At 48.0% G+C, this 115,112-nt stretch overlaps 50 protein-coding genes, 1 non-coding gene and 1 pseudogene across 52 annotated transcripts; 20 read left to right on the top strand and 32 right to left on the bottom strand.

The window, feature by feature from the left end:
- Positions 1–2,382: 2,382 nt before the first annotated feature.
- Positions 2,383–3,351, bottom strand: TRVA0_048S01222 (uncharacterized protein; the record flags this gene model as incomplete). Its single annotated transcript, XM_076687037.1, has 1 exon — positions 2,383–3,351. The coding sequence occupies one exon, from the start codon at positions 3,349–3,351 to the stop codon at positions 2,383–2,385; it is 969 nt and encodes a 322-aa protein (XP_076538779.1).
- Positions 3,352–4,821: 1,470 nt separating this feature from the next.
- Positions 4,822–6,369, top strand: TRVA0_048S01200 (MFS transporter; the record flags this gene model as incomplete). Its single annotated transcript, XM_076687036.1, has 1 exon — positions 4,822–6,369. The coding sequence occupies one exon, from the start codon at positions 4,822–4,824 to the stop codon at positions 6,367–6,369; it is 1,548 nt and encodes a 515-aa protein (XP_076538778.1).
- An 879-nt stretch (positions 6,370–7,248) lies between these two features.
- MCM1 (pheromone receptor transcription factor) lies at positions 7,249–7,908 on the bottom strand (the record flags this gene model as incomplete). Its single annotated transcript, XM_076687035.1, has 1 exon — positions 7,249–7,908. The coding sequence occupies one exon, from the start codon at positions 7,906–7,908 to the stop codon at positions 7,249–7,251; it is 660 nt and encodes a 219-aa protein (XP_076538777.1).
- A 682-nt stretch (positions 7,909–8,590) lies between these two features.
- Positions 8,591–9,606, bottom strand: TRVA0_048S01156 (uncharacterized protein; the record flags this gene model as incomplete). The annotated part of the gene is made up of 3 exons (XM_076687034.1): positions 8,591–8,664; positions 8,736–8,841; positions 9,431–9,606. 2 exons carry the CDS (start codon positions 9,604–9,606, stop codon positions 8,790–8,792), a joined length of 228 nt encoding a protein of 75 aa, XP_076538776.1. The 3' UTR covers positions 8,591–8,664; positions 8,736–8,789.
- Positions 9,607–10,258: 652 nt separating this feature from the next.
- TRVA0_048S01134 (uncharacterized protein) lies at positions 10,259–11,137 on the top strand (the record flags this gene model as incomplete). The annotated part of the gene is made up of 1 exon (XM_076687033.1): positions 10,259–11,137. One exon carries the CDS (start codon positions 10,259–10,261, stop codon positions 11,135–11,137), a length of 879 nt encoding a protein of 292 aa, XP_076538775.1.
- A 1,312-nt stretch (positions 11,138–12,449) lies between these two features.
- HYP2 (eukaryotic translation initiation factor 5A-1) lies at positions 12,450–12,977 on the bottom strand (the record flags this gene model as incomplete). The annotated part of the gene is made up of 2 exons (XM_076687032.1): positions 12,450–12,911; positions 12,963–12,977. The coding sequence occupies 2 exons, from the start codon at positions 12,975–12,977 to the stop codon at positions 12,450–12,452; spliced, it is 477 nt and encodes a 158-aa protein (XP_076538774.1).
- A 404-nt stretch (positions 12,978–13,381) lies between these two features.
- TRVA0_048S01090 (uncharacterized protein) lies at positions 13,382–15,133 on the bottom strand (the record flags this gene model as incomplete). Its single annotated transcript, XM_076687031.1, has 1 exon — positions 13,382–15,133. The coding sequence occupies one exon, from the start codon at positions 15,131–15,133 to the stop codon at positions 13,382–13,384; it is 1,752 nt and encodes a 583-aa protein (XP_076538773.1).
- Positions 15,134–16,111: 978 nt separating this feature from the next.
- On the top strand, positions 16,112–17,186 carry URE2 (glutathione peroxidase; the record flags this gene model as incomplete). The annotated part of the gene is made up of 2 exons (XM_076687030.1): positions 16,112–16,336; positions 16,485–17,186. The coding sequence occupies 2 exons, from the start codon at positions 16,112–16,114 to the stop codon at positions 17,184–17,186; spliced, it is 927 nt and encodes a 308-aa protein (XP_076538772.1).
- A 709-nt stretch (positions 17,187–17,895) lies between these two features.
- On the top strand, positions 17,896–21,216 carry CCC2 (heavy metal translocating P-type ATPase; the record flags this gene model as incomplete). Its single annotated transcript, XM_076687029.1, has 1 exon — positions 17,896–21,216. The coding sequence occupies one exon, from the start codon at positions 17,896–17,898 to the stop codon at positions 21,214–21,216; it is 3,321 nt and encodes a 1,106-aa protein (XP_076538771.1).
- Positions 21,217–22,699: 1,483 nt separating this feature from the next.
- On the bottom strand, positions 22,700–23,041 carry TRVA0_048S01024 (uncharacterized protein; the record flags this gene model as incomplete). Its single annotated transcript, XM_076687028.1, has 1 exon — positions 22,700–23,041. The coding sequence occupies one exon, from the start codon at positions 23,039–23,041 to the stop codon at positions 22,700–22,702; it is 342 nt and encodes a 113-aa protein (XP_076538770.1).
- Positions 23,042–23,428: 387 nt separating this feature from the next.
- Positions 23,429–24,241, bottom strand: TRVA0_048S01002 (uncharacterized protein; the record flags this gene model as incomplete). Its single annotated transcript, XM_076687027.1, has 1 exon — positions 23,429–24,241. The coding sequence occupies one exon, from the start codon at positions 24,239–24,241 to the stop codon at positions 23,429–23,431; it is 813 nt and encodes a 270-aa protein (XP_076538769.1).
- Positions 24,242–25,092: 851 nt separating this feature from the next.
- On the bottom strand, positions 25,093–26,181 carry SPS18 (Sps18p; the record flags this gene model as incomplete). Its single annotated transcript, XM_076687026.1, has 1 exon — positions 25,093–26,181. One exon carries the CDS (start codon positions 26,179–26,181, stop codon positions 25,093–25,095), a length of 1,089 nt encoding a protein of 362 aa, XP_076538768.1.
- A 568-nt stretch (positions 26,182–26,749) lies between these two features.
- On the bottom strand, positions 26,750–27,140 carry TRVA0_048S00958. Its single transcript, XR_013062097.1, has one exon. It is a non-coding gene; the product is annotated as an uncharacterized misc_RNA (transcript).
- Positions 27,141–27,823: 683 nt separating this feature from the next.
- Positions 27,824–28,699, bottom strand: SPS19 (2,4-dienoyl-CoA reductase (NADPH); the record flags this gene model as incomplete). Its single annotated transcript, XM_076687025.1, has 1 exon — positions 27,824–28,699. The coding sequence occupies one exon, from the start codon at positions 28,697–28,699 to the stop codon at positions 27,824–27,826; it is 876 nt and encodes a 291-aa protein (XP_076538767.1).
- Positions 28,700–30,421: 1,722 nt separating this feature from the next.
- Positions 30,422–31,444, bottom strand: ARI1 (NADPH-dependent aldehyde reductase Ari1p; the record flags this gene model as incomplete). Its single annotated transcript, XM_076687024.1, has 1 exon — positions 30,422–31,444. One exon carries the CDS (start codon positions 31,442–31,444, stop codon positions 30,422–30,424), a length of 1,023 nt encoding a protein of 340 aa, XP_076538766.1.
- Positions 31,445–32,366: 922 nt separating this feature from the next.
- PSY2 (Psy2p) lies at positions 32,367–35,258 on the bottom strand (the record flags this gene model as incomplete). Its single annotated transcript, XM_076687023.1, has 2 exons — positions 32,367–34,360; positions 34,571–35,258. 2 exons carry the CDS (start codon positions 35,256–35,258, stop codon positions 32,367–32,369), a joined length of 2,682 nt encoding a protein of 893 aa, XP_076538765.1.
- A 2,705-nt stretch (positions 35,259–37,963) lies between these two features.
- On the top strand, positions 37,964–39,187 carry TRVA0_048S00870 (uncharacterized protein; the record flags this gene model as incomplete). Its single annotated transcript, XM_076687022.1, has 1 exon — positions 37,964–39,187. The coding sequence occupies one exon, from the start codon at positions 37,964–37,966 to the stop codon at positions 39,185–39,187; it is 1,224 nt and encodes a 407-aa protein (XP_076538764.1).
- A 194-nt stretch (positions 39,188–39,381) lies between these two features.
- On the bottom strand, positions 39,382–40,176 carry NNR1 (NADHX epimerase; the record flags this gene model as incomplete). Its single annotated transcript, XM_076687021.1, has 3 exons — positions 39,382–39,987; positions 40,037–40,111; positions 40,165–40,176. The coding sequence occupies 3 exons, from the start codon at positions 40,174–40,176 to the stop codon at positions 39,382–39,384; spliced, it is 693 nt and encodes a 230-aa protein (XP_076538763.1).
- Positions 40,177–41,203: 1,027 nt separating this feature from the next.
- Positions 41,204–42,202, bottom strand: PYP1 (polyol phosphate phosphatase Pyp1p; the record flags this gene model as incomplete). Its single annotated transcript, XM_076687020.1, has 1 exon — positions 41,204–42,202. One exon carries the CDS (start codon positions 42,200–42,202, stop codon positions 41,204–41,206), a length of 999 nt encoding a protein of 332 aa, XP_076538762.1.
- A 2,369-nt stretch (positions 42,203–44,571) lies between these two features.
- TRVA0_048S00804 (uncharacterized protein) lies at positions 44,572–45,198 on the bottom strand (the record flags this gene model as incomplete). Its single annotated transcript, XM_076687019.1, has 1 exon — positions 44,572–45,198. One exon carries the CDS (start codon positions 45,196–45,198, stop codon positions 44,572–44,574), a length of 627 nt encoding a protein of 208 aa, XP_076538761.1.
- Positions 45,199–46,274: 1,076 nt separating this feature from the next.
- CDC11 (cell division control protein 11) lies at positions 46,275–48,103 on the top strand (the record flags this gene model as incomplete). The annotated part of the gene is made up of 3 exons (XM_076687018.1): positions 46,275–46,435; positions 46,500–46,543; positions 46,766–48,103. Exons 2-3 carry the CDS (start codon positions 46,526–46,528, stop codon positions 48,101–48,103), a joined length of 1,356 nt encoding a protein of 451 aa, XP_076538760.1. The 5' UTR covers positions 46,275–46,435; positions 46,500–46,525.
- Positions 48,104–48,593: 490 nt separating this feature from the next.
- TRVA0_048S00760 (uncharacterized protein) lies at positions 48,594–50,447 on the bottom strand (the record flags this gene model as incomplete). The annotated part of the gene is made up of 1 exon (XM_076687017.1): positions 48,594–50,447. The coding sequence occupies one exon, from the start codon at positions 50,445–50,447 to the stop codon at positions 48,594–48,596; it is 1,854 nt and encodes a 617-aa protein (XP_076538759.1).
- Positions 50,448–51,534: 1,087 nt separating this feature from the next.
- On the bottom strand, positions 51,535–53,190 carry CCT8 (chaperonin-containing T-complex subunit CCT8; the record flags this gene model as incomplete). The annotated part of the gene is made up of 1 exon (XM_076687016.1): positions 51,535–53,190. One exon carries the CDS (start codon positions 53,188–53,190, stop codon positions 51,535–51,537), a length of 1,656 nt encoding a protein of 551 aa, XP_076538758.1.
- A 756-nt stretch (positions 53,191–53,946) lies between these two features.
- On the bottom strand, positions 53,947–54,591 carry TRVA0_048S00716 (uncharacterized protein; the record flags this gene model as incomplete). Its single annotated transcript, XM_076687015.1, has 1 exon — positions 53,947–54,591. One exon carries the CDS (start codon positions 54,589–54,591, stop codon positions 53,947–53,949), a length of 645 nt encoding a protein of 214 aa, XP_076538757.1.
- A 1,274-nt stretch (positions 54,592–55,865) lies between these two features.
- TRVA0_048S00694 (uncharacterized protein) lies at positions 55,866–56,828 on the bottom strand (the record flags this gene model as incomplete). Its single annotated transcript, XM_076687014.1, has 1 exon — positions 55,866–56,828. The coding sequence occupies one exon, from the start codon at positions 56,826–56,828 to the stop codon at positions 55,866–55,868; it is 963 nt and encodes a 320-aa protein (XP_076538756.1).
- Positions 56,829–57,291: 463 nt separating this feature from the next.
- On the top strand, positions 57,292–59,667 carry VPS53 (Vps53p; the record flags this gene model as incomplete). The annotated part of the gene is made up of 1 exon (XM_076687013.1): positions 57,292–59,667. The coding sequence occupies one exon, from the start codon at positions 57,292–57,294 to the stop codon at positions 59,665–59,667; it is 2,376 nt and encodes a 791-aa protein (XP_076538755.1).
- A 362-nt stretch (positions 59,668–60,029) lies between these two features.
- PML1 (Pml1p) lies at positions 60,030–60,785 on the bottom strand (the record flags this gene model as incomplete). The annotated part of the gene is made up of 1 exon (XM_076687012.1): positions 60,030–60,785. The coding sequence occupies one exon, from the start codon at positions 60,783–60,785 to the stop codon at positions 60,030–60,032; it is 756 nt and encodes a 251-aa protein (XP_076538754.1).
- A 306-nt stretch (positions 60,786–61,091) lies between these two features.
- Positions 61,092–63,389, top strand: HCA4 (RNA-dependent ATPase HCA4; the record flags this gene model as incomplete). The annotated part of the gene is made up of 1 exon (XM_076687011.1): positions 61,092–63,389. The coding sequence occupies one exon, from the start codon at positions 61,092–61,094 to the stop codon at positions 63,387–63,389; it is 2,298 nt and encodes a 765-aa protein (XP_076538753.1).
- An 878-nt stretch (positions 63,390–64,267) lies between these two features.
- Positions 64,268–66,187, top strand: TRVA0_048S00606 (uncharacterized protein; the record flags this gene model as incomplete). Its single annotated transcript, XM_076687010.1, has 1 exon — positions 64,268–66,187. The coding sequence occupies one exon, from the start codon at positions 64,268–64,270 to the stop codon at positions 66,185–66,187; it is 1,920 nt and encodes a 639-aa protein (XP_076538752.1).
- Positions 66,188–66,917: 730 nt separating this feature from the next.
- NAB2 (mRNA-binding protein NAB2) lies at positions 66,918–68,312 on the bottom strand (the record flags this gene model as incomplete). Its single annotated transcript, XM_076687009.1, has 1 exon — positions 66,918–68,312. One exon carries the CDS (start codon positions 68,310–68,312, stop codon positions 66,918–66,920), a length of 1,395 nt encoding a protein of 464 aa, XP_076538751.1.
- Positions 68,313–70,039: 1,727 nt separating this feature from the next.
- TRVA0_048S00562 (uncharacterized protein) lies at positions 70,040–70,750 on the bottom strand (the record flags this gene model as incomplete). Its single annotated transcript, XM_076687008.1, has 1 exon — positions 70,040–70,750. One exon carries the CDS (start codon positions 70,748–70,750, stop codon positions 70,040–70,042), a length of 711 nt encoding a protein of 236 aa, XP_076538750.1.
- Positions 70,751–72,365: 1,615 nt separating this feature from the next.
- Positions 72,366–73,010, bottom strand: TRVA0_048S00540 (uncharacterized protein; the record flags this gene model as incomplete). Its single annotated transcript, XM_076687007.1, has 1 exon — positions 72,366–73,010. The coding sequence occupies one exon, from the start codon at positions 73,008–73,010 to the stop codon at positions 72,366–72,368; it is 645 nt and encodes a 214-aa protein (XP_076538749.1).
- Positions 73,011–74,346: 1,336 nt separating this feature from the next.
- Positions 74,347–74,979, top strand: TRVA0_048S00518 (cell wall mannoprotein 1 family protein; the record flags this gene model as incomplete). The annotated part of the gene is made up of 1 exon (XM_076687006.1): positions 74,347–74,979. The coding sequence occupies one exon, from the start codon at positions 74,347–74,349 to the stop codon at positions 74,977–74,979; it is 633 nt and encodes a 210-aa protein (XP_076538748.1).
- Positions 74,980–75,873: 894 nt separating this feature from the next.
- Positions 75,874–76,464, bottom strand: TRVA0_048S00496 (uncharacterized protein; the record flags this gene model as incomplete). The annotated part of the gene is made up of 1 exon (XM_076687005.1): positions 75,874–76,464. The coding sequence occupies one exon, from the start codon at positions 76,462–76,464 to the stop codon at positions 75,874–75,876; it is 591 nt and encodes a 196-aa protein (XP_076538747.1).
- Positions 76,465–77,440: 976 nt separating this feature from the next.
- TRVA0_048S00474 (FUSC family protein) lies at positions 77,441–80,482 on the bottom strand (the record flags this gene model as incomplete). Its single annotated transcript, XM_076687004.1, has 1 exon — positions 77,441–80,482. One exon carries the CDS (start codon positions 80,480–80,482, stop codon positions 77,441–77,443), a length of 3,042 nt encoding a protein of 1,013 aa, XP_076538746.1.
- A 1,665-nt stretch (positions 80,483–82,147) lies between these two features.
- Positions 82,148–83,572, top strand: SNX4 (Snx4p; the record flags this gene model as incomplete). The annotated part of the gene is made up of 1 exon (XM_076687003.1): positions 82,148–83,572. One exon carries the CDS (start codon positions 82,148–82,150, stop codon positions 83,570–83,572), a length of 1,425 nt encoding a protein of 474 aa, XP_076538745.1.
- Positions 83,573–84,310: 738 nt separating this feature from the next.
- TAD2 (tRNA(adenine34) deaminase) lies at positions 84,311–85,089 on the bottom strand (the record flags this gene model as incomplete). Its single annotated transcript, XM_076687002.1, has 3 exons — positions 84,311–84,793; positions 84,857–84,961; positions 85,036–85,089. The coding sequence occupies 3 exons, from the start codon at positions 85,087–85,089 to the stop codon at positions 84,311–84,313; spliced, it is 642 nt and encodes a 213-aa protein (XP_076538744.1).
- A 367-nt stretch (positions 85,090–85,456) lies between these two features.
- KAR2 (Hsp70 family ATPase KAR2) lies at positions 85,457–87,478 on the top strand (the record flags this gene model as incomplete). The annotated part of the gene is made up of 1 exon (XM_076687001.1): positions 85,457–87,478. One exon carries the CDS (start codon positions 85,457–85,459, stop codon positions 87,476–87,478), a length of 2,022 nt encoding a protein of 673 aa, XP_076538743.1.
- Positions 87,479–88,492: 1,014 nt separating this feature from the next.
- TRVA0_048S00386 (uncharacterized protein) lies at positions 88,493–89,038 on the top strand (the record flags this gene model as incomplete). The annotated part of the gene is made up of 1 exon (XM_076687000.1): positions 88,493–89,038. The coding sequence occupies one exon, from the start codon at positions 88,493–88,495 to the stop codon at positions 89,036–89,038; it is 546 nt and encodes a 181-aa protein (XP_076538742.1).
- Positions 89,039–89,746: 708 nt separating this feature from the next.
- Positions 89,747–90,405, bottom strand: MAD2 (spindle checkpoint protein MAD2; the record flags this gene model as incomplete). The annotated part of the gene is made up of 2 exons (XM_076686999.1): positions 89,747–90,282; positions 90,339–90,405. The coding sequence occupies 2 exons, from the start codon at positions 90,403–90,405 to the stop codon at positions 89,747–89,749; spliced, it is 603 nt and encodes a 200-aa protein (XP_076538741.1).
- A 139-nt stretch (positions 90,406–90,544) lies between these two features.
- BET4 (Rab geranylgeranyltransferase BET4) lies at positions 90,545–91,531 on the top strand (the record flags this gene model as incomplete). Its single annotated transcript, XM_076686998.1, has 2 exons — positions 90,545–90,547; positions 90,593–91,531. The coding sequence occupies 2 exons, from the start codon at positions 90,545–90,547 to the stop codon at positions 91,529–91,531; spliced, it is 942 nt and encodes a 313-aa protein (XP_076538740.1).
- A 334-nt stretch (positions 91,532–91,865) lies between these two features.
- CTK2 (Ctk2p) lies at positions 91,866–92,804 on the bottom strand (the record flags this gene model as incomplete). The annotated part of the gene is made up of 1 exon (XM_076686997.1): positions 91,866–92,804. One exon carries the CDS (start codon positions 92,802–92,804, stop codon positions 91,866–91,868), a length of 939 nt encoding a protein of 312 aa, XP_076538739.1.
- Positions 92,805–93,373: 569 nt separating this feature from the next.
- On the bottom strand, positions 93,374–94,927 carry HXT15 (hexose transporter Hxt15p; the record flags this gene model as incomplete). The annotated part of the gene is made up of 1 exon (XM_076686996.1): positions 93,374–94,927. One exon carries the CDS (start codon positions 94,925–94,927, stop codon positions 93,374–93,376), a length of 1,554 nt encoding a protein of 517 aa, XP_076538738.1.
- A 778-nt stretch (positions 94,928–95,705) lies between these two features.
- On the bottom strand, positions 95,706–96,553 carry TIF35 (translation initiation factor eIF3 core subunit g; the record flags this gene model as incomplete). Its single annotated transcript, XM_076686995.1, has 2 exons — positions 95,706–96,480; positions 96,534–96,553. 2 exons carry the CDS (start codon positions 96,551–96,553, stop codon positions 95,706–95,708), a joined length of 795 nt encoding a protein of 264 aa, XP_076538737.1.
- Positions 96,554–98,161: 1,608 nt separating this feature from the next.
- TRVA0_048S00254 (uncharacterized protein) lies at positions 98,162–99,892 on the bottom strand (the record flags this gene model as incomplete). Its single annotated transcript, XM_076686994.1, has 1 exon — positions 98,162–99,892. One exon carries the CDS (start codon positions 99,890–99,892, stop codon positions 98,162–98,164), a length of 1,731 nt encoding a protein of 576 aa, XP_076538736.1.
- A 1,239-nt stretch (positions 99,893–101,131) lies between these two features.
- Positions 101,132–101,842, top strand: TRVA0_048S00232 (uncharacterized protein; the record flags this gene model as incomplete). The annotated part of the gene is made up of 1 exon (XM_076686993.1): positions 101,132–101,842. One exon carries the CDS (start codon positions 101,132–101,134, stop codon positions 101,840–101,842), a length of 711 nt encoding a protein of 236 aa, XP_076538735.1.
- Positions 101,843–103,026: 1,184 nt separating this feature from the next.
- On the top strand, positions 103,027–103,686 carry TRVA0_048S00210 (uncharacterized protein; the record flags this gene model as incomplete). Its single annotated transcript, XM_076686992.1, has 1 exon — positions 103,027–103,686. One exon carries the CDS (start codon positions 103,027–103,029, stop codon positions 103,684–103,686), a length of 660 nt encoding a protein of 219 aa, XP_076538734.1.
- A 2,796-nt stretch (positions 103,687–106,482) lies between these two features.
- TRVA0_048S00188 (uncharacterized protein) lies at positions 106,483–107,151 on the top strand (the record flags this gene model as incomplete). Its single annotated transcript, XM_076686991.1, has 1 exon — positions 106,483–107,151. One exon carries the CDS (start codon positions 106,483–106,485, stop codon positions 107,149–107,151), a length of 669 nt encoding a protein of 222 aa, XP_076538733.1.
- A 1,743-nt stretch (positions 107,152–108,894) lies between these two features.
- TRVA0_048S00166 (uncharacterized protein) lies at positions 108,895–109,581 on the top strand (the record flags this gene model as incomplete). The annotated part of the gene is made up of 1 exon (XM_076686990.1): positions 108,895–109,581. One exon carries the CDS (start codon positions 108,895–108,897, stop codon positions 109,579–109,581), a length of 687 nt encoding a protein of 228 aa, XP_076538732.1.
- A 1,324-nt stretch (positions 109,582–110,905) lies between these two features.
- On the top strand, positions 110,906–111,571 carry TRVA0_048S00144 (uncharacterized protein; the record flags this gene model as incomplete). The annotated part of the gene is made up of 1 exon (XM_076686989.1): positions 110,906–111,571. One exon carries the CDS (start codon positions 110,906–110,908, stop codon positions 111,569–111,571), a length of 666 nt encoding a protein of 221 aa, XP_076538731.1.
- A 373-nt stretch (positions 111,572–111,944) lies between these two features.
- Positions 111,945–112,958, bottom strand: ADH2 (zinc-binding dehydrogenase; the record flags this gene model as incomplete). The annotated part of the gene is made up of 1 exon (XM_076686988.1): positions 111,945–112,958. The coding sequence occupies one exon, from the start codon at positions 112,956–112,958 to the stop codon at positions 111,945–111,947; it is 1,014 nt and encodes a 337-aa protein (XP_076538730.1).
- Positions 112,959–114,127: 1,169 nt separating this feature from the next.
- TRVA0_048S00100 lies at positions 114,128–115,111 on the top strand (annotated as a pseudogene). Its single transcript has one exon. A coding segment is annotated over exon 1 (984 nt).
- Position 115,112: the final 1 nt, after the last annotated feature.

Here is a 115,112-nt window from a genome sequence, read left to right as displayed (position 1 = left end):
GCACCAACAAACAAAAGCGGCGGAACAAGAACCGTCGCAATAACAACAATGAGACAGTAAATGAGAAGCCGGAGCCGAAGAAAGAAGAGAACGCTGTGGTGCTTCCAAGTCCTGAGAACCGGCTGGAGTACCGCAAGGCGTCTATTTTAGGTATGTCTACAGCGGTGCTTGGTAGGGATAGTGGTTTCTCCCCGTATTGTCAATTAAATTGAGGGAATCCGCATCATCTTTTGTGGACTGGATATAGGTATCCCAGGCTACTTAATGTTCTGCCATTGATTATTTTAATGTTTATATTGAGCCGGCTGTTGAAGCCCAATGTTTAGACACAGTCTTCCTTAGCGTTAGCTCAGACTATAATCAAGATATATTATTATTATAGGTATATTCGCGATGAATAAATGAATTGTCCATTTTTCATGGCCCATTGTGATTCTGCCACCAAGTTAAACTATATAGCATATAGTACCTCACTTACCCGCTCAACAGACGCTTCAACATTTCATAACAAATCAATAGTCAAACCCCTTTGACCGATGGAGCCAATTTTCTCACCGTCTAGGCGCTAATGTCACGACGAAAACCTTTTTCAGGAAGTAGTCGAAGTTCTGAATGCTCATCGACTAGTTTAATCAAAAGAGCGCATAATCCCTTCGCTGCTCAACGGCCTGGCTTGAGCTCACAAAGACTAGCTCATTCAGGACATGGCATAAAGTTCGATACTGACATTCTTCTGAATGAATAAATGAATCGTCTGTATTTCGAGCCAGTTGCGACTGTGTCACCAAGTTAGGCTTATATAGTACATCAACATATTATAACAAATCAATGAAAATCAAAAACTTTTGGTTGATGGGGCCGATTTCCTCAGCGCCGAAGCGCTAGTAGTACGAGGGAAAGCCCTTTCTTCTAGAGCAAGAACAGGTGGGACATCTTCGCATGACACCGCCCCCGCAAAATACCAGGGCAAAGACCTGTGCCAGCCAATTGTGGGAATCCATCATATGGGTTGGTCGCGGTATGGTGCCTCAGAAACCAGCCACCGCCATCAGGCACTCCTTCGTATTAAGTAGGGTCTGAAGACTGCTGACTGACATTTCTTCGAGTTTAACTTCTTATAGGGCTGTTTTCCAAGGTCGCGGAGGCAGCCAGTCCCCTATATCATAAATACGGTACAATGCAGTTTGGGCCAAGCTGACATCGAAAGAGTCATTGTCTCGGAAAGAACATAATTTTTTGTACTATTTTTTTGAACTGAGTTCCTATGATGACGAGCCATGTACAGAACGATAATTGGTTAAATAATGAATGAATTGACTTCGCTCCAAAAAACGGCGATTAGCAACGAGATTGTGCAAATCAGGCAAGAGGAGTCTGGAGCATCAGTCAAAGGGCTTCGCTTTAACAAAATTGCCCAGATGAACGTCCAAGACCGTAGCTTACAGTTGATTGACTTGACGGATTAGAGCGATGATCTCGGCTGATTTGCACAGTTCCGATGTGGGAACGCGTTACTAGTGCTAACTGGTTGGCAGATTAAAGGACAGAGTGCCCAGCATTACTGTCAGTGTGGACAATTGCAGCAACATAGTTCTGCCAAGTTTCCTCTCTACGAGGTATATGCCCTTCTCCAGGAAGTAAGCGCGACATTCAACCTGACTCGTTAAACACATCGGACAAACTCAATCAGATGGCTCAATTTATTCCGAAGAGTCACTTGCTTGAATGACTAAATATTTTTTTTTTATATCTTCAAAAAAAAAGAACCGCTGGTAACATCATATCAATTGGGCCCCACTGTTCTTTTTGTGCCGTGGGGATTGGACACCCCCGAGGGGAAAAAAAACAGCCCTTCTAGGTAATTAAATTATCTAATGACCTCCACTGCACTGGCAATGACCGGCGGCCTTTTTAAAAATATTGGGTTACTGGGTTGTGAATTCTGTGAAAAAGGAAAGCAGATCAGGAATTGATCTAAGTCCATTGAAATGGGCATGATGGAATGATTCTATTACAATACATCACGCGACAGATAATCTGGTATCTATTCCCAATTGTTTAAATAATATGATATAGATAATAGATCTTACAATAGGTCAACGAGTGTTATGCACTACCGAAATGCATTCAATGTAAAAAAAGATATGTAGCGTGACTCCTCAAGGCTCTTCGGTGATGAAAGGCTATCGGAAGGGTGGGTTACAGATGAATTGAATGTTCATAGGGACTTATTTCTCCTGGTAAGCACGGAAACAGTAGCTACGACCCGGTAAATGAGCTCCTAGGTTTGAAAATACGTTTTTTCGACCAAATGTGCCGCATGAAAGTAAAAAAAAGGATAACATAATAAATACACTACACTGTAACAAGTTTTACATTAAATTATCGTGCCCTGGAATGTCCATTGCCAGTATTGCCCAATTGAGCCCACCTCTCCATGATAGCGCTTGCACGCTGGTGGAACCTGAATTCCTGTTCACGCGGAATATCGTTCTTGCGCAGGACATGCCTCAGTACCTTGGGCAGCCGGTACTTCTGAACTAGCTCCATATTAAGGTCTGGTATGTCCTCCAGCCGGTTGAAAATACGATGGATATCGGGCATCTTCTCCGCTTGCGGCTTTTCAAGCAAAAATCGCTGGATGTGGTGCCTAGCGTAGCGGCAAACCCGCTCATGGTATGCGAGAGTTTGGCCCAATTGCTTAGAGGTAGGCATTATCTGTTCGTTTGCCTTCCTCTTTAATGATTTAGCTGCGGACTTGTCCTTCATCTCAATGTTCTCAGAACCAGCCCTTCCATTGTCTTCTTCCCGCTCTTCTACGTCCTCCTCCTCCTCCTCTTCTTCGTCTTCATTGTCTTGTTCTTCATTTTCTTCCTCTTCCTCTTCCTCTTGTTCTTCTTCGCTCTCTATGTCCACTACATTCTCCTCTTCACCTTCCTCTGGAGCCGCTTCGTCCTCCCCGCCCATGACAAAGTCGTCGTACGATGGCGGAGAGGCAGCAATTTCATATGCCAGTGCCAGGGACTTATTCCGCTGCTTCTTCTTACTGTTAATGTCGAGCCATTCCCTCGCATCTTGTGGGGTGAGAATCTTGAGCTCCGACTTGACATTCCACGAGTGGGACGGCTCGGAAAAGAACCGTACCGCCACAAGCTCGCCATCGTCCCCAGGCTTGAGGATCTTTTTCTGATCTGCCCTCAGCATCTTGGGCTTGTACGCGAGCACGTCCTCTGGAACGTCTTTCATGTCCATGAGCATGCTGGGCCAATCAGGGTAACCCTTGACCTTAGCGAGCACAATGGCTCCGGGAACATACGCGTCCACATCCAGCGGCTCAATGGACGTGCCCATACTCGATTGTCTCTTCCCCCGAGGTGGCATTGTTCCTTGGAAACACGGTCAGCTTCAATTGCGAAAAACGGTGAAGGTTCATTTTACGATAAATGGACGACGCGTTCTTTTCTCCCAATAGCGCGCACGACACATCGTTGTAGTTTGAGACACTCAATAGTCCCAACACCTCGCGCGCGCAACAAAAACAAAAACGAGAAACAAAAAAAAAAATGGCGATTTGCAGGGCGACGGTAAATTGCGCCATTCGGGCCGAATATGCTTCATTGCAGGTGAGTAAATGGATTTCACCGGGCCAAAGGGTGAATTGCACAGCGGAGCAAAGTCGAAACTCCGAACAAAATATTCTTAATTGAGCGGCAGGGTTCCGTATGTCAGCTGGGGATCATGGATTGCTGATCCAGTGATGTGAATGGCCATAGATAGCTGCCGGCAGAAAGTCCGGATCGTGGGGATAGGGCTGGATGCAAAGATCTGCTGGTATGTGCGGACAATCATTAGTCCTCCGGTAAATGTAATGATATGTATATTCATTTGACGTTTTAGCACCAGCCATATCTCCCCCACAGAAGGAGGCTTGACCCCCATATGATCCCGCACATATTCTCGATTAATGTAGCAAAGATAGTCCTTACAAAGTACGTCGAGAGGGGCGAGCACGAGTGCTACTACAGCATAGGACAATGTAAAAGGCGGTTTGCGGGGGGGAAGAAATGCTCAAATGCAAGATAGCAGGCACCAACCCCCGCCAGACGGCAGAAGTGTTTAACGTAGCATTTTCCGTACGGAACTTTCATCAAGTTGTGCCGAATACACCACCAAGACATGTTTGATCAAAAAAATTTAGAGATGACACATATCTCCAGGGGCAAAGATCAAAGCACTGGTATTAGATCTGGTGACTAAAACATATGTATAGTTATAGTAGATAGTATCGTGATGCAAATTTGCTATTAGTCAAAAGATAGCTGGCCGGTGGGCTTGCGGGATTTTGGGTAAATCATCCGGCTAGACTGCGAGTTGGAGGGACCTGCAAGCTGATCTCGGAGTGCGTAGAATGGTTCACCATGAAAGATGCATATTATCCCGTACTTTCCAAACGGATTTTTCGCCTACTGAGTCAGAGGTGAAAATTATTTAAACAGCTAGAGATCCGGGAGGGAGAGAGGAAGTGGTTTACAGGAAGTGGATCTGATCAACCTGGGCCCTCTCCGGTTGGAACCTGCCTCGATAACGTTAATATTTTTCTTAAAAAAAAAAGACCCCCCGGGAAACTATAGCTAATATAAATCGTTAAGAGTGCACACACTCTAACAGCTTTTTTTTTTGAAAAAAGTATTATCGATTCCGTTTTTGTCATCTTTAGAGAGCTTTATCGGTTTTCATAGAGCATTATCTTTTTACAGGTTATAAGTGTTTATTTATCTCATATCGCTTGTAAAGAGTAGAAAACGAAAAAAAAGGAAGATCATGAAATCACGGCTAGCAAAGTCATCTTTCAAGGGCATGCCCTGGGGACAGCTGTTGGTTGTCGCAGCTATGCGGTTCGCCGAACCGATCTCCTTCACTTCTCTCTTCCCATACATCTACTTTATGGTGAAATCATTTGAAATCTGCCCTGAACATCAAATCGCCCGCTATGCGGGATACATCAGCGGCGCCTTTGCATTGTGCCAGTGCTTCACTGGTATCCTCTGGGGACGATTGAGCGACAAGTACGGACGGAAGCCAATCATCCTTATCGGCTTGACTGGCGCTACCATCTCAATGTTCACGTTCGGCCTCTCTACTAACTTTTACACTGCGCTATTCGCCCGGTGTCTTGCCGGTCTTCTCAATGGCAATGTCGGCGTCATCCGAACCCTGCTCGGCGAGATCGCCCAAAAAAGAGAGCATCAGGCGGTCGCCTTCTCCATCATGCCCCTGCTGTGGCAGATCGGCTGCGTCATTGGGCCCATGGTTGGTGGCTATCTCGAACAACCAGTAGCCCACCATCCAGAATGGTTCGAGCCAGGCAGTGATTCCCACAAGATCTTCTCTAAGTACCCATTCCTTCTGCCCAATCTCGTTGTGTCGAGCGTGTTATTGTTGGGCCTTTTCAACTGCTTCTTTTTCCTCAAGGAAACGCACGAGCTGCGAAAACACGACTACGATCCGGGGCTCGCCATCACGCGGAAGGTCTCCTCCTCTGTACGAAGGCTTTTGCGTCTCAAGAGTCATGAGCCAAAGAAGTCCAAGGACGCAGAGAACGAGCCATTGCTACGGCAGGAGTCCGAGGATTCGATTTTCTCGCAGCAGACGCTATGTCACGATTCGCCGCCATCTTCCAAGGTGGAGGAAGTCGACGAGTCTTGGGGTGCTGTGCTGAGTCCCTCTGTTATCAATATCCTCTTCTCGGCCGGGTTCATCGCCCTGCATGCCTGTGTGTACGAGGAGTTGCTTCCGGTATTCTTTTCCTCTGCGCCTGAGGAGTCCCACTTCCCATTCAAGCTAGCTGGTGGCATGGGCAAATCTGCTGAGGAAGTGGGTAACCTTCTTTCCTCGCAAGGCTTTGTCGGTATTTTCATCATGGTGTTCGTCTTCCCGTGGATAGATGCGCACTTTGGAACTCTAACCATTTACAGGACGTGGATTGTGCTATTTCCAATCGTGTACTTCGCGGTGCCGTACTTTGTGCTGCTCAATGGCCAGCCCAAGTTCATCCAGGACTCGATTCTGCTTTTCAATCTGTTTTTCCGAACGCTGACGAACTCGCTCTCGCATCCGTCTATGTTGCTTTTGGCGAACCGGGCGCCGCGGCACACACGACACCTTGGTGTTGTCAATGGGTGTGTAATTGTGGCTTCTGCGTTCGCTCGAGCAATTGGGCCGATTATTTGGGGTCTTTTGATGACCGCCGGTCAGTCAATGGGCTACATCCAGTTGCCATGGTGGTGTCTCGCCGCACTAGCGTTGGTTGGTGCTATTCAATCGCGATATATCACTGACAAAGATGACGATGGTAATGAAATTAAATAGAAATTTTGCATCAGTCTTCGGACTACCTTCTCTATACTGAAATAAAAACACACATACAACTGCCAAAGGCCACTTGGAGTGTCGAATATATTCGAGGGCCAGCCCTCGAGCTCCCGTAGCTCCGCTTCGCGGAGGATCATTGCCGTAGAGCGTTTAATCTATGTATGATTGGACGATCAGTGCATTTATGATGCTTCGAGATAGGGGTTACAAATTAGTTTTTCAGGGGTAATGCGCTGATGTTAATGCAACTGCAATTATATAACGTTCCATACATTAATGAACCAGCCGCGGGTGTGTTATCACTTTTATAACATCGCATTCAACGTGCCTAGATAATTCCCACAACCTAAAACAAGTCTGAATTGAGCTTAGTGTATGACTACTAGTATAGCCTCCTGGTCTCAATTTCGCATGGCATATCGAGAGACATTTGCCATTGGAGTTCAAAAAAAGTTCATGCACACCGGGTAATTAATTATGCGCGTACACGGAGTACCATTCATCATTTGGACGTGAAGGCACCCAGAAACATAAAGATTCGTGATGAATTTTGCATATCAATGCTGTTGAAATATTCAGCCATTCCGTGGCCACACAACAGGGTATCGGTACTACGGAAAGCCTGGGTCCAATTCTGAAATATTAATATCGAAAGCCTAGACCCAAATCTGAAATGTCAATATACTACAGTATTACAGTACTACGTACTAGAGATAAGTACTCGATCTCCCGTTCGTACCTATATGCGTCGTACCAAAAAAAAGTTGGATTAGTTCAGGAACAAATAGATTATTATAGATAAATAATAGCCCCCTCATAGAGAAAAGAGACAAAACCATTTGCCTCTCAGTATGAGAGAATAACCAAACAAATTAATCACCGTTCGGGCTCTCTGTATCCCCGATTGGGCATGAGAAACTGGTTGTAGGCCGCCGCCTGCTCGGGGCTCATATACACATTGCCCATCTGCGGCTGGGGCTGCTGGGGCGGGGGCGCCTGCTGCACGTGGTCGTCCATGGGGTGCGGCGGGCCGGGCGGCATCTCGTGCATCGGCTGCTGCGGCGCGTGCGGCGGGGGCTGGTGGTGTGTCTGCGGCGGGGGTGGCGGCGGAGCCGCCTGCGGCTGTTGCGGGGGTGCGGCGGTCGGCTGGTCGCCGTTCTCCTCCGGCGCATTGAGGCACGCCTGGATGAGGTTCTTGCCCTCGGGCTTGGTCACCAGCGGCTGCAGCTTGGGCGTAGTGAACGTGTACACCAGACCCGTCTCCGACACCACCAGCAGCAGAACCTGCGTACCCGTCAGCACGCTCAGCTCGTACGCCTTCTTCATGATGCCTGCCTTGCGCTTGGAAAACGTAATGTGTCTACGCGACTTATCGGCAATGAACTTTATCTCAATCTTGCGGCGTTCCCGCCCCGTCTTGCGCTCGTCATCGTCCTCCTCGTCCTCCTCGGGCTTGATATTGGGATTCTGCTGAGGAGGCGGCGGCTGCGGCTGCCCTTGTGGCATATCCACTGAGTCGACAAGGTTGTCCGACATTGTTATTCTCTGCAAAAAACCCCCCTTAATCAGGAAAAACGCGTCGCGCTCGATTGGTCAAAATCTCTCTTGAGTTCCGCGCTGTTGCTTTACGCGGTCAAATGGCCTTCCCTTTTTGGATCTGTCAGGAAAACCAAACTCTTTTGTTTGTATTTTTTAGCTGCGCTCGGCCTTGTTCGGTTCGCTTTTGCTCTCCCTTTTCAGGCAAATAAACGCTCTCCTTTTCGGTTCCCAAATTGTCGTTCTGGCGCCAGATGTGGCGATTTTGGGTTGGGAGGTTTGTTTGGACGGGGGTGGGTGGGTAACGCCGCGTTGCGCCCTGCCCCCGCTAAAAAATCTCCCAACGTGCGTGCGCACGCGTGTTTACATCACAAATAAAAAGGTAAGACACACGACGTCATGTAAGAATCGGCTGAGGAATGTATACACTTGGGGGGACCAGTCCCCCCAAACCCCCTGGAGGCTCCGCTACGCGGAGAGCTTGTTGAAGGGCTCGGGGGGTTTGGGGGCGGAGCCCCCAACTACGGGAGCTCGAGGGCTGGCCCTCGAAAACCTTCCAGTGTACTTGGGGGGACTCGAGGACAAGTACCGCGAGAGAGTTATTATTATAAAATAGGTTAGAACGACATAAAGCAGTATATCTAAAAGTTCGTAGATTTGATTAGCGGCGATATTTTGCAGTCTAGAACTCCGGATTCATTCGGCGCCTTCGAGCATTGATGGTTTTGTAGAGGTAGAGGCCTAGCAAAAAGCAGGCTACACAGCATTTGGTTAGTCAATTGGTCCCTAGAATACCAATCGTTATCCTCCCCTTAGAGGCAACTTACCAACAACAAAGATGATAACAAACACTAGAATGACACCGGCTGGAAGCATTGTATCTATGAGTGTGTCTGTGTGGTATTAACTAGAAAAAAAAATAAACCAAGAGGACTTTGCAGAGGTGTTAGTATATATAGCGTGTTATAGATGCCACCGCCATTTAATAGCCCCAGGGTTTTTTTAACTTTGATTGGAATCCGATCGGATGCAGGTTAAAATATACCCAAGATATATGTAGACCAAATTCCAGAAATAACAATCCACGATATTTAAGATTCCAGTAGTAGGACTTTGTAGCTGGTGGTATAGCGATGGAGATTGATGATTGATTGAAGTGTGGTGGGACAGAGGAGATTAATGGGTTTTATACACCTGCCCAGCTTAGGGTATGGTATAATAGCGGCAATATTACGTATGCCAGTGGAAAAAAAAAAGGAAAAAAAAAAGTCACCACGTTTTGTCAGCGATATGACTGGTATTAACAGTGGCATTACATTAGAAATGACATTTTGTCATGATAAGCAGTTTTCAATCTCCAGCCTAGAGTTCTGGAATCTCCATGGATCTCTCTCTGAAATGTTGGAATCTCCAGAAATGTGTTGGTATCTCCATTGAAAGTGTTGGAATCTCAATCGCTTAGATAAGATAATATTCCGGGTGCATAAAGGACGGCCAACAAAGGTTAAATGAGCAAACTTACCTAACTAAGAAATTAGACGATGGTACAAAGATGGGTTTAAGTTGCAAACCAAAGCAAAAAAGATAAATTTGAAAGGATAAAAATCTGAGGGATGAAAAAATTTGAAAAGGAAAAGAAGAGGAGAATGTGTAGTTGATTCCGATAAGGAACAAGAGGAAATCTCTCCACACGCGCATACGTAGAACAAGTGTGATTTACCGTGTATTAATCCCAGTGCATATATATAACGCCCTGCCATTAAAAAAAAAACCTATGTACTATAGACCCAACACAAACCTGTCATAGTAGTACAATTGCAACCATCCGACACCATTATATAACATTGCTAGGAAGAATAAACAGCTTGTACCACTCAATTCCAATTTCAATTCATCCACAACAAACAGCTGGAGTCGCACAAAGACCTCCCGTGCTACATTCCCCATGTCGCATTATGCATGCCATATGCAGTCTCATGCATGTCCCTGCGTACTTCCCAGCACACCTCTAGCCACGGGGTCCGGGGAGACCGCCCCAAACCGGCAACAAGCGCGCACGCAAGCCATCACGCCGGGAATTACCTTGTTGTTTGTTGTTTGTTGGTTTGTTGTTTTTGTCGGCCCGGCAACCCTACTCGCCGCACTTACATAAAATATTACGTTATGGCTCATCCCACAAGAAGACAAATAACAACAACCCCCGACCTGACACAACCCCGACATTGCGACTGATCGCACATTACAGTATAATACAGTCGTAGTTAACCACCATTTTTTTTTTGACGGGGACCTATAATTCACAGTGGCTTTTTAAAACGCGCCCGACCAATCCCCAAAAAATAAATAAATAATGAAATTGTCCGCTTTGAAGAAGGGCGATCTCCAAGGAATTGCCACAGAGCTCGGCGTCTCACTGGACGGCACCAAGCTCGACCTGGAAGAGCGCATCTCGCAACACGTCCTCGCAAACAGAGAGGACTACCAAGGTGACTCGCGTTTCGCGTCCGTGTTCAACCCGAGCTACTCGCCCGCGAAGCGTCGGGCTGTCGCCGCGTCCTCTCCCGTCGCGACACGCGTCACCGAGGACAAACACTCGCCCGAACAGGACGAGTCGTCGCGAAGCGAATCTGACGAGTCGCCCGAAGAGGAAGAAGACGACGATGAGGAGCCCAAGCTCTCCAAGACTGTCGCCGACGCGCGCCAGCGGCTCTCCGACTCGCTCGACGCGTCCCTCGACTGCGCCCGAACCGCGTCCAACGCAATTCGCGCCCGTCTCTCGAGCCAGACTTCCCTGCTCGCCATTGACTTGACCGCAGAGCTCCTCGTGCTGCTTCACATGCTCGTCCCGCTCGACCAGACGCTCGAATTCCCGGTGCCGGTGCTCCGCGACACGTTCTACACGGTGCATCACGTGCCCGACTTCGAGCGGTTCCTGTCGTGCCGCCTCACCTGGCAGCCTCTGGCGCTGTTCGCGGCGTCCCAGCTCGTGCTGCCCTTTGTCGCCGCGTATTACATCAACTTCACAATTAACGCGTCCCCGACGCGTCGCGTCACGCGTCACACCGCCCAAACCACCCCGAAGCTCTCTATCGACCCGCTGGTCTTCTCCGTCGCCCGCCTCATCTTCACCTACGTGCTCCACTACCACTGCGACTCCATCGTGCCCCTCGCCCTTGGCGCAGTGCCCTACATCGCCGGCATCTCCGGCGTGCTCCTCAACCTGCGTTAACATTTTCCCGGAACACTAACTATTATTATGTACTTTTAATCTAATGTTTTTTCTCCTCCTTCCTGGGGCGCTGCCCCAGACCCCGTAGTTGGGGGGCTCTGCCCCCCAAACCCCCCATACAACTGCTACTTTGACAATTGAATTGCAATTGGTATAATTCCCTCGTAGCAAGGATCCAATTGATAGATAGTTGGATAATTGTTACTATCCTAATGTATTCTCCTTCCTGGGGCGCTGCCCCAGACCCCGTAGTTGGGGGGCAGAGCCCCCCAAACCCCCTGTCCAACTACCATCAATTGAATATAGCAATTGGTATAATTCCCTCACAGTAAGAATCCAATTGGAAATTTTCTTGTATAAAGCGTCGAATATTTCCAAAAGGAATGAAAATTATATACTATTCTGGCACTTTTTTGAACAACATCCATTACTACTACAGTGTAGCATCAGAACACTGAGACCGAATTACCGTGACGGTAACGAATTCGCGACTTTCCAGCACACATCGCGTTAAATGCCTGCTATTCGTAACAACGACATCACTAAAAATCAAAGCATTTCTCGTCAGTAACATTTTTTTACGATATATTTACTTTTTATTTTTAATTTAAGAGCTCAATGCTTTGAGTAGACTCTTTATAGAACTAGAATAACCATTAAACTTGAAAATTGAAAATTGAGAATTGTTCAATGATCTTCAACATGGCAAAGGAAAGCATACATAGTATGATTTGAAATAGTCTACGACATACCATGCGTGGCACTTTTGGTGGGCTAAGTGGGCGCACGGTACCTGTATCATTACATCTGTATTTGTGATACCGTTGGGTCTGTGATACCCATTGTAGTACATTGACTAACTTAAGTTAATCCTATGTGTAACAAAGTCGAACCAATACAGGGTAGCAATTTCAATTGGAATGTTATACGGCTATAGAGTTGCAAAGTCGGCCACCTGTTACGGTAGTCCGAACATAATGAACACTGTAGAAACATAGGTTTGCTAAATGATGACAATAGGCACAGATCATTACCAGTACCGGTAACAAATCAAGAGATACATCTAAATTAACAGATCAGTATCCAAAAAGAGTTACCCAATGTAACAGTTCAAGAAATACCCAAGATATATCTAATTTAACGAATTACCCAAAAAAGATATCTGATCTAACAGATCAAGAAACGGCCAAACAGATACATAATGATAGCAATTCCGGCTAGAGATATCCAATTCAACAAACCAGAAGATTTAAAAGATCCGCAATTATGTCAAGGAAAAAAGGGGTGTATATTACGTGTATATACGATTAACTTAGAAAGCACCCTTTGGAGCCTCCTTGTAGGAGATGGCAGCCTCCTCACCCATGGCGGTAAGGATAGTAACAAGAAGGTCCTTGCCGTCGTCAAAGTCGGACTGGAGCTTCTCACCGAGCTCACCCTCTGGGATCTTTACATCGTCCTTGGTGTTACCGTCGTTGTCCATGAGAGACAAGAAGTCGTCGTCAATGTTGATCAACTGCAACTCAGTTCGCTGAACGTTTGGAACCTCCATGTTGTGGGTAGATGGAGAGAGATCCTCAAGCTTCTTGCCAGTGAAGATGTCAATGGCGACCAAGTGGACCTTGGCGTGACCGTGCTTACCGGTCTTGGAGGTGGACATGTCGACAATCTTGCATGGTCGGCCCTTGATGACAACGTGACCGTTCTTTCGCAGAGCAGAGCACTGCATTGGGAAGGTGAGGGAAGCGCCAGAGCTGGCGGTCTCGAAAGTGTGCTACCAACCGTTAGTCCCCAATTTTTCATCCTTGCAAATTAAAAAACTTACGTCTTCGTCAGCCATTGTTATTTTTTCTTGTCTTTTATTAAAAGAAAAAGAATGAAGTGAAGGTAAAAGAAGAAAAATGAAAAGGTTTGTCGGAGGGGGCGAGGGAAAAAATTTTGCCAGACAGCCGTGCTCACATCTGCTTACAGCAAAAATACGACTACACGGCGGGGCCGCCGTGCTGTGATATACTTACGCACCGACATGGGTGTGTGTGTGTGTGACAGCCGCGCTCCCCACCCATTTGCTACGTTCGGTTGAAAAGCAGGCAATTGGAGACTTGCTCGTATATTTATTAATTTTTTTTTGAGAGACTACTGCTAATGTTTGAAGATGCCAATCGGCTATATGATTGGTCGTTACTAATAGACTTGCCTTCATTGGTGGTTTGGTTGTCGTCAAGTGGGGAGGTTTTTTTTTTTTCACGGCTGTGGCCCGCGAGGCGAAACAGTCACAATCTCAGCCTGTGATGGCTCATTAAGTGTGAGAGGCGGCTCTGTTGCAACCACGACAGATCGTTCGGGGGTGGATAGTTTGTATGAGGAGGATTTGTTTTCTCTCATCATGAAGATTCCGGCTTGGCGGTAGTAGCGGTTTATTTTTGTAGTCATTCGTAGGTGGGGGCCTTTAGTGCTGTTAGTAGTAGTGTTATCTGACTTTTCTTCACCAGTACTAGTAGTACCAATAGCACTGCTAGTACCAGTAGCATCAAAAGTTCTGCTAGTACCAGTAGTAGCGCTAGTAGTACCGGTAGCAGTAGGAGAACCAGCAGCAGTACTAGTAGTACCAACGGCACTAGTAGTACCAATGGCACTAGTAGTACCAACGGCAGTACCAATAGCACTAGTAGAGAAACCAGGAGTACCAATAATAGCACTAACTGGTTCATCAGTAGCGGTATCGTAGATAAACAAGCTCTGTCCAGGTACGGCAGCTCGAGTAATAGCATCACTATAATTCCTTGGGTCCAGACTACTGCCGCTGTTATCAATTGGGTCAGCAAATGTTATCGTCCTTTTTCTAGCCAATTGAGATAATCGAGGAGAATCATTAGCAGGTTGATAAACTCGCATGGAGTCCGTTCTTTCAGGGTATACCTCCAATTCACTTGTATTATTAGGCCTGCAGGGACGCATTGGAGAAGGTGAACTGCCTGGGCTCGTTGAACTACTAGTCTCCACAATGGGGGTAGTAGATTTAATTGGATATTCAAAGCCATTCACTGCGTCGTAGCTTACTTGCTTTCCATGCAATCCAGCTCGACGATGGTGGCGATGAGGATGGTCACCGTAGTTCAACTTCCACAATTCCTGCCACAGTGACGAAGAAAAGTCACGCCTCTCAATTAGCGTAGTCAGCTTTACCTCATCGGCACTCGTACCAGTGCTGCTTTTACTCTCTTGTGAAAACGTAGTGTCATCGCTGTTGCCGCTCGTGTTGCTGCTATTGCTTTCAAACGGACTCGACATGTCCACTTCCAGCATAGCCGTGTCAATGGGCCGCTTTTGCACAACCATGGCCAGCCGATCCTGCCACAGCCTCCGCGATACTAGCGACGAAAACAGCATGACTATGCCTTCTAGTTTGCGGCTGTCATTGGCCAATATAGGAACGGGCACTTCCTCAAATAAATCGTCCTCTTCTTCCGGTTTTTCCTTCTTTGCTTCACTGACAACGTTGAAGTGAGGCTCGGACCGCTTAAATTTCAGCACGCCTTTGCCCTTGGCCTTAGGTTTTGGCGGTTGCGCATTTTGCTTCGCGATAGGCCTTTTGTCGCCAGCTTTTCTCACCAACAAAAGCCCATATCCGTAGAGACTGGCCTCGCGATCTCTCAAATGCTCAAACCGGTGCACAAATAACCCCCACCGTTTATCCATTACAAGCTCAAACTCCTTCTCGGCGGCCAGGCGCTCCACATGGCTACTGGGCACAAACGTTCTGGGCCCCTTCTGCTTGAAGTGATACTGGTACAGGCCATCTCTGGTGAGCACCATTTGACGCTTGCCGATTGACTGTTTGAACGCTTCGACAAATTTAATTTTCAACTGCTCGCGGGTGCTGCTCTTTTCCTTGACAGTGCATCCGAGGGCGAGGTCATACTGCACTGTGTCCAGAGAGGCAATTACCACTGGGTAATCGAGAATTGCTCGGTCTTTGACTTTTCGGTACTCCATCGTCGCCTTTATACTTTGTAATTACTTCGATTCACCGGCGATATCTTGTTATTCTCTGCAGATAGTACGATCCACCGGCGCTATCCCGTTAGCCTCCGCAAGTAGTTCGATTCAGCTGATATCCCGTTAACCTCTGCAATTGATTCGATTCACCGCGATATCCCGGTAATGCCTGCAAGTAGTTCGATTCACCGCCGGTATACCTCTAGTCCCTGCAAACTAGTTCATTATGTAACAACGGCGGCCTTGAATATATATCGTTTTATTCCCTCAGGGCTATAAATAACCGCGTCCAGCCTCCTCAATCCCACCATCCTTGGTATCACCATCACATACCCACGTCGACCGTCCAATTGTACGCGCGTTTCACTTTAAGTGATCAATTCGTCTCGAATCTTAACCTTACTTGGGCTTCATTGGGCCCGTCGATGAATACAAAGTTCGCAGAGTCCTTTTTAGTGGGTTGCATCGTTAAATCGCAAGCCTGCACCGTAGATCGATATCTTGGCAAGCCGCACCAGCCCCACGAGCCGCAGATGTCATCGAAGATGTCACGAGCCGCACGGGCCGAGTACGGTGCGCGGATCCCGCGAGCCGCACAAGCCGCACAACAACATCACATTGCCATCGCCCTATGAGGAAGTGCAGCCGATGATAGCCCACCCACCGTCCCACAGTGCTTGCGCCCGCGAGGGCCGCTCTCCACAAATTGGAGCTCTTCTCGCGCGGATCCCCCTCGCCCCCCTCGTTATCATTACGGCAGCAAGGCCTAGGTCTCCCAACGCTTTTTTGGGGGGGTGCGTATTGTGAGGGTAAAAGTGACATTTTTATGTGTGGGTGCGGTGTTTGATTTATTTGTGAGCAATTGGGGAAAGCGACACTCCTGACTTCTCGGATCTTGCTTTGTGGGCAGCTTTTTTTTTAGATTTGGACGGCTGAAAACTGCGTAGATACCTAGTTGCTTGTGGTCTTGGTAAAATGAACATGGAAGCGAAGAAGCCGGTGTCGAATCTAAGCTCGGCGCTAGCCGCCATCCACCTGGACAACTCCAACAGCAGCAACATGGTGATGAGCCATAATAATAATCTTCAGGGGGACCTTAACGAGTACAACCTGAGCCAGTATAACAACACGACGACAGATCGCATAGCTGAATACCGGCGTAATCCCCCTTCCGACGGCATCACACTGTTCTCTCACCGGGTAAGTCTTTACGAAACGAGGGGAATAATGGGAAATGATGGGAAATGAATATTAGAAGATGAACGAATTCATCTTCATTTTTTAACAATTTTTTATCATTTTTTATTATTTTTTATGGTTTTTTTGGATGGTAGGCTAACAAGAATAGAGCGCACCAAATGGGTTCAAAGTGGCCGTCGTGCTGTCTGAACTCGGAATCAAGTTCAAAACCTTTTTCCTGGACTTCAAAAAGTCGGAACAGCGGTCGCCATACTACGTATCGCTGAATCCTAACGCCCGAATCCCCTCCATCATCGACCACGATAACAATGATGTGTCGGTGTGGGAATCTGGCGCCATTTTGGTATACCTGTGCCAGCGGGCTGGCCCCAATTGCCCGCTTTTCAGCGACGACTACGTTGAACAGAGCCAGATCATGTCGTGGGTCTTCTTCCAGGCCTCTGGTCACGCCCCGATGGTCGGCCAGGCACTTCACTTCCGCTACTTCCACCCGGAGATGATTCCTTCTGCAGTTGAGCGGTACGTTGGCGAGGTGCGGCGTATTTATTCCGTAGTTGAGATGCGGCTTGCCGAGAAGCGGGAGCAGTTGATCATGGAAATGGAGGATGATGAAGAGGCGTTCATCATGGGTACCACGCCTCTCTCCGAATCCAAGTACTTTGAGGAGCCTGTGTGGCTTGTCGGGAATCGCATTACCATTGCAGACCTGTCGTTTGTTACCTGGAACCACGTGGTCGACCGAATTGGCATCTCGCTCAAGAACGAGTTCCCGGAGGTTTACAAGTGGACGAAATTCATGATGGAGCGAAGAGCAGTCATCCGTGCCTTGAGCGGGCTCGAGAGCGCCTAGTCCTTTTTTTTTTCTCGCCTGTAATTATTATTTATTTATAGACCCAATCTATCTCTTTTCCGAGGCCTATTGTTCTTTGCTGGTTCTATTTACGCTAACCACCAGTGCTGAACCCATTAAATCTTCAAATGGTTTACCTTCTGTGTAGCTATTAATAATAATTGGCTGTACAAGCGAACTCAATCCGGGGGAAAAGGGGGGGTTTGGGGGGCATAGCCCCCCTACTACGGGGTCTGGGGCAGCGCCCCAAGAAGTGGGTTGGACGAGGGTACCTGGGGCTTCGCAAAGATTTGGAATGCTAGTCTATATAGTCAATTGAACTCCGCGAAGAGGAGCCACGGGAACTCGAGGGTTGGCTCTCGAATATCAGGCTATACAGTACAGTTATAGTACTATGATTACCAATCTGATTCCGGTAACAGGTATACGAGTTTCAGCGTCAAAACGTATTACCAATACTAAAACCGTGTATTAAATGACGAGCTGATAAAATACTAGTCATACCATTATGATGGATCAATAGGAAGCAAAGGCGGCTGAGACCCTCCAATCAAATCGGGAGTTATCAGATGGGTATGCATGATGCGCAATGCAAAAATTTGGCCTGGGGCGAAAACCACGCATAGGGCAAAAAGCGCTCAGGGTGGATTATATATAATCGCCACCAGGAGAGACCTAGTTTTTAAGGGTCCAGTACGAACCAAATAACATGAGCACCATGATGGATTTTAGCATTAGAGTGAAAAACCTCCACTGCGACTCGTGCGAGCGCGTTATCAAGGAGGCGCTGGTTGAGCCGCTCGTCACGCGGCTCACCACCGATCTGACCACCCGCACCGTGTCATTCAGATCCGATAACTACGACCAGGTCATCGCGCTCCTGACCAAGAAAGGATTTGAAGTAGACGAGGGCATTGAAGATGACGAGGATGAAGACAGAGGCTTTGACCTTGGTGTGATGCGGTGGGCCCACAAATGGGCCCAGTCCAGGGCTCACCGCAAGGCATGCAAGTCGTGCCAGGAGAAGCAGAAGTCGGCTCTTAAGAGGCTCGTGTCGCGGAATAAGTCGGCTTCAAGCACACCGTCTGAAGAAGAAGAGCATCCAGATGTCGTGGTTATGGGCCCAGAGACCAAGTCAAGCGGATTCAAAGCTGTATACGCCATTGGCGGCATGACCTGCGCTTCCTGCGTCAACAGCATCCAACAGGTAGTCCGAGACAAGTTCCCGGGTGTCGAGTTGAGTGTGGACTTGATGAGCAACTCGGGCACCGCCTACTTTGAAAACGACAAGCGCGTGGCTAACGAGATAAAAGACGCCATTGAAGACTCTGGGTTCGACTGCGAAATCATCAATGTCGAAGGGAGTGCCTCAAAAAATTCCTCTGGCTCGTCTCGATTCACTGTTACAGCCTCAATTGACGGAATGAGCTGCGCTTCGTGTGCCAACTCCATCTCGGCCGTAGTGTCGGGCCTTGTCGTCACTAAACCAGACATTTCAGTCCTGACCAAGTCGGGAAAGTTCGTCGTTGCCGATAAGAACCTTGTCAGCGAACTTAAAGAGCGAATTGAGGATGCCGGATTCGACTTTACGATCGTTTCAGTAGTTGAGGACACGGCACCACAGAACCGCACCGTGAGACTCGCCATATCTGGCATGTTCTGCGGGTCCTGCCCGAAAAACGTGCTCGAAAGCATTGCAGACCTTGTCCAGATCGAGTCTCCACCGACTCTGGACCGGCCCAAGCTCATCATAACCTACAACACCGGCACCACGAAGCTTCGTGACATTGCAAAGCGCATCACTGAGACCTCCCCTCAGTTCAAAGTTTCCGTAGTCCATCCACCAACCGTTGAGCAGAGGTCGATCGAGCTGGCTAAGAAGGAAAAGGACGCCATTGCGTGGAGGATGGGACTGGCTGTCATTGTGGCTATCCCTACCTTTATCATTGGGATTGTAGCGATGCAGCTGGCTCCAAAGACGAGCCACTTCCACACGTATTTTGAGTACGCCATTGGCCCCGGTTCCGTGACACGAGGCGTGTGGGCAATGTTTGTTCTGGCGACCCCCGTCTACTTCTGCGCCGCGGATATCTTCCACCGCAAAGCTATCAAGGAAGTAAAGTCTCTGTGGTCTCGAAATGTCCCCTGGTCACGCCGTATCTTCAAGTTTGGTTCCATGAACCTGCTCATGTCGTTGGGCACGACAATTGCGTACTTCGCCTCGCTGGCTCTACTCATCCTGTCGGCGCGCTCTAAGTCTGGCCATGGCATCGACTCGACCTACTTTGACTCCGTGGTGTTCCTAACCATGTTTTTGCTCATTGGCCGCTTGCTCGATAGTGTATCCAAGTCCAAGACGACCAGCGCAGTTAACTCTTTGGGCACCCTGCGTCCGGACACGGTAGAGCTCTATAACCAAGAAACCCAGCGCGCTACGACCATAGACTCTGACTTTGTCGAGGCTAATGATACTCTATTGGTTCGCCCAGGTACCTCGCTTTACGCCGATGGCGTTGTTGTGGCTGAAAGTTCGCGTTTTGACGAATCAACCCTGACGGGTGAGAGCATTCCAGTTGAGCACGGGCCCGCAGACCAAGTGTACGGTGGTACCGTCAATGTCGGGTCGACCAGCGTAGTGATCAAGGTCACGGCTACCCAGGGGAGCTCTCTGATCGATTCCATCATCTCGGCTGTGCGTGACGGAAACAGCCGGCCAGCCCCTATTACACGGTTTGCTGAGAAGCTGACAGGGATTTTCGTGCCCATTGTGACTGCCCTGGCCGTAGCGACTTGGGTTATCTGGCTGGCACTGGGCTACTCCGGGGCGCTCCCTGCCTCGTATCTCGACATTGACGTCGGAGGATGGGTTATCTGGTCGATGCAGTTTGCCATTTCCGTGTTTGTTGTCGCCTGTCCTTGTGGAATTGGCCTGGCTGCTCCGACAGCGCTGTTTGTTGGCACTGGCGTAGCTGCAAAGAACGGCATTCTACCTCGCGGAGGGGGCCAGGCCTTCCAGGAAGCGGCAAACGTCGACGTAGTATGCTTCGACAAGACAGGAACACTCACAGAAGGCAGCGGCCTCTCAGTTTCCAACTTCTGGGGCGAAGAGTCTCTGCTGGGCCCAGTGGGTCAGGTCGAATCTCATTCCGCCCATCCGCTGGCTGTCGCCGTCCGAGAGTACGCTCTATCCAAGGATGAGGAAAAATCTTACTACCTCACTAATATCTTGCAAGTTGATGGAAAGGGAATGACCGCTGTGTACCAGGGGAAGACGATGTACGTGGGCAATGAGAAGCTCATGGTTGAGAATAACATTCAAATTCCCGAAGAACTGTCGAGCAGGCTTTCTCAATGGAAGGCAGAGGCCAAATCTGTTATTCTGGTTGGCGTCGAGAATTCCGTATTGATGGCGGTCGCCACTTCAGACAAGATCCGGCCTGAGGCTGCTGAGGTCATTGCTACGCTCCAGAACAAGTATGGCAAGCAGTGTTGGATGATTACTGGTGACAATGAAGAGACGGCCAAGGCTGTTGCAAAGGCGGTCGGAATCCCCGAGGCCAATGTCCTGGCGCACGTTCTGCCTGCCGATAAGGCCTCTCAAGTGCAATTCCTCCAGCGGACTACCTCTTCGGGTAACAAGCGGTCGATAGTCGCTATGATTGGTGACGGCGTCAACGACGCTCCTGCTTTGGCAGCGGCTGATGTGTCTATTGCAGTTGGTAGCGGTAGCGATTTGGCGGTTTCTACGGCTCATTTCATTTTGATGAGCAGCAGGAACGAGCTCACTAGTCTGGTGACTTTGCTGGACTTGAGCAAGACGGTGTTGCGCCGAATTCGGCTCAACTTTGGCTGGGCGTTGGTTTACAATATGGTTGCAGTTCCAGTTGCTGCGGGAACTATTTATCCTGCTGGCAATGCCCGGCTAGATCCTGCGTGGGCCTCTCTGGCTATGGCTTTGAGTTCCATTTCGGTCGTTATGTCTTCTTATCTTCTCAAGTTCTACAAGCCGCCCAAGAGACATGCTAGCTAGTTGTTTAGTTATTAATCTACCAATATGTGTTCTACGATCTTACAAGAATTCACAATCATCTGGTTTTATGAGATCCTGATACAATGTAATATAGAAAAATTATGATTCTCTACACTGTACCGTACAATGATTCTGCAGTTCCTTGGTACTTACCAATAGCTAAGCATATTTGCCCGCTAAGCAAACGTTTCGACAAAATTATGGCAAATTAGCAGTTTCGGCCACCAATTAGTCAGATTTATTTTTTATCCACTCGTCGCGGATATTAGGATATCCCTTCAATTTTACTCAATGTCCCGTAAGGGTGTTCTCGGTGAAGCGAGCCGCACGACATCTTCACCCGAAGGCGAGTAGACATCTCAAAACAGTTAACATTGGCCTACTGCCGCCACCTGTGGTTGCGGAGATAACCGATATTTTGGATGATCGAATTCAAATTGGCAAATTAACGTTTAGGAATCTATCTGTTGTCGAAACAATGAGTGATGTACCTGCAACGGCCGTACGCGCAGATATTACGTACGACGCGGAGAATACAGAACTCTTGTGGCATTATTTAGCATTGCTATTGAAAAAAGTGCCTGGGATGGCTAACCTTCAGCTCAGTACCAAGTCTCAGTCCTCATCACCACTGCTACCAGGATATGCCAAACATTTGTTCCACGGGCTTTATGAGGTAGACTTGGATAGGGTTAAGCAGCGTCTGCTAGTGTCACCAACATTGTAGGTCTTCATATCTTTTACTATCAACCGAACTGTGTCAATGGCTTTAGTGTGCTAGGGGCAATACCAAACTGGTCAACTTGTAAAGCGCACAAGTCTGAAAGTCATTTACAGAGTAATAGTCTAACAAATTCAAAAAACTCCCGTTCAACACTAACTCAAAGAAAACGATTTTCCAAACATGGAATAGTCGCAATTGCATACCACAGACATTGCACCTGCAGCGGAACCACAGCCAAATTGTTACCGGAAATGAATGACATACTACCGTAATATTACGAGCGAATTAGTATTTCTAATGTTACATAACAGGTTACAGGAATACAAAGAGAGAGAGAGAGTAGTATAATCGGAGACGTGCCATTAAGTGATTCAGGGCCAGTCCTTGAACCCTGTAACTTGTAACGCTCCCTGAATCATGTATGAGGTACCAGGAATGTTATGTATCATCTCAATGGCACTTATAATGAAAAGCTGCTCACAAACATGTTCTAGGAAAAAAAATTCTTTCACCACCAAAAAAAGGACTGGAGGTACAATGTTATAATGTTGATCCCTACTGAGCATTCAACAATTCACCACATTAAAAAAAGCCCCAACAACAGAACTCAACTACCATTCCGCTTGCGACATGTATCTACTGAAACCATTGTCAATTCATAGATTATCATTAATGCGTTATGTGATTATATGATCGGTAATAAAAAATAAAAAAATAAATAATGCGCGCCGCCTTAGACCGGTGTTGGAGGTGGATCTATCAAGTGGACCGGATATCAGACACCGGATGCTGAATGTGTTTTCTCTGTTCTAGTTCGTGTAAAATGTCCATAGCAAATGGAAGCTCCCTCTGCTGGTAGTGGTCCATAAGTTCGTTCTTCTGATGACTGAGATCGTGTAGGTTATTAACATGCCTAACTGGAGCAGGAGTCGGAGTAGGCGCCTTCTTTCGCTTGGTGTACTTTCGCTTCGGAGGCAAGTTCTTAGGCTTGGAAACGTATCCAGAGCTCTGAGCTGATGGACTCGACGACATCGACGGCTTTGGCAAAATCTCCACGTACTTCAGCCCCGTATTGGGGTTGACCAGGCTTCTCAACGACATGATATGTTTATCTCTTCGCCACCGAATATGTTATGAGATACCCAGGAATTACTGCAGGTAGGTAAATGGAAAAAGTTATCAAGATGTTCACCCTCTTAAATACCCACCAAAAAAGTTTAGCGAGTGTAAAAATGTCAAACCCTCAAAAATTCTTCAAAAAACCCTTCAAACTCATCCAACGATTAGTACCATCGCTCTCATGCCCGGATAATCTTGTTTTACTTTTTGACGGTGGCGATATGCAAGGTTCCGAAACACCGGCGAAAAAAAAAAAAATTCCTCACAGCCGCAAAATGAGCCGATCGCAGGGGGCGAAGTGGATAGTATGATTGGACAGCAGGAGGATCGTATAGCTCGGGAATCACTTTTTTTTGAACATGACGATGTTTAACGCTTCCTCCGTAGTAGCGCCAGGTCCTGGTTGATTTCGTCCGTTTTCAGTGAGGTGAGCGCCTTCGTTGCTTTTGTGTTTCGCGCGTTGGTAATGCGCGAGGGGGCGTTTGCCGCCGCACTTTCTGCGGCTGCTGCGGCTGATGCCGAGATCGCCTCCGAGCTCGAATAGGCGTTGAGGTCAACATCACTGAGAAACGCGTTGAGGTCTTTTTCGGCAGCACCAGTGCGGCGGCCTGATAGAGCTTCTGAGGCGATACCGCTTTCGCTACCGGAGCCGCCGCGGGTATTGTCCCGGCGTCTGAGCTTGACCTGCCGCCGCGAGTTGTTAGCTGAGCCCTGCCCACCACCGGACTTGGCAAAAAATGCAGCTGTAGTATCGTTAGAGCCAGCGAGCCCCGCGGTGAGCTCAAGACTGGCGTCTGACGAAACGTCTACGAGTGATTTGTCTTCTTTGAACCGCTTGACGTGGGATTCGAGTCTCTGCATCATTTTGGTTTCTACGACGCCAGAGACATGGTCGTATTCACGGTCAATCTGCTCCATATCCTTGTCATGCTGGAGTTGGGTGCGCGACAATAGTATCGACTGCCAGGTATTCAGCCGCAGGAGATCATTGTCTCTGGCCTCTTCCAAATCTTTAATCCTGTCCAGCAATTCGTCATCTTTCTCATCAATCACGTCCTGCAGCTGTTTCTGCAGGGCCGCCTTTTGTTGCTCGTATAGGGCCTGTCTGTTTTTGTCAAACCGTGTGTTGAGCTCTTGGTACTTGCGGTGGTACTCTTGTTTTCGCATGAACGACTTGGGCATGCTTGGTGGAGTCTCTTCCTGTTTCATTCGATCTGCTGGCATCTTAAAAAATCGGTATAACTCCCGAATATTTTATACAGGCAAATAAAAATATAAAATAGACAGGTCGAATTACCCCAGTTAAAAATATCGGATGGATCTTCAGGAAATATAAAAACAGAAAGAGAAATAAAAAAGGGCAATCTCCACAATACAGAGAGTATGGAGAAAAAAAATTAAGACTCTCACCCGTTTGGCTATGAATTCAAACCTATTGCTTTGCCCCCCAACCGTGCCAAAACGTGGTCTCTCCTCCTGAAGTGGGCTTGACTATTTTCGTAGCAATCAAACGATAGAGTTTCCGAATACTCTATGTGAGCAGGGCAACTGGTAATACAAGTTCGACTGAGTGAGTGTGGAATCGAAATGATGTCTGTCTGCCTGCTTGCTTGGTCCGGTGGGAGGTTAACACACACATCACGCCGGCCTCTCGCCTTGTGCATAATATCCGCAGATCAGCACAACGTTGTAAACATTGCCAATTGTTCATATCTTGTACTTTTTTGTCGCAGAATTTGGTGATACTGTATTTAGGATAGAGAGACACATATAAATTGCCACTTTCAAATAATATATTCCGGTATGATATCAATAAAGCTCATGTGGTTGTTCATTAATCTGAAATATTTACCCATATGCATGTCTCATTAGCCGCGCGAGCCGCACCTCTACTCTAAAACCGATTGGCAATATGGTCACGTGATGTACATAATAAATAATAAGCCCTAACAAGTTAATCTAATCCACAATAGGCAAAACAGCATATATATGGGCCCGGTGTTATTTAGTAATATATATGTATATAAAAAAAATTACCAATTGTCCCACTCGTCGTCGTCCTTCTTGTTCTTGATCCCCTCCAGTTTAGTCTTCTCCTGGGGCCTCTCCATGCCAAACGCCGGTGCAATCTCCCCTTCCTCGCCCATACCATCAAACAGTTTGGAGTACTGGCTGTTGTCACCCCCCTGGCCATTCCTCAGCGCACGCTTCTGCTCCTGCGTAAAATTGTTAAACGTCTCAAGCCCGTACTTGCCCGTCTGCTGCATTTTCTGGCCAAACTGCATCATGGCCTTACGAGCATTGTTTCCAATGTCGCTCTCAGCAAAATTCCGCACATTGGGCTTGATATAGTTCTCGCTCACCTCCGAAACGTTCTTCGTAACAGTCTTGGAGAAGAAGCCCCATCCCTTGGTCAAAGTCCCCAATGGATCCTTCTGCAGCTCGTCCAGCGACAATCCTTCGGACGAAGAAGACGTCGCATCATTATTAGTCGTCTGTCCACCGCCAAATCCGCCATATCGCCCGCCCTGGGACGGAGGCAGGTGGTCCGGCCTTGAGCTGTTCTTCGAGCCCATTTCGGAGAAATACGCTTCATTTCTCTGCTTCTGTGATAGGCTCGCGCTACTGGTGTTGTTGCTTGTGATCATGCCCACGCGATTCGTGCTGTTCGTCATATTGCTCGTCGTCGACACAGCAGACCCTGGTCGCGACGGAATATGCGCGGGTCGATCGCGTCGCACCCATTCCTTGCCTTCTACCAGTGCCTGGAGCTTCTCCTTGTAGTCCTCAGCGATCGTTGAGTTGTACTTGATGGAGGCCTCGAGCGATCGATCCAGCCCTTCAGCATCGAAATATTCGGCGCACTTGTCATTTCCACCGAGCTCCATAGCCTTCATTTCGTCCGGCTTGAACTGATCCATCGTAACGGACCGTACGAACGAAATGTGCACGCCCAGTCCCCGGTGGATGCCCGCGCAGTCGAGGCAGATGAAGATGCCGTACTTTGGCGACGCCCACTGCGGGTTTGCCGCACCGCAGTCAAAGCATTTCTTGTTTCCGCCCGTCTTCTGGAGCGCAAGAAGCCTTCGTCGATTCTCTGGGTCCACCGTCCAGTCGGCCATTTGGTTTTCTCTCTCTACGTGGAGGTGGGTTTTTGAGCGCAAGTAAACGAAAAAGGGGGGGTGTTCAATGTCGGGGCGCGGCTACAAACACCACGTCTCTTAATGCCCGGTAATTGAACTTTATACGACCAGCCAGTTTACCACCGTTAAATAGAACGGTTATAAACGGTGTAAATTTTGGTATAGTTGTGTAATCGAAGAATTTTTTATGCTCTCGGAGTACGCTATGGGGGGACAAGTCCCCCCAAACCCCCCTTGGGCTCCGCTGCGCGGAGATCTGGTTGAATCGAACAGTAGCAGTGGGTTTGGGGGGGGGGGGGGGGGGGGGGATGCAACCCCCCTACTTACGGGAGCTCGAGGGCCAGCCCTCGAATACACCCCGGAGGTTAACCATCGATCTACGGGTAAAGGCATTGCAATGCTGTGTCACTTCATCTATCGCGTTCTTTGCCATTGGCTGTATCCAAAAGGTGCTCAACTCGGCTTTATGGAGAGTTGTTGATTGAATGGACCCTTGTAGTAGACTCTAAGGGCTACGATTTACAAAGTTGCCTCATTCACAGATCTTAAAGCGTTCAACTGCTTTATATTTATCTATATATACCGGGTGGAAATCGTTCGGTCTCCATAAAGGAGATCACCTATTTATACAGAAACTGCTTTAACTCAGCTCATCTGGTGGGAAGTTATCGAAACGGAAAACATTTTTCGGATAGAAAGTTATCGAAATAGAACAAATATTCGTGTCGCCTTCCTCTACAACTGGTAGGCAAATGGCGCGCTCGGTAATAAACCCCGGGCTCGCACAGTCCGAATTATAAGATCACGAAGATCCGCAAAACAAATATCAATTTCTTGATCCCGCACTGGAAGTGATGTTGGGTAAGACGACCTGACACCATGCTCACTGTCAGCATCGATGATGTTAATACCTGACAGAGGAGTCGAATGGGGCTTTGGTGGCCGAATAGGCCACGAGAAGAGGAAAAGAAGAGGCCAACGGGGCGATTGCAGCACTATTTATACTTTTGGTGAGGGGGAAGTAGACTTGTGACATTATGGCTGTGGCATGTTGGGCGCTTAACCGAGAGTTTAACTTAGAGCAACGGGATTAACAAAAGATTGCAACAGATAACCCAGGAGAGACTGGTTGCATGTTATCCTTCAACAAGCACGTTTCGTAGCTCTCAATGCCTTTTTAAGAACCATGAGCTAGGAATTCTTGCTCTGCTTCAGGGTGTAATGTTTGACCACAACCTGCAGAAGCCTAGCATTATAGATCAACATGGCTAAATGATCTTGGGGGCCAGCCCCCAAACCCCCGTAGCTCCGCTTCGCGGAGATCTTGTAGCGATCAAAATTTATGGACCCTTGCTTCTTACCTGATGGTAACGTAGTCCATGTATTAACGGGAATATTGAAGAGACGAATCGCTTCGTCGGTGTCAATTCTCTCTTGAGGGGTTTGTTTATCTTCCATGGACAATTCATGTATTATCACATCGTCAGGTCTCTGTTAGACACGGCTATCTCCGCTACGCGGAGCCCAGGTTATTCTCTGCGAAGCAGAGCTACGGGGGTTTGGGGGCTGGCCCCCAAGATCAATTGAAAGCGAACACTCCCTCATATTCATCTGGCGTTAGTTACAACTTGCCGCTGGCGATATCGCTGTTGAGCTCGTTGAGCTTCTCCGGGTACATTTCCCGGTAGCTGCCCATGTGCCAATTGCCACCATCAACGACGGTGACCTGACCAGTGATGTAGCTGGCGGCTGGGGAGAACAGGAAGACCGTAGCATCGGCGATCTCCTGAGTCGTGCCCATTCGCTGGAGCGGAATCTTCTTCAGCGCAGCATCCAACTGGCCTGGAGGCAGCAGACGGTCCATACCCTCGGTACCAGCAATTGGACCCGGGGCAATGACGTTGGAGCGAACTCCGAGAGGACCCAGCTCGACCGCCAGCGCCCGTGCCAGGGCGTCGACCCCAGCCTTGGCAGCAGAAGCATGGATCTGAAGTGGGAGACCCGTGTAATGAAGTGTGGCTGATACGAAGATGATCTGACCCTGGTTCTTGACGAGCTGCTCGTAGGTGGCTTTGGCGGTAGCGTACGAGCCAACAAGGTCAATTTCGACCACCGTCCTGAACGCGTTCGTCGATAGGTTGTTGATGTTGCTCAGGAAGTTACCCGCCGCACCCGCAATGACCAGATCAACCCGCCCCAGCTCTGCTACCGTCCGGTCGACAGCCGCCTTGAGATCGTGGACTTTCCGCACGTCTACACCACCGATACCAAGCACTTTAGCACCTGGACGCAGTTGTTCAATTTCCCTGGCCGCAGATACCGTCTTTTCGACGTTTCGCCCGATAATCGCCGCGTTGGCTCCGAGCAGAACCAACGCCTCGACCTGAACACGGCAGATACTACCGGCTCCACCCGTAACGAAGGCGACCTTGCCAGCGAAAATGCCTGGCTTATAAATAGAGGTTTCGAGATAAGACTTATCAAGTGTGTTTGGCATTTCTCTTTTGCTTTCACTCCATCTCAATACCCCACCACCGGTCTTTTATATATCTCACAGATCGAATGGAGTTCGACGGTGTGGGGTCGGCACTCAGCGGGACCGAGGTCTCGTTTTACGTCGTGTCCATGCAGGGCTTCCCCCAATCGCCATCATCAGGGGTTCGCTTGCTCATCGGTCCATGTCGGGGGTCACCAGCGGTCTTGCGCTTTCGTGGGTGCAAATAGCGTCGTCTTCCCACCTGTTTTATGCGTTGAATGGGGGGTTCATCGCCGGAGTGATTAGCTGGGCATATTACCTCAACCGCGATGATCGCCGCAGACTGGCGAGTCTCAACAGCCGTGTGCCTTATTATGAGAAGATTAGCCACGAGGAGAGCATAGCGGGGCAGCTGGAAGCTCGGCTCCGCGGCCAGTGCGAGAAAAGGGTCCACATCGCCATAGGCCTCGTTTCAATCTCGGTCCAGGCGGTCTCGGTGGTGCTTCGATCGAAAATCAGGGGCACCGAGAAGGCCCTTCCGCAGTTCCTCAATTGGTTCGTGTGGGTTTGGTGCTGCGAGGTGTTATTATTTCTGTTCTATTGGCTTGTCGAGCTGGTCCCCAGAGACCGCACTCCCTATCTCTCCAAGCGAGAGTAAATCACCACCATTATCTCTGCCCCAAGAATTACCATTTGCTAATATCTTGTCAGAATCACAGCATGTTATCTTCACTAATGATTAATTAATACTCCGCTGCTTCAATGGACTTGGGGGCCAGCCCCCAAACCCCCGTAGCTCCGCTCCGCGGAGATGCTCCTCAGCTTCAATTGACTTGGGGGCTAGCCCCCAAACCCCCATAGCTCCGCTTCGCGGAGATCTTGCAGCCATATGTCCCCCCATATGAATATCGCTCCAATTGGAGGTTAGCTATGACATCATCACTACCCTAAAGGTTTGGAAAGGTTCTTCTGTTTCAAAATCAATAGGCACCGGCCAAATACTGACATACAAACTCTTTGGGTACCGGTAAATTGAAATTGGCGGCATTGTAGCCACATTTTGAACGTCAAAAGTTTTAGTCTTGCTAGTGCTATTAAATAACTTGTTCTGCTCCCTTCCTTTCTTCTACCTCTCTCTCCTCTCTCAGTTATCATTACCATCTGCTGGATACAATGGGCTTTGACCGTCTTGAATATGATCCAGAGAGGTTTTCCCTTGGAATTGCCGCATCACCTGTAGTAACCGATGATCCCAGATCCCCGCTATACAATGTCCTTGATTATGCTCCATTGCCTGGCCAAATGGGAGATGATGGGATAAAAATCAAGCTAGGTAGAGAGATTAGACCAATTATAGATGGTAGGCAACGACTCTTTCTGGCTGAGGTTACAGCTGCTCATGTACCCCATTTGTTCGAAAAAGCTGATGAAATACATGTCGTCGCTGAATTATTCGACCCACTTGCCGTTATGAGCAGGCAGTAACCTGCTATATCCACTTTTTTTATTCAATTGTTGCCGCCGGCATATTCTGAAGCTGTAACATTGGTGGTGCCCCTGTAGCTACTGTGAACAAGGAACAATCCGCCATGTCTGTTTTGAGATGTAACTCCATTAAGTAAGAATAGAAGCTGGTTGGCTAATTTCTGGTATATAACCTGTATCATATTGGTTAAAGCTAGATGTAAGATATAAAAAGATCGCACAGCATATATTATCCTGTTACCTAAATGTTGTATTCAATTAATTCCACAGTCCATGGTCAACAAACGATTGAACTGTATCGAAAATGGCCTCCTTGAGAGATCTGTAATTCTGCTTATGCTCACTGTTCGAAAGGGAAGCATCATGCTTGATATAATTCTTCAGCTTTGTCTCACTATCCAAAGGTTCGTCCAGCGATGTAGACAGTCCAGCCTTGAACTTGTCATTACCCGAATCAGAGACCAGCTTGACGATATCGTAACCAAAAACATCGCCAGCGACTGCGAACCACCGCTTATTGACTGCTTTTGGGTTGTCAATCGCATTGACATGAATCTCAGCGACATCACGGACGTGAACAAAGTGACCAAACGACGATTGTGGGAGGTTGCCCTTGAGAACGTTGTACACAAAAGTATTTGACTCGTTAATCGCATCGACAGACTCGACATCCCCTAGCATTCGCCCCCAGATATAAGACGGCAAAACGGCGGTCATGGTGAACTTGGGCTTCTCATTCTTCAAAAAGTCCCAGGCAGCAAGCTCGGCGTACTTTTTGGAAGCAAAGTACGCCTTAGGAGTAGGCTGTGCGATGGCGTCTTCCACAGTCACCTTGGCCCAGTCCTTCTCAGTGTAAGCATATCCGGGTTCCGGGCTCAGCAAATCAATGACAGATACAACTGACGACGTCAACACAATATGGCGCACCTGAGGACCGTGCTCCTTTGCTGCCTTCATAACGTTGACCGTTCCATTAACGGCTGGCTCAATTGCCTCTTTCACGGCATCTTTAGTCGCAAAGGAGACGGGAGACGCCGTGTGAATTACAGTGGTGATATCAGGGTGCTTTTGGAACACCTTGTCGTAGCCATGAGGCTCGTTATTATCGGCAACATATTCAACAATCAAAGTGCCCTTCTTGTTGGCCGCAATTCGTTCCAAGAGGGGCAGCTTCTTCTCGCTTCGAATGGTCGCGACAACCTGGTAACCGCGGTCAAGCAGGATATCCAGGATGTGAAGGGCAAGAAACCCGGAAGCACCAGTCAAAAGAACCTTGGACATTGTTATGTATATACTCAATTGGTTTACTACGATAGTGATGAGGCATTTATGAGAGCTCTTTTATTGTCTTTATATACTTTTTACGTTCCCTACTTCTTGACCTTGTAATTACAAATCATCCATTGAGCCCTGAGAACCTAATGACAAACCCTCCATTGGACACCTAATTACAAATCCTCGATTGGACCCTGAGTACCTTATATTTCTAATCTCTAACACAGTATGGATTAAAAATTGAATCAACGGTTTTGCGTATCCCCAGTATAGCAGCCAACTCTCACTTGTCATCACTATACGAGCTGGTATTACCAACGGTGAGACACCGCCGGTTGATGGCGATGGCTTGTTAACAACGGGTAAGACACTGCCGATTGATACCGATGGTTTGGGATTTGGTAATGTGTACCCATTTCGGGACAAACAAGCTTTACACCTGCGACCTCGGACGTCAAAATGGGCGGAGTTAATACAAGTAGTCTTCAACGCAATGAATTGACGAATAACGCCGTTGCCAAGTACTTGGCAACGGCATTTTGCTAAGATATAATGCAACATTGCGTTATATTTAGGAAATAGACGTTCCCTACTATGTAAAGCCCTTTATTACTGTCTGATATGGTTCCCCATAGCTCCGCTTCGCAAAGGTGCCGCTGTAACTAAGCTTGTTGTAACGCCGTTACTAAGATTTTGTAACGTCGGTTGGGCATTTGTAACAGTGTAACAAAAACTTTGTGACGTTGTAACCATCACCCAAGTTAGGGGGCCGCAGGCCCGCTCCAACGGCGGAGGCAAGGGGGGTCTGGCCCTGGGATACATTAGACAAGGTGAGTTGAGAAATACAGCACAGATATTAATTGTTGCGAATGTAAATAGCTAGATTAGATGGTAATGCAAATAGCTAGGTTGAATGGTACATTACATATTAAATAGATGAGGAACTGCGGCCAAACTTCAGCGAGAGCTTCTTCCCGGCAGAACTAATCGTCTGCTTGAAACTCTGCTTCTTCTTGACCTTGCTGTCCGACGTGGCTGGTTGTGGTGGTATCGCAGGCGAGTTGTCGCCAGAATCATTATTGTCGTCACTAACATCGTCGTCCGTATCTCCCTCTTCCTCCACAGGCGCCTGCTTCTTCTTCTCAGACTCACTGTGCATCTTGGCCGCAGGGATCGACGAGCCACCCACCGCAGCGTACTCGTCTGCAAAGTTCTCGCTCGTTCTGCGCCGCCGCGGTCCGCGGTAGTCCTCCGCATCATCAGGACGGTCCACAGACTGCGTCCGCTTGAGACCGCTGCCGTTGGATACGTCGTGGTTATTATTATTACTAATGCTCGGAGTGCGCTTGAGAGAGACCACCGAGACACTATGCTCGTCGTTCTTGGCGGTGGCTGCTGTAGCGGGGGTGTATTGATCATTAATAGTCGTAGTCGTTTCATAGGCAATGTTAAAGAAGTTGTCGTGATCATCATCGCCAAACATGTCGTTACTCACATTGGCAATCTCGGCGCTCGTGTCAATGTCGGTGTGGACGGAGCTCAGGTTCGCCGAGATCGACGACGAGCCCATGTTCTGCGTATACTTTTGTAGCAAAGCACTGATGGGGGTCGCGTAATCGAGTTTTTCAAGCTTGTCGCGGTGCGACTCCATCAACCGGCTCAGCAGCATGCGCATGAGTCTACGCCCGCGATCAACACTGGTTATACTCGTCGTACTGGCGTTAACGTCTCCAAGGCCAGTGTCAATGACGCTGAAGATCTCGAGACACGCCGAGTGCGTCAGGTTATTGCGGTTGCCAACCGATATCATCACGTTCAGCAGCGCATCTAGCACATCATGAGCGATAAACTCATCTACGTAGCGCTCCTCCTCAGCGAGAATGCCGTACTTAAGAGTTCGGACACCCGCTAACCTCATTTGTTTGTGCGGCATCTCAATAATGCGCTTGACTCCGAGCCATAGCCGACGCGACACAATGAAGTCGCGCGCTGTGCTCTCATGCTTACGAATGCAAAACGACAACAGCTCGCAGACTTGCTCATATATGCTTCGAGTAGTGGGGTCTCCAAAGTTTTCTTGCTGGGGGTCCCGAGCAAGCGCCACCAATGGCGCAAACAGCTTGTCTGCCGACTGTTCGTAGAAGTCTCGAATATACTGAAAGGTATCGACCTCATTGCCACTGCGATTGGCGATAAGCTCTGATAGCTTCGAAGAGGCCCCGCCTAGTAGCGATCCGTTGAGAGCGTTCATCGTAGAGCTGTCTATGAGCACTTTTAGGCTCTCAGTGACTTGAGGCTTGAGGGCTGCATCTTTGGGCTCGAGAAGAAGGTCAATCAGGATGCCGGCGATTCGGCTACTGAACCGCTTTTTACTCTCCCCTTCTTGGGGTTTGTGGGTGTGTTCAAATTGGCCAGTGAGAAGCGCTGGGTCGTGATCTATAATGGCCACCAGCACTTCTGTGCCGAGAATGCGAATGTTAGGCGCGCTGGAGGCGCTGAATGCATACTCCAGCAGCTTTACTAGGCCGCTGTCCAGCAACGACACGTAGAGCGACTGGCGCTGGCCAGGCTGGAACTGCTTGGCAATGGACGCCATTTGATGCACGAGGCGAACACCATCGCGCTTCTTTGCGTCGTCCGATCCGTCGAACATGGAAAAGAGCGAATCTAAGAACTGCCGGTTGCCTTGCAGCTGGCCTACGATTTCAATTTGGTTCATAAAGATCATCGAGGTGAGGAAGGTAAAGGTCGCGTCGTCGAGGAGACGCACAAGAATGACGTCTTTCAAAAACTGCAGGCGGTATGTTTCTTTGATTTTGACGCGTATTCGGTCGTCTGGGATGGGGACGACTTCGTTAAAGCGTGTTTCGTCGGTCAAATAGTCGCGGTGGTTCGCCTTGAGGCCTGGCAACTCTGGATCATCTATCATCAGTTAGTATTTTCCGTCAGCATTTTCTTTTGCTTGATTCAATGATTTTCGTTTTCTTTCACTCATTTCAATTCCGTCTTCAAGAGAAAGCAAGTGTAATTCCTTTTTCCAAACCTTCAAACAATAAAGAGAAGAAACAGATAGTTCTTCAACGAAGAGAAGAAGGAAATGATTCAACGAAGAACAATGATTGGGTAACTTACACTCCAGCATTCCCACAACACCCATAATATTCTCATCACTGAGGAGAATCTCAAAAATAATATTATCGTTCAGCAGAAACAAAATCTTGACGATCTTGCAAAGCTCATGCAAATCCGATATCGACTCTAGCTCCTCGGCAGTCTGAAATACCGGCATTAGCTTTCCCACGAACCCCGTCTCATGAATATACTTGACAATCGAGTCGCGTCCATACTGGGATACAGCTACAACCGTCAGGGCCTCTACAACCTCAGCCAGGTTCCCCAACTTGGGCTCTGGAGGGTATGTCAAAGGCCCTGCGATGAATTCAGTTACTTCTGAGTCCCCATCGCCCGTGGCTACTGCATACAGGCTGATTCCGTGCTCAATGTGCGCCTGGACGAACACCAGGAAATCGCATACCAGAGAACACCCTTCGCTCTCTTGGAAACTCAACGCTACGTCTGCTTTTCCCGGTTCAGCCCACACAATGAGTGTTTCCTGCTGCTTCTGGTATTGGATGTCACCGCACACGTGCGAGTTTAAAAGCACATCCTCGCGATCCTCCTCGTTACGCACGACAATATGCGCTTCGTTGTTACCGCTCAGCTCTCCTGAACAGTACCCGGTGCCCTTATCGACCCATTCATCCTGATCCAGCTCGTAGACCTTGACCCGGCGCGGAAACGTGGGCAGCTCTAGGCTCATGTTCCTCCGGTATCCCGTGTCCAATGGCTCTTCGCGTGGCTACGCGTAATTCGATTCCGTTCTTTTCTTCGGTCGTGCTTCGTCCAGCTGTTCCGTTCGCTTCGCACATTCAACAATCAACGGGAAGACACAGTAGGCTTATAATGATGGAGGGGGAGGACGTCTTCGCGGGTTTGTCAAAACTCACGTTGGGACCGGTCGCCGTTTCGCGAGATCCCGCGCGTGCGCAATCGATCTTTTTAAGCCGCAAGAGCCGCGCACTAGTAATGGCAGCGATATAGCCGGTAAATGGTTGTACATAAAATAAGATTCATATTTGTTCTTTTTTTATTGTGGATTCGCTTATACATATTCTTTTTTTTTTAATATTTTTACTGATTTACATCGAGTTATTAGTGGTGTTACGTGGCATAAGTTTTTGCCTTTTTGGAGTGTAGTACCGGTACACGTACTTAAAGCTAGCCAATGATATTCGCCGTAGCTTAATTTGCACCATTTGGCGTTTCTAGCTAGTTCAATGGCATATATAAAGCTTTTAATATGGTTCCTACGGTACAAGAGTACTTTTGGGCCAATAAATGGTGGATATAAACCAATCAAGACAGCCCAAACACTGAATGCGATCTCAGCTGTATAAATGCAGATGAGATAAAAATATAGTACACTGGTGTTGCTAGGCATCAGAGTGCATATGAGTACATTGTATAAAGCAATTTGGCTTCATGAGTAGAATATGATAAAGTGCGTATGCATAGATAGCAATTGAGCCGCTTAGATAGCCGCATATGATGTTACTACTGTATCTGGTAGACAGGAACGCCGGATTAGAAATCAGCTATACAAATGGTTCATTCAATATGCCCTTCGATAAAGTATTAGTGGTACTACCCAGCCCTAGCGAAATGCAGTCAATTGAAACCTCCGCTTAATTAGGATCAATTAGTCTCATCGCTCGTTGGACGCGGTGTCACGCAAATACCCGACAACGCAGGAACATATGTGCGGCGGTGAAACAAACGTTACGCGTCTCTAGGAATAGAAGTGCGAGAAAAAGACCAATATAATAAATGAATAAAAGATACACTGATGAATATTTCGTATTGTAGAACCCGACGCGAAGCGTCGCCGCGGGGGTTTGGGGGCTGGCCCCCAAAGAATGAACTGGATAACACACTTGAGTAAGTAACGAAAATGATAGTAGTCTTCAAATCACCGCTCCTGTCTGGCTTGTCATCCACCAGCTCAAAGTTGTTATAATTGTTGCCGCACTACTCCTGATAATAATAATCTATTGGCGTCTTGTTGGGGCCTTAGGCCAGAGACATCACTGAAATACATATACGTATAATCTTTCAAAATATAACAAAATCATTCCATATCAATTGGGTCCCTTTCCTGTACCGCATTTGCGTCGTGAGGATTGCTTACCCCCCGAGGGTCCGGGAAACAGTTCTCCTACCAGTAGGAAATTAAAAACCGGACACCCTTCAACTTTGGGATTGACAGTGTGCGTTCGCGGGTTAGTCCGCTCTTGGGCGATGGCCCTCTTGGATAAATTGGGCCATTCTTTCGAGTCCTTCTTTCGTGCCGAGAAGTGTCGGCTGGTCAAATGTGTCGCTTACCTCCTGAAGGAGGGCACTACTCCTGATCCTCTTTGTCTACTGCGAAATGGCTCTCGACGATGCGAATAGGAAGCTCTTGCCAGGGTAATGTTTGAGGGCGGAGGAGAACAGTTGAATCTTTGACGGAAAACATTGAAGCCCTGGCATAATAAGTGTGTAGAAATATTACTCCGGTTCCTGTGGTCAGCAGTTGAATATCATAATTGATAGTAGCGGTCACGTATTTGAATGTGGAAACTGGCGGCAAAGTTTTGCAAGGCCCGTATCAGCTGTAAAGAGCGAAGCTAATGCTAATAGAATAGAAGTCAGCTTCATGGTTAGCGATGGCTCTTGCAATTCCAGTATCTCTCTTTTATAGCTGAGGTTATGTTACCCTGGCTGTTATTATTAGCCGCTTATTGTGGGGTAGATTCATTAGCACAAATAAAGTCTTGGCAGCTGGGCAAATCAAGTCTTGATGGTAGTCACGATAGTCCTACCATCATCACTGGAGCCAGGTCCGCGTTGGGGACCAAAGTTCTTGTTTTCATTATTGTAGGACGACAAGCCCCCATCGAGGTCACCCAGAAGCCCAAGTTGAAGCAAGCACAAGAACAGCAGTCAATGCGGCACTCAGTCTGAACCTCTCCTCTCTTCTTTTTGAAACAAATTGAAATCACTTTATATTTTATAGTTAAATCGTGGCACTGAGTTTATAAAAATTTTGGTAATACAATGTACATTGTATATAAAAAAGACTGTATGACCGCAGTAGGGGGGTTAGCTTTACGCCGCGTAACCGTGCGGCTGTTCCAAATGCGGTAACACAAGGAAAATCGGGAAGATCGCCGTTGAGGTTTTGGCTGCACCGCGCGGCTTTAGTGGAGAGACCAAAAAAGATCAAAAACTTTTCATACTTAGCTTTATTCGCGAATAGATCTGGATAACTTTTCCATCTTTTAAAGGAGATCTTTTTTAACGGTTTTGTGGCTTTGGAAGTTTTCCCTGAACCGATTAAAAAACTTCCTGAAAAGAAATCTCTTTTCTCATACTATTCGTTATTATTCACTTTGTCTGGCCCTAAAGTCCGAATAGCCGCACCCAATGTACGAACAATCACCCCGTGAATCTGAAGATTCGCCAACCCGCAAGCAAATCACAGTCGAGGCTGTAGATGTTGCTGTAGATGTTGAGAGAGACCCCCTGGCCAGGCGAGTGGTAAGACGGTTCCGGTTCTTACTGTCTCCGCACTTCTGGATCATCTTCGTCCACGGTCAGATCCTCTCGCTGTGTATCACCTCCACCAATACCTTGACCACCTTCCTGGTTAACTCTGGAAACAATATCCCGGCTTTCCAGACGCTGTTCAACTATGTTTTGTTGTTCCTCATCTTCACTCCTTTCACGCTCTATAAGTATGGCTTCAAAAAGTGGTTCAAGCTTATATTCAAAGATGGGTGGAAGTATTTCCTGCTTGCGTTTGCCGATGTTGAGGGCAACTATTTTGTAGTGAAGGCCTATGGTTACACCAATATGCTGTCGGCTGCTCTTCTCGACAATTTCGCAATTGTCGTCGTGGTTATTCTCTCCTTTTCCTTCCTCAAGGTGCGCTACCACTGGACCCAGCTGCTTGGCATCGTCGTGTGCATTGGCGGCATGGCGCTTCTCGTGGTGTCTGATTTGCTTACTGGGAAGAACTACGCGCCCATCGATAAGGTGAAAGGTGATTTGTTCGTACTGTTGGGTGCCTTCTTCTATGGTGTCTCCAACACCCTGGAGGAGTTTTTTGTGTCCAAGCGTCCTCTGTATGAGGTAGTGGGCCAGCTGGGGATGTGGGGTGTCATTATCAATGGCGTCCAGTGCGCTATCTTTGAGCGTCAGTCTCTCCAGGAGGCGCAATGGAGCAGCAAGGTGGGCGGGTATTTCGCGGGTTATACTCTGTCGATGCTTCTGCTCTACTGCACTGCTCCGATCTTGTTCCGAATGTCATCTGCGGCATTCTACAACCTTTCATTGCTGACTAGTGACTTTTGGTCCCTGCTCATTGGTCTCCGAGTGTTTGGCTACTATGTTTTCTGGCTGTACCCGGTTGGCTTTGTGCTGACTGTGGTCGGTATGCTGATTTACTATATCTCCTTCAAGGATGAGCTGGGTGAGGCTATCAAGCCGTGGCTGGGTAAGAACCAGGAGAATGGTGTTGTTGGTGTAGGCACAGCCAAGCGTTCTGACGATGTTGAGTCTACCAATTCCTCTACGCCTTTGAATGACGAGCCATTGACCCTTGGGTCCTTCAACAACATCAACGACAATGAGACTGCCGTAATCTAATAGGACTAATAATAATAATAACTTATAATTCTATACTTAACTCTCTGGCTTTCCATGTTGTAATTAACTCTCCGGCTTTCCATATTAATGCATAATGGACATTCCATACTTACTGAGCAGCTAAAATAGGTACCGGCAGTTAATATATAGTTCGTAGGGTCCCTTCAGAACTTGCTGCTGAAAAAATTGGATTGCTACTGGTTTTTGACTTCGACAACTTGATCAATCCCTGGGTAGTCTGGCACGGAAAAGCCGTACTTTTCAGCAAATTCCTTAGATACAAACCGTCCACCAATGAAATGCCGACCTCTAAAGTACTTAGCGGCCGGCTTAGGAGCAGTTAGACTGACCAAATTGTCAGGATGAAACGTATTTCCATCAATTGGCCCTTCGTCAACATTCCATGATGATGGGATGTCAACGCTTGTGACAGGGACCTTCGTGTGCTTAAGTTTACTGATCACAGCTGGGAAAGGTTCGCGGAGTGGAGGCTTGAAAGAGAAGCCGAACAACGCGTCAATTATGTGGTTAGTAGACCGGAACGCCTCGTCTACATCATCGACGAATTGAATGCCAAAGTTACGCAGCTGCTTCTCCAATCGCTCAAATAATTCTCCTTTGGACTTCTTCGGGTAGTATATGGACGGTCTGTATCCCAGAAGATACAAATGACGCGCTGCTACGAGCCCATCTCCGCCGTTATTGCCTGGGCCAGCAAGAATGAGAACATTGTTGCGATTTGGCTCTGGCGGTTGAACTTTATACACGGCCTGGGCTACTGACAGGCCAGCCAATTCCATCTATTCTATTAGCAAATCCACGGGAATTGAAGATATCGGTGATACTTACTAGCTGATCGATCGAAAACGCGCCAGAAGACATGAGCTCCTTATCAACTGCGGCAGCAGCTTGGGCGGTTAGGTACTACCAATTGCAAAGTTAGAGCTGACACAACCAATTGTCAATTAATATTATACCTTCAACGACATTCTTAAATGAGTTCGCCTTTAGAAAGCTGAAGGTATTTGATATTTGATCGATTATAAGTGATTTGATCAATCTTTGTTCGCCTATCACCCCATCGTGTGGAGTGATTGCGCGAGCGCTACGTTAGCTGAATTAAAATCGTTATTTAACTGCAACTTTCGGCGCCGCACCGGTAGGCTGGTGCTCAACGCGGCTGTGCCAGCAATCCTCGGAGGACAGGACATCGTAGACGGGATGAAGACAGGATATCCGGAGATATCCGAAGATACTTTCCCTCGGGTTGTGGGCATCCCGACTACGTATGTAAAAAACGTGTTTGTGTATATGTGAGTCTGCGACGAGATGGATGTTGTGATACAATGACATCACCGCTCGGAGAATGGCAGTGTCTCAAATCTGTATTACGCCAGGGGGAAGAAGCGCTCCGGCGCAGCGCGTATCCGCAGCGGAATCTGTTATCATCTTATCGTGTGCGGCATGCATACAAAATCGAAGACATGACGTTTTCGCCGTGGTGAAGTCATAGTTGTGCAAGGTTAGACGATTACTGCAACAGGCAGCCGTACAGTGTACGTGAATCAGGTATAACAGTAAAATCTTGAACGACGTGTGCCCATAGTTTAAGGAAATGATGAACTTGAACTCCCTAAATAGTTACGAATATACAGTAGAATTACGTAGTATGCCAAACTGATACAGATAACGAACTTATACATGTGCTGAATAGTCCACACATACCCCAAGGACTAAATCCGATATACAGAAGTCTAAGGAATAATACAAAAACTTACAGCTGAGTAATCAATAAGCACCATAAGGAGCTATCCGATGGAAAGCGGTGGAGCTGTTTATCTCAATTTAGAGCAAAGAGTAGGCCTTTACCAACCAATATACCAAGGTAAAGCAGAACATACCTTTTGATTTCAAAGAATATACAAAATCTGATCCAAGTAAATAACAGTTATAGTCATTTTATCATAGCGTCTACATGAAATAAATAAATAAAATTGAAACAGGACTAAGAGAGCCTTATTTCTGGAAGTCAATGCTAGTCTGAATAACATCGTACTCCTCGCCATTGCTGGTCTTGCGCTGGGCCCGGTATTGCATCGGTCGCTGAGACAGAGGTACGATTTTACCCTCAAGTGCTCCTGTCTCGACCATTGGAGTAGCCGGAGTAATAGGGCTGGTGAGCTCACTGGTGTAGTCCTCCTCCTCGTCTTCATCAAGATCGCCCTCCTCAGAGGTAACGACGGAAGGCACGGTGCTAGTGCTGAAGTCGTGATACTTGTTACCCTTGACAAGACCGTACAGCTCAATCTCGATATCGCTGAACGAATCATATGGGATATATGGAATCTGATGCTCGATGCAGTACTGCTCGAGTTTAAGACCTCTTCGCGCAAATAGGATGTCTGCTCTGGAAGCGGCGGGAAGATCAGAGACACCATCACCGATAAATACAAGCAACGGCTGCTCTCCCTCTACGGAGTCTCGGAACTCCTGGATGGACTGAGCCTTGTCGTGGCCCAACTCGCACTCGTGTCGCCACAGCGGCTTCCACAAGCTTCCGTCTTCTGCAATCTCTCCGTCGTTAGAAACTATCCCTATCTGCTCTGCTCGCTCGGGGCCCAAGAAGGTGTCAAGGGCGCCCCTCAGCAAAGGCTCAAGGCCAGCGGAGATGACTGTGAACGGAATCTCGTGGTCGTTAATGTAGTCCAGGAAATGCATGAATCCGGGGTCAATTTCGAGATGCTTCTTGAGAGCAACCAGACCGTCCTCAAGAGTGACGTTAAGCGACCCCCACATCTCCTCGGAAGCCTCTCGAAAGGTTCGAGCCGCGCCAATTGACCCGTCAAGCTCCTGTCGCAGCTCTGGACCACATCCATAGTTGTCAAACAAAATATGGCCCGTGTCCTGATGGAATATGGTACCGTCAAAGTCCGAAAAGATGGCAATTGGCCTTTGCACCGACCCGCCAACTAGCGAGGGCTTTGGCACGGACTTGTTATGAATATTCGTCGTCATGATCAAAAAAGAGTGTATGTTATGATCTGTTCAAGCTTATTTTTTTTTAAGTACAGCTAAACTTTGGGGCTGTTCTTCTTCTCTCGTCTCCTTAAGTTATCTCTTCCTCTTTGGATTACAATTGGTCTTCAATCAACTCCAAAGATGCTCTTGTTTAAATGGATTCTAGATGGTTTAATCGGAAAAACTATATCGATTATGCAGGACGCTGCCCCTATTTATAATTTTTGGATGACGAGCTGAGCTCATCGGAAACACAGCTGTCCGTCGCAGTGTCATAACTTCTTACCATGTTCATTACGATGTTATTTCTTTTTGGCCACTTTGAGCACACGCAGCTGCCGATCGCCGCTGTGTATGCACGATGTGCATACACGGTGACACATTTGCTTTTCAGGCATTGCTTTTGCGTCCCGATAGGTACATTATGTCATCGCTGCTGTACTCTACGTACAATCTGTCCATAAAGCCGCCAGGTACATGCGTACGTATTTTATCTTTAGAAGCAATGTATAAGATATGACAGTGGATTCACGATAGCAAATGATGACGGCATGTAGCTTTCTCCATACAAATTGTAAAAAATGAATCTCTGTTAAAGTAGGGGGGCAAAAAAGCAAAGGCAAATTATCTAGATAGACGAGCATGATCGCTACATTGTTTTCTTTTCGATTAACATTACACGCGAAGTTGGGCTATCTCTAAGTCATTGCGATTTGTGTCCCGATTGAGATCCCGACTATCGATCTGCCAGGAACTCTCTGACGAGAAGTCTTATTGAACCATTATACACTAGTACTTGCCGCTGTTGTTCGTATACATGGTCAATAGACGGATCCTTGTAACTCGTTGCTGCTTTGGCTATGCTCGTTTCTGGTCGGGATGATTGGATGTAATGACTGCAATGCACCTCAGCCATCCACCGTCATGCTTGGAAACATCCGAACTCATGCAGCATCCTATTTCGAAGAAACTCACATCCACTTCGTCTTCGCAGTCTAGGCCGCCAATAATCCTTGGCAGAATAGCTGAGGGTTTACATCCTGGCTTTGTAGCGGCTGAACATTTGTCATTCGAGAACGGCCAATGGGACCGCCCAGCGCTATCCGGTTGTTGTCTTAGCACACCCGTTGCGCTGGGTTTGAGGTGCGTTTACCCCTGAGTTTGCAGGCGTACATTTCCGCCCGCAGACTGGGCTATACGCAATTACACGCCGAGCCTCGCTTGCGCCCGCGCAGTACTGCGGCCCGAACCCTTTATGTCGTACTCACTGCGCCTGCGCAAGCGGATCGGGCCCTCCCGCACCCGGAAAGCGCATAGAAGTGCCGTTCGCCCAACCGCCCCTCCCGTCCCTGTTTAGGCTGCATGAAACCACCCTATGTACAGATGGCTACGATGTGTCGTCAGACACATCAAAATCAATTGATCGAACCTCTTAGAAAAAAAACTGGTTTACGTCTAGGAATGCCATGTTGAAATGATACAAATTAAAATGCCGAAATACCCGTCTATAGAAAATGAACCAAGTATCAACAGAACCAAAGGTACTCCGCTGCTTCCTCCCCCAAAAAATATTTTTGCCTGCCCATTCCCAACAAAGAGGGCTTCCTATTGGGGCCCACCGGAAGGCGTGCGTGGAGATTGGTATGATCTCCTTAGTATGTTACTACTACTGTATGATGTAGGTTCCATAGTAAATAGAGTATTAGTGGTGTGTCGCGGATTCACGATATGTCCAGTGCGACCTGCGACGACAGCCCACGAGATCTTCCATCTAAGACACCTCCACCCATCTGCAACATCCACGAGTAGGAATTATTTGCAGAGGGTATGTGCAGCGTACGCATGTATGGATTTAGTACTCGGAATTGTATTGGTTATTTACGGTAGCTACACGGCACTTGGTTACATATTGTGAAGGATTACCATCCAAACGGATATGATCTTCGTAGCAATCTACAGAATGATATTCCGTCTCTTAATGAGGAGTGCATGAGGTGGAGGGAGTACATTCATGAAGGGGGGGGGGGGCGTCACCGTCGTCATCGTCATATGAGCTACATTACTAGTAATTTAGGGTGGGCATAGATAACATTGCGGCTCATGCGGCTTGGCACTACGCCCACGCTTCCCTGCGTTCATTTTCAGAAGGGTTCATTTCAAGGGGATCCGATACTTTCAGGTGGGTTCAGTACTTTGAAGTGTGCTTCTTAAGGGTTCAATGAAGAGTTTCTTCTTCGCCCACCAGGGTCAGGAAGGGTCATTCCATATATAGAACTAACTGATAATACAGCAACTCGCCAAAGAGGAATATCGATTTGAATAAAAACAAAAAACTACCGAAAAAGAAAACTAATGAAAGAGGGTAATTAAAATTCATCTGCAATCAAATGAGCTGGCCAGCACTGGGATTTTCTCTCGACGGTTCGATCAATGCCTCCTGGAGACATGTAGAGGCTCACCTCGCTACCACGCTCGCAAATATACCAGTCATTGTACCCGTGAGCAAGAAGTTCTCGACCATACAGACCAAAGATTCTCTGGCCTGATGCGGCTGACCAACCAAACTTGGCAGAAGGATTATCCGCGGGAATGCTCAGCGTGCCAAACAAGTCCTTGCACTTCCACTTGTTCTCCTCGTCATCCTCATCATCGTCATCGTCGACGTGGCAGACATCACATTGGAGGAGCCAATACGTCTCATCAACGGTAGAGCAGTCAGTTTCAAGTGATCCCCGAGAGTCAACTGTGATTGGAACGCCCGGTCGTTGGGGCGTGATAAACCCCTGGAAAATGCTAAACCGCTGTCGCTCAGGGACACCCATAATGGCGTCAGGGTTGATAAACCATCCATCATACTTGTTCTCGGGACACTGGATCTGCACCACCAGGGGACAATCGTACAAATCGGATCTCATCCGGCCGCCATTGGCGAATCCATGGGCCAATCCAAAGATGGACCCAATTGTTACCAAACCCGAAAGCCCAAATTTCATTTTCAATTGATCTCACAGGGTCAAAAAGGGGTTTAGTTTCTTTCCTTTTTATATTTTTTCCCGTATGACTTTATCTCGTGCTATTCTTTTTAGTTTGCGGTGTTTTCTTTCACATGGATTGCTAGTTGAGTTTGGCCCCTTTCCTTATTCCCACTTTTGTTTGAACCGTTAGGAATTCACATCCCTCGTATCTAGTTAATTGGAACGTGAAACTCAATTGTGAGCAATCTCTAAACTGTGGGGTCCTTAACAATAATCTTGTCAATTGCACTGATTAGAGACGTAGCATTTAATGCCGTCGAATAAGCGGTTCCGTCTTTAAGTTCATATTCTGCCAACTCTATCACATAAAAAATTAGAAAATTTTATAATTTCCTTTTCAATACATATAGAGCTTTCAAGCGCCTTGAAAAGTTTTTTATTATGTTCATTTTCTGCTTACTGCTATGCTATTGCGGTACTGTACTGTACCGTACCATAGCAATTAATCTTTACAACTGTGGCACTGTAACAAGTTAAGTTCTTATCAATTTCTGCCAATTATAATATATCTATTGTGAAAAAGCACAAAAATCTTCATAGGAACACAAAATGGTTTTTCCAGCTTCTCCAAAGGTTTGAATTAAAAAATTGCAATATCCATTCAGCTGCAGGTACCAAGTTTAGCAATTGAATGCCCCACACTACCGTACTCGAACGGTTCTCCAGCTACTCCAAAATTATGTACCGGCGTATAACAATCAAGATTTCGATACAAAACAATTTGCATAAAAAGTAGTCGATATTCGAGAGGCTTGGTGTCTAAGATATTTACAACGCAGTGGGATTTAGCTGCTACCTGTTGGTACGACCCTCTGCGAAGCGGAGCTTCGGGAACTCGAAAAATATAACCCCTGCCTACAGCTTTGAATATGCCAGGGGCTGCAGGATATATTGAGTGTAATGGAAGCGCGCCGCAGCTATGGCGGCTCAATCAAGGGGTCGACCCCTGAGTTTTGCGTGTTGCGCGCGGCCAAACCACCCCCCTCTCCCCCATATGAAACTCGACCACCGACACCACTGCCCAGGAGCCCACTGAAAAACGCCAGGTAAAGCCAACGTGTTCACCTCGGAAATAGAGTATACAGAGAAACCTGTAGGCTAGAAATTCTGGTAGCTGAGTGGGAGACCAAATAAAAGATTCCAATTGAGGGTGAGAGGATTTGGTGACCCATAAAGCCTAAATACTACGCGACACGTATGTAAGATTAACCAGCGAAAGAGACTGACGGGAAATGTTTCGCTTGCTAACGGTGACCCAGACGATACTAAAGACTGTACCTTCAAGATGCATTCACCATTCCAGGTAAGTTCCTTTTTAAATCTTTAATCTTTAAAGAAAGGTTCTAAAACTTCTTTGAAAGAAAAAAAATCCAGTCTCCAAATGCTTAAATACCAGAAAAAACAAGATGGATATTAGGCGTTAAATTTAACATGTTGAAGAGACAGGTGGCATTTTTTGATTTTTTTTTAAACCTTTTGGGGAGATCTTCGGAATATTCAAGAATTGAGCTAACGAGGAGGGTAGATGCGTAGAAAGAAGAACACCAAAAAGGTGACCCCGTTCACAATGATGGTCTGCGGTACCAGTGGTACCGGGCGAACGTCATTTGTAAACACTCTGTGCAATGGCGAGGAGGTTTTGGACTCGAATGAATCGGCCTTTGACGCCCGGACCGCCCACGAGCCTCGCCCAGTGTCGATCCGGAGCTCTACGACTGAAATTGAGGAAGACGATGGCACGCGGATTGCCCTGACAGTCGTAGACACGCCTGGATTCGGCGATAACATTAACAATGAGGAATGCTTTGGCACAATTGTCAAGTACATTGAGACGCAGTACGACGAGGTGTTGGCTGAAGAGTCGCGGATCAGGCGAAACCCGAGATTCAAGGACAACCGAGTCCATGTGTGCATATACTTCATTGAGCCAACGGGCCACGGGCTGCGGGAGCTCGACATTGCGCTGATGCGCCAGTTGGGTCGCCGGGTCAACATCATACCCGTAATCGGGCGGTCCGATCAATTGACCCCTTCTGAGCTGTCGACGGCCAAGAAAATCATCATGGAGGACATCGCGCACTACCAGATCCCCATCTACGACTTCCCATACGATGCAGAGGAGGACGATGCAGAGACTATCCAGGAGAACTCTGAGCTCAAGGGCATGCTCCCATTTGCTATTGTCAGTGGCAATGAGATAATTCATCTTGACGGCGAGCCCGTGAGAGCGCGAACTTATCCGTGGGGCTATGTTCTCGTGGACAATCCTGAGCATTCAGACTTCACGTCACTGCGCTCGGCACTACTGGGATCCCACCTTGCCGACCTTAAGGACATGACCCACGACTTTTTGTATGAGACGTACCGAACCGAGAGGCTTTCTTCCTCGGTCATGGAGTCCGGCGGTGCGGGCGCTGTGCGGGATTCGCGGCTGCTCAACCCAGAGGATCTGGCCAACCAGTCGTACCTGCTCAAGGAGGAGCAGCTACAGCGTGAGGAGGAGAAGCTGCGGGAGATTGAGCGAAGAGTCCAGAAGGAGATCAACGAGAAGCGGCTCGAGCTGTCGGCACGAGAAGCAGAGCTTCGTGAAATTGAGGCGCGTATTGCCCGGGACCGGGCCAGTGGGTCGGAAATGGGGTCTGCGCCTCAGTCTCCGTACTTGAACTCTGAGCGACGACCATCGGACGTGAGTATTGCGAGCAACCAGCAGTTTGCCTCTCCACGGGCCCAGTCGCCACTGGCGCAGATGACGAACCAGATGGAAAATGCGTCTCTAGAAGACGTGATCAGCAACAATCACAGCTCAACAAGCATCAACAATGCCCGAGTGGCCCCTCCTATCAAGCAGGAACCTGATAACTAAAACTATCTATCACCTAGAGTAACAAAAATTTTGAACCTTCCCCCTGTTGGATCATGTAGCATTGAAATACTCTTGTGCCTATCTACGATCCAAAATGAATTTCCTTTTGGAGGTTGTGCCATTATATATTCGTTCTCGTATTCGAGGGCCAGCCCTCGAGCTCCCGTAGCTGGGGGCTAGCCCCCAGACCCCCAGTGCCTAACAAGGAAACTATTTGTGATTTCTAGAGTCAATTTTGAACATTTCCCCCTCTTTGATCATGTAGCTTTGAGCTAGGTAATGTCTGATATAGCCTTCGTGACACTTGGATAGTCCGTATCTGTAACGCGTTGTAACGACAGTTTTGTTACCGGTTGGGAGTTTTTGTAACATTGTAATGAAGAGGTTGTAACGGGGGTCTGGGGGCTGGCCCCCAGCTACGGGAGCTCGAGGGCTGGCCCTCGAATACACAATGCTAGTATGGGACTGGCCGGGTAATATTAGAGCGTAACTACCGCCTATCTACTAAAAACTTCTTCTCGCGCTGTGGAGGCTTGTGAGAGTGGTTCTTTTGTATAAACGTGGATTTGATCCGCCTAATAGACGACACGTTTGTAACGTCAATGTTCGAAGACGGCTGGCTAATGGTCAGCTCGCACGGATCCGGCCCAATGCACATGCCTATTCTTTTAACAAATGGAGTCCGCACAATTTGATGCACCAGCGGACGCTCATCCGGGTCGGGGTTCAGCATGCTGATAACGAGCGCCTTGGCCGAGTCCGTGAAGAACATGCTGAGCGCCTCAAATGGTCGATTAATATACTCAACGTACCCCATGACGTTGTCCCGAGTAACGGCACCGTTCTCATAGGTATCATCTGGAACATCTTCGCTCCCCTCTTGAGGAGTCAGTCTTGGAGATAACGTAGAGGGGGTAGCCTTGCCACTGGGGGCTCTGCTAGGCACTCTAGACACGGGCTTGTTGTCTCCACCCAGAATCATAGAGCTGTAAGCGGGTGAGTTGGTCCCCTCGGACTGGCTTGGGCTCTCGATCTGAGCCTCTGACTCTAGATATCGGTTCAGGCTCTCCGTTCCCTGGCGATACAGGTTGAACCGCTCTACGAACTGGCTGTATCCCGGGTCTGACTCCTTAGCAGCCGCGAATAAATGCCCATTGAGGGCCATGTTCAGCCACACAATGGCACATGCCCACGTATCTACCTTTCTCGCATCGTACTTGTCTTCTTTACTGCTGGTGAACACCTCAGGAGCCAGGTATGGCACCGAGCCATTAATCCCGTTCACCAGTCTAATTTCGGCACTACCGGGCTCCTGAACTATCTCAGAGACTCCAAAGTCACTAATCTTGAGGAACCCTTTCGAGTTCATGAGCAAGTTCTCGGGCTTGATGTCGCGGTGGGCGATTCCGTGGTCGTGCATGAATGCCACACCCATGAGCAACTGTTTAAACAGGCAATCGCGCTCTTCACGGCCCATTTTATGTGCTGGAGAGTTTCGATAAGCCTCCAAAAGCGAGTATACGTCTCCACAGTCGCAATACTCCATCACCGAGCACCACGCGCCAGTCGAATCTACGCACAAATCAACCGTCGAAACGATGTTCCGGTGGTTCATTCGCTTAGCAATGACATATTCCAGACCCAGCCTCTTATAGTACTCCTCCTGGGATTCGCCCTTGGTCGTACTATGGCGATGGTACACTTTAACCGCACATACCTCCTTGGTAGAAATAGTCTGAACTGTTTTAACCACTGCAGTAGCCCCCTTGCCTACTACTCCCTTGGATTTACTGATAATGTGACGGTGTCCAGGTGCGTATTTGGCACCCAGGCTCCAATTTTCTACCTGGAGCTCCTTCGGAAGGAAATCCCCGGGGTTCAGCGCCTTCATAGGCGACTCTGGAGGAGTCGACCGCCCCGAGGAAGCGTCTCCAGACACTCCCGTCTGCACCCGGCTCCTGGCAAACCGGAAGAAACTGTAATGGTGCCTTTCAGATGAATCATCTTCCTCCTGTGAAGCGGCTTGCGAAACGGACCGCGAGCTAGGCGCACTGGCACTCATGGTAGGATACACGCGGTTCGCGACAACTGAGTAGTCCTTTTTACCTTCCCTGGACTTCCTCCGGTGCAGCGAAAAGCTCGCCCGGCCCATTTTAGAGTTGCCATTCTCCGCCTTGAGCCTTAAGCTTTGATGACTACTCCGAGGCTCCACTGGCTCGCTCCCGGGTTGCTCCCCGTCGCTATCCGCGGAGGTATTGAGGGCCTTGAGCGGATGCAGCAGCTGGCGAAGCCGGTTGACTTTGCTCAAATGACCGGAACTGCCCGGTTTTTCTGCAGCGCTCATCTTGAACGCACTCTACTTGCGTAATCGCACCTTCCGAGAGCTTTCTACGGACGTCCCAGGAAGGTTCTCGTCCATTCAGACCTTTGTTGGTTGATGGCTGCACTGTGGGGCGGCTGTTTCGAATGACGTCGGCGATGTGTCTGTCTCTCCGGATACGCCCATGCGGCTCGTGCGGCGCACTGCACTAGTAAGACATTCACCCCAACATGGCAGTTCACCAAATCTCCCCGCAGCTTTAATTGACCTTGGGGGCCAGCCCCCAAACCCCCGTAGCTCCGCTTCGCGGAGAGCTTTTTGCGAACTAACTTGCTGTGCTTTCAGTTGAGTTGGGGGCCAGCCCCCCAAACCCCTGTAGCTCCGCTTCGCGGAGGTCTTGTAGCGAGCAAAATTGATGGGCGGCCTTGGCGTTTTACTTGACCTGGTACACCCCGTTAAACTGGCAACACATATTGAAATTCAGAAGAAAAACGTATTGCTTTGTCGGTGATATGAGATTTTCGGGCTGGTTATTTATCTTCTATGGAAAGATTTCATGTATTATCACAGCTTTAGGATGCTTTTGATGGTAAGCAGTGTCCACGCGTAACCGACCCTCAAGGGGTTTGGAGAGGGGAAACTGGTTCCCGCCAAGATAATTGCATGACATATTACGACAGATAAAACGACCCATAACGGATCCTGTATATGAAAAGCACTGGTAGCATATGTACCGGTACCGTAAGTACGTACGGACATAGGCTTGCACCCGTAAAAGGGTTACATATTGCGGCTACAAACTCCCAGCATGTAACAAACTCTGATGACAGTGTTACAAACTTCCAACCTGTAACAAAAACTATCGTTACAGTTCCCTTAGTTACACGTCTGTGTATCAGTATCTCAGTAATACTACAAGGTCTCCAGTAGAGTACAGTATATTAGAGAGAGGTCGCCTAGCCAATTGGTTAACTCCGCGTAGCGGAGCCACAGGGGGGTTTGGGGGGACTGGTCCCCCTATAATAGACATCGACTTCAATTGTCGGTAAGCGATTGAAGAGAAAGGTACATATACATTATAATATATCCGTGGTGATTTTATGGGTTTTTTTTAGTCATCCTGGTCCCAGTTGCCTGGACGGTTCTGCTTGGGGATCTGGGGGCCGCCAGCCCGCTTGGCCATGATGATCTGGTCAACGCTAAGCACGGTGTTGGCCGCATCGGTCGCCAGCTTGATGGCGTTCTGCTTGGCAACCAGGAGATCGTAAATGCCCTTGCTCCTGGCGTCGCACACGCCACTTGGCTCCTCCTCATCAATATCTACACCACAAAGATATTCGCCGTCCTTGGTATGGGCAGCATAGAGACGCGAAAGCACCTCCGTAGCGTCCAGACCAGCGTTTTCGGCCAGAGTCCGTGGGATGACCTCAAAGGCCTCACCGTACCTCTTGATCGCATGCTGAAGCAGACCTGGCGTCCTCTCGCCGTAGGCGACGATTCGCGTGGCCAGCTCAGTTTCGGTGGCACCCGCGCCTGGAACCAGTCGGTTATCCTTGGTCATGGACTTGGTAGTGTTAACACCGTCGTCAATGGCCCGCTCTACATCGTCCATTTGCGACTGGGTGGCTCCTCGCACGATAATGGTCGCAGTTCGCGTCACAGTAGACTCCTCCTGTCGGAATACAGTGACTCGGTCACCACCAATCTCAAGAGTCTCAACTACATCTACGATACCCATCTCATCAGGCATAGGAGCACCAAACCGCGCCAGCGGAGTGGCCCCGAAAACGCGCGCCAGCCGCCGCAGATCGAACTTCGAGCTCACCTTGAACACTAGAATGCCGTACTTGTTCATGTAGTGAAGCGCCAGGTCGCCAATACCGCCTCCAGCAATAACCACCTTGAGCCCCGTATCAGCGATCTCCTTGATCTGAGTCTCGAGCTGCGCCTCTTCGCCCTTGCTGAAGTCCAGCATCTCCTTGGCGTTGTGAAGCAGCACAGTTCCCTTGGTCTCCGTCTGGGAAGTGTCAATTGCCGTGGTAAAAAGTGCCACCTTGGCCTTGGAGGCCTTCTTAATGGACCCTTCGGGCTCTCGGTTGAATACCATGCCCCGAACGACCTGCGAGTTGTCCAGAGAAGAGCCCATGATCTTAACTACTCGGATATTGTCAACATTGAAGTACTTTGGGTTCTTTGGCAGCACCTGGGAGATGGCTTCACTCACCAGCTTGGCCAGAATGTCCTCAGATCCGTACTGTTTGGATGCAATTGCGCTTCGAACGACCTTGAACAGCTCTTCGGGGTTGGAGATATCGTTGATCTGCTCGCAGACCATCTTCTCCAGCTCTTCGACAGCGTACTTCATAGCCAGATCGTAGCCCTGGGCAATTTCCGTGGTATTAAGCCCGAGCCTCAGCAGGTCTTCGGCCTTATTCAGCAGTTCGCCCGCGAAGATGAGCACCAAGTTCGTGGCATCACCCATCTCGATCTCCTGCTGCTCAGAGGCCATGAACACGAGCTTTGCAGCCGGGTGAACGATTTCGAGCTCCTTGAGGATGGTCGCCGCGTCAGAGGTCAGGAAAACCTTGCCAATGTGGTTCTGGACGATCTTATTACGGCCACAGGGGCCTACCGAAGTGCGCACCATTGACGAAATTTCCCGCACTGCGGCGATATTTCGGTTGACAGCGCCATCTTCGCTGTTGTAGGTCTGGTATCCCTGTTTGAATAGCCCCGCGCCTGGGGCATTTGGAAGCTTCAACGACATGTTTGGTCAATTGATTTGATGTGATCCGTCGTAGCGTATTTTTTCGTTTTTCGCCCCGTTGGGTCGTGGAAGAGTAGAGAATTTCGATATCTTGAATCAAATTAATGTTAGTTTGACAAATTTTAGCTGGCGGGCCAACAGCCTAGGAGCTGTTATTATTAATGTTATTCTGGAATGGCAATAAAAGGCTGAAATTTAATTCGTCTCTGCAATAGCTGATGTTAAACAAATGTGAGGATTTTTATTTGAAGCTTAGTAGAGCATTTGAATATTTCTGCGTGATCTCAATTGAATTCATAGTATGTACCGTTAAGACATACCGGTATCTTTCAATCCAAGTTGGTCTATAATTTTACGACAAGCCGAGATGCAGAGCACAGGGAGCACCTTGTTCGATGCCGAAGCCAATTGTCTACTGTATAGAGATTCGTGGAGTCTCTCCAAGTACCCCCCCCCCCCAAGTTCACAATTAAATATGCTTCATCGATTGCGAGTAGAGAGAGACTTTGCTACCCGGTACTAAACTCCTATTCTCGAATAATGAACTCACTTTTGGTTATTTGACTGTCTTACCGTAGGAAGAAAGAATAATAACATTAGCGTATGTTTAGGGGAAATAATAGATAGGGGATATTAACATAAAAGTGACCCGGCGGCGTGGTCTTCAAAGAAGGGGGAGATACAATTGGATGATAAAGATACTGAAGAGCTGAAAAGTCAAGGTTCCAAATACAACACATATTAGGGCGCTACAAATTAGTTAGCCCGTTTTACGCCGGCAGCTTGCTTCTTGGAGCATGTGTTTGGTGACGATGTTGGAGTTGGAGTGGATCTACTGCAGGTCTGTGGCTTGGCAGGAGCAACGGGAGAATTCAGGCTGAAGATATGCTGGCACAAGGCCAAAGAATACAGGACGGAATTCATCGCATCAAAGGTCTGGCCAACATATTCGCATGGCAGGTAGACGTAGACGGCGCCAACCATCGGCAACGTGTCCTGGATCAAAGTGGAGAGCTTTGTGATCAAGTCATTTTCCATCCCATCGCTATTATAGTCAGTGATCCGGTTCTCAATGGCCTGGAGGGCATTAGCAAAGGCAGGAGCAGCGTCATCGAGCTTGCTGATGACGGTCTGGAAGTCGCAGTCATTCGCGCCCTCGGAACTAAGATCTTGGGAGAGCGTAGTCATGTCGTTGATCACATCCGCCACGTTCGTATCAATATCAAGGAAGCTAAGGTATTGGCCATCCCAAGCAGTGAACTGCTGCGTGATATTATTGCTGTGATTAATGAGGAGATCAATGTCATTCACAATGGTCTGACCGATGGAGGAAAGAGTGCACTGGCCCAGGGCGCCGGCAACAGCAAGAGCGAGGGAAATAACAGAGAGCTTGGAAACCATAATTTTATAGGACCTTTTTTTGCTCAAAAGATTTTCAGCTCAGTTTATACTATGTCATACCTGCCCTTGCTGCGTTGAGATTTTTTTTCTTCAGCAGAGCGTGGACCATAAGGGGTTGACCATGCATCGAGGCCCACAGCATGAAAGCAATTCGAAGTTTGTTTTTTTCTTCAATCTGTGTACTGTATATGGAAGCATTGTAATCCCGCATATAATGCATGGAGAGGAGCACAACCATCGCGATTTGCGAGGTCGGCTCTCTTTAACCAGTACATGTCCGAACTCCGCGGTACATACGCGTCAACGCTTTAGCACACCTACCGCTAACGGCTGCATTTAGGTGCAGAGAAGGCTAGACTCCATAAAATACATACATGCACGGCGTTATACAGTACAATACTGTAGTTCCTATAGGTAGAACACATTATAAGTGCCTACAAACGGATGGTATCTGCCGAGAACATTGTACTGCGGTTCGTTATGTCCAGCTATGCCGTATCGGTACTGACTTGAGATTTTAGCTCCGGCATAGAGGATGTAATGTAATTCACTGTATGCTGCCTTTACCCCTGAACCCTTCAGGTGCGTTCAACAGTTGAGGGTCTATTCTGTTCATAACCATACCCTAAACGCTTTTTGAATTATTAATATGAATTTCCCATAAATTGTTATAGCTACGGCAATGCCCTGGGATAGTTGTCCCCTGGATCAGTTCAATCAACTACCGTACGGTGTACCAAGCAATAACGGTATAGATATCTTCTAGCTCACTTAAACAACTGGATGTACTAATAGCAGGATCAATAGAATGACTCTAGTAGACATAAAGCTCTTGATATTTCTTGTGCAATACCTGGGGATAGGAAGTGTCGTATCGTATATAACTCTCCACGTTCTGAAACCCATTCCTCACAAGAGGCATAAAAAACCATAAAAAACCAAAACAGGAAGTAAACGTTCAACAGACTCGTAGCTGACAGTGCCTTTTTCATCGGCAAGTACCCATTCAAAGCTGCCATTCAGTGCATCAATTCTTCTATAGATGATCGACAAATTTCCGCTGAGCACAAACTTCACTTAAGTGATTGAGCAGCTGGTTAGCCATTGTTGGCGATTGATGCTGACGAGCGAGCTCAAAGTGAACATGCAGAAATTGGATTGTAGTTTCTACAAAAAATAACTCCGCATCTCTGGAGTAATTGACTTTTTTGTATGGGCATACTCAACGTTGAGCCAAGGTTTCCATTCCCAGTCGATCCAGTCTTCGAAACCTTCTACCCTATGCTCTTTGCTCTTCCACCGTAAAAGTGGAGACACATATTGCCCGAGAAAAGGGGAAGTGCGGCCATTTGCCTTATCCCCACTGCGTAAAATAGAACAACGAGTGGGGCCACCTGCGTAGTCCACACCGCGTAAAATAACATCGGCAAATCAACGCAAACCATCTTTCGGTCTTGTGAAGTTCCAGTTTCTGGAATAATAACGTTTCGAGGCCACAAATCCCTAAGTATTACATTCCGTTGGAATGCCTCAGAATCAAAGTCAATCAAAGACTTTATCACTTGCTGCCGGGCTTGTTGAGAATAATTCTTTGGATTTGCTCGATACATCGACGACCCTGGTATATACTCTGTCAATATGAGCCGAACTTGGCGTGTTTTCAAATCGCGGTTATCAATTCCCATAAGGAAAGACTCCGGGATATGAACATCCAGAGAAAAAGATCCGTAGAACTTGGGGACTGAACCTCCTTGTAATTCAGAAAGTTCTTGATATGCACGCACTTCACGAGTATAAAACTCATTTGCAATAAAATAGACGTCAAGATCGCCATCATCGTCTATATATAGCGGGTCGTACACCTTGGCTACCAGTTTTTGCCCTTTTTGGACCCTTTCTAACTCAGATTGAGCTTCAACTAGAACTACTTGTGATGAACCGTAGTCGTACCCAGCTTGGAAGGTATCAAGAACCAGCAAATCAAGAGTGCCAGCTCCAAATTCACCTTCTGACGGAGGGTTTCTCAGACACCATTCTATTGGAGTGAGCTTGGACCTTTCTTCTCTTCTTTCATTAGAGATCCAATTGTATTTAAAATCCCTAGCATAGGGATAAGGAATCAGTTGTGGTGCAACGTGATGGCGGACGGTAAATTTCATGTCCATGATATAGAGAACAGGAGGGATCCGCCGCTGAGCCGCCAACAACCTCATTTCAGCCCATGCTTGTTTTGCCATCGTCGTAATCGTACTAGTTGATGTTCTACAGGATTAAAGAATACAAGTAATTGTTTAAGTAACTTTGCTGAATCTCCAGAATGGTTGCAGAGTTGATATATTTATGCCTCTGTCTTACAGAGTGATAATGCCGCAAGATTCCCATCTAACATTAAACTAAAAACCGGCTTAAATAGCCATGTTCCATTTAAGTTCACAAATTTCTTCTCTGGAACCAAATACTCTATCCACATTGCTTCACATTGGCAGGTTATGTACATCGCCAGAAAAAAATGAGACATTTTTAAAGCGCCGCACATGAAGATCTGACACAAATATAACACGCCAAATTAACATAAAATCAACCCATGATAGCCTCGCGCGACACACGCCAGCATCGAAAGGAGACAACCACCGGAGGAGGGGATAAGGCCCGTTGATTTGAAGACCATAGAGGCATATAACGGGAGGCACACACAACAAGATGGGCGATGACCTGGACGCTGAGGAGTACAGCCCAGTAGGTCACCTGAACGCAGTGTTTCTGTCCTCTGGGGGCCTGGGCCGCCTCAATGAAGTCCAGGACACCGTAGCGCTCTACCAATCACACCTCGACTGCGAGATCGCCAAGGAAGTCGAATTGACGGACGGCGACCAGCAGAGCCTTGAGCGGACGCTGACTGCGCCCCAACAGCTCGCCGCATTGCTGCAAGAAGTCGACGGGCTCAAGTCACGTGCCCACCAGTGCGAGGAAGGCATCACAGGCATGACGGCGGACATTAAGAAGCTTGACAGCACCAAGGCGAACCTTATCACCTCAATTACCATCCTAAAGCGTCTCCAGATGCTCACAACCGCTTATGACCAGCTGGTACGACTCATTGAGTCGAGACAGTACCGCGAAATGGCCCAGACGCTGCCAGCGGTGATGGAGCTCATGTCGCATTTCAAGTCGTTCCGGTCTATCGATCAGATCGCTGTGCTTAGCAAAAGAGTTGCAGATGTCCAGACACGCATATCTACCCAGATATTTGAGGATTTCGCCCGCGTAGTCGGGCCTGAAGCCGGTTCTCGCCCTCTGCCAGGATACATTGCATCAGGGCTCGGGGATGCATGCTTAGTACTTGATTCGCTCACTGGAGGAGCAAACTACCGGGAGCAATTGACTACGTGGTATTGTAACGTCGTGCTGAAAGAGTATCATACGATATTCGGTACCGCTGATGAGGCAGGATCGCTGGATAACATCTCACGGCGGTATGCCTACCTTAAACGACTACTCAAAAAGCACACTGACGATCACGAGCAGTATTTCGCTGAGGATTGGCACATTACCCAGGAATTGACTAAGCGGTTCTGTGCTACTACGCGAGATGACATTGCGCAGCTTCTGCGCCAGGCCGGCAGGGATATCGACGTACAACTACTATTAAATGCGCTACAAGAAACATTGGAATTCGAGTCTTATCTCGAGAAAAAAGTCGGTGTCAAGGGCCAAAAAATGTTTGAAAAGAGCATCTCCAGCGCTTTCCAGCCCCATCTCAACATTTGGGTCGAGTACCAAGACAAGGTCCTTTCGTCCAAGTTCGCCAAGTACAGAGCCCCTCCTGTTCCCGAGGAAGAACCACAAGAAAAAGAACCCACTGTGTTGCCTAGTTCGGCTGACTTGTTTGTCTTTTACAAGCAAACTCTGGCCCAGACGGCCAAGTTATCAACAGGTCCGCCTCTTCTGGACCTATCCAACTTGTTTGGCAAGTGGCTGAGCTTATATTCGTCAAGTATCCTAAAGCCCATGATACCTGGGTCTCCGCGACTCACTAGTGATGATGATCTGCGTACTGTGTGCTTAGTGCTTAACACTGCTGACTACTGCAAAACTACTACGGACCAGCTGGCCAACCACATTATCAACCAGCTGGACGAAGAGATCAAGGATCAGGCGACATTGGATTCCCAGCAGGACGCGTTCAACGAAATCATCAATATATGCATTAATAGCCTTGTGGCTGACATTGAGATTGCGTGCGACCAGGCATGGCGCGAGATGGTCAACACCAACTGGCGCAAGCTGGAGACGGTCGGGGACCAGAGCGGGTACGTATCTGAATTGAAGCGCGCTCTAGAGTCTGAATCATCGCGCGTGCTCAACGCCGTCCTTAAACCAGTCCACATTCGGTTTATCTGCGATAAAGTGGTCGACGGCCTCACGGTAGCGTTCCTTAACAATGTTGTGGCATGCCGCCCGATTTCAGCTGTGTCGGCGGAACAGATGCTGCTTGATCTCTACGTGCTTAAGAGCGTCTTCCTTAGCCTGCCCAAGAAGTCTCCCGAAGACCGGGTTTCGGCAAGCTATACCCGCCACGTATCCAATTCGCTCAGCAGGATTGAGACCATCCTCAAGGTCATTCTTACTCAGGCGGACCCACCGGAGGGACTGGTACAGAATTACCTCTATTGCGTAGGAGACAGCTCTGTGGGCAATTTCGTCAAGATTCTCCAACTCAAGGGCGTTGCTCGGCAGGAGATTCCGCGATTTACGGGGTTGTTCAATTCCCACCTCAAGGCCCACGACAACTTGTCCAAAGCATGGCCGATTCTAACGAACCTGAATATGAATGACCAAACATATCAGTCACAATCACATTATATGCCGGCCACTGCTGCTGTTTCGTCGTCACTGACTGCGAATAATAACCTAAGGTTTGACGCTCAGAAGGTGTTTGGAGGCATCACCAAAGAAAACATTGAAAAGAGCTTTGAACGGTTTGCGCACGACGCGGCTCCAGTCAGCAAGTTCAACGATTTTAAGCGGTTCTTCAACAGGCGAGAAGGTAGCAGTTCTCCTTCTTTTAGCAAATAACCTCCTTTTCTCAGCTAATGATGATACACCCCCATAATTCGCCTTCACCATGCACAAAGTTTTTCTTATACTTCGACTATTGTTCTTGAGTTATTGCCCCAGCATTTCTCACTCCGGGCTATTTTTCAAGGAGAAATGCAATGCCATTATCAAATAGAAGAACCAGAAAGCACGGGCGTCCAGCTCTTTAACATCAACTAGCGCTTTGGTCTATAGACGTTTGTTTTTGCAGCGAGACACTAGGCTATGAAATAGCCGGCCCATTATTGTAGTCTTTAAAGTATTGGTGCATTGTTCCAACTTATATTCTCTGAAATGACAATATGGGTACTTGGCTTTATTCATGAACAATAGCAAGGGGATTAGTTGACAATAAATACATAGTCACGAGTAGCGACTCCTCCAAATTGTAGCACATCTTTGGTTCGTAGCTCAATGAATCGACTCGTCGGGATATCGTCATTATTCAGCTTTGTACCATACGACGATTCAAGGTCGATGATATACGCTTTTATCTGCTTAGTCGTCTCGCCATACTTGTCTCGTTTCGATATGGCTCGAAACTGGATTGCTGCATGCTGCTTACTACAGGAGGGCGTATCCAGCACAATGTGACAAACGTTAGGGTCCCTACCGAGCAAGAACAGACTCTGGTTAAGTTTTACCGTTTTAACAATGTCGTCTCCTTCAAATACAACTAGTCGGTACTGTTTTGAAGTTTCAGGCAGATGTGCATCCTCAGGCTCCTGGTATTTTAGGACTGATCCATTGACAGTGTTCGTTTCCTTGGCCAATAACCCCGACTGCTTATAATTTACCTTTTCCTGAGGGGTCTTCTCTTCTCCTTCGTCTTTAGATCGTTCCAGTAATAGCGCTTCTGCGTCTTCAGGACGTGATGTACGGTGCTCTATCCTCTTCTCTTCATACTTCCGTCGTTCGTAATCTCTTTTATCATCATGCTTTCGCCGTTCGTATCGAGAGGACTCGGAATACTCCTCTTCATGCTTTCGGCGAGAGGACTCTGTGTATCTGGGTCTATCGCGTTCTATATGGGACCTAGACTTGTTTCTGTCGGGTGATCTTGATCTCGACCGTCTATGCTCAAACCTATCCCCCATGACCGCTTATCTATACAGCTCTTTTCAATGTAAATATATCAAAATTTTCCACCAGCTTCAATACCGATCAATCTAATCAGTATAAAGTCACTATAAAGTCGGTTATCGACGAAGAATAGTACCGTAATGGTTAATGCAGAAGTTAACCGTTGATGATGGTGTTTGGTCTCGCCGATAACGCGGGTAATACCTATCACAGTAGCGTAAACGCCATCCCGATAGATAGATCGTCGCCCGTTTGAAATAATTTTTTTTTTGACATTTGATCCGAACGATAACGACAGTTTTGATTTCGTTGTAGAAACGATGCAGAAGAAGGCCAAAAATGCGCCTAAGTCCAAGCGAGAGGACCGTAAGTCCCGAGCTAAACGGGAGAAGGATTATATGGAAAAGCTAGCCACAGATGTGCAGAACTTTGATGTTGAGGAGCTGAAGAGCATCACCAAGTTCAGCGAGCTTCCGCTCTCTTCTGCGACGCTCAAGGGCCTCAAGAGCTCCCATTATACCACTATGACCGATATCCAGGTCAAGAGCATTGTCCCAGCTCTGCAGGGGCACGATATCCTTGGTGCGGCGCGAACAGGATCCGGCAAGACGCTGGCATTCCTGATCCCCGTGCTCGAATTTCTGTATCGACAGACCTGGACCTCCATGGACGGTCTTGGAGCACTCGTAATCTCCCCTACACGGGACCTGGCGATCCAGATCTTTGAGGTTCTGCGCAAGATTGGGCGATACCACGGGTTTTCGGCCGGTCTGGTCATTGGCGGGAAGGACAGTAAGGACGAGAGCGAGCGGATATCGAAGCTCAACATCATCATTGGCACACCTGGGAGGATTCTCCACCACATGCATAAGTCCCCCGACTTTGATGTCTCGTCTTTGGGGCTGTTAGTGCTGGATGAGGCGGACCGTATCCTTGATCTCGGGTTCAGACACCAACTCAACTCGATTGTGCAGGATCTTCCAACCCAGCGACAGACCCTGTTGTTTTCTGCGACCCAGACCAAGACAATTTCCGACCTGGCCCGGCTGTCGCTCGTAGACCCAATGTACATTTCGGCGCACGAAGAGAAGACTGCCACCCCGGAGCAGCTGGAGCAGTTCTACGTGGTTACGGATCTGGACCAGAAGCTGAACATGCTCTATTCGTTTATCCGGTCACATACGAAGCAGAAACTGCTTGTGTTTTTCTCCTCTGCCAAGCAGGTGCGGTATGTCTACGAGACGTTTAGAAAGAAGCAGCCTGGTATACCGTTGCTGCACCTGCATGGAAACAAGAAGCTCACGGCCCGTAAGGAAGCCATTGACAAGTTCTCATCTCAGCAGCACGCGTGTCTGTTTACTACTGACGTAGTTGCTCGAGGTATTGACTTCCCGACAGTCGACTGGGTCATCCAGGTTGACTGTCCTGAAGACGTGGCGACCTACGTTCATAGAGTGGGTCGGTCTGCTCGATTCAACAAGTCTGGCCACGCTCTCCTGTTCCTGACGCCCCAGGAGCGGCCCGGTATGCTAGCCGAGATCGAAGCTAAGAAGATCCCCATCACCGAACAGCACGTTAAGCAGAGTAGACTGCACAACATCAAGAAAGACCTTCAGGCCATGTGCTTCAAGGATCCAGAGTTAAAGTATCTCGGCCAGAAGGCGTTTATTTCCTACGTGAGGTCGGTGCATATCCAGCATAACAAGGAGATCTTCAAGATTGAGGACCTGCCACTGGAAAAGTTCGCAGAGAGTCTTGGGCTTCCAGGAGCCCCCCAGGTCAAAAAACTGGGTAATCTGCAAAAGGCTAAGGAGCTCAAAAACACGCCTCGAGCATTGCTGCGACTCCAGCGCGGTGAAGATAGCGACGAGGAGCCACAAGAAAAGCAGAAGAAGCAGGTGGTCACGAAGAACGATAGAATATTTAACCGAAAGAACCAGGACGTCCTTTCGGAGCACTACTCGAAGCTCGTTCCTGGGTTTAATGATGATAACGATGACGAGGATGATGGGTTTATGGCCGTTAAGCGGTCCGATCACTTGATCGACGACGAGGAGCTACCGAATCTCAACGAACCCGAGTCTAAGCGGGCTGCCAAGCGAGCTCTTTCCAAGAAACTATCGGCTAAGGAGCGGGGCAATCCTACAAAGCTGGTGTTTGATGACGAAGGCAATGCACACGAACTGTATGAGCTCGAGGATGAAGAGGACTTTAAGGCTGCAGGCGATGCCAAGGACCAGCAGAAGAAGTACTTGGAGCAGGAGACCAAGGTTATGGCAGAGCGTGATGTCGAAGACAAGGAGTTGGCTAGAGAGAAGCGGCTGGAGAAGAAGCGTCGCCGACAGGAAATCGAGAGAAGACTGCGGGAGGAGGAAGAGTTTGGTGACGAAGATGGTGGAGTAGAGGTTGTTCTTGGTGGTGAGGAGAACGAAGAAGAAGAAGAGGCTCTGCCAGACTTGGATAGAGATATGGAGTCGAGCGATGAAGAGCGGCCAGCTAAGCGGTCTAGATTCCAGCCGAGCGAGAGTGAGGATGAGGGTGATGGAGTCATTGAGGTTGAAGAGCCCGAGACTCTTGAGGATCTTGAAGCATTGTCCGCCAAGCTTCTCCGACGATAATTTACCTGTAATGTACGTTATGACAATAGATTTACCTTTCGGATCACATTTCGAAGCTATCTATCAATAATTTCAAGCCATTTAACTTTTTGACTCACAATTCAATGAACTGTTGATTTACCCTTCATATCCTAACACCTATAAGCAATTTACTTTCTGGCACAATTCTGAACTATCTACCTTTCTGATTCATGATACCGCTACTGAACTATTACTATTCTGGCTCACTATAATTCTAAGCTAAAGCTTTACCCTCCTGGCTCATCATAACTTCTAATCCTGTAGACACACTTTTTAAGATCTTTCTACATTGATATGATTTCCACCTATATTTAATCTATCATATTTCATCTTTCTAGGTACTTTGATATCCGTTTACGTTTGATCCATTATTTTCCATTTTGCAATGTTCGTAAATTCAAGCCGCATGCGGCTCATTTACTCTCATATATCTATTTCCTATGATACCGATCGATACGACCGACAACGTTAAAATAACTACCCACCATAACTTACCTTAATACACCGGTCTGAGTACCATATGTTTCTGAATATTGTTGCCAAGTTTTTATTACGAAGTCCGATGGATCCTTTGTGTAACATATTAAATTAGAACCCCATACATTTAACAGTGTTCTGAGACTATGGTTCGTCTCAGCTATGGACAAAATCCCCCATCACCAGGTCTAGACAAAACTATACTTATACCTTGGTAGAAGTACCTATATCGAAAGTTGCCGGCCATACATATCATATATAGAGAGCGGAGCTCTGTGTATGGTTTGATTGGCGCACGTGGGGAGGGACTGCAGGAAGGTTGATGAATAGGCTTTGATTACCTCTTACGTCTTTCTATCTTCTCTTTCCGACCAAGGGCCATGGCGAGAGCAGTGTTCTATCTGTCTGGCGACGAGCCAGATGAGGAGCCGAATCCCAAAAGACGGGAGCCTCCTCCTTGGTGGACTTTGATGATCGGAGCCATGCTGATCGGAGCACTCTTCGTAGGATTAACTAGTCAAAGTCCGCGGATCAGCGCCGAAGCCCAGAGATTCAAAGACTTGTCAAGCTTTCTTGATTCTCAGCTGGCAACCAACCGTACAACTACATATGGCGCCCCACTGAGGCCATGGCAAAGGGATACCTCGAGAGAGTACCACTTGTCGCGGCTTGGGCTGTGGGACCCAGACCAGCCTGCAACTACGCGGGAATACTGGCTAGAAGTCAGCGATATCATGGGCGCTCCGGACGGAGTAGTCAAGAGAATGACTGTAATCAATGGCAGCTACCCGGGTCCGCTAATTGAGGCTAATGAAGGGGATCAATTAGTCGTCCATGTGCATAACAACGGCTCCCAGCCCACGACCATCCACTTCCACGGTATGTTCCATCGGGGTACAAACGCTATGGATGGAGTTCCTGGAGTTACCCAGTGCGGTATAGGCCCTGGACAGTCGTTTACGTATAACTTCAGCCTAGCTGGCCAGTATGGGACGTATTGGTACCATTCGCACACTTCAGTGCAGTATCTTGACGGGGTGCTCGGGCCGCTAGTTATACACTCTAAAGAGGACTCGAAGTACCAGTATGATGAAGAGCTGGTTATTATGATTACAGACTTGTACCACGACCGAGCAGAAGACGTGCTTCACAATCGGTACATGACGCCGGGCATGGAGAAAAGTCCTGAACCTGTGCCTGATGCGGGGCTCATCCAGGGCCGGAGGAGGATTGACTGCTCGAAAATTGGCGGAAATAGGGTCTGCCTTCAAGAAGAGTCGCAGGATGCGCTGATTCCCGTTCTCGAGAACAAAGTGTACCGACTGCGGCTCATCTCGGCGGGTGGGTTTTCAGAGTTTGATTTCTCAATAGACGACCACAATTTGACGGTGATTGAGGCCGAGGGGACTAATGTAGAACCATTTGAAATTGAGGTTGTGCGACTGGCCAATGCCCAACGGTACTCGGTTCTTGCTAACTTCAGTAAACCACGCGAAGATGCCGATGGGTACTGGTTGCGGGCTACAATGAACACCAATTGTTATGAAGAAGAGAATCCTGTGCTGAGCACGGATCTGAAAGCAGTGTTGTCATATCCCTCTCTTACCGAAGCTACTATTCAGAATAAAGGCATTGTTCCACGAGAGCCCAGTTCGGATAAGTCCCGCCAGCTAGACGGCTCAGTATCATGCATTGAACTCGATTCGACATTGTTGCATCCAGATCCGCCAATGAAAGTGCCAGATGCGACAATGTTTATTCCCGTCGATGTTTCTGTTCAGATCAAGGCGAAGCAGCTGACGTGGGCGTATCTCAACACCACGAGCTACAAAGAGGCTATTGTTCCAACACTGAGCAAACTGTACGACGCGGAGTACCAGTCGCAAGTTATTTCCGATCCTTCGTATAATCCAGCCTGGGCAGATAAGGAAATAGTCGTGCCAATCATGCAGGAGGGCCAGGTCATTGACTTCCTAATTAACAATTACGACGACGGTGGGCATCCGTTCCATCTCCATGGACACAAGTTTTGGGTCCTTGCATGGGGAAGCGGATACTATGAGCCAGGAAAAACGGAAATAAATGTCGACAATCCGATTTATAGGGACACTGTGCAGGTTAAGGGCTTTGGATGGGCTTTAGTCCGGTTTGTAGCGGACAATCCTGGCATCTGGCTGTTCCATTGTCATATTCTGTGGCATGCGGCCACTGGGATGGCAATGCAGTTTAATATTCTACCGCAGCAAGTGCTCAACAGCCAGGCTCTTTCTGCGGAATGGCATAGGTTATGTAGTTCATAACTAATTTAATGTATTTAAATAATTGTTACCTGGTACATTCTTCAACCAACTTCTCAATCAATTTCTCCAAGTTCTCCAATTCTTAATTAATTTATCTTCTCCAAGATCGTTCAATTCATTTTCTCAATAGCTATTCAATTCATCTTTAAGGGACTTCAGCTTCAGCTGCTCAGTTCTTCAATCTCAACTACCAGTGCGTCACCACTTGGACCATGCAAAACGGGCCTTCATTGTCACCTCTTAACCATCTCCCTATTAAGTTTGTGAGACAAGACAATGACCTGCCATGGACTGCCCAAATCCTTCAAAAATTTAAGTCGTTGAAACAAAATATTAAGTTGAGGAGAGGAGGTGGGTTAAGTGGTGACAATGAAGGCCCATTGTGCAGGTGGTTTAAGTGGTGACGCACTGTACTCAAAGTGTTATCTGCTTCGATACTACCAAGGTGCCTCAACGTCCAATACTTTTTCAAAATTTCTCAATGGTTCATCAACTTCGACTTCTCCTAATGATTTCTCAATTTCAATTTGATCCTCCAGTTTGATAAGCTTGATACGATTGTATGAAAAAAAAAATAATTAATAAACAACTGTCGCCAATTCGCGACAATAAAAACAAAATAGGCATAACTATGGCAAATAAAAAAAATAAAAATAAAAATACATTAGAAAATTTTTCTGTCGTTGCATGCATTCCTTTCCTTAGTCTCCCCCCATTCTCCTAGCTTTTCTTAAGAAGACGCCTCGACTACCATCTTCTCAGAATCTTCAGCAGCAAATTGCCGCTCCGAGGTAGACTCCTCGCCTTGGTCATCCTGTCCCTTGACCCATTGGAAGCTCCTCTGGCCTCGTTTCAGAATTTCCTCTCGCTCTGGAGGATGCTGGTAGAGACACTGGACGTTAGTGCAGTTGGCTGCATACTTGCAGGTCTCCTTGAGCGGGTGGGTGAAGAAACAGTCCAACCGCTGACAGTCGGCCCCGCTTCGGCACATAATTGGAGACCTCGGGTGTCGGTATCGACACTTGGGGTTCATACAGCCGTCCAAAAACTTGCACGTCTCCAAAACCCGGTCTGGAATTGGCTCTGGCGCTCGCACCAGCGAAGCTGATGGGTGAGCCATCTCGCACGCGGCGTTTTGGCACTCCTGCTTCTCTGGACACCACTCCAAGACGGTCACCTTGCCGCTGGGGTTGGCAGGAGTAGCGTGGCCAAACAGACACTGCTTGTTAGCGCACCGGTCCGAGTACCTACACAGCATAATGCTCGGCTCCTGGAGCTCCTGTTGCTGATTCTGGTGGTGGTTATTATTTCGCCGTCTTCGGCTGTTGTCTACGACCAGAACGCCATTGACCCACGAAGCATCAGCCGCCGCACTCGGTGGGTAAACCCGCCCGTCGGGGGCCACGATCGGGTCCTCGCCCATGTGAAGAAAAGGACAAGTGCCCTGTGGGCGTGTGCAATTGCCGTTCTCAAAGGCCCGGCATGGCTTGCGTGGATGTGGATGCCTACAGTTGGGGTAATTGCACTTAGGCCAGTGGCGGCACCGTTCTCTTCGGTCACCCAGGCCGCCGCTCAGATCAATGCCATTACTACCACGCTCACCGCCATCCACCATCATCATGTCCTGCGCTACGTTCTGCAGCTTGTTATTTGCGTTGGGGCCACTGCCAACCCGATAGCCGCCAAGACGCCGCTCGCCGCGCGGCTGCTTAGTAATCCCGCCGCTCGGGCGCGCGCCCGCACCGGCTCGGTCGGTGAACCGACGCGGTCCTCGCGGTGGTGGCGCTCGAGACGAGTCTTCGACAAAGCCGCCGAAGCCGCTTTCTTCCTTGACTGGTGCTGGTGCGCTGTTATCGCTGGGGATCCCTGGAGCCTGGCCGGCTGCCCTGCTTTTGGCTCGCTCCAGCTCTTCGTAGACCCACTGGCAGAAGTTCTGGTCAAACTTGGGCGAGAACAGCCCCGTGAGCTCCTGTACCAGCTCATCTACGGGTTTGTTGTTGCTCACCATGAGGGTGATGTACTGTGCCACATCGTTTAGATCGTCGTCAATGCCAAAGTCGCTAATGTTATCTCGGATCGTCGCCACAAGTTCGTGACCGACGGGGGTGTCGATAATGCCTGACATTTTTATAATAAATAAGAATACGTGTGTATTTTTTTTCTTTTCTTTCGGGTTAAAAAGGATTCGTTAAAAGGGATGGAAGGGGTCGTCGATAAATGATGGATCGAGGGTGATGATGGCTCAATGTCGAATGAGGCGTAAAAATTTGTATTTTGGCGTATTCTCCCAGTACAAGTTTTACGCTGTCACCTTTTTATCTGCGGTATATCCCAGCACCTGCATATCGCTATCGCCCCACCATGGAAGACCGTAGACCACCGCGGAGCGGTGCCCCAGGGGCTGATTATTACTAGGAGTAGTTGCCATTGGCAATAGTGGATAGGAGAGTAGTCGGGGGCCAGCCCCCGAGCCCCCGTAGCTCCGCTGCGCGGAGGAATAGCTTCATTGATTACTCCGCGAAGCGGTGCCCTAGGGGGGTTTGGGGGGACTGGTCCCCCCTGATTATTACTAGGAGTCATAGCCAATATATGGGAAGTTGGAAATAAGAAGTCAAGAACATCAAACGTATCAAGAAGCTATCAATGGCCCTCAGTCCTAAGAGTGGCACGCTGCCAGTGACTACAGTAACGTATTATCATGAGTATAATAGATTCGGATAAGATAAACTGTCGATGGTTGATATCTGTAATGCCTGCACAGGGAACCCATTTTATGAATGTTATTGAAATTTATGATGCAATTGATTACAGCTTTTAACAGCAGTTATTACCGGTATATGGGTTTTCTGCATCTACCACCACAACTATAGCTATATTGCTGTGAGCGGACCCGCTGAACTCGCCTTCTTGTTACCTTGGCGTTTTATATTATTTTATCAAGCTCTATTGTACTCATAATTACAGTATATACGTTAATATCAATTAACAGATCTCTCAATACCCTGAGATCCATTCGCTTTCAAGAAGCAGCATATTCGCAGCCCAGACTGGCCGCAGCAACCGAGGGAAACCCATCTCACTAAGATAACATTAAATCAGCTCGGTGCCTAAATCTAGCAGAAAAAGGAAAAATTAACAAGTTAATGGTTAGAAAAATAGGTTAGCTAGCCAACTTGCTTCCTGGGGGCAGGATGGTGGCACGCATCAAGTTGTCCGTTTCGTCCGTGGCATTGTCCCCCATCCATGGAGCTCTCTACTGCTCGATTCTGGAGAATCTCTGGCCCACCGTGAAACTGTGCTCGCATACTCACTCTTACTCACCGCTGGAAGCCATATGGAGGAGGATAGCCGGTTTTTGGCTCAGTGGTCCGCGTACTCCCCGGTGCTCAGGTAGTTTTGTGGGGGGTCTTAGCTATGTGCGGCTTTTACCCCTGAATTTTTTTATATGATCAGAATCAACCAGGTATTACACTGCACAAAGTAATCATAATAGGTAGCATAATAGGTAGTACGTTAATATGAGGCTTCTCCGTCGAAGATATGATATCGTATGCTGCCAACAACAACAAACAACTAAACTAGAGTTTTTTCAACAACATTTTCTTGGTAAATGTTTTAGTTATTCAAACCTTCTTAATCTGCCACTACTAATAAAGCATAACGGAGCTAGTGATAGGATATTGAGGGAATGAGCGGAAATGAGGGATCGAAAATCTCGTTGAAGGTTTCTTCAGGAGTATTCTCAATCTTGGTTTGCTTCTTCAATGGAATAAAATCACATCTTGTGAAATAAAGGTATTCAAACGGATCTAAAGTTGAACAGAATCATGAAAATTGAACAAGAAAATTAATTTAGTTAGCCCTCTTCTCCTGGACAACCTTCTTCTTGCAGGATGGTGGTGATGTTGAAGGAATGGCACTGGCGGTGATGGTGGAACTGGCGGTGATGGTGGAACTGGCAGTGATGGTGGAACTGGCGGTGATGGTGGAACTGGTGGGGCCGGCGCAAGTCACTGGTTTGGTTGGATCTGCAATGGGATCCAAGGAGAGGACCTGCTGCCAAGTAGCCAAAACAGCAGTGATCTGGTCCACCGCATCGAACATCTGCCCAACAGCATCGCATGGCAGCCAATTGTAGGCGTTGGTGAGCACAGACCTAAAGTACATGGCCGCATTGAGCATATCTTCCTGAAAGGGGGCAAAGTAACCCTGCGCATAGGTAGCAGCGAAAACATTGAAAGCGTCAATGACGGTAGGAGCAGCGCTATGAAACGCCTCGAGGATGGCCGAGACGTCGCAGTCATTGACAGGGTTGTTCGTAACGTCGAATAAAAAGTCTTGTGAAAGTAATGACAGGTCATTGACCACAGCAGTGAGCGCATTGGAAACTGAGCCAATGGCAGAGGGGTAGTCTGTTAACGCCTCCTTGAAGGCACTGCTGTCAAAAGCGAGTGAATTAAGGGTATCCACAGTGTCCGAACCATAGGTAGAAAGACTACAAGTCTGGCCGAGAACGCCGGCAACAGCAAGGGCAAGGGAAACAGCTGAGATCTTGGAAACCATTTTTTACAGGGCTACTTATGATCTGGGGGAAATTTTGCGAGAATTCCAAGTCAATTTATATAGTCTCCTTTTCCGCTCTCAGGAGATTATGCTATACCTGCCATTGTTAGCCTACAGGGTGCGGATAATATATTTATTTTATTTTTTACAGTCTAGATGCTGTGGAAATTCTAGCTAGATTTGTCCGCGTGCAGACGATATGTAGTCTACGAGGAGGTGCGTCGTCTTCGCCGTTTGCAAGAGTTCAGCTTTCTTCAGCAGTACACTGCATAAATTACCTCCTACAGAGTCCAACCACCTTCAAAGCCTTCTTTCTCCGTTCAACTAGAGCGGATAGAGAAACCACTATAAGAAAGGGGGGATTGTATTTAGACACATAGGGCGCGCCCTGACAGGCTGTCATTACCAACGGACATTTAGATGCAGAGAAGGATAGACTCTCTTAATTTTACCATACATAACCGTCTATTTATTTCCGGCCAGACTTCACTTAAGAGCCACTAAGGAACACCAATAGAAAGGTAGTCAAATGCATCTCATTATTCGAAAAAAAAAGTCCTGTTTACATATTTTGATGGGCATCGAGAAATTTCAAGGAGAGACCATGTTCGAGATCGCCGCGTAGGCCCGATTGCCGACGCGAACACATACCGTTGATTGGCACTTCGTATAAAAAGCAAAAAAGAAAAGCAATAAAACATGAAAAGTGCTGCAAGTCCCCAATTACTGTAGTAGTAGTAGTACTACGGATTGAATAGAAAAAAGTGGGGCGTGGGCGGACAAACCTGCTGCCAAGTATCTTGGCACAGTGTATGTACTGGGATAGCCATGAGGTAAAAGTCTATTTAGCACCCCCACCGAAATGTCCAACATCATTGTGTACCAATCTCTTTGATCCTCAAGCTTACTATCGGTAGTATATTTCTTAACAGCTAATTAACTTTGCATCTCGCTTATCATCATTCCCTCGGCATTCCAGCTGGAAGACTATGCGGGGGATAGTAACATTGACGGGATTCTACTGGGTTTGAACGCGTGAAAACACAGAATCCCAAATGTCCCGAGACTTGGGACCCCATGCGGCTTGCATACTAATCTCACCCTACTTATATCAGTATAGGAATTAAATACCGGAGCGTGCGATATCGCTCCGTCAAAAATGCTGCAGGAGACAGAAAACATCTGGAAATGGGCTGGTAAGCTTGAGTTGCCATATACCGGTATATTAATGGAACACTCAAAACTCTGAGCCAAAATCCAAAGTCGAGAACGAGTCGCAGAAGGCGTAATGCTCACTCCCGTGAAGACCGTGTCAATAAGTCTTTGCAATTGTGGGAGGAAGGCAAGACCAAGTCCAGACTCTTTCATCGTTGCTATCATGTAATATTGATACCTAACACCTATTCATTACAGTACATGTAGAGTATCTTAAATAATTCGAGCTGTTGAGGGGTGAGGAGGAAACCCCTGTACTTCTTTTTAGATGCAATATTGCCAGGATAGAGGCCAGATTCATGTATTCTAAAGCCCACCTGACAATGACATTTTGCGAAGATAATATTAAAAACTGGTAAACCGGTGACACAATACAGAATTAGCAAATTAGAACACGCAGTTAGTTAGACCTCTTCTGGACAATCTGCTTCTTGCAAGTTGGTGGCGAGCAGGTCGGTGGCTGGATTGGAGCGTCCACGATACCGATGACAAAGCTCGCCCAGGCCTGATTCATGGCTACAAACATTTCGTCCATTGTATCGAAGATCTGACCAACAACATCGCATGGCAGCCAGGTATAGGCGTAGTAGACCATGGACACGACATCCAAGGCCACGTTTTTGACTAGCAGCTGGCCAGCTTCCTCGGATGAAACATCGGCTCCGCCGTTATTGAAGTAATTGCCCACAGCAGTGATGGCATTAAAGGCATCGATGAAGTTTGTTTTAACGTCCACGAGCGCGGTGACGACGGCCTGGGCCTCACAATCAGTCTTGCTGTCGGTGGACTGAAAATCATTTGCGAGATCTCCCACGACGGAGGACACAATCCCCGGCCACACGTCGAAGGTACTGCCGAAGTCAGACCCATCCCAGCTATTGAGCTCCGTCGTGAGGGTATAGCTGTTGCTAGAGAGGGTGCTGAGGTCGTCCAGAATCTGTTGAACACTAGGAGAAATAGTGCACGTCTGGCCAAGGACGCTAGTAATAGCAAGAGCGACGGAAACAGCAGAGAGCTTGGAAATCATGTTCTTATAGAGCTGCATACTTGATCTGATGAAAATCCCAGGAGAATTTCAAGCATTTATATGGTTGCAATGTCCCCTTTCCCGTTTCCAGAAGAGTACATCTACTATCCGGAGCCGTTGCGAACCGACAGGATGCAGGCAATTGTTTTATTTTTTCACCGCCTATACTGTGTGATGTGGAACTTATCTAGATTCGTCGTGCATGCAGACGATATGTACACTAGAGTATGTAGTCTACGAGTAGGTGCATAATCATTGTGAACGAGCTCGGCTTTCTTTAGCGATTTATGGTACATTGCATTCGGACACGCCCATTAACGCAGTGACGGGGCCGCCGTCACCAGCTGCATTAAGACGCAGCGAAGGTTACTGGTGGAATACCGGGTATATTTACCTCCCCCTTATTTTTGCCAGGTCGACTCAAACAGCATTTATATGAGCAATGCCATGGCTCAACAATCTACATGTATCTTAGGGCAATACAGAGAGATCATGTTCCAGATCGTCGCGTCGGCCGATCGATGCGAACATACCGTTGATTTGCACTTCACTGTAAGCCGCATTTTCCGAAAAAGCAAAAAGCATGAGAAAGGCTTAATTCCCCAATTACTGTATTTCTGGGCGTCGAAGGCTAAAACGTGGGGCAAGGCCATACAAACCTGCTGCCAATGGTCTTGGCACTATATATACCATACATACTACGTGATGATCTCGAACGTTGTCTCATCCATACGATGTCCTTCTCTTCCTATTAAAATACCCTAAAAATGTTGAAGAAGCGAATCATAACTCACAAACCGAATATATTTAACTGCCTTACCACCCTTACTAGAATTGCTGTTGGCATTAGTCATGCAGTGGTGTGGGTCGGCCGGGAAAAAATAGGGGGTAAAACGTTGCACCGTGAAGAGTCTAGCCTTCTCTGCGTCTAAATGCAACTGGTAACGGCAGTTCTGCCAATGACTTGTACGCACGGGATGTCAGATCTGGCGGATTCCCCCCCTCCCCCCCCTAAGTGCCACTGCCAATACTCGTTTGACTGATCGTACATGTGCACCGGAATACGTTTAAACCTAATAACTCACGATTTATATGTTCACAGAGCAGATAATCTCAAAATAAGAAGGCCAAGTTTGCTATCTGCAATGGCTATGCAGCTTTGTCGTAGGTAGCGCCTATGCGCAGGATGAGTTTACCATTGTACCCTCACGTAATTTCCGTACCAAAGTAGGCCGTAAAAGAAACGAATTGCATGGCCTCCTTGAAGCGGAAACGGTAGGTATGAAACAGTATAAATTGAGCTGAAATTTTCTGAGGATTCCATCTGATCAAATACCAGGTCCCGGTAAAAAGAATGGTTTCCAAGCTTTTTGCTGTATCCCTCGCTCTTGCTGCTGCTAGCGCTCTCGGCCAGCAAACGCAATGCCAACTTTCTACCGGCGGTACGGCCATTGTGGCTGATATTACCACCCTCTCTAACGATAACAGCAACCTGGTGGAGAACCTCAATGAATGGGGCGGCGATACTACCTCCGATGCTTTCTATAATATTGTTAATTTGGCGCAGGCTGTGATCGCCGACGTGAACACGGTCGCAAATGCCTTTGCATCCAACAGTGCCCCGAGTGACTGCGATATCACGACCGTCATCGGCGCGCTAAATACCACTGCTCCAATCATCGTCAATGCCCTTGATGGCCTTGCTTCTAAGTACAGTGACTTCAATAACAACGGTGCCGGTGTCATGACCACAGTCACCGGAGACCTCGACAATTTGGCCCAGAACACTGTGGCCCTGCTCACCAACGCCTACGTTTGGCTGCCATGTGACGTTGTTGGTCAGACCTTCGATGCAGTGGATTCCATCACTTACGCCTTGGCTCAATGCCAGACGGCCTTCTCTCTGTCTGACACGGCTGTTCCCGCCAAGCCGCAGACCTGTGGTGGATCGGCACCAGCCTGCAAGAAGCAGGTTTCAAAGGTCTAACTAACTTCATGTGCCAGTTTTTTGAATTCTGTTCGTGTCTTACCAGTTTTCATATTATCTTCGCCCGATGAGCATTTTCAATTTAGCTTTAAATTGCATGAATCTGACCTATGTACTGCGAAGGGAACTCCAAAGGGGTTCCAGTTCCTCAACATTAAAAGTGGCGTACTATAATCATGACGAAAAAAGGATTCATTTTTTTTATATAAAAAAATCCATTGTAATACACATGTTGCTTATCCTGATCATTCCTCGGCATTTCAGTTAAAAGCATGTACCGTACAGGAATTGAAGTATTGAAGGGTGAAGAAGATTGTATATTTTTCCGCTTGCAAAATGCCGAAAACGGCAGCAGGTAGCCGAGGAGGCTCTGAGATAACATTATGGGAAGCAGTCAGAAAAAAGGGCTGGTAAGCTCGAGCAGCGAGTTCTCTAATGGAACGCTCAATTGAACTCCGGCGCCCATCTCAGAGAATCACAAATGGAGAGGTATCACTGCTTACCATGGTACTCCCGATTGCATCTAGGGGTGGGAATACTTGAGGTTTAAACGAAGACTGTCTAGGCTCCCATCAGTGCCGTTGCAAGTGTTTGTGTCTGCCACTACGTAGTACTGGCTATAGGGAACTCATTACATATATGTTAAATAATTCATGAGCTGTCTCAATGGAAATATGTTTGTTAAGCCTTTTTAGCCACGATTATCATACACTGCAGCTGGACTGGAACCCTCTGAAGCCGCCTTCAAGGATTACTATTCGGAACATACAAGTCAGATTCATGTACCGGTATTTTAAAGCTCAATTGAAAAAGCACATCTAGCGAAGATAATATTAACAAGTAATAAATCAGGAAACGAAATCAAATAGGAACATGAAGCTAGTTAGTGCTCTTTTACTGAGGCACCGTCTTTTTGCAAGCTGGTGCCGATCCACCGCAGGTCGGTGGCTGGGCTGGAGCAGGAATGACGTCCTCGCCCCAGGCATTCTGGAATTGGTCCAACGCTTGAGTGATTTCATCCACCGCAGAGAAGATCGAGCCAACAACATCGCATGGCAGCCAGGTGTAGGCATTAGCGAGCATAGTCACTGCATTCTGGGCCAGGTTGTAGATGGAGTTCGTGTCGCCAATACGAACACCAGCGAAACCATTAATGCCGGCGAGGACATTTGGAACAGCGGAAGCGAACGCGGTCAGAACGGCCGCGACCTCGCAGTCAGCCTTGCTATCAGTAGATTCAAAGTCACTTGCGACATGCTGAACGTCGGCGAACACAGCCCTTTGGACAACAAGAAGTGTTTCAAGGTCTGTGAGCGTGCCATCTAACCAATCAGTGCAATTTGTCGAGAGGGCACCACTGTCGGTAGAAAGCGTGTTAATGTCAGTCACAATCTTTTGAACACTGTCAGAAAGAGTGCACGACGTCTGACCGAGGACGCTGGCAACGGCGAGAGCGAGGGAAACAACAGAGACCTTGGAGACCATATTTTTTCAGGACCTGTTTTGATGAAAACCTCAACGAATTTCAATTCAATTTATACATGTACTGCTTTATGCCTGCCGCTTCCGCTTCCAGTAGAACATATCGAGAATGAGGGGCTGCCAATGCCCCTAATGCCCCGTTAGGCTATGTAATTCGTTTTTTTTGTATGGCCGACTTTGACATGGAAATTACATGTAGTACAGGGTACTGGATTAATCCTGCATGCAGACACTAGCTACGACAGATTTATTTTTGCGGGAGGGGGGAGGGCAGTTACGTTCTCCGGGATCATTTAAATTGTGAGTTATTTGGATCCGAGTGTAGTACCGGTAGATGTACCGGAAAATGGCTATCTGTAGGTTCTTCAAAAGAGCTTTGGCAGTGGCACGACGGGTGGTCTGCCGATTTATCTCCGCTCCGTACGTACGAGTAACTGGTGTAGTAGGGCTGCCGTTGTTTGCAGACGCCATGGAGGCTAGACTCATCGCAGTAATATATTGTACCCCTTATTTTTTTCCCCCGGCCAACTTACATCACTACATGAGGAATGCCAATGACAATATAGCAAGGTGAGAAGACGGAAATAAATTTGATTTGTGAATTATGATTCGGTTCTTCAACAATCTAATTGAATTTTAATACGTGGTAGGCATCGAGTGGGATCCTCGGATGGGTGAGACCATGTTCGAGATCGACGCGTAATCCCGAACGCCGATGCGAGCACACTCCGTTGATCTGCGCTCCTTGGCACTTTGCCCTTTGGCAAAAAAAAAAAAAAATTAGCACGAGAAGAACCATAGTTGCGCGGTTACTGAATGGCATAGGCAAAATGTGCCATGCATGATAAAAAACCCAATGGTATCAATATAATGCACGAAAGGTATTAAGATAGGGTCGCCTGCTAAGTTGAAAGCAATATAAGAATATGCTAGTGATATATAGTTGTGTATACATGAAATAATTAGTACATGGCTCGCACTACTCAACTTGTAGCGCCTCTTCGTCAATAATACCAAACAAATCCTGAATCTCAAGGGCGATTTTGGATAACTCTTCGGTGATCGTTAAAGTGACAAGAATATAAGAATAGAAAAGCACAAAGTCTTCCTCGTCATGGCTCAAATCGCGATGGAGGTCCTCATTTACCCGGAACTCGTTTAGCTTGGCCAGCATCCGGTCTATGGCATGCTCTGTGGAGGGAAGCTTATCCGGCAGCGGGAATCCAATCTTAATGGCAGAAGATACCAAATAGAAGAAAAGGAATATCCTGCTGCACAATTCCTTGCGATCATCCTCCGTGTACTGGATAATCTCTGCCTCGCGTTTTGTCGGCTTCTTGTTTTTGGCTACCATGACGCTCAAGTTCTGGTACGCATCTAGAATGTGCTGCGTACTGAGCAGGATGCTTTTGTACTGCCTCGACGGGTAAGGACCCTTCAATCGTACTTCCCGCGGGGCTTGCGAGAGCAGTGTATAAAGCTCGATCATCGTACTCTGAAAGTCCAGCTCTCCCTTAAGCCCAATTATTCCCTTCGACCCTTCATTGCGCAGTGGATCAGCCTTCCAGGAGATGCCCATCCTCAGCCATTGGACGGCGACTAAATCCCTAAGCCGTCGTCTCGCACTGTTCGGGAAGACGAACATCGTTATCAAAACAGCCCACAGTGTACCAAATGATACAGAAACGAAGCGGTGGAATGCAATGTCGCCCACAAGTGGGGTCGTGCCACCTTCATCGTCGTCATCGTCGTAGTCGTTTATCGACAGTGAGTACGAATACAGCACGGTAAGGTTGAAAGTGAGCAGAATGAACCTGCCCAGTGGGTTATCGGACTTCCAATGCAGGATGATCCAGAAACAGGGTAGCGAGAGCATCCATCCAAAGATGGACAATGCAACTGGGTTGCGCGGAAAAGCGGCCCAGATTAAATAAGCTGTTAAGGCACCCACGAATGTGCCAAAGATCCGAATCTTGACCGTAGTCATAGTACCGCCAATACTCTTGCTCATGATGATGGCGTACGTAATAAGGCCCCATTCTCCTCGCCACCGGCCAAACAGAGGCCGCAAGTGGTCGAGGAAAGCAGGAATGGCATAGACTGCAGCTCCAAGTCCGACTTTGATGGCAAACTTGACATCCGTTTGCCGGAACACCCCCAGACTCTTCCACAGCTTATAGGACCACCGGTGAGCGCGCTGATGGGCGTCCGAAGACGGTTTTGGAGTATAGAAGGTCTGCTGTCTCAACGTCATAACATCAAACGTGCGTACTTCTTCTTCAGGTTCCTTTTTCTCCCAAAATTTGAGCCATTCGTATGTCCTGGAGAGGTTTCGCAGCTGGAGATTCTCATAATCTTCGAGAATTTCAATGTAGTCCCTCAATTCTTTGCCGTATGCTTCGAGCACGTAGGAAAAATTGCCGCAGCTGGCTGCCACGCCTTCCTCGTCCGCAGCCACATTTATGTCCCGCGTGTTTCGGAAATTGCTCTGCCCGTATACAGTAGAGAGGGCGTCCTGTCGGGAACGAGAGTAGTCCATAGTCGCATACACGAGATCGTCTTTGAGCCGCCTGTTATCGGCAAATTGCAATGCCGGGAAGGGGCTGAAAGGTACGTTGGAAAGAATATCCCGTAGAGTAAAGCAGTATCCTCGCATTGGCGGCCCCAAGTGGTTGATAAAGATATTATACAGCTCCGCAGAATACGACTGCGTATCGTGTTCCGCTTCAGTCTCGTCGCTGGTAGACTGGTAATTATCGCTTATGCCAATCTGACTAGAAACTCGCGAAAGAACATGGTCAGCAGACTCAACGGACACTACGTCTGAGGCGGTTCGCGAATCACCGCTCGGTTCAGACAGGTACCATTGGGTTTTCGCACTGCTTACCAACCCCCCAACGTGAGCCGACAAGCGGTGGGTGGACGCAACAAGCTTCCTAAGCAAGTGGAACTCCCTCTCTCGACCAGAGATATAAAGCTCAAAACGACTATCGGCCAAGTTACTCTGCAGAGACTTGAAACTCGAGCTCAGCTCAGCAGTGAGCTCTTCAAAGTGCTCGTTGTTGATCTCCCCAGAAGTAATAAACTGATCCACCACGTACTGCAGCATTGTCGCATCAATGTCCATACTCTTATTCAGCGCCTTTTTCAGCTCAATGACAGCGCTCTTGGGCCACACTGTATAGCATATCACCATAGACACAATAATTCCTGTCGTCACAATGGCGAAATTCTGGTAGAGCTTCGTGTAGGAAAGCTGACCGGCCTGGACACTCCCCTCTTTAATCAAAATCGTCACCAGCGAAATCGATGCTACACTACACGCCGTGTTGAACGTCACCCGGTTCATGCGTGTCTTCATGTACAGAATTGACCCGAGACCACCACCTACGAATACGATGATGATGATTATATACCCGAGCCCGCGCTGGTCGATATCGAAAAAAAAGGCGGAAACGACCATACTCAAAACAGACAATAAAAAGGAGTATCCCAAGGCAAATACAACATAGAGAATGGCTTCCGCCATGCTACCAGATGTACGCGATGGATGGAAATACACGGCAATCGTGGCAATCATGTGCTTATTATCGCTCTGGCCGTATAGCCGACCAAAAGGCGTGTAAACGCCCAATGAGCTCACAAAATAGGCCAATGAGCACTTCAGAACCGCCTGGATCTTGGGATCCCCAAGCAATGCCTTGAACTTGCTGTAAGACCCGGCAATCCACCCAGATGCCCCTTCCTCCTCTTCAATGCCTTGAAATGGAACATCAACTGGGCCCAGCACAAGCTCAGGAGCATCTGTCAGACCTGACTCCGTCCTTCGCCGTTCTCTCACCCCCACAATGTCAATGTTCGACGCAGGATCGGTGATCATCGTCGACGCCTTCCGCATCAACTTATACGGTCGCGAGGGTCGTGGGGACTCCGGACGCCGCAGTTCACTGGGAGCCGCCTCCTGTCCTGTCCCAGACGCCTTGAGCAACCGCTCGTTCTCCTCCTCATCGCCTCCTCGCATTTGGAGTTCGGTCGCCCTGTCGATCGTATCGCCCTTTCTCCGTTTCTCAGGGTCGTCGTGTCGCGCGCGCAAAGTGAACCTCCCCCAACTCATCCCCCCTACCGCCTTTCAATGTACCCCAGAGCTGGGTCCATATATATAGAAGAGAATGAACAAGGGCTATGTCTGAAGGAGGTACTACACTGCCATCAATTGGGGGCCAGCCCCCAAACCCCCGTAGCTCCGCTTTGCGGAGGGTATTCTAGCCTCATTACCAGCAGCCTGGAAAGTACTGGTACATTGTGTAGCCGTAGTGATTCAATTGAGTAGATGTGTAATACATTGTAGCCGGAATGATTCAATTAAGGTAGATGTTGTCATACATTGTGTATACGTATTGATTCAATTGAGTAAGTGTGAGGTACTAGTTGCGGCTGTGTAGCCTACGTTGTGGTACACGGGATCAGACACTATCAATCCGCACACACACTTTCAACATCTCCTAATACGTCTACAATATCAGTGACTGGGTCTAGTATCCACCGGATCTGTGTCATCTTATGCATATTTGGCAATTGTGATAAAAGCGTGAACTACGGTACCGCATTGAGTTTGGCTAGAGCCTCCCATAATTGCTATACTTCCACAAACCTGGGGGCCAGCCCCCAGACCCCGTAGCTCCGCTTCGCGGAGGAATTGGCCAGTATTACCATCGAGTATGGACAAATCTATCTATTTACCGGTGATAACATATTGGAACCCTTCCTCTACCCCCTTCCCGATAATTGCTATATACGGTGCCAGGATAAAAAAATCAACTTTTCACAACCCTTTTCATGTCTCCAGTTATATCTCCCGGTACAATATCAGTATCTGAGGCATAATTACAACGAATCTACCACTAAGTAGTCCATCTTATGTATCTCTAGCGATTGTGGTGAAACCAGTGAGTTGTTTGAGGTAATTAATCTGGTTAGAATATTTGGTCAAGGAACCAACTAGCACTCTCGGGGCTATATATGAAATAGGTTACACGAGATACTTCTACAGTTATGACATACAGGTAGTTAGCCCCCAACTTGATTGATAGTATCCATATGCCCCAATTGTACAAGAAAGCTGAATTGAGTCGATGCTGATGCATTGATTAATGTAATGATCAGATGTTGGGCCTAGAGGAGGAGATTGGGCCCCAGGCTTGAACAAAAGCAACGCTAAGAAGAAGGAGGAGGAGGACGGGGAGTACGCTTTAAGCTCGTACTGTTAAAACGCTGAGTATCTCATTGATTGGACATAATATTACATATTTGGAAACGATTACTAATGTAGAAGCCCTCCACGAAGCGCCTTGAGGGCAGGCCCCTGAATATATTCCACTACTACCACAGCCAAATCCCCCTAAATAGTACTATCACGGCTCTACCATTCCGCTGTAGCTCTCACGCAAAAGCGCAAAGCTACACAAGCACACGGATGCCCTCCGCGGAGCGGAGCTACGGGGGGTCTGGGGGCTGGCCCCCAGTTGTCGTGGTAACTACCAGATGTCGCCAGGGTAATAAGAGATGGTGATATTACATAAGCAGATGGGAAAGGATTAGGTAAAAGCGCAGTGGCGCGGCCCGCAACAACAAAAGCCTGGGGCGGTACGCAGCGTCACCACACGAACAAGAAGGAACCCCGGCGACAATGTCAGAATTCTCGTCTGTGCGGTGGGATAAGGAGCCGGAGGAGTACCAGGAGGTACCACGGGACCACCAATTTGAAGACACGGAAGCCAATGGGTTGATGGAGTCGCGTTTCGACCCGCCAGAGAGCTCGAGCTCCGCGGGCAAAGGGGTGGAGACGGACACGATCTGGTTCAAGTGCGATGTAGGGGAGCCCCAGAAGGAGCAGAGCGGGTCGCAGAACCCGTACATCACGTACCTGGTGACGACGGAGACGAACAGTCCGAGCTTCCAGAACAGGCACGCCACGGTGCGCCGCCGGTTCTCCGACTTTGTGTACCTGTTCAATAGCCTGCTCAATGATTACCCGGCGTGCGCGATCCCGCCGCTGCCAGATAAGCAGCGGCTGGAGTATCTGAAAGGGGACCGATTTGGAACTGAATTTACGCTGCGGCGGGCGTGTTCGCTGAACCGGTTCCTGACGCGAATAGGCAACCATCCGAGCCTCAAGAAGAGCAAGACATTTTATGCATTTCTGGAGTCTGGCGATTGGAACGCGTACAAGAAGAACAAGGAGAGCAAGATCGTAGTTCAGGACGGGGGTGTTTTTGAGGGCATCTCCGATACGTTCCTCAATGCGTTTTCAAAGGTCAATACCCAGAGTAAGGAGCTGATAGAGGTCAAGGAGCGTGCCGATAAGCTAGCTGAGAATCTGGGGAGCATAGAGCGGGCGTTCTCGCGGGCTATGCGGCACCAGGGGGACCTTGTGCATGATTTGGAGGAGTTTGCCACACAAAACATCAAGCTGGCGAGCCTAGAGCCCAAATTGGGGCTAGAAGTGAGCGAATTCGCCCGGGGAATCCAGGAGTTCTCTCGGGAGTTGTACCATCTGCGAGAGAAGACGGATAGCGACTACATTGTGTCGCTGAGAGACATGGAAAGCTATGTTCAGTCGCTCAAGGGGCTGATCAAGCAGCGTGAACAGAAGCAGCTCGACTATGAGGCATTGACGGAGTATCTCAACCGGTCACAGGTGGACCGGAACAATTTGCAGGCTGGAGGGGGCACTAACTTTTTGAGGTCGAAAGTAGAAGACCTGCGGGGCGTAGACCACGAGCAGTCACGACAGCATAGGATTCAGAAGCTCGATCAGCGCATTGGCGATTTGACCCGAGAGGTAGCCAATGCAAAAGTCACGTCAGAGACGTTTGAGGAGTGCGCGATAAACGAGGTACAAGTTTTTGATGGCATCAAATACCGCGAAATGAAGGATACCATGTCTAGTCTGGCCGACAGCCACATCACCTTCTACCAGAAGCTTATTACCGATTGGGAGGACATTTACAAAGCCCTTGATAAAGAGCCTTCCAACCGTCCAACGAGCCCAATTCACGATTACCAAGGCAACAACTCCCCAGGCCACAGGTCGCCAAGCAACGAAGATTGACGGGATTAGATTTGCGATACCCTCGCTTTGATTATTATTTTTATTATTATTATTGGTTAACATACCCATTTTACTAGCACTTATATATTTGTTCTAACTTTTTAACGCCGTTTAATGTACGTGCGGCGGCAGCCGCATAAGCCGCACGAGTTACCATTGGTTATTTGTCATTGGGGGGACCAGCCCCCCCAAACCCCCCTGGAGCTCCGCTGCGCGGAGAAATCGGGGCGACTATATAAACTTTTCATGCGTATATTACTAGCCAGAGTTTTCTTTGGCTTGTTTCCATGATAATGGTTAAAAGAATTCGAGCATATTTCGCTGCAGACATATATTAGCTTCCTTCAGCAACCAAGTGATTACAATAAGGTGCCCAGAAGAAGCTTTTGCCACTACCGGTAGGTTACAGACTGATAGTTTCTCCGCGAAGCGGAGCTAAGGGGGTCTGGGGGCTGGCCCCCAGGTAGTGTAAACGGATAGAATTATGCGAGGACCAGTCCAACAGGTATTGTAGATTATATCTGCGGACCAATTCCTCCGCGAAGCGGAGCTACGGGGGTCTGGGGGCTGGCCCCCAGGTAAACATACCAGGGACTACGTATTTCTTGCTAATTGGATCTACGTATACAAGGCAGGCCATCGCCTGTCAAGGGGCAAAAAGGAGGTAGAAATGCATGGATCTATTATGGTGTGCTATGTGGTCTATGCAGGGGTACCCCTGAGAAGGCGCGGGGAAAATTACGCGAGTTTGAGCTTCTTGGGAGAAATGGGCGAAGTCGTAGCCTGCCACAGATGAAGTCGGTCCGCACCATAGAGGGAGACAAATTCCTCTTCATCGTCGATAAACAACGAATAGTCGAGGGTCTCCATGTTGTCCTTGAGCTCGCGCGACTTCTTGCTGCGCGGGACAGGGGCCTTGTCGTTTTCCCTGACGTAGAACCTCCTTAATAGCATGATTGCCTCTTCCCTGTAGAGTCCGGGATAGGCGCGGTACCCGGGCTCCGGGCCCTTGTGGCGGTTGACGGTAAGCACTGAGCCGCACCCGCCAAACCGCTCGTTGCCGCACCCAAAGTAGACGGCGCGGATTCGCAGCTGGCGCAGTGCGGAGGCGCACATGACGCATGGTTCGACAGTGACATAGAGGTCTGTCTCTTCAAATATTGACGGTGGATATTTGGCCAATGCTTCCTCAATTCCCAGGAACTCTGCATGCCTATGGCCCTATAACAAAAAAAATTTAATTAACGGGGCTCATGCATACTTTGTAATGGTGTTTTTACTTACGCATAGAGATCGGTTCGTATCGTTCATGCCCCTGCCTATGATCTCTCCGTTATGTACGAAGACGCACCCTACGGGGACTTCGCCAGCTTCGAGAGCCTCCTCAGCCTACGGGAGAAAAAAAAAAGGAAACCGGGTTAGCCCATTAAAAAATTCTTTTTACTAGGTTTTTTTCTACACACCTTGGCCAAAGCGGCCTTCATGAACTTGAGATGAGCCTCTTCAAGAAGCGACATTCCTCAACACGACCTCCTTTGTTCAGTCCCGCGGGTGGCGAATTGTGGCGAATTGTCGCCGGCGCTTAACATGAAAAATGTCATGTTGTTGCGCGCGCGTCGTTAAAACACGTCAACCAATGGTCATATTCCTCCCAACGCGCGAGCGCGCGCGACATTAACACGTCAACCGCATGTCATATACATATGTTTGGTCCCAACGCGCGCGCGGGCTATAGCCGATCGGCGGCACGGCTGAAATGAGACGCGGAACGTGAAAGAACACTCTGGCAACTTGAGCCGCGCGTCGCCAAAAAAGGGTTTAAATAGGCCCTCGGACCCACCCACCATTGAGTTGTCCTGAACAACCACGCTTAATTCCATCAACATGGCGCGATCGTTTAGATTCCTGTCTCCATGGACAGTGCTGGTGTATGCCTGTCTGCTGTTCGCCGTGCCATTCCTAGCTGGTACGGCTTCGGCCGAGGAAAGCGATGTCGAGAACTACGGCACGGTCATTGGCATTGATTTGGGTACGACCTACTCGTGTGTCGGCGTTATGAAGGGCGGCAAAGTCGAGATCCTGGCCAACGACCAGGGTAACCGAATCACCCCATCGTATGTTGCGTTCAACGAGGATGAGCGACTTGTTGGCGACGCGGCTAAGAACCAAGCGTCGTCTAACACGAAGAACACGGTGTTTGACATTAAGCGACTCATTGGCCTTAAGTACAAGGATAAGTCTGTCCAGAATGATCTCAAGCACTTGCCATTTACCGTTATTAACCGGGATGCCAAGCCTGCCGTTAAGGTGAACTACTCGGGTGAAGAGAAGGTGTTCTCTCCTGAGGAGATCTCGGCCATGGTTCTGGGCAAGATGAAGGAGATTGCCGAGGACTACCTGGGCAAGAAGGTTACCCATGCCGTTGTTACTGTCCCAGCGTACTTCAATGACGCCCAGCGACAGGCTACCAAGGATGCTGGTACCATTGCCGGCCTTAACGTGCTGCGAATTGTAAATGAGCCCACTGCCGCCGCCATTGCGTACGGTCTCGACCGAACCGATGGTGAGCGACAGATTATTGTGTATGATCTGGGTGGTGGTACCTTTGATGTGTCTCTTTTGTCGATTGAAGGCGGTGTCTTTGAGGTTTTGGCTACTGCTGGTGATACCCACTTGGGTGGTGAGGACTTTGACTACCGAATTGTTAAGCACTTCACCAAGCTGTTCAACAAGAAGCACGATGTAGACATTTCCAAGAACGCCAAGGCCATTAGCAAGCTCAAGCGAGAGGTTGAGAAGGCTAAGCGAACTCTGTCTTCGCAAATGTCGACTCGAATCGAGATTGACTCGTTCTACAATGGCATTGACTTCTCGGAGACTCTGACCCGAGCCAAGTTTGAGGAGCTCAACATGGACCTTTTCAAGCGAACCCTGAAGCCAGTCGAGCAGGTGCTCAAGGATGCTGATGTTAAGAAGAGCGAGATTGACGATATTGTGCTGGTTGGTGGTTCTACGCGAATTCCAAAGGTCCAGTCCCTCTTGGAGGACTACTTTGGTGGCAAGAAGGCTTCCAAGGGCATTAACCCTGATGAGGCTGTCGCCTACGGTGCTGCTGTGCAGGCCGGTGTCCTGTCTGGTGAAGAGGGTGTTGACGACATTGTTTTGCTTGACGTTAACGCGCTTACTCTGGGTATTGAGACTTCTGGTGGTGTCATGACCAAGCTCATCAACCGAAACACTGCCATTCCAACCCGAAAGTCGCAGATCTTCTCGACCGCTGTCGACAACCAGCCAACCGTATTGATCCAGGTTTACGAGGGTGAGCGAACCCTGTCCAAGGACAACAATTTGCTGGGCAAGTTTGAGCTCAATGGCATTCCACCATCGCCACGAGGCGTTCCACAGATTGAGGTTGTGTTTGAGCTCGACGCCAATGGTATTCTCAAAGTGTCTGCCACTGACAAGGGTACCGGCAAGTCCAACTCGATTGTCATCACCAACGACAAGGGCCGACTCTCCAAGGAGGAGATTGAGCGAATGGTTGAGGAGGCTGAAAAGTACGCCGAGCAGGACAGCGCTCTGCGAGATAAGATTGAGGCCCGAAACTCGCTCGAGAACTACGCTCACTCGCTGCGAAACCAGGTCAACGATCCAAACGGCCTAGGCGCCAAGATTGACGAGGACGATAAGGAGACTTTGCTCGATGCCGTCAAGGAGACCATTGAGTGGGTCGACGAGAACGGCTCTTCGGCCACCAAGGAGGAGATTGACGAGCAGAAGGAGAAGCTCAGCTCTATTGCTTACCCAATTACTTCTAAGCTGTACGGCGGTGCTGGCGAGCCAGCTGGCGAGGGCTACGAGGAAGATGAAGATGCCTCTGGCGGATGGGACCACGACGAGTTGTAAAAAAACAGTGTTTTTTTTAACACGGGTAGATTTGTAAAACTCATTTGTTATTATTTATGTTAACGTACCTCAATTTTATTTGCTTTGACAATCAATCCTAAGCCATCCTGCTACAGTTCTTTTGCAATTGCTGCACTCCATTACCTGGGGGCCAGCCCCCAGACTTCCGTCGCTCCGCTTCGCGGAGGAATTCTTGCTGTATAAGCTATTGGGGGTTACACGTCTCATGTCAATTGGCTGATACTATGTCGCGCAACGTTGACAAAATCCCCTCCTGGCGAGTATCGCATGTCATCATTCTAGTAACCTTGAGAACGAGCGCTCCTACATAGCACACGCCATGTTAGTCCATCATTTTCTTATAGACCTTTGAATTCCTGTATGATACCGGCATTCCATGCACACAGAGCCAAATAAAATAGGGGGTACAGAATTGTTCAGTAGAGAGTCTAGCCTTCTCTGCGTCTGCAATAGTAACGGTCCTGTCAGTGCGTTGCGTATGCATTATGCGGCAATATGTCGCATGCAACGGCTGATAGATCCATATTGACTAACATTGGTAATGCTCTCTGAAGAGTACCATGTAATGCAACTAGCCTCTATATATATCAAATGATGCACTCAGAGCGCCGCACGATTAAAAAAGTTAATGTACTGAGGAATTAATCGCCGTTAAAGAAAGTGAGCTTTTCGCGAAAATGCTGACCTTGGTCCTCCGCGTACACTGCGTATAAGTCTGGATCAATCCTGTACAGCAATACACGATAAAGATGAGAGAAATCGGCACAATTTTCTTGGCATCCTGTGAACGATGACGCCCGAGGCACTATTAGCCCCTCGCTTTTGTTATATAGAGGATAGCAATTCTCATTGGGCTCCACATCAGATCAAATAAGAGGCCCCATAAAAATCATGATATTTAAACTCTCCATTGTTTTACTCGCTTTTGCTGTTACAAGTGCTTTAGTCCAGCAGTGCACGCTTTCTGACAATGGACAGAGCATTGTAAATTCCATGAACATTTTGATTTCCAACACCAAAACTCTTCAGAGGGAGATCGCCAATTTTGAGAGGATTGCTGATAATGGCGCTGAAATTCTTAGTTCGGAGGTGGGTGTGAACAATCTGTTGGCTGAGGTTTATCAGGCTATTACTTCCTCCGAGAGTACATTGACCGACTGTGACTTCATGACCCTGATCGGCCTGCTTGGTGACTTTGCTCCAACATTTGTCTCTGCCCTTCAGAGCCTTGTTAACGACTACTCTGCTATCGTTAACGCCACTTTCTATAATAGCTACATCCATCCAATGTTGAAGCTTATGACCGCTAACGCTGTACAACTGGTCAACACTGTCTACAGCTCGCTACCTGGATGCAAATATGCTGGCGGAGCCGTAGATGCGCTGGACGGTATCGTTGGCGCCGTGGCCACCGCCCAGCAGATCTATGGCCTATCTGCCAGCACATCTTTTATCGAACCAGTGCTCTGTCCTACTTCGACCACCGGTGCCTCTACTCCAACATCGCCACCAACCTGTAAGAAGCCGGTTGCGGCCTAATTATCTTGTATTATTCTAATGTGTTGTATGCTTATTTCGACCTCAATCACCGAGTTGCATCTCCCTTTTTGAAGACTACATTGAAGTCTATATCACCAACTACAGAGCGCTATCATAGTTCATGCGCGCTGCACTGTATCCTGTCCTGCATCATCCTGCCAGAGCTACACTTCTACACCTCCAGCAACCTGGGGGCAACCCAGACCCCCGTGGCTCCGCTGCGCGGAGGAATTGGTTATCTCATGAGCATTGCAAACATATGTAAGTGAGTAAAATAAGCTATTGGACTGGTGCCTATATTTGGTATCCTTCCAGATACCTGGAGCCTAGTCCCCAAATCCTTATAGCTCCGCTTCACGGATGTATTTTCCTATCGATATATAAGTATCTAAGGAGTTACCGGCAATGGACTGGGCCCGAATAATCGCTGTACTTCGGAATACGTTATGGGGGACTAGTCCAATAACTAAATGCAATGTACATGGATATTCTTATAGCCATGATAATACCAATTCCTCCGCGAAGCGGAGCCATGGGGGTCTGGGGGCTGGCCCCCAGGTGTCAATGCGATGCAATCCATCGCGCGAAGCGGTACCCCAGGGGGGGGGGGGTTGGGGGAACTAGAATTGCTATGGTTCGTTACCTGGGGCCAGCCCTCCAGACCCTTGTGAGGAATCGAATATGTGCAAATATATAAGTAATAAATGGTTACACGCCAAGTTTGTAAGCAACCATAGTGTCAATGCGATGCGATTGGGTCGAGAAAGACCTCAGCTTGACCTCCTCTCCATTCTCTACCATCCTTGGGTCCCCATCTGCCCATTCAGGCGGCACATCTGCGTCTCCATCAGCATATACAAGCACATTGAATGTGCATCTCCCTTCTAATTCAGGCAGGAATGTCACCGACGCGGTCAACTGGCGAATAATCGACTGTATTTCCTTCTGAATCTCCTCCTGTGGCTTCTCTGGGGCCTCGGGCCCCTGCTCCTGTGCCAGTACCTCTACGCCGAACTCCCACCGCTCCACAGTCTCCCCTGTCTCCTTGGAAGTGATTGCAATGACGAGCTTGGTGATCTTGCCCTTGACGAGCCACCGATGCAATTGCGCCATGATCTTCTTGATATATGCCTTGACTTCACTGTCAATAGTGACCAGCATGTTCAGGTCGTACTTTCGAACTGTCGTAAAGTCCTCAGCAGGGTATATCCCCCGCTGGTAAAGGATCGAGTTGATGCTATATTCTTGTAACGGAGGTTAGTATTCTCTCACTTCACGAGTGCTACTCGGGCCTACTTACCAAAAAACTCTGCCACAAGCTTTGACGAGCCCTTGAGAGGCAGATTATACCGCGTAGGTGCCGACATTTGTGTTTTCTATACCGTAGGAAGGACGCGATTCGACGATACGGCGGATTGAAAATGTGTCCTGATATCGATCCGGAAGACCGTTACACATCACCACCTCATACCGACGACCAGCTTAATTAACGAGTAACGAGTAACAATGGTAAGAGAACCATAAATATAATAGGAAACAGGCTAATAAATGTAGCATAACGTTAGGAAGAAACGAACTACTGAAGAACAAGCGGCCCGGAAGAAAGAGGTCGAGAAACATAAGATCCAAGAGTACCGCAAACTCGTAGACCAGTACCTGACCAGCAGGAAGAATGGGGCCTACGATGATGAAGCGTTGAAATTGACCACTACTCTGCTGAATTGGAACCCAGAGACTTATAGTGTGTGGAATTATCGGCGTGAAATCCTCAAAAAGCAGTTTGAAGGCATGGATGAGAGTAGTGTCCAGGAGACCCTGAATAAAGAGCTGGAATTCACTTTCGAAAGGATGAAGGCGTTTCCCAAGACGTATTGGATTTGGAACCATCGCAGATGGTGCTTGGATACGGGATCGAGCCCAAACTGGGACATTGAGCTTGGGCTAGTTAGCAAAATGCTCGAGTTCGACCCGCGTAACTTCCATGGCTGGCACTATAGACGGTACGTTATTGCCAACATTGAGGCTGCAAAGGGCAAGTCTTACACCCAGGAGGAGCTCGAGTACACGAAGAAGAAGATCAATGCCAACTTCTCCAACTTCTCTGCATGGCACAACCGAACTAAGCTCATCCCGAGATACCTCAAGGAAACGGGCGACGATCCCAAAAAGTTCTTGAAGGAGGAGCTGGAGTATGTTCGCAATGCATTCTACACTGATCCCGACGATCAGAGCTCATGGATATACCACCGATGGTTGGTGCTGTCGGGTGAAATTGCTCAGCTCAGCGAGGAAGAGAAGACGGAGATGCTGAAACGCGAAATTGAGTCCATTTCTGAGCTCTACGAGGTCGAACCAGATAATAAGTGGTGCTTGTTTTTCCTTGCTTTGTACCAACGGGAACTCGGGGCGACAGATGGGGTTAACGAGAAACTGGAAAAACTCAAGTCAATTGACCCTCTGCGCAAGTCCCTTTATGATTCTATGATGAAATAATATTTGTTACTCCATGAACTTACACTACCTGGGGGCCAGCCCCCAGACCCCCGTAGCTCCGCTTCGCGGAGGACGTGTGAGTTATCCCCCTAATTCATAACGTCAACCAACGCGATATAATTGCCTCGAGACGATCTCCGCGAAGCGGAGCCTCAGGGGGGTTTGGGGGGACTGGTCCCCCCATAAACGTTATACTTCCAGGCGCCCTGGCCAACCCCCTAGATGCTCCTTGCTGAAGTAATAAATAATCGTTGGGGTGGAAAAATCTTTGTGCAACACTTATAAAGTAATATTAGTTGAGTGCATGGAACTTTTTTGATGATATGTTATTAGTTTATGAGACCTGCTCGTCCTTAACGTGGTCTAATTCCCAGTCTAGCACGTATCTCACCGTACCCTTGTCCGAGAGACGCGTATCTCGACTGACAAGCCCAATATACCCATCAGGTGTAACCTCTTCCTGCGAAACCTCGCCAGCCACTCCCTTGCGGAACTCATAGAACAAGTCCATTCGAACCACCGACTCCTTGCCTAACATGCTCATTGCAAATGACTTTATGTAGAAATCCAACAGCTCCAGAAGCGATCTGTTGACGTTGAGCCGCGTGGAATAGAACCGATCCGAGTCGAATGGGAAAATGTCAATGTTCTGCACCTTAGCCGACAGAACTATGGCTGCAATTGCAATGGTATGGGCCGGCTGCTTCAGAGGCAGATCAGTCAACAGAGCATCAGTAGAAATGACCCACGCCAGCTTGGCCAAACTCTTCCTCTGAGCTGAGTTGCAGTCAATGGTTTTGCATATTTTTATAACGTACTGGTGGGGATTGCGTATTCGGAAATCGAACGCCGTAGTCTCGAGGATCTGACGTTCGTAGCCCAGCAATTGCAGCCGCTTTTCGTCGTCGGTGCGACTAATAATACGCCGGTTATACGCGTATTGTAGCAGTTCTTTGGTCTTTTTAGGGGTGTCTTCAATTTTAGATGCAACAAACAGGCAAGCCAGTGCTGTTTCCATGGAATGGAACCGGTTGTTGAACAGAAGCGTGCGGTTATAAAGAATCATGCATGTAGCAAAGGTCTTTATAGGGAACTTGAAATCCCGGGCCAGAGCCCACAGCTGTGAAAACGCTTGCCATTTGAGGCTATCAACGGCTAGCGAGTTTGAGTTGGTCCGTAGGAACTCGATTTGATCTGTCGTTAAGAACGGTCTGGACAGTTTGATCAACGACGGGTGCCCATCTTCGTTTCCGGGAGTTGTCGACGGGGACATTTTATTGAGATATGCGGGATCTTAATTCGTGATCTCTCTTCGATCCATATATATAAATCCGGGTACTTTGATCCAATATATATGTAAAATCAAGGTACGGAACTGTACCTAAAGGTATCGATACTTCAGTTAATGCGTGGGAGAGGTTGAGTTTTCGAACCCGACCGGCGGCGAAAATTACTGTAACTAAAAAGCCTAACGAGAGCGTACGATATTACCAGCCATTTCGTCTCCACGCCTTTTGAAGTATTTCGTATATTTTAACTCAAGTAGATAGCTGCTGGTTCGAATATGGAGAATATTCTAAGATGTGGACTGTGCGAGAAGAGCTATTTGCGCCCGGAAGACTACCAAAGGCACCTGGCAAGCTACGACCACGTCCATAACGAACGACAACAGCAAATTAAAAAAGATGTGTCATCTTCATTAAAACCACGAGAAGAGCCCGCAATGAAGCTATTACAAACCAGTTCTAAACGAGGTAATTCAACTGGAGGGTTTAAAAAGGCCTTTAGTGTCGTCTCTGATAAAGACAATGCTCTCTACGACCCGCGTTATCCTACCGAGGACTAAGTACTTTTATACGAACTCGTGTCTTTATATCGACCAATTTTATACCATGGCAGATTGAACACTCTGTCCACACTCTCCAATTCCATGCCTGCTACCTCTGGAATGAAAAAGAAGCAGAAAACCAGACCCACAAAGCATACTACGGCAAAGAATAACATGCATCCCCATTGACTCCACAGTATCATTGACGACATTGCTTTCGAACAGCCGTATAAATTGGCATAATGCAAAGCCATGATGATACTCGAGGCAATTGTACGCACTAACAGAGGAAAGATCTCGGCGTTCATAAGGTACTGAATCGAGTTCCATCCAATTGCCCACCCGATGCCGACGACGTAAATCATTACTGTTGCACCAATTGCAGCCCGATGGGTCGCCATGTCTGCCTGTGCATCATCTGCCTTGAGATACATAAACAGGGCAATGTACAAAAGACCGGTCATTTGCGTTGTGATTCCAATGTACACTGCTCTTTTGCGCCCCATAAAGTCAATGATGAATGCAGCAGCACACACCGATGCAACTATCTTGGCTACAGCGTACATGGAAGTTGCAAACAAGCGCGTTGTGTGCTTTTTCATGCCAACCATTTGGAAGATCTCGGGCGCGTAGTTCGTCACTGCATTGGCGCCCGACCAGGCTGCGAGTATCTGGATCATTACGGCGATTATGAACCGGTAGAGATTAGATGGGACAACTACTAGAGACGTGAGGAGCTGCCACTTGGTCGACAAAGCCTTTCTCTCCTCGTGCTCCCGGTGGATCTGCCCGTATATCTGGGCGGCTTCCATTGCTACAACCTCGTGATCTCTGGTGAACCCTCGCAATGCTGCCAATGTGTCTATGCCTACTCTGTCTTCACCAACTTCAATGAGCCACCGCGGGCTCTCGAGGACACAAAACGAGCAAATTATGCCGATTCCGCTGACCACGAGCTGGAGCGACATGGGAATAACCCACTGACTGCGTTGGGTAGCGCTCATATGGACTGCTGTACCCCAATTGGCAAAATTCCCGAGAGCTATTCCCAGGTAGACAGACCCCGAATACACGCATGTACAGGCTCCGCGATAGATTCCTGGCGCGACTTCCACCAAATAAACAGGACACACAACAGAGGTCATGCCAATGCCGCACCCGGCAATCAGCCTGCCTGCATATAGCTGCGCGAGCTTTCCAAACGCTGTAAGCTGGATAACTACGCCAACGATCCAGAGAGCAAGCAAAGCCTGGAGGCTCCTCACGCGCCCAATCTTATCAATTGCGAGGAAAGCCAGCACGGCTCCACCAATGCTGCCCAATTGCACCATGCAGACGATGTTGGAGCGGATATTGGCGATTTCTGCTGGGCTCAGAGTCGGGTCATCGAGTCCAAACTCCTTGATGAACGAGGCCTGGGTCACTGAAGTGCTTATAACCCCTTCGTCCAGCCCTCTTGCCGCTCCCATGATACCGAACACGCACACGGCGAATATCAATTGCCCTGTAAGATACCTCCGGCCACTCTTCATGGTTGTTTTTATCTGTGCAATAGCTGGAAACACCATGGTCGTTACTACCGATCGCGACGATATAGAGTTTGATTACTACAATCTCCTTGAAGCCCAGCGAGCTCGAATCGCTACACACCCGTTGTAATTGGGGGACCAGTCCCCCAAACCCCCTGGGGCTCCGCTTCGCGGAGATCTGGTTGATATAACGAACGACGGGGAATTTGGGGGCAACCCACCACACGGGAGTTCGAGGATAATACTCAACTAAGAGTATCGCTCAAGTAGGAGTAACATTTAAGTAGGAATAACATTCAAGTAGGAATCACATTCATAATATTCAACTAGGCGTAGCATTCAAGTGAATAGCATTCAAGTGGGAATATCTTCAAGTGGGAGTATCTTCAAGTAGGCTATCTTCAAGTAGGACTATCTTCAAGTAGGATTATCTTCAAATAGGAGTACCATTCAAACAGGATTAGAAGCACGACTAGTATTGTAGCAGAAGTATATTTTAGGAGTATTATTCAAGTAAGAGCATCTTTTCAGTAGTAGTACCATTCAAACAAGATTGCATCAAGCAGGATTGCAAGCACGAATACCATTCAAAGCGGAAGCAACATTCAAAGCAACAGGAGAACCAGTCAACTAGGAGCAACAATGAGGAGAACTACGTGAAGGTCTGACTGGTATAACGAAAGAGAAAACGAGGAGGTTTGGGGGCAGAGCCCCCAACTACGGGAGCTCGAGGGCAGGCTCTCGAAAATCCGACAAGAGTTGGCAAAGAAAGGTCTGGTATGCATATAATAAAATACATTAAAGCTAACGGAGGTTTTTACTTTTTGGAGAACTCGACTCTCATGATCAGGTTATCAAGACCGTAGCCGTTGAGGCGCTTGCATGCATTCTCAGCCTCCCGAGGCATGTCAAACGTGACAAACGCAAAGCCACGGTTCCTGCCAGTGTCCCGGTCCTTGACGACATGGCACCGGTTGACGTGACCAAAGTGGGCGAATAGGCTGCGCAGCTCCTCCTCCATGACGTCCTCCGACAGGTTGGACACTCGCAGAGTGGTGTTTTCCGTCTCGTTGTCGAGAGTCGCTCGCGGAACAGCACCAGCTCGCTTGTGTGGAGCAATGTAGGCGCTTCCCGTCTGTGGTGCAGCCTCCGCTTCCTCTGGAGCTCCTCCCTTCTCCTCGGGAGCGCCGAGTGTCGCCTTGTATGGACATCGCGAGGTGAAATGCACACCACCACACAATCGACATACAATGTTGGCGTCCTGAGATGGTTCCGCAGCCACCGGCTCAGGCTCAGCCTTCTTGACCTTCTCGGGCTGGACCAACTTGAACAGCTGGTCCGGCTCGACCTGGGTTGTGTTGACATTGGGGCCGGGGCCCTGGCCCTTCTCCAGGCCGTACTTGGCCCACTTCTTTCGCTCAGCGACACTGTGGTCCACCCGCTCGCGGGTCTTCACCTCACGGATCCGCTTGGTGATCTTCATCTTGCGCCCGGTGTCCGGGTTTATCTGGTAGGTGATAACGGTCTTGGTGTTATCTGGGTTCTCAATGACCTCCACCTGAGGAACGTCGTCCTCATCCGCCCACGATTTACTGTATAAGGTTTGTTAGTGATTACTTCGAAGCTCTTAGATGGATTTGCTTACCTGACTGCAGCAGCACTCATTTTTTTTGGTTCTGATCTGTGAATTTTTCAGCGGTCGCCTTCGTCTTGGGGGTCCACCGCGCATTTTTTTCGGTTTCTGGGAGGTTTGAGGTGGGATATATTATACGCCGGCTCCCCCGACTCTCAGTACTTATCAGACCTCTATCTCCCCGTTACCATCGAAACGCGACCGATCCAAAGTTGGACCGGTAGTACGAGTGATTAGGGGGGTTATTATTTGCAGATTTGCGGGGCTTTGCAAAGGTTTACATTTAGTAGGTGGTAGGTTTTTTTTAGCTCTTCTTAGCGTGTCCGTAGTGTCTTTTGAGAGACTTTACTCTATTCTTGTTAGGCACTTTTTTGGTACAGTACCAGTGGTTCTTAGTCTCTGCTAACTCAATTCTTGATTTTAAACCGTTGCTCTTCAGGTATCAAACAACATTTAGTACTAGTAATAGAGTGTCTTCGAGGGCCAGCCCTCGAGCTCCCGTAGCTGGGGGCCAGCCCCCAGACCCCCCCCCCCCCTCCTCCGTTACAACTTTTTCGTTACGTCGGTTACAAACTCCCAACCTGTTACAACAATCCCGTTACAAAGCGTTACAGGACGCAACAAAAATCTCCGCGAAGCGGAGCCCCAAGGGGGGGGCTGAACGTTCAACTGCTCTTATTGACCTGGGTACTACGAGATCTCCGCGAAGCGGAGCTTCAGGGGGGTTTGGGGGGACTGGTCCCCCCATGAATGCAAGACCCCCGTAGTTCGGGGAAAAAAATTAGCGATATTAACAAGACAATACATTAGATACACCATCGGCTCTATACTATAATACATAGGCGCTTCTTCTTAATCTTTTCTTCATACGCTCTTACTCAACTCTTGATAGGCGCTTGTTCTTGGGCACATCTTCTTAGACACATTTTCCTACTCTTTTCTTCTTACTTTTTCTTATTCTTTGCCCGTTAGATTAAAAGTAGTAAGCACAGCTCTTTTCTTCTTATTCTTCTTGCATTCTCTTATTTTAATTCTTCTTCCTACTTGATTCTTAGCTTTTCTTTTTACACTCTTCTTGCATTCATCTTGTAATCTCTTACCGGTATTTAATTATTCTTACACTCTTCTGGCATTCTTCTATTTTGTTCTCCAGATCTTCTTACCTCCAACATATACGCTTCGAACTACAGTTGAGGCCTCCTTGAACAAGAGCTACAAATTTAGCCGCAGTCCCCGTGGTTATTCATGGACTTTCTTTCAACAAACTGAGTCTGAGCCTGCTAAATTTTAGTTTTTTTACCGCGACATGGAAAAATTGACTATATATGCCTCTGAAAAGAGTCCAATGATGTACCAGTATATCACTTGGAGCAAAATATCTGATTAAAAAAGGCCAGGCTGTTTCCCAACTGCAAACTTGTTGAAACTCAGCTTGAGGTTGTTATCGACATCAGCGGTGAAGTTCTCTCCATGATGAGCGCGAATTTTGCCCTTTAGCTTGGCTCAGTCATAAAAAAGGCGAGAGTAGGATCCTGAGGCCAAATCAAGAACTGAAGGCCAAAGGCTGTCCAGGAGTCTGCATTATACCGATTACGTTCAATTGGTACTACCAAAATTCAACACAACGTAATTTACACCACCTAGCTAGCCCTCTTCCTCTGTTTAACTAGTTTCTTCGCACACACGGATGATGGTGATGAGGTGGAGGGTAGTGGAGTAGAGGTTGAACTAGGGATTGAAATTGGGCTGGATGGTGAATTTGGATTTGATGTAGTTCGATGCGATGAAGTTGGGTTAGTTGGTGAAGTTGGATTCGATGGTGAAGTTGGGTTAGTTGGTGAAATTGGGCTGGAAGTTGGGCTGGATGAAGATGTTGGAATAGATGTTGGAACTGTTGTTGGAGATGATGTTGGAGCTGATGTTGGAGATGATGTTGGGCTGGAAGTTGGAGCTGTAGTTGGAGATGATGTTGGACCTGATGTTGGACCTGATGTTGGACCTGATGTTGGACCTGATGTTGGACCTGATGTTGGCCCTGATGTTGGACCTGATGTTGGACCTGATGTTGGACCTGATGTTGGACCTGATGTTGGACCTGATGTTGGGCTAGAACTTGGAGCTGTTGTTGGAGATGATGTTGGAGCTGATGTTGGAGATGATATTGGGCTGGGAGCTGATGTTGGAGCTAATGTTGGAGCTGATGTTGGGGCTGATGCTGGAGCTGATGTTGGGGCTGATGCTGGAGCTGATGTTGGGGCTGATGCTGGAGCTGATGTTGGGGCTGATGCTGGAGCTGATGTTGGAGCTGATGTTGGAGCTGATGTTGGAGCTGATGTTGGGCTGGAAGTTGGGGGAGCTGATGTTGGGCTGGAAGTTGGAGCTGATGTTGGGCTAGAACTTGGAGCTGTAGTTGGAGCTGATGTTGGGCTGGAAGTTGGAGCTGATGTTGGGCTAGAACTTGGAGCTGTAGTTGGAGCTGATGTTGGAGCTGTAGTTGGAGCTGATGTTGGAGCTGATGTTGGAGCTGATGTTGGAGCTAATGTTGGAGCTGTTGTTGGAATAGATGTTGGAGCTGTTGTTGGAGATGATGATGGGCTGGAACTTGGGCTAGATGGAGAAGTTGTACTAGATGGTGAAGTTGGACTAGTTGGTGAAGCTGGACTAGATGGTGAAGTTGGACTAGATAGTGAACTGGATACTGAAGCCGTGCTGGGCGGTGAGGTTAAACTTTTGGAAGTGGTGGGTGGTGAAGTCGGCGTGGATGGTGAAGTGGTAGTGGATGAGATGGTAGATGATGCTGAAGTGCTGAAGCAGATTGCGGGCTTGGCTGGAGCAGTGCTGGGAGACAGGCCGTAAACCTCCTGGGCGCTAGCAAGGGCATCAGTAATGCTATCCATCGTATCAAATATCTGGCCATTGGCGTCGCATGGCAGCCACGTGTAAACCGAGTAAACGGCCCTGATCAGATTCACAATGGCGGAATCCAAACTATCGAGCTCGCTCTCTGCTTGTGAAGTGAGACCGGCTTCGGCAATATAACTGGCCTTGTTAACGAAGGCATTCGCCATGCCAACGAAAGAAGGACCTAGTTGATTGATATCGGCGATGACAGTCGTGATATCGCACTCATTTGAATCGGTACTAAAGAGTGCGGCAACTTTAGCTATCCAGTAGTTCACAACAGCTGCCTGATCACTGGCCACACTCCCGAGAGGGCCGGAGCTAATGCCATTGAGTTCCGCCAAAAAGGCCGTGCATTCAGCCTTAAAGAAGAACATGGTACTGACAATGGAGCTACTGGCAGTGCATGTCTGGCCGAGAGCACTGGCAACTGCAAGAGCAAGGGAAACACAAAAGAGCTTGGAAACCATGTTTTTACCGGGCTACTTTGATCGTCTCATGAGAACTGCATTTCAATTTATACCTTCATGTCGGCTGCGAAAAGGGCTTGAAGAATAAGGGGTTGCATCACCTCGAGAGTCGTCTGCCCGATGTAAGATAATTGTACCGAGCTGTTTTATTTGCACGCTGTTTATTTTTTAAAGTCTGTTGCAGTGCTAAGCATCGCCGCTTCGCATGATGTACACGCATCAACGCATTGACAGGACATTTACAGATGCAGAAAAAGGTCTAGGCTCTCGATGCAGAGCAATTTTGCACCCCCTATTTTTGTGTGTGCACTAAAGGTCAATAAAATATCTTTAAGTTATCAGTTAGGAATCGTGTGCTCTTAACAGTCTATTTCAATGGGTATCGATGGCTATCACTGTGTGTTAGACCATATTCGCGATCATCGCACGGATCGCCCCTTGCATCGTGCTTTTCTTTTTGCCGATTAGAATATTCACTATGTACAGAAAAAGAAAAAAAAGATTTTTACGGTCATTTATGGGCTTTCTGTCTCTGGCTCCCGGCTTTATCAAGACGCGACAAGATTATTATTATTATGACCATGGGCTCTCAATCAGATCAGTCAAGACGAGTCAGGAGGAAATTGAAACGGAAGGTCTTTAAGGATGATAAAAAGCTAAGCCCACTCATCACAATGTTCAATGATATTAAGGTTTCTCAGGGTACTATATTGGAAGCTTATAAAGATAATAGCGAATGCTTGTGAGTATAATAGATCCTGGTACGATAAATCACGTACCTAGGTAATTACCGATAGGCAGACATACGAACTGCAACAGATCTTTCCCGTCTGTGTTCTATTCTACCTATGCTTATACATAAAAGTGTTCTACCTTGGTGCTTCAATGCAGTACCGGTACTTAATACGTATGTACTGCACGGTGCAATCCGGAGCCTATCCCGCTCTGCATGTAAATGCAGCTATTAACGGCCGCCTTCCAGTGCACTGACGCGTATGTACCATATGCAACTGTAACCGTTAGAAAACCGCAATACACTGTATTACGAAGCTCTTCCCCGTACATTGCAGTGTAGCTTAAAAAAAAAGAATTAGGGAAAATTGCCTACATGCAGTCGAGGAAGAGGCGCGGCAACCCCTCACACCTCCATGGTCTCCTTAAAGCCGTAAGGGCTGACAGTATAAATTGAGACGCAATTCTCTTCAGATCCGCTTCAGATCGAAGTGATCCTATAAAAACATGGTTTCCAAGCTCTCTGCTGTTTCGCTTGCTCTCGCTTTCGCTCTTTCCAGCGCTCAGGACTGCACTCTTTCTCAGGTTGGTAGCGATATCGTGACTGACATTGGGATCCTCGTGTACGACAACAACGCTTTTCTGCAGGCTATCACAGGCTTTGATGGCTCTGTGGGAGGTGCCGATAACATTGCTAGTCAGATGAATACTATATTCTCGGACGTGAGGTCAGTCTACGATGATCTTTATATCTCCGGCCCGAATGACTGCGACTACCAGACCGTTGCAGGTTTGCTTGTCGAAAATGCCCCAACACTCGCCTCCACTCTTCAAAGTCTCGCTGACATGACGAGTGCCATCCTTAGCGCCAATCAAGACATTCCATTTATCGAACAACAACTCGGCCTTCTGAGTAGCATAATTACGGATTTGGTCGACCAGGTTCCGGTATGGCTGCCATCCCAATATGCTGACCAGGCAACCACCGATGCCTTGACGTCCATCACTAGCGCCTTAAATGCAGTCTTGGCGGCCTTCTACCCAGCGACCACCACTTCCCTACCATCCGTCCCGACTTCAACCCCTACTTCAATCCTTTCAAACCCTACTTCAACCCTTACTTCAGTCCCTACTTCAACCCCTACTCCGCCACCCACCACCACTCCACCACCCTCCGTCTGCCGCAAAAAGCAGCAGCAGCCTCCACAAGAAAGTTAACTAACTAGTAATGTTCTAATATATGTTGTTTTCCGAATCTTGGTGGCCCAGCTCTTCGTTAATGCTCACGCTAGCCTCAATCATCGGATTATATTTCTGCTGTTTTGAAGATTATGCTGCCAAGCCAAAGGATACCCCTGATCATCAGCATCCAGGGCTGCAGTACACTAAGATACTATCAACCGGAAGAGTCTACGACAATGTCAAGCTGATTTTCAACAGGATTGGCACTGATAATAGTTACGAAGGGCCTGGTCTGAACCATTTCATCCTAGGTAGCTTTACATCCGTAGACTTTTCTTGAATGCAAGATCAAATCTGGATATAGCTACGTTTTCCCCAAGTCCATTCACCAATTGACTGAAATCCAGGGGGGGGGCTTGGTAGGCTCCACACCACTTCGATATGTAATATCACAGCCAATTGCTATTCTGTACGGTACTAAAAATGTAATTGGATTTTCGAACGACAGCAAAAGAAAAAAAGTACGGGGTACGGTGCGACAGATAAGCGGGATGGCTTTGCATAGGCCGTTCGGGTCCATGCGACGATCCCGAAGATGTCTCATACGAAGGAAGATAGCCATCGATACACCGGGCAATTATATGATCAAGAGCTGAAACTGCTTTAATTGAGACGAGTAGAATTGCTACTCGTATCTGAATTCTAAATTCAGGGTATACAGAGAATCAGGGCCAAAAAAAAAAAAAAAAAAAAAAAAATCAGGGGGTGCAGAATTGTTCGATCGAGGGCTATCGTTCTCTACATCTGTAAAAGTAACGGTACGCCTGTCAGTGTCTTGATGCGTATGCAGTGAGCGAAAAATATGTCGCCTGCAGAGTCGATTGATCTATACAAGATTTGCTAACACTGGTAATGCTCTCCCGAAGGATATCACGATTGCTTCGTACTGCAATTGCCCATAATGCGGTATATCAAATGATGTGCTCAGAGCTTAGTCCGTCGCAATACGACTTATTAAATGTACCGAAGAAGAAATGGCCGTCAAAAACCTGAATATAAAAGTAAAAGCTTGCTTACATCCGGTCGACGAACGACATTCGACGCATCTCAACCCCTCACTCTCCATGCTCACTTGGAAGCGGAAAAGGACACCAGTATAAATTTGAGTGGAAATTCTCTTCCGACCCCCTCACATCAAATAAGGGGCTTTATATTAAAACATGGTCTCCACCCTCTCTACTTTTTCCCTCGTTCTTGCTATTACCGGCGCTCTCGGCCAGCAGTGCACGCCTTCTTCTGCTGGTAATACCGTTGTGGATGACATGAACACCTTGCTCACCGAAATCGGCGTTCTTCAGATAAGGGTCAATAATTTTGAGATAGCGCGCAACTACAATAACGGCGCAGCCATTTATTATCAGCAGCAAGCTGTGGCCAATGAATTGGCTTCGGCCGTTCAGGCTATTAATGTGGGTGGATTGAATGACTGTGACTTCACGACCCTCATCGGCCTGATCGGTGGTGATGTTACTACAACGCTCGTTCCCATCCTTCAGAGCTTTGTGAGCGATTACACTGCCCTATCCGACGTCGGTGCGGGAAGCTTGACGAGGTTGGGGACCCAGATGCTTACCGACAACTTTCAGGATCTGATCTCCGCTGTCTACAGCTCGGTGCCTGGATGCGGGTATGCTAGCCAGGCTATAGAAGCGGCGAGCAGCATCACAGCCGCCCTGGCTTCCACCCAAAGCTTCTACGGGATGTCCGGCACTCCTCCAGTCGAGCCAGCGGCCTGCCCTACTTCCAGCCCAACTTCCAGCCCAACATCAACTCCAACATCGCCACCCACCTGCAAGAAGCAGGTAAAGCGGGCTAACTAATTTGTAGTGTTGTGATTTACGTGTTCGTTATGCGCATACTTCGAACTCAATCATACAATTTATCTTCCCTATTATCTATAGAAGACTATATCGCCAAACAATAGGGCACTATCATAGTACTAACTGGCATCCGCGGTATTACACTAATATTTTATCATTCCTGCATCATTCTGCCAAAATTGACGACAATGTCTGGTTGAATGTCAACTGGATTGAGATTGGTAACTGGGAAGGGGACCTGGTCTGGGGCTTTCTGCCACACAAGTCTACGGCAACAGACATCCTTGCACTCTTCTCAAAGGCTTATAGAATCTAGCAATAGACACATTCTCCATAGACACGTTCACCAAGTGCTATAAAATAATTGGTATTATAAAATGGCTGATTGGGGCATACAATTTACTCAAATACAGGACGAGCTTGGCAAGGATGCAAGACGCGGAGAAGATTCCATCACTATTACACTGGGGACCGATATTCGTCTAGTCCAACGTTTATACCAAGACTTTTGGCCGCAAATCTATGCGTCCACCCTTCACTTTTTTCCCTTCGACATGCAATATAGAGGGGGCCAAGGTGTCTGGTAGCGATTGGATATCGAAACGGCAAAAAGAAAAGAAGTGTGACGCGGGTGCGACAGATAAACGGGATATGTCTTAGCACTGGCGGTTCAGGCGCATGCAAAGATCCCGAAAATGTCTCACACGTACGGCGATAGCCATCGATACCCGTTGAAATATACGATCAGCTGAAATACCTCTTTAACCGACAGACGAGTATAGAACTATAACTTGTACGCTGTATTGGTATTCCAAATGTTGGGCATATGTAATAAATCGGAGCAAAAAAAAAGGGGTGCAGATTGTTCAACCTGGTCTTCTCTACAGCAGCAATTCAACAGCGAGATCCGCCAGTGCGTTGACGCGTATGTACGAAGTCATGACATGTAGCCTGCAGCCGTCGACCCATCTATAGTATGTTGTAGTGATGGTAACGTTCTTCATGTTTATTCTACAATTGGTAGCGTCCATGGTATATTACAAATGATGCACTCAGAGCCAAGTTCGTAATACAGGTACTGCACAACTAATTAATTAATTATTGAAGAACAAATAACCGCTAAAAGAAAGCCATTTTTCGTTGGAAAAACTTACAACACTGTGTTCCTGCGTATACACTCATCTCACGCCGCATGACTTTAAGTACGACACTACAGTAGACCATAAAATCGGTACAGCTTCTTGGCATTCTGTGGGCGACGACACCTGAGGCACATCAAAACTTTCACTCTTCGTACTCTGTAGGAAGCGGAGAGAGTCGACATGACATAAATTGAGCAGCAATTCTCTTTGGACCCCGCTTCAGATCAAAGAATCCTTTAAGAACATGGTTTCCAAGCTCTCTGCTCTTTCACTCGCTTTCGCTGTTGCCAGCGCCCTGGGCCAAATCAAGACGTGCAGTCTTTCTACGGCAGGTGAGGACATAGTCAGTGCCATTGGCACCCTCATGACCGACAACGCTTCTTTAGTGCGGGACATTGTTAATTTTGATGGCACTTTGGGTTGTGCCACAAAAATTGCTAATCAGATGAATGCTATGTTCGCGGACGTGAAATCAATCTACGACGACCTTTATGTCGGTGGCACAAATGACTGCGACTACCAAGCCGTAAAACTCTGTTCGTTGCCGATGCTCCAACACTCGCCCTACCTTTTCAGAGACTTGTGGTCAAGGCGAGTGCCATCCTTAGTGCCAATAATGATATTTCAAGCATCGAACAACAACTCGGTGTTTGGTCCACCATGACTACGCAATTGATCAGTCAGATCCCGCTATGGCTGCCATCCCAATATATTGACCAGGCTGCCATCAATGCAATGGCTTCCATCGCTAACGCCGTAAATTCTGTCCAGGCGGCCTATTTAGCGACCACCACATTATTACAGTCCACCCTACTTCAATCTTTACTTCAATCGCTGCTTCTACCCTTCCTTCAATCCCTCTTTCTACCCTTCCTTCTTCTGTTCCTTCTACCCTTCCTTCTACCCTTCTTTCTACCCTTCTTTCTACCCTTCTTTCTACCCTTCTTTCTACCCTTCCTTCAATCCCTGCTTCGAATCCTACTTCCAACCCGACATCGAACCCCATTTCAAACGGAACTTCAATCCTGAGTTCAAGTCCTACTTCAAGTCCTACTTCAAGTCCTACTTCAAGTCCTACTTCACCACCGTCCGTCTGCCGCAAGAAGCACCAGCAGCCTCCACAAGAGAGTTAACTACTATAACTGGTAATGTTCTAATTTATGTTGTTTTCCGAATCTTGGTGACTCGGCGTCGGCTGATAGTTAACACTTTAATGCAGAAGCTGCTGCACAACCTTTGGATTTAGTTCCATAAGATACTGATATTGCAGCTCGATCAGTTTAGGTACCATATAAGGCAAAATCGCTGAGACGGTTGGAGCGGGCTGTCGGAGGCCTGGTGCGTATGTCATGCCGAGCGCAATGGACCCGTATCTGCCTTATGCATTTGATGCGTATGCACTGTGTACAACTCCACTACAACAGTTAAATAGAGCCGAGCTCTCTCACTGTACTGTACTGCTATGCGTCTCCTCGAACATTACAGTACCTATGAAAAAAAAAATAGGCCAATTTTTGGCTACATTCGGTCGACGACAACACTCGAGGCTTGGCAGCCCCTCACTCTCCATGCTCTCGTGAAAGCGGGAACATATTGTATAAATTGAGATGCAGTTCTCCTTCAGATCCGATCAAATACGAGGTCCTCTAAAAATATGGTTTCCAAGCTTTTTGCTGCTTCCCTCGCTCTTGCTGTTGTCGGTTCCCTGGGCCAAATTCCGTCGTGCACTCTTTCTACACCCGGTGGGTGGATCGAGAATGACGCTGGCAGTCTCATTACCGACTCCAGCGCTTTCCAGCAGGCGCTCTCCAATTGGGATGGCGGCTTGGATAGTGCCATACAAATTGCTAATCAGGAGTATAATGTGTACATGGACGTGAGATCAGTCTATCAAGACCTTTTTAACCCCGGCGTGAATGATTGCGACTACCAGACCTTTCTGGGTCAGCTCGCTGAAGCTGCTCCAACACTCACCTCCGCTCTTCAGGCCCTCGCGGACGAGGCGAGTGCCCTCATTCCCGTTAATGGTGTCACCATCGAACAGTGGCTCAACAATCTGGCCAGCATGTATGCGCTATTGATCGGTCAGCTCCCGGTCTGGCTTCCGTCCAACTATGTTGACCAGGCGCTTGATACGATGGATCCCGTCACTAACGCCTTGAATGCTGCCGTAGCGGCGTTCAATCCAACAACCACAACTACATTACCATCCATTCCTACTTCAAACCCTACTTCAACCCTTGCGTCAGTCCCTACTTCAACCCCTACTTCACCACCGCCCGTCTGCCGCAAGAAGCAGCAGCCGTCTCTACAAGAAAGTTAACTAGCTAGTAATGTTCTAATTTATGTTGTTTTCCGAATCTTGGTGACTCGACGCCGGCTGAACGTGAACACTTTAAAAGTAGAGGCTCCTGCAAAACCTTTGGATTTTCATCTCGTCATTACATGTGCTGATTTTGATCTCAATCATCCGCTGTTTGAAAACTATGCCGCCAAGCTACAGAGTACTGATAACCAGCACCCAGGGCCGCGCTGCATTAAGAGGCTATTAGCCTTCCTACTGAAGGAGTCTACGACAATATCAAGCTGATTGTCAACAGGATTGACACCGAAATAATAGTTAGTAAGAGTCTGGTTTGGGCCCTCTGCCACTTTATCTTAGATAATTGTATCTTTAGGCTTTTCTTGAAGGACTTTTCCTGAAGGCTTGCAAGATATCCTGACTATAGCTACATTTTCCACAGTTCATTCATAGTCGATTAAATCCAGGAGGGAAGGGCTCTGAGACACTTTTCGGGGAGATTATTACATTTACTAAAGATAGAGCACACACAGTAAGCTTCAATTGGCCAGACGGAACGATTTGTGTACAAGGATGATAGGTAATGTGTCTGCATCTATCCGCCGGCCTCTAAAATAGGTGGGCTCTCTGCATATGCTATTGTAACCCTACCGTTGGCCAATCGATTAAGCTGCACAATAATGACTGCCCAAAAGAGCACCAAATGTCTTGAAAGGAAATCAAATTTCCCATCACGGCTGTAAATGCATCTTGACCGGGGCAATATTGCCATAATTAGAATACCCGCATGCACGTTGACGGATACGCATACTGTGCTATAAACGTACGGAGAGCCCTCCGCTCTCCGACCGACAGAACTACTGTACAACAAGCCTTCTGGCCGCATGTCCATGCATCCAAACGCCCCACGTTCTTCCTACGACACGTAATACACCAGGCATTTGCAGCTATTTGCTTTTTGTCGAGAAGTCAATGCATGGTGGAGTGCAAAATGCAAATCAACGGTTATGAGTGCATCGGCGGTCGGGCCTACGCGACGATCTCGAACATGGTCTCATCCATACGAAGATACTCATCTACACACCCCCGTTAAAATACCTGTAGAGTGTTGAAGACGGAATAACAACTAGCAAAAATCAAAAAAAAAAATTCAATTGTCGGTTCCCTATTGCTAGAATGTTAGAATTGCCTATTGCCATTCTCATGTAACATTAGTTTTGTGGGTCTGCCGGGGGAAGGAAAAAAATAGGGGGTAGAATATGGCATCATGAAGAGTCTAGCCTTCTCTGCATCTAAATGCAACTAGTAACGGCAGCACTGCAAGTGACACGTACTTGCGGAGCGGCGAGATATCGCATCTAGCGGATCACCCTCCAAGTGCTACTGGCAACTCTCTCTGGAACAAGTAGCCATGTGTACCGGTATATTAAATAGCATATTTGGCTCCTAATTCTAGAGAGCTCATGAATAGAAGTTCCCAGAGAAAATAGTTCGACAAGGGGGCAAAAAAAGCCGATTTTCTTTGCCAACTGTGATGGCTATGAACGTTGCCATATGCATTGTATGTATGCGGGATGAATCTAGTCCCCTCGACTACATGTAATTTCCATATCAAAAGCCATCGTAAAAAAGCGAATTGCATGGCCTGACGGTGGCTCGAGCATGGCCAGTACCTCATTCTCGAAACGGAAAAATGTCAGGTATAAATTGAGTTGAAAAGTCGCTGGAGTTACACCAGATCGAATAAACAGGTCCTCTAAAAACATGGTTTCCAAGCTCTCCATTGCATCCCTCGCTCTTGCTGTTGCCAGCGCTCTCGGCCAAACCGATACGTGCACTGTTAGTGATGCCGTTCAGACCATTCTGAATGACATCGACACCCTCACTACCGCTAACACCAACTTCGCGTCGGCACTCGCGGAATGGGTGGCAGACACTAGCAATACTGGTCTCCTTGCAGCAGCTGGTAGCCAGGCGGCGGCTTTGATTAGCGACATTAGCGACGTCGCAACTGCCTTTTCCGACTCTACCAATCCGAGTAGTTGCGAGGTCGCGACAGTTCTCAACAAGTTCTCTGATGCCAGCGGCACCATCGAGAGCACCCTTGCTGCTCTCGGTGACGCGAGCGCTGACGTCACCGGCAGCTACGCTGCCGTCGCTAAAGGCGACATTGAGCAACTAGGCGATGCCACTGTGGCTTTGCTCGCCAGCGCCTACGCATGGCTGCCATGCGCGGACGTTAGCTTGGCTGTATCTGCCGTGAGTAACATCATTCAGGCGTTGAATAATGTCGAGACGGCCTTCACCGTGCAACTTAGTGTTGCTCCAGTCCAGCCACAGTGTGGGCCCGTCTGCAAGAAGAAGCCCGCGACTACCGTGTCCGCGACTACCAATGTCGTGGCCACGACTACCCCTGTCGCTGCCACGACTACCTCTATCGTGTACTTCTAGAGCAATGCTCTAACTTAATTTTGTTTCCTATTTTTGTCTTACTACGCAGTTTTAATATAATCTTTGCCCGAAGTGCAATGAGTTTAACCTATAGCTGCAGATACTACTTCTTGAAGGAAGTTTCAAAGGGGTTCCACTTCCCCAGTATTCTATCATCATGACTAAATACGTGGCGGGGAACCAAGTGCTCACGGATATATCTTATAGCGACAACACTAGAATAGTAGATTGAAGGGTTTAACTCCCTTTCGACTCTCGCACGAGGATTGGGGGTCGCTGGGTATATTTCTACGCACCGCTTAATTTCGTTACAGTTGAGTATCCTTCGGGGTATTCGAGCCAGGCTACTTTTACTCCAGAAAGCATTCTCGGTGAATGAAGCCAAGCCTTTTTTCAGTCGGTTGGCGCTCGACTAACCCGTTTAACAGGACGGTTCCGGATAGTCGCCGGGGGGATGAGGGCCGCTACCATATACAAGTGTTTGAAAGGTTCCTGCCCCACGTTTATCTTGGTAGCACGTAGGCAGTACAACCAGGAAGTTGCAGCACTTCTCGTGCTGCATGTATTATTTTTCTTTTTTCGAAAGCAAAGTGCAGTGAAGTTTTCAATCAAATGTACTTTTGAAGGCATCGTAGGTCGGGCCTACGCGACGATCTCGAACATAGTCTCACCCATACGAAGATGCTCCTCGATGCCCCCCTAAAATACGTATATTTCTACAGTAAGGAACCGAATGTTAACTGAGACTAACATAACGAAATGTGTCTTTTTTAGAACTGTCATCAGCGTTCCTTATGTAGCAACTCATACTGTGGGTCTAGGCCGAATAAAAAAATAGATGGCCATTAATGGTATACTGAGGTGTCTGGCCTCCTCCGCATCTAAATGTACGTTGGTAACGGCAGTCCTGTCAGTGCGTTGACGCGTATGTGAGGAAATACGACTACAGTGTACCACCCCCATACACAATCCTACCTTGCTTATGGTGGTTTCTCTATTCGTTCGAAATGGGCGGAGGTAAGGTACCTGGAAGGTGGTTCGACGTTGGACGTAATTGTGTAATCGCTTAAGAAAGGCGAACTCGTTCGCAATGATTATGCACTTAACTTTAGCCTACATATCGTCTGCACGCGGGACGCATCAGGCTATAGTTTCCGTATCACACAGCATGTAAAAAAAAAAAACTCCGTGTACCCTGTGGGCTAGCAATGGCGCCGGACAGGGCGAGTTCTCCTGAAAGCGGACAGAAGACATGGCGGGGTATAAATTGAGTTGATATTCCCCTGAGATTTCCATCAGACCCAAATAAGCAGCCTTATAAAAAATGGTTTCCAAGCACCTTGCTGTTTCCTTCGCTCTTGCTGTTGCCAGTACTCTGGGGGAGCAGTGCCAGCTCTCTTCCGGTGGCGGTACGGCCATTATGGGTGACATTGACACCCTCGTTAACGATAATTCCGCCTTCTATTACCAGCTCAACCATTGGGATGGTACTAACACTGGCTTTGGAACGGCTTATAATACTCTGTCGCTTTTGACCAACGACGTGAACACTGTCGGAGATGATCTTGGAGGAAAATATGGCTCGACTGACTGCGACGAGCAGACCGTCGCCGCTGCTCTTGCTAGCGCTCTTCCAGCCATCGGGAATTCCCTTGATGTCCTGGCTAGTCTGTACAGTAAGCTCGGTCTCGCCGGTGTGTGGCTGGATGGTGTCGAAACCCAGATCGACTCATTGGCCCAAGCTATTTTACTTCTGAACACGAACACGTACGGCTCCTACCTGTCATGCGATTATGTTGGCCAGACTTTCGCTCCAATGGATTCCCTCCTTGAATCCTTGTATAATTGCTCCTCGGCCTTCCAAATGGGGTCATATTCGTACCCAGCCCATCCACAGACCTGCGGCGGCAGTACCACTACCACCACCAGTGTCACCACTCCAACATCGCCACCAACCTGCAAGAAGCAGGTTATCCAGAGGGCTGACTAACTTCATGTTCAATATGCTAATTTTATGCTTTGTTTCACTTGCTATTAATACTATCTTCGCGAGATGTACGTTTTCAATTGAGCCTTTGAATACCAGTAGACGAATCTGCCTCGTATACTGCGCAAACAGCCGTTAAAAAGCTTATGAACTATTTACTGTAGCTGTTCTGATTTACTAATTTTATTTCGTATTTTGATCACTCCTCGTAAACAATCTCAGAGCATTATATGGTTTGCAATGAGTAGTCATAAATGATTATGAGTAAAGTTTGTTTGTTTTTCAGAATCTATTAAGCCCTGGATAAACTTTATTATGAGTATAATAGATTCTGATAATATAAAAAAAAATAAACTCGTGTCACATGAACCTAGCTTTACTGCGGCACCAATGCGAGCCTAGACTTGATCTTTCCTTCCTCCAACAACTTCAAATACTCATTGACACCACTCAATGGAGCAGTTTCAACCTGTGGATCCACCCTACCCTTAGCCACGAGCTCCAAACATTCCATTAGCTCCGAAGATGTGCCCCAAAAGGTACTAATAACCCTCACCTCGCGCTGAGAAAGCAAATGCTGGTTAAACTGGAGATTCACGTCGGCCAGGCCTACCGGAATCACAATCCCCGTAGGCTTGGCGTGCTTAATTGACAGTGTAAACGTCTTATTAGATCCGACAAAGTCGAACACCGCGTCGACGTTCATTGGCGCATTCTTGAGGCTAGTAACAGCAGAGTCCGCACCATATTCTCGCGCCTTTCTTAGTGGGTCTTCTCGCAGATCTACGCAGGTCACATGAGCACCGAGAACTTTGAGAATCTGAACGCCGTTGAGCCCAAGCCCTCCTAGTCCAATGACAAGCACTCTACTGAACGAATTGACCCCTGCTTTCTTAATTGCGTGGTAGGGAGTAAGCACAGCATCCGTAGTGACCGCCGCAACCGCAGCTGAGAGCCCATCCGGGACCGGCACAAGGCTATGCTTCCTCACGGTCACGTATTCTTGGTATCCGCCGCCTCTGCCAAGCCCGTACATGCGATGGTTCTCCTCCTGACATTGGTTGTCTACGCCCATGCGGCAATTGGCGCAGGAACCGCAGCCGTTAGGACCATGCACGGCAAATAACCTACCCACGGGGAATGCATCTTTATCGACGCCTTGGCCCAACTTTACAACGGTACCTGCAATCTCATGGCCCATTACAAAGTCCAGCGGGATCGGGTTGTCGCTACACAGAATGTGCAAGTCAGAATGGCACATTCCAGCTGCTCCGACCTTGAGCAGGACCTCGCCTTCGGCAGGTTCTGGCACCTCAATGGTCGTCTTGTCCAGTGTCGGCTTGTCGCCATGTCTGTGCACAAATGCAGTTTGGTTCTTTGGCAATGTCATAATTAAAATATAATCAAATACCGGTACTCTATTATCGATTTAACTTGATTAGTGAAATCTCTACTTCATCTGTCAGTTTGACATCTACAGCCCTATTATATAGCTCTTCGGTGAGAACGAATGTGGAGATCCCGGCTCCTACGGAGGAATGATCTCCTATTTCTCCGTATTTCTCCACGGTACATATACGGCCAGCACATGTTATTAACTGCCAGGGGGCCTAGGCACGATTGTTTTGTTAGTTAGGACGAGTCTTAGATACAATAAGAGTTAGCGTATGTTAGCGTGGGCAAAGCCGAAGACAGCCCAAGCTGCCCCTGATGTTGGGCGAAGATTTGATGTCGCTTCCCAATTTCTAATGTCGCGCTCCAAAATTTCCGAAGCGCATCCCGACTCCCCGATGCGACTTCCCGAAGTCGCAGTAGGACTTTCCTTAGCGCAGCCAGTAAGTATGGACAATTCTCTACGGCGCGAATGCAATATTTTGAGTGAACGAGTGATCTTAAGGCGAGTTTTAGGAAATTGCGAGCCGCATTTTGAGCGGCTCGAAGTTTGGTCTGACCCTAATTTGTTCGATGAAGAGCAATACGGTATATCTATTACCTAGTAGTATTGGTAGGATACCCGCAAATATGACTGCATTATATTATATGCAATATAGAGTTAATATTAATTTGATAGCCTATATATTTCTTTCGAATTACAGTGTACTACTTGTTTGTAGGTGGTACTAGTGGCTTGGGGTATAGCACTACCATAAGAAATCACCATTAGACTGTTAACCAGAGCTTTAAAGCTTGTTTCCAACCATTCTTTATACATACAGTATCAGGATATAGGCGTCCTCTTCCAATCCCGCCGCATTGACCGTTGAACATCATAGCTTGGCATATGCATCCTAATGCAGCTGTTAACGGAAGCCATGCCAGTGCGTCAAGGCGCGTATACCGTAATACCATATGTAAACACTAAAAAGAAAGCTGGGCCCGTACGCAACGACTATTCGGCTCAAACCTGCAATAAAAAAGAAATCAGTTAAATTTGCTTGGCATCGAGCTGACAATGACGCCCGGCACAGTCAGCCCCTCACTCTATATGCTCCCCTGGAAGCGACGGGTATAAATTGAGATTCAATTCTCTTCTGATCCGTCTCAGACACCCTATTAAACATGGTCTCCAGGCTCTGTGCTGTTTCCCTCGCTTTTGTTGTTGCCCATGCCCTGGGCCAGTGCACCCTTTCTTGGGAAGGTCAGACCGTCGTAGATAACGTTAACAGCCTCGCTAGCGACAACAATGCTCTACTTCAGCAGGTCACTACCTGGGATGGCACCTATGATACCGGTTATGCCATCGCTGTACAGGAGGCCTACGTGGTAAACGACCTGCTTACGATCTTCGAAAATATTTCTGGTATAGATGACTGTGACTACCAGACGATTCTCAGCCTATTCGGTGGGACTGCTTCAACACTCGCCTCTGCCCTACAGAGTCTGGCTGACCAGGAGAGTAAATTCGTTAGCGCCGGTGTCGATGACTTAGTCGTCCAAGAGCTCGAGGATGTGGCCGTCCTCGCCACCGTGATTATCGGGATGATATACGAAAACGCACCATGCCAATATCTTGTGCCCAACTTGAATGCTCTCGTCAACCTCACCGACGCCATTAATAATGCCCAGCAGGCTTTCGGCCAGAATCTCGAGACTCTCGGCATTACATCAACCGTACCAATGACCTGCCCGGTTACTGCCACATTACCAGCATCCACTCCCACTTCGCCAACATTTATTCCTACTTCCAACCCGACTTCATTTCCTACTTCCAGTCCAACTTCCAACCCGACTTCCAACCCGACTTCAATTCCTACTTCCAGTCCAACTTCCAATCCGACTTCCAACCCTTCCAACCCAGCTTCCAGCCCGACTTCGAACCCGACTTCCAACCCAACTTCGAACCCAACTTCCAACCCGACATCCAACCCAGCTTCCAATCCGACTTCCAACCCAACTTCCAACCCAACTTCCAACCCAACTTCCAATCCGACTTCCAATCCAACATCCAACCCAGCTTCCAATCCGACTTCTAACCCGACTTCTATCGCAACTTCCAATCCGACTTCCAACCCTTCCAACCCAGCTTCCAGCCCGACTTCGAACC

Source organism: Trichomonascus vanleenenianus, assembly GCF_965637985.1.
Source record: "Trichomonascus vanleenenianus strain CLIB 3782 genome assembly, contig: TRVA0_048S, whole genome shotgun sequence".
In the NCBI taxonomy this organism is placed as follows: Eukaryota; Fungi; Ascomycota; class Dipodascomycetes; order Dipodascales; family Trichomonascaceae; genus Blastobotrys; species Blastobotrys vanleenenianus.
This window is presented reverse-complemented; position numbering and strand designations above follow the sequence as displayed.